Here is a 124,209-nt window from a genome sequence, read left to right as displayed (position 1 = left end):
TCCTTCCAGACCTCTTCCCCACCCTCACCTATCCCACATAGTTGGAGGGGACACTAAGGGCAGTCATGAAACTAGTGTAACTGAGCACAATCCAAAGCACTGCTGTCACTCATGTGGGGCTGTGGGTGGCTGGGACTCCAAGCTAGAGACCATGGGGTTCCTAAAGCTACAGGCCTTGAGCTGTCTCCCAAGGTAGAACTGATCAACTGAGTCAGCTCTTTCTTCCATTTTTGTTGCTCACATTGTGATGTCAGCCATGACCTTGCTGCACCCCCCTCCTATCTGATGATGCCCCCCAATCCTAAAGCCCTTTTCTTTAGGGGAGGGAAACAGAATGTTATTTTCACATGCATTGTCAAGGAGCCAAAGTTTCCTCTCCAAGAGGCCAAACCAAAAGTCCTTACTAGAAATGATTCTAGTACAAATTACAATTATTATTTGATAGGAACCCCAGGCATGGAGCAGGGCCCCATTGTGCTAGGTTCTGTACCAAAACCATAACAAAAAGATGCTTCTTGCCCCAGAAGAGCTTTGTAGTGTTGGGAGGCAACATGTGATGCTCCATCATGCTAATTGCTAACAAGGGAGGGGAACGCAAGACCTGTCTGTTATGTGAGACCACACGTTTCATGCATTGCATGACTGGGCATGACAGGGAGAGGTAAAAGTAAAGGGATTTGTGTGCAGTGTAGCACACCGCATACAACACTTAAAAATAGCCTCTGTTCTGGCCTCATGCAGCAGCTGATACTGAAGTTATTTTTATTTTTTGTCCATGGACTGCTTTTATTTATTGATTGCTAACTGTGTGTTCAGTGCTGTACAAACAAATATGGAGACATGGTCCCTACTGTGAAAACAGATAAGACAGTGGAAACATGTTGTGCACAGGATGAGAGTCCAGTCTTGAAGCAGTATATAAGACACTTATTTGCTGTTGTATTTTCCATATTTTTGTTGCATAGCTTAAGAAAAGATTATGCACAGACATCAACTATGTCACACAACCATCAAGTTATGCATAAATAAATGTACAATAGGCTCCAATCTCTATGTTTAGGGTGGTCCCTGGGTTTGCTATCCCCAAAAGTTTGGATTAAAAATTTGATTCAACATTGAGTAAACAGGATGGACTGGAGTCTAAAGCTACACACAGCAAATAGGAAAAAGCTGCTTGGATCTCAAAAGGTATTGCACATCCGTGCATTAGGTAGGACACAGCTTTCAAGCTCTGTTTTGAGGGATGCTGTGCCGGGGGAGCTGCTGGATGTATAGCCTCTGTTCTGTAGTCATTATGAGGTTTCTCTCATTAGGAGGGAGGGTTTTGTTAGGGTATCACTGTTTTTTTTAAATAAATTTCTTCCCAGTCCTATCTCTCTAATGTGAACACGGGATGGAATTGACACTTGGGCTGAATGGGAAGGGGAGAGGAGAGAGAGCGCTGATGCATGGTTAGGTGCAGCGTGGCTTAGCTTTGCTGAACAGGGGTTCACTCATCTGCCATTGTGTTGACCAATAGGCAAAGTTTTGCATGGTGGTGACACTGGGCTCCAGGTGACTGGGTATTTGGTTCGGGATCACAATGCGGGTGGGGGGCATGGCTGTCTCATTTCAGAGACATGTGTAGCTGGTCAGAGTTCTCAGGCACCAGAGGCTATATGCTGTATAGACAAAATATATTTTCTAAGGGAAGATTACCTTACAGCATCTGACAGCACTGTTATTCTAAAACTGATTCTCTACTTTTCATTCTGCAGACCACTTTGTAAGAGAGAGACCCTCTCATGGGTCAATTTTCATTCTATTAGAGGGACTATCAGAAAGGGCATTGAGCCCTATGCTCTGAGAACCATTGTTTACAGATGTCCTTCGTGACTGGATTGTAAAATAAGTGGCAGGGACTGGAACACAGGTTTGCAAGGTGTGTGGAACTGAGTCTGTGTAACGCTGACAGACCCCGGTCGTCAGGGGGCGGGATCGAAGCTAGGGACTCTGGAGCTTAGTGCATGAGCCAAAAGCCAACTGGCTGCTAGCTAAGGCTGTAGAGCAAACTCATTTTATCTCTCTCTTTAAGTGGTCTGGGTGCCACTAGATGGGACAGAACACCACACCCAGGAGGTGTGTGGGTTACATCTGCACCCAAATGCAGACCCTATAGTGCAACCTCTCTATTTATTTTCTTTAAAAGTACCTCTAGAATCTATCATGAATTCCCTTAACCTATACATTTTGTCAACCTAGCAAATGAGATGGCGGAGATAACTATCTCAGGAACCTCATGCAATGCACTAGAAGGAATCAAAGACTAATGAAATTATTCTTTGATCATTCTTGGGCTATATTTTTGTCCTACTAAACAGAATGAAACCACATATAGATCCCCATTGTGCTGTAGATGTAAGATAAAAAGTGCAAGGGGCGGGGAGAGATCACTGGAGACGCTGGGAAAAATTTTCTTGCATCACTCCAGAGGGTTCATGGAACATTCTGAATATGTTTTCTGTGCAGTTGGAGGCAGACACCAAGAGAGAGCTACTGAGGAATTGAGGTGAACTCTTCTCCCTAGGACACAAACTGTGGCACCCTCATTTAGGGCTGTGCTCTGTCTTTAGATGTGGGGAGCTCCTGTTGAGTTAAGTTGAAGTCAATGGGAGCTGAATGCACAGAATTTGCTCCTTAATGCGGAAGTGTCTAGGTGACTCCTTGCCATGAACGTGAACTGGTGCATGAAACCAATGACTCTAGAGCTTTTTGAATGGTGAGCACACTCTTCAGTGTGAGCATGCATATATGGTGGCTTTCAGGGAGTGGTTGAAAGGTCTTAGCTGCCTTTTATGACACTATGGTCTGGGAGAAACCACCACCGGTGACAACACTGAAAGTGCTGAGATTGTAAAGGCAGGGGAGGGCTATGTATATTTTATCTCTTTTATATTAATCCACATACTGTGATTGTGAATGCTAAGGGTGCATATATGCACAACTCTGTCCTTTTTTCTAAGTGAAGAATCACTGAAACATAGAAATGTAGGACTGGAAGGGACCTTGATAGGTCATCTAGTCCAGTCCCCTGCACTGAGGCAGGATTAAGTATTCTCTTTAAAAAGCACTGACTACGCATCCCCACTAGCACTTTCACTGAGATTCTGGTCTAGATAATAAAGTTGATCATTTTTAAAGAGAAGAAAGTTGGTTATTTTTACTTCTTGTTTATAAGGCACCCAAAAAGGCTCCATCCACAGCACATTAAAGACTCCAGGGATAGTTCAACAGATGGTATCCTCAGTGCCTGCTAATACTTCCCAGATCTTTGGGAGGCCAACCTATTCAGCAGAGAGCTCAGCCTACTATAGGAGTACTGTGAGAAAATATCATTGCAAGGTTGAGTCAGCCAGTTGGCTTAGAAAACCCAGTAAAGTGAGAGTTCCTGCATGACTGGGAATGAAGGGCAAGTACAGCTGGATGGCTGAGGGCTGGATAGAAAGTATATGGGATGGGGAGGAGAAGGGAGGTTTCTCCCACCAACTGGGGGAGGGGGGGTGAGACAGTTGATTGTCCATTTATTGTCCCCTGGCTAAGTGATTTTACCTGATGTAAGCTGTATGCCCCCACTCCTTTGCTTCTATCTCTTTATCTAGACTAGGTGATTGGGGTGAAGCGATGGAAAATTTGACACTCTATTGCAGATTTTGGAACAGACTGAGCAGCTGGCCAGATTAGTGCCCACCCCCATGCTAAGCTGGATGGAGGGATAGCTCAGTGGTTTGCGCATTGACCTGCTAAACATAGGGTTGTGAGCTCAGTCCTTGAGAGGACCACTTAGGGATCTGGGGCAAAAATCAGTACTTAGTCCCACTAGTGAAGGCAGGGGGCTGGCCTTGATGACCTTTCGGGGTCCCTTCCAGCTCTATGAGATAGGTATATCTGCAGGACTTCCTGATGTATGCTCAGTGAGGTTCTCTCCAACATTGCTGTCTTGAGCTCCACTACTATTCATGGCAGTAAGGCCAGATAGAAAACAACCTAATGATCTAAAGCTTTTTTTTTTTTTTTTTTTTTTTTAAACACAAGAAAATAGCATCATTTGCTGTCTTTTATGCAAAAGTCATCCTGAACTGAATTAAAATAGGAAAGTTATATAATCTCCTCCTTTAAAATCAGGAGCTTGTAAAGAAAATGGTGATTTAGCTTCAGCCATTTCAAACACTAGTCTACAGGGATAAATCCTCAAAGAGAAATACCCTGCCTTTGCTTCAACGCTTACTGATGTTAAAGGGGCATCAACAACTTATCACACTTCCCTCTGAAAATTCTGGACCTAGTATTGTTATAACAAAGGCTGCTATAATCAAAAGGGGTGGGAGAAAAAATAGTGTTTTTCTACCTTTGCATTTGACCACACTTTGCATTTGATCCCATTTGCTATTTCCCCTGAACAGCTTGTCAATTTGTGAGGTTCTCTGACAACAAGAGGGAAGAGCAAATGCATTTTCCTATTTTTAAAAGTAATTTTAAAGTTAACAAATTTCACAGAGGGACACAGAGGCAGGGGTAGAAACGGAAACTGCTGTTAACCTTTTCCCCTGATTAACCAGATTTGAAGTTGTCTATGTCCCTTTAAATGTAAACATTAGTGCACTGACGAGTCCATGCCTTCCACACTGGGAAGTATGATCATCTTGGTGTATGTCTACACTACAGCCTAGTCTATGGCATGGCAGCTGTGCCACGGTAGGAAGCATCTACACTACAGCGCTACATCAACAGAATGGATTTTTCCGTCAGTGTAGTTAATCCACCGCTCTGAGAGGAAGCTAGGCTAATCAGGAAGCTAGGCTGATGGAAGAATCCTTCCTTTGATTGCGTCACAGGGGTTAGGTCACCCTCATTATGGGTGCAAAAATTTTCACAGCCCTGAGCAATGTGGCTAGAGCGACCTAAGTTTAAGGTGTAGACTAGGCCTGAGTATTGAAGGAATGTATGTGTAAGTGAGTGCGTGTATGAGCGAATGTGTATGTGCTTTATATATAAATTATTTAATGTTTCCCAGTAGAGGATCTTTACTGTGATTTCTTTGTGGCATATGTAAGACTGGCTAGTAATGGGAGACATAAAGTTCTGCTATGCTTCCAATGACCCATAACAGCACGTATATCAAACTGAACTGAATGTTCATTGATACAGAAACAAAATTGAAATGTTTACAGCATCCAGAGCAATATCAAAGCATACCTCATGCCAGTCCCCGAGTGCCTCTCACTTGTCAGTGCATATCTGTCTCCTTTCCCTATACGCCTCTCACATGTCCCTATAAACCTATCCTCACATTTCTCATACTTGTCCCTATCTACCTATTGCTTCTCATTTATCTCTGCACACGTTTTATATCCTCACAAAGCTGTCCCTGCATACCTCTTGTCCATGGATACCTTTCCCCTCTTCCCACCAACCTCTCAGCCATCACTGCATATTTATTATTTCATTTATCCTCACATATCTGTCCCCACATACTTGTCTTCTGCTGTCACATACCTGTTCATGATGCCTCTCATTTTCCCCAGATACCTGTCTGCTGTCTTTTCATATCTTTCCAGCATACCTCTGACTGTCACTACACACTGCGCTGTGTAGCTGTCACCTGTCCCTACCCACCAAATGCCTGTCATCTTACCTGTCACCTGTCCCTTGCTATGGGGAACAGTTTCACACATCATGGCTACATTCCATTTCACCTTTTGTGCTGGAGCTGCTGCAGTCATCTTGTGTCTTAGTACAGCACTCGCTCTGACACACAAGTCAAAGATCATGGAACTGAAACCAAGGCATGTTTGCTGCTACTTCAGAAATGATTTTCCCCTCACACACATTTTTGGGGCTTTCTGAAGATTTTGGTTTGTTCCTAATTTTGTGTCCCCTTTTCTCCATCTTTAAAGCTCCACCTGCCATGTTTGCTGGCAGGGTGTGGCAAAGTGAGGTGGGGGCTGGTGCTGTCGTTACTCCAGTTCTCCTTTTAGATTAGGAGTCAATAGCTGCTTTGTTGGGATTACTGCTGTGCTTCCTTTTAGCTTCCCAATTTCCACAAGGTAGTGTTCATAGACAGATGTGTGTCATATATTTGCTTAGTCAAGGTGGGTTATTTTTGTTTTGCACCTCCCCTCGGCTTTATTAAAAAGCTGTACCTCTAATTCAAGGCTGTGTAATAAACTCAGTTGAAGCTCCAGGGTGTGTAATTGGAAGGTTAGGGGGCAGGGGAGGAAGGGAACAGTGAGGCTGAGAGTCTAGTCCCTAAAAATGAACCATTAGTGCAGAAAGGCACGTAAGGAGAGACCAGTTGTCTGAGGCTCTTCTTGGGAGAATCCTCACCCCAAGGATGTTGTGGAGGACTTGGCTCTGGTGTCAGGCTCTTGTCTCCAGTCACTGCTGCACACTTCCAGTCCTTTTCTCTCTGGTTTGAAGCCCAGCTGACCAGTTTACCAACCCAGATGGGCTGTGGTCCAATTCCCAGCTTATTTTCCTCTCTGGTATTCACAGTACAATTTGCTAAGCTAGAGTAGTGGAGCTGCTATTGGCTCAATGGGCAGCTCTTGTATCTGTATATATCCCAGTTCTCTTCACCCTTTCACACTGCTGGGCCCACAGGCTGAATCTAAACTACTGCAGATCAGGATCAGCTCTGCTTTCACATACTGTAGAGTGCAGAGCCAACCACATTGCAGTATGAGGAGTATCTGCATATTGCTCTGCTCATGTCTACATCCACCAGTTAAAAGGGGATGGGGGAGGAGCATGAAGAGAAGGACATGTCTGATTTTATATTTACTTATGCAACAGAATCGGTCTCAGTGGGATTTTCAGCAATGAGAGCAGGCAATGAGTAATCCATGGGATGGACCTGGCTTCTTTAAGAACTGTGAGCCAAGTGTCTCATCTCCCTTATATCGTCTCTCTTCCTTTCTTTACAATCAGAACAGGGACCTGGGTTTCCATTTTTCCTTGTGTCAAAGCCGCCAATACCACCTTGAATCTGCATCCTTCATTAAAAGCATCAGAAATAAGGGTGCCAGTGAAAACATTGAACGGGGAGAGGGAACTTTCAGTACCAGCTGGTATTACTAGGTTGGGTAATTTGGTACCAGGCCTGAGTAGAATGCAAGGTAAGGTGTCCTCCTAACCACACATGCTTCCAGGAACTTTGTGTGGTTCAGAAGGGACTCATAAGAGCCTTAGTTTAGGGAGGAGTGAATTGAGAATTGAATCACTGGACATCTCGACTGGGAAGCCAGTTCCTTTAACATGCTGTCTATTCTATGGTTCTCTTTTAATTAGGTTCTTATGCCATGACCATCACCATGATATCTGCACACCAAAGTTGTTGTTTAGCAGAGCTTCAACTGCAGTTTGGATAGGACCTAGAATCTGATCTCTATAGATCCTTCCTATTTGCCATGCAAGTTTAAGATGAAGGCAGTGGTTAGGGTTTCCATCTGGAGTTCCCTCTACATTAGGATACGTCTTCACTACCCGCCGGATCGGCAGGTAGCAATCGATCTATCGGGGATCAATTTATCGCGTCTCGTCTAGACGCGATAAATTGATCCCCGAATGCGCTCCCCGTCGACTCCGGAATTCCACCAGGGAGAGAGGCGGAAGCGGAGTTGACGGGGGAGCCGCGGCCATCGATCCCACGCCGTGAGGATGGGAGGTAAGTCGATCTAAGACACGTCGACTTCAGCTACGCTATTCTCGTAGCTGAAGTTGCATATCTTAGATCGATTTCCTCCCCGCCCCCCCAGTGTAGACCAGCCCTATTAGCTACTCTTGTTTGAAAGAGTCACTTACACCCAACTCATATGAGATGTTTGGCTGATGATGTCTTTGTCATTATCACTGATTTATGTCATTACGATGTAAAGTGGAATATTGTCATTCACCTTTACTGTAGGAAATACTGTGAAGATGTAATAAACACAAACTGAAAACTGTTTCCTCTGTGCCTGTGGGTTTCCTTCTGACTTCACTCACATTCAGGAGGAGAAAAGAATTCAAAATGACCTGGACAAATTAACAAGATGAAATTTGACAAAGACAAGTTTAAAGGACTACACTAAAGAAGGAAAAAATCAAATGCACAACTAAAAATTGTGGAATAACTGGCTGGACAGTAGTACTGCTGAAAAGGATGAGGGTTACAGTCAATCACAAATGGAATGAGTCAACAATGTGATATAGTTACGAAAAAGACTAATATAATTTTGGGAATATTAACAAGCGTTTTAAGCATATGTAAGACCCGGGAGGTAATTGTCCTGCTCTACTCAGCACTGGTGAGGCCTCAGCTGGAGTACTGTGTCCAATTCTGGGTGCCACACTTTAGGAAAGGTGTGGACAAATGGAGAGAGTCCCAAAGACAGCAACAAAAATGATAAAGGTTTAGAAAACCGTCCTAATCTATGAGGAAAGGTTAAAAAGGTTAAAAAAACTGGGCATGAGAAAAGAAGACTAAAGAGGGACCTGACTGCTGAGGGCTGTTATAAAGAGGGTGGTGATCAATTTTTCCTCCATGTCCATGGAAGGTAGGACATGAAATAATAGGCTTAATCTGCAGCAAGGGAGATTTAAGTTAGATATTAGGAATATGTTTCTAACTATAAGGTTAAGCTCTGGAATAGGCTTCCAAGGGAGGTTTGGAATCCCCATCACTGGAGATTTTTAAGAATAGGTTGGACAAACACCTGTCCGGGATGGACTAAGTATACTTGGTCCTGCCTCTGCACTGAGGTCTGGACTAGATGATCTTTTGCAGTTCCTTACCAGCTCTATGTGTCTATGATTCTATGGGCAAATTACTCATTATCATGAACAGTGCTGAGGGAAGGCCTGGTCACTTAGTCAAAAGTAAATCTGGGAGCCCTTCTCAGCCACAAGAAAATCTATCTATGGAGTGAGGACTGCAACGCAGACACCTGCTTGTTGAGCCACATATAAATCTCCCTGCAACAGGAGAGTGGCTGTGGGACATCTGCTTGCTGAGCCAGACGTAAAGCTCTCTTTACAGGTGTTCTTCTGCAGGACATGTTACGTAGCAGCCTGTTGTTTTTCAGAGAGCAGTCAGAAGCAGTGAGGTGTTCAGAGGGCAAACTACCTTTACTGGCCTATTAGTTCAGCTAGGTATGGAATGAAATGGCTGTGTTGGAGGCAGCACGTCTCGGTCATCAGTTTTTCACGTGACCATGCTGCTCCATATGCAGAAGGAGCTTCCCTATGCTACTGATACTGTATTACTAGTACAATGATTATAATGTACTATTTGTTTTCGGTAGCATTCTCAATGTGTTAGGCATTTACAAAACACAAAAGAAAGTGTATTATTCCCTGCCCTGGAGAGCTTATATGATAAAAAACGGGAAGGCAAGCACACAAAGGGAAGGGGTACAACATGGGCATGGTCAAGGTGAGAATCGGCCAGAGTAATGTAATGTTTGAATAGCACAGTGAGTTTGTTTCTGTTTTTGATAAGACACATAGGTTCTCTCCAAGCACCACCAGCTAGTCATAACCAGCCAGCTTCTTGTGTGTGTCTTAGTACATGCATGAGTCCTCCACTTGAATGGGTAGAGGATAGGGGCCTTACAGACCAACTCAGGGAAGGTGTTTTCTGCATGCAGAGTGGCATGGAAGGAACCACAGAGAGGCTGGTGGAAGCAGTAGGCAAATGGGCAAACAAGGCAATTGTCATTAGCAGAGCTAAAGGTGGATAATACAGAGGAGCAGAGTTGCAAAGGGCAGACATGATATAGGATGGGGGGGTCAATGGAGGGATTCAAGAAGGGACTGACATCGGGGTGGGGGGTGGGGGGAAGACAGCATTTTGTGTGAACTGGAGGTGGGCAACTTGGGTGTCAAAGAGGCAGAGGTTATAACAATCCAGACGGGAGATTAGAGAGAGTTAGCTGTAGGGATGGAGCGGAACGGATGGAACCTGGAAATATTTTGGAAGCAGCAGCCTTAGGGTTGAATGTGTGGGGACAGAGGGAGGGAGGAGTTAAAGATGACCCCTGGACTACGGGCCTGAGTGATGGGGTGGATGGTGGTGACAACAAATGGAGGATGGGGAGATGGTTTCGGAGGGAATATAAGGAATTTGGTTTCGTCATGTTAAACATGGGGCAACCAGGAGAAGGCATAAAAGAGCTAGGCTGAGTTGCAGGATTGGATGGATAGAAGCAAATCAGTGGTGGACAGGTACACTTGCAAATTATTAGCATCAAGATGTTAAGAGAGCCATGGCATGATCCAGAGAAAGGGTGTAAATAGAGGAGAGGAGGGGTCCAAGGAAAGAACCATCTGGGACCATTAGGGACAGTGGGAGGGAGAAGGAAGAGTACCTGCCAGGCCCTGAGACACTAAATAGCCTCTGTGATTTGACATCCAGACTTCAGCTCCCAGTGGATACCCTTTGCCCAGACTTCCTTTGGTTTTGCTGATGCCCAATCTAGTACTTCCCAGTGTTCTTCTCCTTCTGGTCGCCCGCATTCCCATCCAAACTGCCTTTGCTCACAGAGCCCTTCATCGGCCCCAGGGGACAGTCTTGCTTATTATTCAGCTCCCACAGGGTGTTATTTTTGAATAAGGCTGAACTTCTGTTTTCATCTGGAATCATTACAAGGGAACTGCTCTATCCGCTGTTCATTCTCACTCTCGCATTCCTTTCCTGATTCCCTGCCCTCCTCCTCCCTTCGTTTTTTCCCTGGTTTCCTGACTCATCTCTCTAAATCTGTCTCTGAACCAAATTCCTCCCTCCAACGTGTGTGCATTCAAGTGCAGAATTTGACCTTTAATATTGCTGTCTCTTTTCTGAGATAAGACATTTAGCCATCGTCTTCATTGTGTGCTGTAGAGTGATTTTCAAGAGCAGTTGCCTGGAATGAAGCAAGAAGATTTTTAAACCTGCCATCAGCGCTCTCTATGCAGATATATGCTCAGATATTCTATAAAGAGAGAGGGCAGATAACAGCAGTCCTTTGAAAAGCTCATTTGTAATTCTAATTTTTTATTTAAATAAATAATCTCCTTCTGCACTGCTACAAATTTCCGGAGCAGCAGTTTCCATTTCTGGTGCATGCAACTACAGCGTGCTCTTTTGTTTTGAATCAATTAAATGACCCATAAGGTGGCCTGTCTCCAGGCTAGGCAGAGGGATCTACACAGTGGCTGTCACATAACAAGAGCAGTCCATTCATGTGTGTATACGAGCAGGGCTCAAAACTGTAGTAAAAACATACCTAAATTTCAGGATTCAAAGGCTTCCAGAGCCAATAAGAGCTGGAGAAAGGATGAGTGGAGGTCAGACTAATATAATGTGAATCCTTCAGAATGGGACTAAGTGGATCTATTTGATTAGTGATGGGCTAGTTACTTGCTTTGGCTTGTCCTTTCCTAGTGAAAAATAAAATGCTGTAACTTAAAGCAGGAGGTGAAAAAAAAAGTCACATCTGAGCCCCTCTGAGCACTCCGTTGGGGCGTGGAGCCTGTTTGCACCTGCTGCCTCTAAGAACCGTGCCAGGACTGAATGCCTCTTACTCTGGGCACTATGCCAGAAATCTGCTCTTAACAGCTCCAGCTGGCCCCCAACACTGCCTCCAGGACTCAGATCTTGAGATCTCCTAGGAGCTACTGCTTGCTCTGTGCAGCCAAGATGCAGTTCCTGCAAGCTGATGCTACCTTAGAGCATTATGCCACAGGGACATATCTCCAGCTGCCCATGTGCCCTGTGGGATGTGGTTTCTGCTATTGCGCAGCAGTGTGCAGACAGAGAGCAGTAGCTCCAGGATCATTGCTGCCCAATGGCTTCCTCTGTGTGTTGAAATTATGTGCCAGCGACTGCCCCATGAAATGGAGTTGGAGAGCAGAAGAATAGAACAACTTACAAAAACATGAGTGGTTTTGTCCTTTAAGACACAGCATCCGGTTGCTGCATCTTACAGGGTCCCAGTGCCTTACAAGGTCCCAGTGACAGAAATAATGCCCTCGCTGCGCCCACTTAGAAGCAGCACTTGTTGGGCTCCATAGCAATGGAAAGTCAGTGAATGGATCACCAATGAGAGAGACACTTGCGAACACTTCACGGCTGAAAGGCAGAATGTCTGGGTGAAGACAGACATAGCAGAAAACATCAATCAAAGGCATTCAGGCTACCTGCTCAAATTCAGGTGCACCAAGGGCAGGAAAATGTAGAAATGCTAGAATCTAACTGGCTGTGTTAGTGGCCTGTTCCTCCCTTACCACCTCTTCCCTCTCTTGCCTTCATGCCTTCCCTCATGATATTCCTGTACCCGGGATCCCACTGCAGCTCTAAGTGCCAAAAATCCTCACTCAGCTCTTTCAAATCCCTCCTCAAACCCTCTGCTTTCACTGGGCTTTCCAAGGTTGGCTCCCTTTCCTGAGCTATCTACACCTACCATTTGCCTTGCCGCAATCTACATTTAAAAGTGACCAGAAATTGTAAGTCATTTATATTATAACACACATGATAATGATTTCTTTCAACTCTCTTCCTTCCCTTCTGCCATCCACTGTCTGTTATCTTTGAGTTCGGTGTTTCTCCGATTTTAGACTGACAGCTCTTTGGGACGGAGCCATGCCTGTTGTAATCTCTATAAAGCACCATACAAAGATAGGACATTACATTAATGCTTATTATTGAAAATCAATGGAAATCAGTAGAGCTCGTGGCTTGGGAAGTGAGTGTTCGGCTTCCAACTGAATGAATCTGCCTGCTCATTGCAGAGTGAGAACTGTTATAAACAGCAATGGGTGCATCTAAGGGGGTTCCCCTCACCAGTCACAATACGTTTAAGCTCCTTGTCCTCACTGTCACACACAACTTGGCTCTTACCTGCCTTTCCACTCTCATCTATTTCCATTTCCACCTCAGCTCCTGCATTCCACCCCCGCTGCATGATCAACCATCCCTTTTGCATCCTTCTCCCACTCTCATCCCTGAGCTTTCTTCCATGCAGTCCTCTCTACCTGGGGCTCATTCCCTGTCCCACTTCACCATGACACCATCCCTTCCTTCCTTTAAGTCCTCCTGAAAAGACACTTCTGCAAAAAGTACTAGGGGGAAAATTTCCACAAGCACCCGAGGGATTTAGGAGCATATATCCTACTGAAAGTCAATGGGAATTGTGCTCCTAAATCACATAGGTACTTTTGAAAATCAACTCCATAAATCCTAGTCTTCCCCACAATTCAGCATCACAGACATTATAAGATCTTTAAAAAAAAGATTCTAAACAAAAAATCATGACACTAATAAACTATACCATATGCTTCCCCACTTGATCACTCTGCTGATTTGTTTTTAAATCAGGCACTCACATACATCCTGTCACCAGTCTCTCATCATAAATACATTGTCTGTTTAGTTCAGAGTTTTGGTTCTAGCACATAGGGCCAGATCCTTAGCTAGTGTGAAGTCAATGGAGCTATGCTGATCTACATAAGCTGAGGAGGTGGCTCTTAAACTACAGAAGATACTTATTTAACTGAATAATCTGTATCTGAATAATCCAAACTTCTTCCAGCCCAATTGTGCAGAATCAAAGGTGCATGCTCACAAAATTTTCCATACCTCCCACTTCCAGATGGTCAGGAAATATCATAAGAACAACGCCTCTCTGTAGTTCTGTTTTCAGCCACAGCTCAAAAACAGAGAAAGTTGTGGAAATGAAACATTAAAAGAGTTCAGGATTAAACATCCTCTTTGAGATACACAATGTGGAGTTCTTCCAGTGCCTGCAGCTGAGTGATGAGTTTTACATTAACAAAGTCAAGGCAGAGTTACAAGAAAGGAATTCATCCGGAGAAATTACAACGCAGGATAAACTTTGTGTTCCAAATCCATCATTGATAACATGTGCATTTAAGAATAGAGCTGTGACAGACTTGCTAGCTAAATTAAACAAGAAACCGGTCCCTAAATTTGATTTAGATTGTCAAAAAAGTGTGTGTACAATTAAAAGATTATCACACAATAATAAACAAATGGCTTTGTATCATAAATTACTGCACCTAAAATATCTCACACTGCACAGGGCTGCATGCTTTCAGCGAAGTGTCTGTTTATTGTCAGATGTAAGGTACAAGTAAGTAGAGCCCTGCGCGGATACAAAATCTGTATCTGCATCCAATCCGTGATCTGCAAACATTGTCCATAGATATCTGCAGATTCACAGGGCTCTATAAGTAAGAAAGCATTAGAGCTGCCTTTTATTAGCTAAATTTTGGGCAGTGGGTTGCTAATCGTATATCTACTGTAACACAGGTTAAGTGTCTGTGTTGTCTAGACACTTTGATAGAACACACAGATTCCATATTTTGATGCTCAGATTGGCACTTAAAGTAGATGTGTTAAATAAAAATGTATATAGCCAAGTGCTGATTTAAAAGCCAGAACTTGGGATTTCTACCTTCTATTCAGGCCCATATTTCAAAACTCAGCCCTCTTTCTTTTGCACATCTAAGACTTTGCACTTGATAGATAGAAAGACAGATCCTACAGCAGCCAGAAGACAAATAATTCTGAGCTGGAAAATGAAACTAACAACACTAAGATGAACATGGGTCAGACAGCTTGTAGAAACTGTTCTGGTGGAAAAGGTGTTCTACAAAAATCTGGGTCCCATTCATTGTTTCCTAAACTACTGGGGATACATTGATTAATCAAACCCACAGCTACTGCTGATAGATTGCAATTTCCATTATCTACATGCCAGGCAATCTTGTACAAAAAAGGCAATACAGAGAAAGTAGCAAGAAAAGAGATGTCTCACAAGGGGACTTCAGCAGAGGGGCAGACATGGAGCATGGCTCTCATAGATATGACTTAATAGGATTTCTCTACAATAGCTTTTACTTCTGGGGGAATTCTGTGCCAAAAAATTAAAAATTTGGCACCACAAAAATTAAAAACTCTGCGCACAATATTTTAAAATTCTGCATATTTTTTGTCAAAATAATGCAATATAATCGAGCTAGTTTCATTTATTTTGGTAATTTATTTAAACTACAATACAATGGATGGAGAATGGGAGTGGGGAGCACTGGAGGAAATCACCAAACCTCCTATGTCTAATAGTAATGTAGCTAGTTTTGACCCTTTACCTCTAATTATTAGTCAACAAATATATGCAGCTATATGCTCAGTGTTACATCATAGGCAACTGAAGAGCTAGCAAGGGCTGGGGACTCAAACTCACAATTTATACTGACTACTGACCATCTCCGAAAAGGTCAGTATCAAACAGTTCATGGGGCACATTTTGACAGGAAATTTTTTTACTCCAAAAATTTAGACCAGTACTAACCACTAAAGCACCATAAGCATTTATAAGGCCATACTGTCGTTTACAATAAGGCTTCTTTACACCACTCTGACAATGTAAAGGAGCCTTAAAAATTTTACACCCGTTTTGTACTCCAGAGAGAATTCACTAAGAACAATGGGAACAATTAACTAAGCAGGCAGGCTGCTACATTCTCCTTTGCCTGAGGGAACAGAGCCTGCCCCATGTCTACCTCTTCAGAAATATCCCAAAGCCCTGCCCCTCCACACCAAGCATGCTGCAATAGCAAGCGAGAGGGACATGGTGTCTCTCTCTCTCACACACACGACTACCCAGACCCCACCCCCAGGCGGTGATTTACATCTCTACCGGCTTGCTCTGGGTGCCCAAACTGACCTGTCTGCACTATCAGGGAGTGGGCACATAACCACTCTTGCGGCTTCCCTTGCTTTTCTGTCAGAAGTCATTTTTCTGCAGGTAAGCAAAGAAGTCTTTGGGGGGCATGAATTCTGCGTGATGCAGGATTCCCACAGGAGCAAGCTTTGCAACTCACACAAACTTTATCCAGGCACCTGGAGACTGAGCCCAGCATAGATTATTGCTAACCATGCCTCTTTTTGTCTCAGCCATGCCCTTTCTAATTTACGCTCTGCTCACAGAGCCAGCCAGTGTAACTGCAATTGCTCTATTTTGTATAAGGGCAGGCTCATCGCAGAAGTGTGGCATGAATGCAGTGTACAAGTGGAGAGGTTTAGTGCCCACTTGGCACTAACTTCACAGAGGGCAACTGTCTACAAATAGGCCAATACAGTGCAGAGTCAGGACCTCTCTGTGCAAACATGCCTTAAACTGCATTCACTGTGTAACATCAGCAAACATACCACAACCTGCAACATGTGTATTGAAACGCATGTGAGCCTTGAACACTAGAATGGAATCGTACTTATCTCCTACTTGGCAGGAGCTTGGGGTCAGGAAGAGGCTCCCTATCCCCTCTTTCCATATCAGCAAATCAGCATAGCAGAGGGCAGGAACTGGCCCTTTCTACCCTCTGGCGTTTAGTGATGAAGCTTCTCCACTCCTTTCTGTTTCTGGCAAAGTTCACAGAGTAGTGTTTCCATAATTTATGCAATTAACACTGATATTATTAGAACTCATGAACATTAATTCACGTACAGCAGGCTAGCTCCCCTGCAGGTATAAAGTGGGTAGTTCTGTTTACAGCATGCAGTAGGCATGGATCTCAGTATGTTGGCAAAGCAGGGCCTTCTCAGGAAGTTGCTGTCCTTGATGGAGGTAGGATGATGGGGTGAATTAAGGGCATAATGGGCAGTTCTGATCTGCCCCTGCCACAGCCCCAAAATTTGTGTTCTGAGAAGGGTTGTGTTGGGGGAGTTCCTAATGTTAAAGGGCAGACCCACAATTGAGGGTGGAGTGGGACATAGTTGACAAGGCTGAATGAAATGGTAGCATACATCCACAAATCCAGCATGGTTTACTCTTCCCTGTCAATTGCGTTTCTCCCATGAGCTTAATCTGTGTGTGTGGGTACAGACAGCAGAGGATCTGTGACAGAATTTGGGGAGACGCCACTCCCATTCCAGTCTTTGTGTATTAAACCCTTGGAAAAGATGTGAGGAACGGATTATCTCTGTCATGCGGCTTTCTGTGAGCCAGAGTGACAGCTCTGAAGTCCAAAGTCTTTGTGGAAATTCCCATCTGGTGCTGCTCACCACTGCTCCCTCCCCTCATTCACTGCCCCCACCCCCTGCACCAGGAGCAGGGCTGGCTGGCTGCACTCAATGACACAGTGCAGTTTTGGAAATTTCTTTGTCTCGTGTCTGAGAAATAATAAACACTCAGCACAAACAGAAAGAGCCTGTGGGGGAGGAGGTGATGTTGATTTTTGGAGATAGCAATGACACCAGATAGCTAATAAGTCAATCCACCGACCCCACCCCCACAATTTATACTAATAGAGAGACACCCCCCTCCCTCCACCAAGGAGATTGCAGAATACAAACAGAGCCAAGAAGGGTGCAGTGGGGAGCAGAGAAACACACTCTCCTTCCCTCTCCCATTGCATGAGCACAATATTATATCAGTTTAGAGCAGCTGTATTAAAGTGGCTGTTTCTATAGCAGCCTCTGGGGCTCCTAGCACATTTGTCATAATGGACTACTGACTGCAGCAGAAAAGCCATGTGTGACCTCAGAGCTTAGCTCTATACAGCGGCGATAAATACTCAGCCTCCCGGGCTCAGGTGGTTTAGCTGGAACATTGAAATCTCTTAAGGACTTCTTAAAACATAAAGGAGAGTTTGCAGAGCGTATTAAATGAGATGCAACAAACCTGTAGATAGGAACACAGGCATGTTTATTCCCCTCCCCTGCCTTCCGCCTGTCCACTCCCCCACTCCCAATCACACAATCTCACATACACCATCCCTGGCTAAACTCACATAAGTTCACATTCTTCCAGTTTAAAAGAGGGGAAAGCAGTCTAAATATGAGCTCCCCAAGGGTCTCTGCAGTTATGCAGGGCAGTGTCTACAGTTCATAAGCAAAGCCACTGAGATATGCAGAGAGGCACAATCCACGCAAGCACAGAAAAACCTTAAGCAACAGACAAACAGGTTCTTTTCATAACACACAGGTATATATGGATCCACCCACATGCAAATGCACACACCTGCTCTCTCTCTCTCTCTCTCTCTCTCTCACATGTACTGATCCACTAAAATACAGTAATTGATACTCTCACAAAAGCAACACACAAACCTCTTCTCCTCAGATTCTATATGCACACAGCCGTATACAGCTGAAGCTGGAAACATACTGTATAAGTATCCACAAACATTTGTGTACATAAAACTGGTGAGTTTGATTCAACAGTATTTGCAAGCCCTTCTTATCTGCTGTCTGGGAACACTAAATTGAGCAAGGTTTTGTTCAGCAAATGTTTGGGGGATCTTGTATTCACATTGGAAAATATAAAAGTTATAGGCATCCAATCAGGGAGATGAAAAATGCTACAGGCCTAATTTTTAAGAAGGCTTAGCTCTTAAAATTCTATTGAACCCAAAAGGAGCTATGCGTTCTCACAAGTTATGAAAATCAGGCCCTATGTAACTTCAGTGACCAATCACTCAGCTCAGAGAATGAGCAAGGAACAGTCACGGGATACTTGCAACTAACAGTCTGAAATGTGTTTGCACAAGCTGCTTCTCAAACAATTGAGAATAGTGAACAAACTTCTAAAAATCAGTCTGTCTGTGGACAATTCATATGTAGAAAAATTGACTCTGCGAACATTTTCACCATCTCTTTACATAACCATGTGATCCCCACTTTCCCAAAACACATTCACACCTAGACATCAGAATGCAACCACTAATATACTCAGGGGTACCCCAAGCTGTACATACAGAGGGTTAAACTAGATCAGCGGTTCTCAAACTGTGGGTTGGTACCCCAAAGTGGGTCATGACCCCGTTTTAATGGGGTCACCAGGGCTGTCTTATTCTTGCTGGGGCCTGAAGCCGAAGCCCGAGCCCGAGCCCCACTGCCTGGGGTCGAAGCCAAAGCCAAAGGTTACAGGCTCCCTGCCTGGGGCTGAAGCCGGAGCTTTCCCCCCCACCCCCCACCTCCTGGGGTTGTGTAGTAATTTTTGGTGTCAGAAGGGAGTTACGGTGCAATGAAGTGTGAGAACCCCTGGACTAGATGACCCTGGCAGTCCCTTCTAACCCTATGGTTCTATAAATCAGTGACACACAGATTCCCTCCTACAACTGCACATGCACAGATGTGCATACAAACGAATGTATCCATTTATCAATATATTAGAAGCAAGAGGAAGACCAATGACAGGGTAGGCCCACTGCTTAGTGAAGAAGGAGAAACAGTAACAGGAAACTTGGAAATGGCAGAGATGCTTAATGACTTCTTTGTTTCGGTCTTCACCGAGAAGTCTGAAGGAATGCCTAACATAGTGAATGCTAATGGAAAGAGGGTAGGTTTAGCAGATAAAATAAAAAAAGAACAAGTTAAAAATCACTTAGAAAAGTTAGATGCCTTCAAGTCACCAGGGCCTGATGAAATTCATCCTAGAATACTCAAGGAGCTAATAGAAGAGGTATCTGAGCCTCTAGCTATTATCTTTGGAAAATCATGAGAGACAGGAGAGATTCCAGAAGACTGGAAAAGGGCAAATATAGTGCCCATCTATAAAAAGGGAAATAAAAACAACCCAGGAAACTACAGACCAGTTAGTTTAACTTCTGTGCCAGGGAAGATAATGGAGCAAGTAATTAAGGAAATCATCTGCAAACACTTGGAAGGTGGTAAGGTGATAGGGAACAGCCAGCATGGATTTGTAAAGAACAAATCATGTCAAACCAATCTGATAGCTTTCTTCGATAGGATAACGAGTCTTGTGGATAAGGGAGAAGCTGTGGATGTGGTATACCTAGACTTTAGTAAGGCATTTGATACGGTCTCGCATGATATTCTTATCGATAAACTAGGCAAATACAATTTAGATGGGGCTACTATAAGGTGGGTGCATAACTGGCTGGATAACCGTACTCAGAGAGTTGTTATTAATGGTTCCCAATCCTGCTGGAAAGGCATAACGAGTGGGGTTCCACAGGGGTTTGTTTTGGGACCGGCTCTGTTCAATATCTTCATTAACGACTTAGATATTGGCATAGAAAGTACGCTTATTAAGTTTGCGGATGATACCAAACTTGGAGGGATTGCAACTGCTTTGGAGGACAGGGTCATAATTCAAAATGATCTGGATAAATTGGAGAAATAGTCTGAGTTAAACAGGATGAAGTTTAACAAAGACAAATGTAAAGTGCTCCACTTAGGAAGAAAAAATCAGTTTCACACATACAGAATGGGAAGAGACTGTCTAGGAAGGAGTATGGCAGAAATTGGTCTAGGGGTTATAGTGGACCACAAGCTAAATATGAGTCAACAGTGTGATGCTGTTGCAAAAAAAGCAAACATGATTCTGGGATGTACTAACAGGTGTGTTGTGAGCAAGACACGAGAAGTCATTCTTCCGCTCTACTCTGCTCTGGTTAGGCCTCAGCTGGAGTATTGTGTCCAGTTCTGGGCACCGCATTTCAAGAAAGATGTGGAGAAATTGGAAAGGGTCCAGAGAAGAGCAACAAGAATGATTAAAGGTCTTGAGAACATGACCTATGAAGGAAGGCTGAAGGAATTGGGTTTGTTTAGTTTGGAAAAGAGAAGACTGAGAGGGGACATGATAGCAGTTTTCAAGTATCTAAAAGGGTGTCATAAGGAGGAGGGAGAAAACTTGTTCACCTTAGCCTCTAAGGATAGAACAAGAAGCAATGGGCTTAAACTGCAGCAAGGGAGGTCTAGGTTGGACATTAGGAAAAAGTTCCTAACTGTCAGGGTGGTTAAACACTGGAATAAATTGCCTAGAGAGGTTGTGGAATCTCCATCTCTGAAGATATTTAAGAGTAGGTTAGATAAATGTCTATCAGGGATGGTCTAGACAGTATTTGGTCCTGCCATGCGGGCAGGGGACTGGACTCGATGACCTCTCGAGGTCCCTTCCAGTCCTAGAATCTATGAATCTATGAATCACGCATGCACAGACATAGCTACTAGCATAAACATATGCACACACACACAAACACACACACACACTCGGAGAACACATCACAGCAAAGCAAGCATTAACATACTCTGAGAAGCAGACCGTGCCCCATGCACACGTGCAGACACATAACCAGCACTCCCAGGAGAGTCTGAGACAGCCCACGTGCCTTGACGCTGCACTGTGGCTGCAGCAGCACTTCCTCCTAGAAGAAGCTGGTGGATGTTTTCTCATTGTGTGTCTGAGCAGAAGAATGGAGAGGAAATGGTGAGGAACATGCAGATTACTGAGGAGAAAAACATTACAGGCTGAGGGCAGGTAGTCTTTTTTAAGCTTCTCTTTCCTCTTCTTGTTTGATCAGTATGGTACGCAATAAAAAGAGGCATGCAGCCAGATCCCCATAATTTCCAGTGCATATCCAGGCAAATGCAGTGTTGCATCCTTCACATATTCACTCCTCCATTTCCTTTGTACTCCTTGAAACCCAGGGAAAAACCCATATACAAGGGGAAACACATAAGAAACAAGACCTCAAATCCCAGTTTTAAGGCATAGGGATACATTAACATACACCCCCTCTAGCTCTAAACATATGTCTCTACAGCTAAAGTAAACAAACAAAAATCCTTAAACTAGTTTATTAAAGAGAGCCATGGAGGAGAGGGGTTGGTCTTCTGATTAAAGCACTGGACTGGGGCTCAGAAGAGCTGCACTCAATTCTTGGCTCTTTTGCAACTTTTCTGTGTGACCCTGGGCAAGTCTCTTCATCTTGGATTTCCAAAGGTGCCTAAAGTACTTAGATGCCCAATTCCCATTACATTTCAACTCCCTTAGGCTAGGGTGACCAGATATCCGGATATTAGGGGCTTTGACTTATATATGCAACTATTCTGCTCCCTCCACCCCAAAAAGTGTCCTGATTTTTCACACTTGCTATCTGGTCACCTCACAGGCGCTGACTTTCCGAAGTGCTGGGGGATGCTCAACCCCCTGCTCTGCCCCAGGCCCTGCCCCCCCCCTCCACCCTTTTCCCCCAAGGCCCTACCCACACCTCGCCTCTCCCTGCCCCTGCTCCACCTCCACCCCACTCTTCCCGTCCACTTCCGCCCCTCCCCGAGCGTGCCGTGTCCTTGCTCCTCCCCCCTCTCTCCCTGAAAGCCTCCTGTGTGCCACAAAACAGCTGATCACGGCAAGCGGGAGGGTGGGGAGGTGCTGATCTGCGGGGACTGCTGGCGGGCAAGAGGCAGTGTGGGGGATGGAGGGAACTGTCAGGGGAGTTTATGGGGGACTTTAACTTCCCGGATATAGATTGGGGAACAAACGCTAGTAGCAATAATAGGGCTCAGATGTTCCTAGATGTGCTTGCTGATCAATTCCTCCATCAAGTGGTAGTTGAACCGACGAGGGGGGAGGCCATTTTAGATTTGATTCTGGTAAGTAGTGAGGACCTCGTTGAGGAAGTGGTAGTAGGGGACAATTTGGGCTCCAGTGATCATGAGCTAATTCGGTTTAAAATACATGGGAGGAGTAACAGAATTAAGTCAAAGACTAGGGTTTATAACTTTAAAAAGGCCAATTTTAACAAATTAAGGGGACTGGTAAGGGAAGTGGATTGGGCAAACATATTAATGGATCTAAAGGCAGAAGAAGCCTGGGATTACTTCAAGTTAAAGATGCATGAGCTGTCGGAGGCCTGCATTCCAAAAAAGGGAAAAAGATTACTAAGCAAGAGATTTAGACCGAGCTGGATGAGCGACCGACTCAAAGCGGCGATTAGGAAAAAACAGAAAGCGTACAAAGAGTGGAAGAGGGGAGGGATCAGTAAGGAAATGTACCTAAGTGAAGTCAGAGAATGTAGAGATAGAGTGAGAAAGGCCAAAGGCCGTGTAGAGTTGGACCTAGCGAGGGGAATTAAAAGCAATAGTAAGAGGTTTTACAGCCACATAAATAGGAATAAAGCAAAGAAAGAAGAGGTGGGACCACTGAAGACTATTGCCGGAGAGGAGATTAAAGACAATCTAGGCATGGCGCAATATCTCAATGAATATTTTGCATCGGTGTTTAATGAGGCCAATGAAGGTATTAGGGATACTAGCACCACTACAGAGGGGCATTCAGGATGGGGGATTACCGTATCCGAGGTAGAAACAAAACTTGAATGCCTTAATGGGGCTAAGTCGGGAGGACCGGACGATCTTCATCCAAGAATATTGAAGGAATTGGCACGGGAAATAGCAGGCCCATTAGCGATAATATTTAATGAATCTGTAAACTCGGGGGTGGTCCCGTTAGACTGGAGAATAGCTAATGTGGTTCCTATTTTCAAGAAAGGGAAAAAAAGTGATCCAGGTAACTACAGGCCTGTTAGTTTAACATCTGTAGTGTGCAAGGTGTTAGAGAAAATTCTGAAAGAGAAACTAGTTGAGGACCTGGAGGTTAGTGGCAATTGCGATAAATTACAACATGGTTTTACGAAGGGCAGATCGTGCCAAACGAATCTGATCTCCTTCTTTGAGAAAGTAACGGATTTATTAGATAAGGGAAATGCGGTGGACCTAATATACCTGGATTTCAGTAAAGCGTTTGATACTGTACCCCATGAGGAATTATTGGTTAAACTGAAAAACATGGGGATCGATATGAAAATCCAGAGGTGGATAAGGAATTGGTTAATGGGGAGAATGCAGCGGGTAGTATTAAAGGGTGAACTGTCCGGTTGGAGGGAGGTTACTAGTGGAGTGCCTCAAGGTTCGGTTTTGGGACCCATTTTATTTAATCTATTTATAACTGACCTCGGAACCGATTGCAGGAGTGGGCTGATAAAGTTTGCGGATGATACGAAGGTGGGAGGCGTTGTAAATTCGGAGGAAGATAGGGATATCCTGCAGGGAGACTTGAATGAGCTTGTGAATTGGAGTATCAGAAATAGGATGAAATTTAATAGTGAAAAGTGTAAGGTGATGCATTTGGGGATGACTAATAACAATTTTAGTTACAAGATGGGGACGCATTGGTTAGAAGTAACGGAAGAGGAGAAGGACCTAGGGTCCTTGTAGACCGCAGAATGACTGAGTCGACAATGCGACGTGGCGGTGAAAAAAGCCAATGCTGTCTTGGGATGCATTAGGCGAGGTATATCTAGTAGGGATAAGGAGGTCCTGCTTCCGTTGTACAAGGCGCTAGTGAGACCTCATTTGGAATACTGTGTGCAGTTCTGGTCTCCCATGTTTAAAAAAGATGAACTCAAACTGGAACGGGTGCAGAGAAGGGCCACTAGGATGATCAGAGGAATGGAAACCCTGTCATATGAAAAGAGACTAGAGGAGCTTGGGTTGTTTAGTCTGACAAAGCGAAGGCTGAGGGGGGATATGATTGCTATCTTTAAATATATTAGAGGGATTAATACAAGGGAGGGAGAAGAATTATTCCAGCTTAGTACTAATGTGGACACAAGAACGAATGGATATAAACTGGCCGTGGGGAAGTTCAGGCTTGAAATTAGACGAAGGTTTCTGACCGTCAGAGGGGTGAAATATTGGAACGGCCTTCCGAGGGAAACGGTGGGGGCGACGGACCTGTCTGGTTTTAAGATTAAGTTAGATAAGTTTATGGAGGGAATGGTTTAATGGTAAAGCATAGTAGTCAAGGAAAACCAAGCAATGGTGGGTAAATAATATAATGGCTGACAGGGGTCAGGCTGGAGACTCTTGCCTATATGCTCGGGGTCTTACTGATCGCCATATTTGGGGTCGGGAAGGAATTTTCCTCCAGGGCAGATTGGCTGAGCCTCTGGAGGTTTTTCGCCTTCCTCCGCAGCATGGGGCAGGGATCTCTAGCAGGAGGGTCTCTGCTGATTGAAGTCACTTAAAACAGGATTGGGGACTTCAACAGCAGAGTCTAGGGAAGGGGTAGGGACGGTTTTATGGCCTGCAGCATGCAGGGGGTCAGACCAGATGATCATAATGGTCCCTTCTGACCTTAAAGTCTATGAGTCTATGAGTCTATGAGTCTATGAGCTGCTGGTGGGTGCTCAGCACCCACCATTTTTTCCCTATGGGTGCTCCAGCTCCAGAGCACCCAGGCGCCTATGGGTCACCCTACCTTAGGCTCTTTCAAAAATCCTAGCATTAAACTCTCTGTGGCTCAGTTCCCCATCTGTAACATGAGGTAGCACTACTTCCCTACCTCACCAAGATGTTGTGAGGATAAATTCACTAGTGTCTGTGAGGCACTCGGATACTACAGAGATGGCCATATAAGTACCTAGAAAGAGTTAACCCTATCAAGTGTGTTACATACCTATCCTATTTCAGAATATCTCCAGTGCTTTTAGGAATTAAAGGAAGAGAAAGATCTGAACTTTCCTGTGTGCTCCTGTGCTCCAGGGGCCTTTTAGTGCCAGCTGGCAGAAGGCACAAGGGATGGCATGTGAGGGCTCTACTGAGAGCCAGAAGCCCACTGGTTGTAATAATCATTGTGAAATGTATGCACAGGTAATATTTAAGGAGTTATGTATCAATATTGAAAATTAGGTTCTTAAGATCTTGGAGTTAAGGCAAGTCACCATGACTTACCTCAGAGATGTTCTTTGAAGGCAGGAGATAACTGTTACCTATCTCCCTGTCTGGCCATTTTTGTACTGTATGCCCAGTTGCATACTAAGCCAGGTACAAACTGAGAGACTGCAAAATCTACAGAAGAAATCTACAGGAAGAAACAGACAGCAGGGGGCATCCCATTTATGAATGAAGACAAAGGATTGGTCCGGTATATCATAGAATGCAAAAGGAAACACACTGATTCCTTCACCAAGGAGGGAAACTGACAGCATGCTTGTCCCATGAAAGGAGGGTCATAGCCAGCCAGGCTGTAAAGTGCTGCAAGGATTTGGGGTGAGTATTACTTTACAAGACATAAGAGTTACTTGTTGATTAAGTTCTAGGCTCTAGAATGTGTGTTATGATTTTATTTTATATGTAAGCATTTGTTCCCGACACTTCTACTTGCTCTACTTGAATCTCTGTGCATTGTTAAATAAACATATGCTTGATTTCACCATAAACATGCCTGAGTTAAGCCGGAGCAGAGTTCTAAGGAGTGACTACTAAGCTAGGGTGTTGTTTCTTTGGAAGCAGTGGCTCTGAACAGTGAGAGTGTCCAATGGACCAAGGGCTGGACACTCCAGGGAGACGCTCAGAGGGCTCGAGGAGTGGAGTGTGCCTATCACTAACCTGCAGAGTGACAGCAGGGCCTGTGAGACCAAGAGGGGGCACTGCTTGTGTAGCTCCTGGCTGGTGGAGGTAGAGAGCTGACCCACGGCAGGCACAGACAAAGTTACCTCATGTTAAGGGCAGGTGGTAGCAAGGTTCTCATAGCCCTGGGTATTCCCAGGAAACATCACAGCCACTGCCCTACCCTGGAATAGACTGAATACAGTGTTTAGTAAGTGACCGAGCTTTACCAGATTCCTGTGCCCTTGTGGAATGGAGTCTAAGACAGTACAGGGTCTATGACAAATATCAAGGGCAAGAGTCACTGGTATGCTCTGGATATTTCCGGCTGTTCCAGTGATCCAAAGCAGCTATAAACCCAGTATAATAGACCAGTTAAGCAACCCATTGCTACCAATGAATCTGGCCCCTTATTGTTTCATTGTATTTATTATTTCTGTATACTACTTCTGTTCTACTATTCCATTGCTGGACAGACAGACATAGCTAGGAAGATGAAAACGTGCTTCACGGGTTCTGCTAAAGCAGCTTAAATGAGCTGTTGTCCTGAGTTCGCTGCAGCAGACAGACTGAAATCTCCATCACGCTGTGTTGCTGCCGCCACAGACGCTGCAGCTCAGGCAGTCTAACGTGAGCGGCTGTCATGGCAGATGTAGCCCATGACAGATGCAGAGGAGGGTAGTTAGCATTTGTGAAAAATGTCCAACCTGGTGGATGGGCTCACAGTGGCCATGGGGCTGGTTGAGAGGCAGGAAGGAAGGAGCAGACCGGTTTAGAATCACCGCTTACAGATTTGTATTTGAAAGATGAGGAACGTAAGAGCCGTGATATTATGAACTCTGATGCCCAGAGAATGCAACGAAAACAGTGAACCACAAAGTGTTAATGTCCAAAAGCCGTCATGGTGACTGTAGTACTAGAGGGAGCAGGTGTTACTCAGAGAGAGAACTGCATTTCCCCAGCAGAGAGCTTTAGACTCTGCTTGTCTGTCTGTCATGTTTGTCCACCACAAGGGTTTTACACCTTCCTCTGATACTGGTCACTGCTTGAGACAGAATGTTGGTATGGCAATTGCATCCTATCCATCCATCTATCCTCTGCTATATCCCTGTTTCCCATTGATCTCTGTCTGCAGGTCTCTCTTGCTTCCCTTTCTCGCTCCGGCACTGCAGTACAATATGGCATATGAGATGATGCAGCAGCAGGATGCTGATTCTTGAGCCACACCTCTGTCAGAAGCTGTTTTATTACGCATTTGGCTGTTTCAGTGGAGCCCTTGGCATGGCCTTAGAGGGAGTGACGTTCTGCTTGTTATAACATTGTGGGAATGTGGGGGCACTATCAGGTTGCAGTACAGTCCCCTACCGTGATACATTTTCAGAAAATTGACCTTCTTTCTCTACCTCTTTGCCCCATTCTCTTCAGCTCTTCTGTCTTGATCTCCTGCTCCATTCTCTCTTTCCCCTGTTTTATTTTCTCTGTTCTTCTGTTCTCTCCTAGTCAGGTTCTTACATTGTGCCTATTACCATAGTATCTTCTCCTTCTCTCCCTTCACCACACGCAGAGCAGAATGAAACAGAGTCTGCAACTATGATCCAGTGTACACTACACATTGAACTATATCAGGGGATCTGGTTACAATAACTAAAGTTGTCCTTCCACACGGTTTCAAAATATAGGTGAGGCCAAACCCTGTTTTAACAAGTGTCTCTGAGTTGTGCCACAGCTTGGACGTATAGCGTGATTTAGAGGCATGGTTAAAACACCATTTTGCCCTATTGACTATGCAAGGCAGACACTGGGCCTGTTTCACTCGCATGCTGCGGCTGCTTTGCACTGCTCTGGAGATTGTAAACCATTTAAACTGGGCTTATAGTTACTTATGCCAGAATGGTGCAAAATTGCCTGAATGTACTGGTGAATCTGGCCCATTGTTTAAACCCCCGTGAGGACAAGCACATTGTACCTGGTGTTCTCCCAACGTGCTCATATCTGTACTGCAGACAGGACTAAGTGGTCTCCAGCCAGTGGTACTTAGCTGATAACTGCTATGCGTTTCATATATTGTATATTAAACAGATTGTTTTATTTTAAGAAAAAGAAAAGCTTCCCATTCTCCACACACCTGTAACAGCATATCCTCCTTATTTCACGGCAGAGAGTCTAGGGGCAGTCACAATGCTAGAGGCTTCTGATGTTTACATAGCAGGTATAGTTTATAGGTGGAAATTAGTCTGTTTTTCCTGTTATCTGGGAACAGGTTAGGACTGTGATGTTCAAGGACAGCTCTGATTCTCCCCCACTTCCCTCTCAACACACACAAAAGAAACCCACCTAAACCATTATCTTTTCTTACTACTGTCAGAGCTTTTGGTTGGCTAGAGGCTGGAGTTGTGTGTGGCTAACCCCTCCCACTTCCCATGTGATATAAAGCACAGCTCCCAGGCACCGCTTCCAGGCTACAGCACAGGACTACAGTAGCTGCTTGTGGATTTCCAATCCAGTAACAAGGACTAAACCTGTTGTCAGCTACCTACCCTCCTGCTTGTCCAGTTCTCAGCATGTGCCGGGGTTTAGCTGCACTTTCCACCTGCTTGGAAAGGTAAGAGGTTTTGAAATACTGGGACTCTGGGAAATAAAGGACTTGTTGATACAGAAATATTAGATTCAGTACCAGACCTTATGGCCCCTTTTGCATGGGCAATGATGTTGTGTTTGTAAAACTGGGACACATGTTGTGTTTAAATCATAGCCAACAGTGGTTCAAGCAATATAGTTTAGCACTATAGTACCAGGGAGGAGGGGAATGCAGGGGTAAGCAATATGAAGGGGTAGTGCTGCTTTTATATTTTTTAAATGCTTGAGGTTTGTCTTGCTATCCCCTTCAATTGCAGAACTTGCTTCGCCCTGACAGCAGCAAATATATTTAAAATAAATATTTCTGCAGACACATTTCAAATAAACAATGATGTGGATGCAGAGTCTTGTGCTACTTGTTTGGCATTGAATCGATAATTTTTATAACTGTCCTCTGAGACACCTTGTATAAGCAGTAGTATAAATAACGTTTGACCTGTACCTTTTCTTCGGGATGGTACTGTAGGGAGAAGGTGATATAGCAGGTAGCTGTCTCTGTATTGTCGCAAAGATGCACTGGCAGGGAGGTATCTCAATACTGTCGCAGAGATGCTGTGGCACGGAGCTGTCTCTGTGCTGGCGCAGAGACGCCACTGCAGGCAGCTGCACCACTACTGCCGCAGAGACCATGTGGCACAGAGATAGCTCAGTAGTGTTGCAGAGACACTGAGGCATGGGGCTGTCTGCGTAGTGTGGCACAGACAGCAGGACAGGGAGCTCTCTCAATACTGCTGTTGAGAAGAGAGCGGTTTCACTATTTTCCCTGACGCTCCAGAGCAGAAGGAAAAAGTACTGAGGACAAGAGGATCAGGAGAGCAGAGCAGAGATTGACCAACAGACACCAGAGTGAAGAGGAAGCCAGAGGGATAATGAAAGGGCCAGACAGGGCAGGCAGCTGCCTGTATACTATACACTAACCAGGCAAACACCTCCACACATGCTCTATATGTGTATACAGGAGAAGCGTATACAAGAAAACAATCTCCCAAGGAACTACTGAGCGTTTTCTAGTGGCTTCTGGTGGCAAAGGGTGGGATTGGCGAAGAAAGGTTTTAATTCATAAATAGGAACTCAATGACTAATACTAAAGATAACTGTGGGTTAAACCAATTACAGCAACAAGGGGCTGAAACGTCACTAGAGTCATGGAGCTGTGCCTGTTTCTATCAGTGTTTAATTTGACCCTGTGTATTCATGCTGGATTCAGACAGAGTGCTAGCTAATTGCATCCTGAGGCATTTTTCTGTAAGGATATAATGCTAACAAGCCTGTCCTAACAGGCCTTCCCTCAGTTTGATGAGCATGCACCTCTGCCCCCTAGTGGCCATTCCTTGCCTCTTAGAATCTATTCCATACCCATCTGCTCCTCTTCTGTCTTTCAGAGCCAAACAACTCAAGACTCGTTTAGGGATCCTGCTTCATAAGCCAGAGTTGGGACATGAGGCTGAGAGCTTCAGCACGTCTGAGCAGGGCACCAAACTGAGGTAAGCCACGCCTGCCTTTTCCCCCAACTCAGCACAGGTCCCCTGCTGCTGTACATGGGTAGACATAGACAGGAGAGCACAGCAGCAGAGCACTGTATCATGGAAGAGTTATATTGGTCCCCAAGGACTGCCCTGGGATTGGATCATGTTCATGCCCCTCTCCATATGAGGAAGAAAGCACAATATATCAGCAGAACTCGCAACTCTTCACCCACTAAGCCACACCCCCAAATTTTCAGAGGGGAATGTTTATTACCCAGCTCTACCAGTCATAAAACCAGACTGGACAACAGGAGCCCTAGCGAGAGGCATCTGGGACACAGTGTGGTGTCCCAGGTTCAGGCTAGACACCAGAGTGGATTTAACTGATTACTGGAGTCCCCCAACCAGCTGCTGGACTCTATCTGTGGACTGTAGTCAACCTTAGAACCAGGACCCTGAAGGCAAACTCTTTGCCAGAGCTTGTACCAGCTGGAATTGACTCCTTTGAATATCTATATAGAAAAACAACTGGTCATAGCTACACTATGGAGCTAAGATCTGACGAGTCATCTGGGAGAGTAAGAGAGAGGGAGAAAGAAAGAGAAAGGAAGGAGAAGACCCAAGAGGTAATGAGATTGCTGGGTCTCTTACTTTAGTTTTCTATAGAGTGTTGCAATCCTCTCCTCTTCCCCTAAACACAGTAGCCTCTGTCATGGAGCTTTTCTATCCCTGAGAATTTGGCCAGATTGAACACTTGTTAGTTTGTTTCCATAAAACAAGGTTAATACTTAACTTTTCCTCTCCAGAAACTCCTCAGAGGAAGTACTAGAATGGAAGAAGTCCTTTGATCACCTGCTGAAGAGTAAAAGTGAGTATGAGTCTCTTGTATGACAGAATGAAGGGGGAAGTACACCAAGACTGAGTGGGAGGGGAGACTAAGGGTTAACAGTGTGCGTAAGTTCAGCATAATAGGTAATGTTTGTCCATTCTCAGACTAGAATAAAAGAAAGGTCGGTCTTTAAGAACCGCTTTCTTCTCCCTCCTAAGAGTGCTGCTTTGATGCAAAGAGGACAGTGGAGCAGATAACTGTCTGAACAAGCTGGGTAAAAACCAAACAGAATTGCTGCATGGCCAAGTAGGGTTGCCATTTTTCAGGCGTGGTCCTCTTTCTGGCAGAGACGTTGCATCACGTCATGTTGTTGGGGCATAAAAGTTATCATGCTGATGTTACGTCAGTGGGATGTATCACTTTGTCAAAACCTGGACTGTAAATTGTCATGCAAGCTAAGGTTATTACCCATCTCAGTTTCAATGGACATTCAGTAGAGACCCATGAAAATGGATATTGTTCAACAACTTTGGGGTTGAGAGGCAATGCTACCACTTGTACTATTCAGAATTTTCTTAGAGAGGGAGAATTCAACAGCTTCCCTCCAGAACGGTAGGAAATGCCCAGCAGTGGAGAAGTACTGATTCTGTGTGATTTTTAGTACATCCATCCTGCCATCCAGACTGTCTGTACTTGCAGAAGTACTGGCTGTGCTATGCACTAGAGTCCCAGTAAGAAAATCTCTCTCACACACAAACACATACGTAAGTACTTTTCAGGGATACACTTTGCAATCAGGTGAGGGTTATCTCCTTCCTACATGGCCGCAGTGCCCAGGAGTTGTACTATTAAATAAGTGACATGAGAAATCTTCAAACTAAAGTGGACTGAAAATGTTACTGACATGATAGAAATGACTCCACAGAGGAGAGGCCCTTCTCTACTGATGTGCTCCTTGTTTCAGCCTAATCCAAACTTTGTCACCTATTTTGGTTAACAAATACATTCAGTGGTGTGACTTCATAGACTCTCTTGAACATGGGGCATGTGTGCTTCTGCACTGCTTGTGACTTGTTCCCTGTACAACTGAGTCAAGAAGAAGGAGAAAGTCACCACTCAGATCTGCTCAGATACTCGTGGAGGGCATATAAATTCCTAGATAGATCTCTGTAGATCTATCTATCTGTTCCAAAGCCACAGGGAATACACTCTGGAGAACCATTATAGAAGGTCAGACATGCAGAACATGCTGGAGACACAGGGTATGCCCCGTTCCATGCTTGTCTGTGGGAAAGTGTTTTATTGGAACCCAGAGGCCAACAAACAATCTGAGAAGGGTGGAATCTGTCCAGGGTGAAGTAGAATATTATGTCATGGTCTGAACTCCAAGAGAGACTTTTCAATAATGCTAAATTACTCAATAAGCAAGATGTATTTTAAAACCTGGTAGCATTCCTTATCTCCCAAAGCTGTATGAAGCTGCTTCCTTTTCCCCTTCTTCCATCCCTAAATCTAATTTTCCTTTTTCTTCTCAGGTGGGGTGGCTACATTCCATGCCTTCCTGAAGACAGAGTTCAGTGAGGAGAACCTTGAGTTTTGGTTGGCTTGTGAGGAGTTCAAAAAGTCCCGGTCAAAAACTAAACTGTCATCCAAGGCCCACAGGATCTTTAAGGAGTTTGTTCAAAATGAAGCACCTAAAGAGGTCAGAATTATTTCTAGCTTTGCATTTTATGGTATTGGTGTGGAATTGAGAACTGTTTCACTTATTTAACATAAGTTTGTGACAGTAATGTGCTTTCCCCGCTCATACAATGGGAAAATTAGTTCCCACACACCAAGCGCCATCTTATATGGAAGACACATCATGTGATTTCCCAGACCATACATAATATTTACAGTCATGCCCCCATTTTATTTATGGAGGGAAATCATTTCCCTCTCCATATGGTAATGTTCCCACACCAAAAGAATATTATATGTCCTGTCCTTCCTCACAGGTGAATATTGACCATGAAACCAGAGAAATAACCCAGAAGAACCTGACAGCTGCTACTTCTTCTTGTTTCGATGCTGCACAGGCAAAAACCCGCACTTTGATGGAGAAGGATTCCTATCCCAGGTTCCTGAAATCTACCTCCTACCAGGACTTGACAGAGCAAATCACCAGCCATAGCACCAGCAAGCGGTTGCATACCTGATCCAAGTCACCTGCACTGCCAGAAACTGGGGGGTGAGGGGAAGAGCCACATAGTGAAGCAAAGGTAGAGGAGGCAGGAGCCTGAGAAACAGCGACTGAGGCAGAAAGAGCTCTGAGCAGTGGGGTTTTGGCTAAAGTCCTGGGATTTTAGCCTTATCAGGATCCCAAATGCTTCCATGTACCTCTGAGCTGTAGTGAGAAGCACCGTCCCCCATCACTGGCATGGGAGATGGTGAAATGGGAACTGTTGGGAGAGAGATATGGGTGGACAGTTTCTTATATGCAAGCAAGCGCTCCAGTGACGGGTAGTGGGGGAAAAAGTATGCAAGAAGAGACTTGCACTAAAAGCAGAGAGAGAGAGAGAGAAGGGAGCTGGATGAGAGGCTCCACCTGAGTGGCAGGTTCCATTGAAAACAGGGCAGATTCAATTCCCCCCCCCAAACTGTCCACCATCTGATGTTGAACTTTGTGCAGACAGACGTGCATAAAGAGAAAGCCTCAGTCTGCTCTCAAGACCCTGCCTCTGTACCGACACAAATTACAAACTATACATAGCGCTCAGAAGTTTGCAATTTCCACAGTGCTGGGGCCAATGAACCCAAACTTGTCTGCATGTTCCTGCACCAGCTGTAATTTCCAGCATCTCAAATCATAAAGATGCAAGCACAATTTTGGGTTTTCAGCCACAGGAGTCCTGCATCTGCTTTGTTTTGACTGAGAGATTTCAGGTTCTATTCTGCCCTCTCCAATGCATGCTCTGGGTGATCCTTTACACCTCCTTCCAATAAGACATCAGCATAGCATGAACATTTCCCCCCCCCATATAAACTACATGAGCTCATGTTTTGGTCCTCTAGATTGTTGCATGCAATCTTGGATTGCATGCCCCACTTTTTTATTGTTGATAAAATTTCATAGATGAGCACAGCACTTTACAAAGTATATACTTTGGATAAGCCCTTGCCCTGAAGAGCTTACAACTGAAATTGGATTTATTGTAGATACCACAGTCCTTGGATACCATGGTGACAGGCACTACATAAAAAACCCAAGAGAAGTAGGTAGAGAGAACTCCAGTACAGTCAAAGGATGAGGCACAAGAGTGGCAACAGCCGGAGTCCTAATTGGTCAGGGCTGGCATTGTTTTTTCAGAAGACATGGGAAAGGGGAGGGTTAATAGATTTATTGTACGAGTGTGAAATTGGAGAGTGATGTTTAAAAAGGGCCAGATTTTTAAAGGTATTTAGGCTACTAACTCCCATAATTTTTATCATTTGTTTTCACCTGCAAAATGTGCCCTTTGGTGATTGTGCCGGGGCTCCTCTTTTTATGTGCCTTCTTCAAATACAGAAGCTCACTAAGACCATGCCTCCTCCCCTGTGCCTCTGCCTCAGCTGCCGTGAAAGGAGCCCTGCAAAATACAGAATAGGAGAGAGACCTCTTCTCCGCACAATCTTCCCCTAATAGGCTCGTGGAATTTGTTTCTCATGCATGTGCCTACAGAGAAAGTAAAATAGGTCCTTGAATGAAATGTGGAAGAGGAAATATGGAGATTTCCCTTGGTTTTAAATCTGGGCTTAAGTCCTCTACCTGGTGAAATCAATAGGCAGAATACTGAGCAGGTTACTTGCATTTAGTGATCCACACAAAATAGAGTTCTGTGAGATGAAGCTAAGCATAAAGCTCGGAGACAGTGAAAGTGGTTGGAAGAACCCATTTAACCAGAAGTTGCTGCCCAAGGCTTCTCTGAGGGGCTTGTAGAACATTTCATTTGCTGAGATTTCTGGCACAAGACTTGATTTTCAGAATCCCACCCTGATTAGGTATTCACAGATCCATTAGCTGGATTAGATAATTATTCAGACACTGAGGGTGCAGCTACACTGGTGCTAGCAACAGTATAAATACTAGTGTAGATGAGGCTCAGGTGTTTTCATTGAAAACCTGCCTTGAGCAAACTTTCCTGGTAAGACAAAAGCATAGTGCAATCTTACCTGAAGCAATTCATTCACAGAAGCCAAATCCTGAGATCGTTACTCATTCTTTGCCCAAACAACCTCCTCTTGACTTCCATGAGCATTTGCCTGAGTAAGGACAGAGAATTTGCCCTGGATCATTAGTGGTGTCCTCCTATTGCAATTTGTCTGGCCAGTGGCTTGAAGAATCTCAAGAACTAGTGGCTGGACTCTCTTCTGCATCCTCCTCTCTTCTTTCTTCCCATTCTACCTCCTGAGTCTTCATGGGTTCCAGCTGGGTTCTCAGGAGATTCTAGCTGCTTTAATATTTATTATTTATTTTTTCACAACTGGAACTAGCTTCATAATGCTATTGAGATACACATTGTTCTGATTGCATGGCTAACACAATATCATGATGATGATGATGATGATTATTAGAAAATAAAACAAAAAAAATTGAGATGGCTTCCCTATTGTCTTTGTTTTTAAATTACACTCTTTTTGCATTGGTAATCGTGGGACATAAATTGTAGCTTATGGCAACATCGTACATGGGTTGCATGTCACTCACAATGTTGTTTTAAAAAACAATTACACTACCAGAAGCAGACACACTAAAGGAATGGACTGTGGAGGGGGACAACATTTTTCACAAGATAGCTGTCTTATTTAAGAGAAATTAACCAGTCCCAAAGATGATGAAAGTAATTATTAAGCTTAAGAACATGTTCATTAATAATATTTAGCCCTGTTATAGCACTTTTCATCTTCAAAGCATTTTGCAAACATTTACAATTCACAACTCCTGTATGAGATTGGTGAAAAGTACTACTATTCCCATTTAACACGGGGGGAACCAAAGCAGGAGAAAGTAAGTACACTAGGTTTGCCAGGTGTCCCGTTTTCAACCGGAACACCTGGTCGAAAAGGAACCATCTTCAGCCTGGTGAAAATGAGCAAGTGAGTGAGAGTGAGCGACAGGGAGGGAGGATGGATGGAGTGAGCAGGGCAGAGCCTCAAAATCTCCAAGTTCAGAGGGAGTTGGTGTCAGATAGAATTGTAACTCTGGAGTCCCAGCTGCTAAGCCTGTGCTAACCCCACTAGGCCAGACTGCTCCTTCTCATTAAAAATGTCCTTTACCAGCAACTATTTCTTTAAATCTTCTATTTTACAAAAAAAAAAAAAAAAAAAAACCCCACAACCCAACCCTTGAAATATTAGTGTACAGAATCCAAAATTCAACTCAGTGATACATTATGAAGTATTTCAGAGTAGAAGCCGTGTTAGTCTGTATCCGCAAAAAGTGGATATGCATCCGAAGAAGTGGGCTGTAGTCCACGAAAGCTTATGCTCTAATAAATTTGTTAGTCTCTAAGGTGCCACAAGTACTCCTATTATGAAGTATGACCATTCCTTTCCCATTCTAACTCTCTGCTGCCGCTGCCAAGTGCCCATTTGAGGTATAGATTTTTTTTTTTTAATTTCCCATTTTCTATTTACTTTTTTATTAAATGTAGTTTTCCTTAATGAGTCAGATAAATTAGATTCATTGTACTTGGATACTGGCTTATTTTTGCCTAAGAGAGGAAAGAGGTTTGCGAGAGGTCAGGATTTTCAATAAAATAGTGTTAAAGCAGAAAAAAAAAATACTTTTCAGTTAGGAGCTTTAGTTTAAAAAGAAATCAAAGTAACTGTGTTTCTTAATACTCGTTAAAGGTTAATCTGAACTGAGTTATTGTAGACAATCTTTAAAGAGAACAAAATATTTAAATTACCATAGAAGAAAAGAAAATATTTAAGAGGCAACTGAAATCTTTAAGAGCCTGAAGAATAGTCTCTAAAAATTAACGGAGTGATATAGGGCCAAATTCTGTTCTCAATTATTGTCAGTGGAATTCTTCCAAATTTACACTAGTATAACAGAGGGCAAAATTTAATCCTATATGAGCGATACTCAAGTAAAAACTAAAGGTTGTCAGGTAGCTCTTTTTACATATTAGGTAGTTAGGGATAAATTTGCTACTGGTAAATAGAGTCAATGGAGTTACACACCCATTCATGCTAGCAGTGAATTTGACTCCCCATTTTTCTTTTAAAAATATGGGGTCTAATCCATCCCTGGTGTAACTTCAGTGAAATTGCTGGACTGGGAGTAATTTGGTCCTTGGTGAACAATGTTCTTTCCACTGTGGCTGAAATCACATTATCAAGTTTGCAGTCTGACTTCATGTCACAGTTCTAGCAAGATTCTCTGGAATAAAAGCAGACCAGTATATTCATGGAAACCATGCTGGAACTCTGCAAGTGATAATCATGGGAACAGCCTTTGCTAGCAAAATCCAATCTTAATTTGCTTAGGGCCTTAAAGCTTCGAAAGCACTAAAAAGACTTGAGAAATATAATCAAAACCCTTATGTTAGTATTTCATTTGGACATGGTGATTATGTTTGATTCCAGTAAAGTCTGACAGTTTCCCAGAGAAAGGGCTGTGAATTTGGAATCAGAAAACAAAATTTGTTTCCCGGTTTTGAAAACTCAGAAACAAACTCAAATCTCAGAACCAGGACCCAGCGAAAAAACTTCAGCCTTCTGTGTTTGACATTCCCATGGGAACCTTTCCTTGGTGCTTTTCAAAATCACAAGTGGGCGTGACTGGTCCTGGGAACTGTATTATCATGTTGACCTTCTCTAAGACCTGAGAAGAACATTGTGTAATTTTTGCCTTCGAAAAAAGTCCCTGTAATTCACCCTTTGCTCAAAGTTAGGGCTACCATATGTCTGGATTTCCCCCGACATGTCCGGCTTTTCGGTCTATAAATAGCCGTCCGGGGGGGATTTTTAAAAATCTAAAAATGTCCGGGATTTCCCCCCGGTCGGCTATTTATAGACAGAAAAGCAGCAGCCAAGCGCCACTGGGCACCCAAAGCCCCTTCCCGGCTCCCCCCATCCCCTGCAGCCTTACCACGCTATCCAGCCCCGCAGCTGTCTTCCCCCTTCTCCACTCCCCTGAACGCTCCGCTCACCTGCTCCTCCCCCTCCCCTGCTTCCCTTGAATCAGATCTTCGCAGGAAGTCTGAAAAGAAGCAGGGTCAAGCGGGAGGCAGTACCAGGTAAGCTGGGGCTGGGGCGGGGGGGGAAGAGTAGGAGAGCTCCGGGGAGGTGCGGCCCTGGCTGAGCAGCTCCCTCCGGCCCGGGCCGAGCGGCGCCCGGCGGCCCCAGCGGCTCCGGCCCCGGTTCCAGCCGAGCGCCGGCCCGGGCCCGGCCCCCAGCAGCACCGGCTCGGGCCCCAGCAGCACCGGCTCGGGCCCCAGCAGCGCCAGCCCTGGTTCCGGCCGAGTGCGCTAGCCCAGCCCCGGCTGAGCACCTCCGGCCCGGCCCCAAGCCCCGCAACTCCGGCCAGAGTGCAGCCCGATTCCTGGGCTCTTTAAAGCCGGCCCTGGTCAGGGGACAGGGAGCGGGGGTTGGATGGGTCAGGAGTTTGGGGGGGGGGCTGTCAGGGGGCCAGGGGTGTGGAGAGGGGTCGAGGCAGGCAGGTAGCACAGGGGGTTGGATGGGTCAGGAGTTCTGGGGGTCCTGTCAGGGGGCGGGGAGCAGTTGGATAGGGCATGGGAGTCCCCAGGGGTCTGTCTGGGGGCGGGGGTGTGAATATGGGGTGGGGGTGTAAGGGTCGGGGCAGTCAGGGAACAGGTAGGGTTGTAGGGGGTTCTCAGGAGGGGGCAGTCAGGGGACAAGAAGCAGGGCGGCTTAGATAGGGGGTGGGGTCCTAGGGGGCAGTTAGTGGCAGGGGTCCCAGGAGGGGGCAGTCAGGGGACAAGGAGCAGGGGGGGTTGGGGGTTCTGAGGGGGGGAGTCAGGGGGAGGGAAGTGGGAGGGAGTGGATGGGGCCGGGGCAGGGGCGGGGCTAGAGCGGGGCTCCTCCCCCCCAGTGTCCTCTTTTTTGCTTGTGGAAATATGGTAACCTATCAAAGTTCTGAAGACATCACATTCTGCTGAGCTGACCTGTGTGCTCTTTCAGTCCCCTTTGAGAGATGGCTTCTGTGATTCACACCCATTCCTGTTTCCATTCACCCCTCCCCATTCTCACTCCCATTCCCAGAGCTAGCCAATTCACTTCCTCCCATCCCCGGCTCAGAACTTTCTTGACTGGAGAGTACTATTAAATAGCTGGGAGGAAAAATCTTGGAAACACATAAGAGCATGGAAAACCTCACAGTCTACATTGCAAAAAACACATATCGAATCAGTGAGGGGAGATCCCCAAAAGTTTAGGCACTGAGAGTAGTTAGGATACGTAGCCACAAGTTCAGAAGGTTTTGCAAAACTGCAGAGCCCCCACCCCACCAGGCTCTGTGACCTTTCCAAAACAATCATTCCTCCCAACAGACCTTGGCTTCTCATACCTTTTGTAGTTTTCTTTGGGGGAGCCAAGTGGTCTGCCGCACCCTAAACCGCCGTACTGTGGTTGACCAGTACACAATGCCCCGCGTCCAAGATGCCTTAGACTGTTTGCTGGGAAGCCAGTGGTTCTCTGTGTTGGATCTTCGGAGTGGATACTACCAGATCCCTCTGGGTGAAGAAGATAAGGAGAAGACAGCCTTCATCTGCCCATTAGGGTTTTATCAGTTTGAACGCATGCCCCAAGGGATTTCTGGAGCACCTGCCACATTTCAATGTCTTATGGAGAAAGTTGTGGGAGACATGAATTTACTGCAAGTGCTAGTTTATTTGGATGACCTGATTGTGTTTGGAAGAACCTTGGAGGAGCATGAAGAAAGACTTCTTAAAGTGCTTGATAGGTTAGAGGATTATGGTTTGAAGCTTTCAATTGACAAATGCCAGTTCTGCAGGACCTCAGTGAAGTATGTGGGTCACATCGTGTCCCAAGAGGGTGTGAGTACTGATCCCGATAAAATAGAAGCCCTCACTACATGGCCATGTCCAAGTAACTACAGAGAACTCAAGACCTTTCTTGGGTTTAGTGGCTACTACCGCAGATTTGTGAAGAACTATGCTACGATTGTAAAACCTCTGAATGATCTTACCAGGGGATACCAGTCCAGCAGGAACAAATCTAAGACCAAGAATAAGGGGAGGTCCCCAAAGCCTCCTGTGCAGAGACACTATGGCCCCTTCGAACCATTTGGGCCACGGTGGGATGAGAGATGTGAAAGGGCTTTTCGAGAAATCATTACATGCCTAACTCATGCTCCGGTCCTAGTCTTTGCTGACCCAAGCAAGCCATTTATCCTGCATACTGATGCCAGTTTGGAGGGTCTGGGAGCAGTACTGTACCAGGAAGTGGAAGGAAGACGTAAACCTGTAGCCTTTGCCAGCCGAGGACTGTCTGATAGTGAAACTCGCTACCCCACCCACAAGCTGGAGTTCTTGGCCTTGAAATGGGCCATCACTGAGAAATTTCGAGACTACTTGTATGGTGCTCAGTTCCAGGTGTGGACGGACAACAACCCACTGACCTATGTGTTAACAAGTGCTAAGCTGGATGCTACAGGGCAAAGATGGGTGGCCGCTTTGGCTAGCTATGACTTCAGCATTCAATACCGATCAGGGAGAAGCAATGTAGATGCAGATGCATTGTCAAGGCGTCCACAGGCACCAGGAGTTGCTGTGATACCCACAGATGGAGTGAGGGCTATTTGCAGTGTGAGTCGCCGGGAACCAGAGTCCCAGGAGAGTCTTCATGGATGTGCTGCAGAAGCTTTGGGCCTGCCCCTGAATGCGTGCCTTCTGCTTCAGTGAACTATATTGCGTTGGACCAGTCTCCTTTGCCCATGCTCAATGCGGCTGACTGGCAGGAAGCCCAGCTGCAAGATATTGACATTCGTGATACACTACTTGCAAAAAGGGAGGGGCGAAGCCCAGCTGTGGTTGTCCCACCTAACCCGGAGGGTAAACTACTATTGAGAGAATGGACCAAACTAAAACTGATTCAGGGAGTGCTACACCGAGTGACCACAGACCCTTTACAAAAGCAACGAGCACAGCTAGTGCTGCCAAAAGAGTACAGAGCCCTGGCCATGAGGGCCCTGCATGATGACTTTGGACATTTAGGGATGGAGAGGACCCTGGAACTTATTCGTAGTAGGTTCTATTGGCCTCGGATGGCTGAAGATGTTCGCAGGAAATGTGAGACCTGCGCTTGATGTGTTCAAAGGAAAACTCTGCCCACGAGGGCTGCATATCTGAAGAACATCACCAGCAACAAACCTCTGGAGCTGGTATGCATTGATTTCTTGTCTTTAGAAGTAGACAAGAGGAATATTGGGAACATTCTAGTAGTGACTGACCATTATACGTGATATGCGCAGGCATATCCCACACGTGATCAGAGGGCCACCACTGTTGCTCGAGTACTGTGGGAGAAATATTTCTCAGTTTATGGATTTCCAGCCCGGATACACTCGGATCAGGGGCGGGACTTTGAGAGTCATCTTCTGAAGGAGGTGCTGAGGATAGCGGGAATTAAAAAGTCTAGGACAACGCCTTATCACCCACAAGGTGATCCTCAGCCAGAGAGGTTCAACCGAACCCTATTAGATATGTTGGGGACTTTGCGGCCAGAGCAGAAGGCAACCTGGAGCCAACATGTTGCATTTCTGGTGCACGCCTACAATGCCACAAAGAATGATGCTACAGGAGTCACCCCATATTTCTTAATGTTTGGACGAGAACCAAGATTACCCATAGACCTGTGCTTTGGTGTATCAGAGGATGGAGATAGCTATGAAACTCATCAGCAATATGTATCCCGACTAAGAGAAAAGCTGCGGGATGCTTATCACTTAGCTACATCTGCTGCTCGGAAGAACGCAGACCGCAACAAACAGCGATATGATGCTAGGGTACGTTTACAAGAGCTCCAGCCAGGGGACAGAGTCCTGCTGCGAAATTTGGGTATTGCTGGCAAACACAAGATAGCTGACAGATGGAAGGCAATACCTTATTTGGTGATGGAAAAGCTAGGAGACCCCTGCCGGTCTACAAGATTAAACCTGAAGAGGGTCCAGGGCAGATAAAGACAGTGCATAGAAACCTTTTGCTCCCTGTGGGAGAACTGGTAGGCACCCCTTATGAGATGGGCCACAACAAGGCAACCGGGCAGAACGAAGGTGCTGGACCAAAGCTGCCCTCCAACGTGGACAGCCAGCCCCCTGCAGCTAACCTACCCCTATGCAGCACATCCAAGAGTGAGTCTGAGGAGGAAGACACAACCATGGTGTATCCTGGGATGGAGAAAAGATTTCAGTCTCGATCAGCTGAATCAAAAGAGAGCTCCTCCTCTGCTGCCCTAAACCCCATGGCAGAAGTATTTAGGCCCATTCCTGACACCCCTGAGCCACTGGTGGGACACCCATGTGATGACACACACAGGTTATTGGACAGTGGAGACATACAGGTGGAGGATGTCCAGGGCACCTTGGACCCTCCACTGTTAGAACTAGAAATGCAGGGGCCTATGCCAGTAGCCGAGGGGCCCTCAAAGGAAACCACTCCATCTGTCGTTCAAGAGGCTGTCCCCCCTACCACGGCAACAGAGATTCTCAATAGACGATACAGGGTAATAAGGCCAGTAAAACGGTTGACTTATGATGCACCTGGGGTGACTAGTGAGGAACCAATATGTTTAGCACACAGGCTTGTGGAAGCTAAAGTGGGCTATCTAAGGCCCTTTGGAGGGAACCTGTGAGTTGCTATAATAGGGAGTGTGATTTGTCGGGACGACAAATTTTCGGCTGGGGGGAGGATGTAAGCAGAGTCAGGATGAGCTCTACCCTAACATCTGGTGGAGAATTATGGCGAGTGTGGAAAAGAACTCCAGGGGCTGATCTTGTTTGCATAGGCACACCCACTCGCCTGGCATGAAACAACAGCAACTCAAAGTGGTTACTTTGGCTGGTGTGGGATCCCCAGTTTCTTTGTTATTGGGGCAGGAAGAATAAAGTTTTGTTACCCTGATTCTGTGAATCAAGGGCAGTGAACCTGTTGTATGACAGAAGGACTGAGTGAGTCCTTCACCATTACCTAAGTAGCACTTGCTTGACAAGGGGCATGGGTTACAAAACCCAGTGAATAGAGAGAGAGGATGGGGACAGGTATTTGTACCTGATGGTATGGGCCCCCCTCTCTGAGGGGTTGAAACACCAATTGCACTACCTCCTCTCTCCACTGTTGAATATCAGAGCTAACTTTGATTCCATTAGAAGTCTAGTTACAGACTGCTGAGTTGAATTCACTTTGGGCCAGTGGTGCACTAGCACTGGGGCTCCCCTACTATAAGCTGAAATCACTTAGGCTGTGTTAATTAGTGGGGGAGCCTGAAGCTATAATGCTAAGTGGCTGGCGGAGTAGCTAGCAGAGTGGAGCTTTGCGGGACGGTTGGAGCGGAGCTGAGCGACTCACAGGTTGGTGAGTGGAGCGGAGTGGAGCGGCTGGAGGAGCAGCGAGCAGAGCGGAGCCTTGTGGGAGCGGCCCAAGGGACGGCTGAAGTGGAGCAGAGCTGAGCGGCTCACAGGTCGGTGAGCAGAGTGGAGCAGCTGCCAGAGCAGTTCGTGGGACGGCGGGAGCAGCTCACGGGGCAGCTGGTGGAGTGGAGCGGCTCGTGGTGAAGGCTGTGGCGGAACCCCGTCGGCCTCGGATCACGTAAGGTGCCCCTTAACGCCCTGTGTGCCCCCCCGAACTCTGGGGCTGAACTGACCAGGGACAGAGACTTTGGGGGGTTGTTGGACTTTTGGGACTTTGGTGATCCTTGGGTTGCTGGTTTCAAGAACCCAAGGGAAAGGACACAGCCCAACTTGCTGGGGTGGGGTTTTTTTGCTCATGGTTTGTGTTATGAATCCTGTTTGTGGTGTTTTTCCCAATTTAATGCCGATGTCGTTTACCTCATGTTATTAAACATTTTTTGTTACACTCAGACTCCGTGCTTGCGAGAGGGGAAGTATTGCCTCTTAGAGGCAGCCAGGGGGTGGTATGTAATTGTCCCAGGTCACTGAGTGGGGGCTCGAGCCGGTTTTGCATTGCGTTATTGAAGCGGAACCCCTAGATACAGAACCCGGCCCTTGTTGCTGCCAACTTAGATGGGCAGAAGGGTTACAATAGGGTGGGGATGGCTTTGGGGGAGTGGAGAAGTGGGGAGGGGGCAGATGGAAGGGAAGAAAGCAGAGATGTAGAAAGGAGTATGGAGGAGAGTCAGGTGGACAGGAACAATGAGGCCCTGAAGCAGGCAGGGTCAGAGAGAGGCAGGGGATCTCAGCATTAACAGCCAATTAGCAAAACATGTTTCAATGACCATGGGGCTGGTAGGAGCTAGAGGCCTTGGCTGGTGCTGGCTGTCCCTGCCGACGACCAAGGAGCTTCAAGGGGCTCGTGTCCCCTCCAGCCTCCCTTGTTCCTTCTTGCCCCATCTCCTCTCTGCTCCTCAGGCTGATGCATTCCCTCCGACTGTTTTTTCTCCTCCCCCCACTGCCCTGGAGCCAGCAGGGAGCACTGAGAGCACAGGAGAGATTGTCTTCATGCTCCCCACGCTGGCACCAGGCCTCTCAGCAGCCCATGGTGGCCTGGAGGAGCAATCACAAAGAATGCCCTGCCTGGTCCTGCCACTTGCTCGATGAGTAAGGGGATGGGCAATTGCGTGATGCTTGGCTGGTCTGGGGCCAGGCCTCCATGGGCTGGAACCTGGGAGGCCACTGGGAACAAGTGTCCATGGTTGTTTGCCTGTGTGGTCCAGGGACAGGTCTGGAGTCTTCTCTTCCACATGCCCTGAGATTAGCTCTCTTCCCCCAGCCCTGAGGGGTCTCCCATGCCCTGCCGTATGCTCAGAGATTCCCCCCAAGCCCTGGGGTATTCTTTTCCCTTGCATCCGTCTTCCCTTCCCCTGTTGGCAGTGGCGGATTAGCCACTGGGCAAATGGGGCGTGGGCCCAGGGGCCCTGGCCAGTTGGGACATCCCCGCACCCCAATCTGCTCTCCCTGCTCACCTGGTGCTCCTGCCGGGGAGCAAAATCAGGGCACAGGGACTTGCCCCACTCTCCTGGCGCTCCTGCTGGGGAGTGGGGGAAGCCCCTGCATCCCATCCCCGCTCCCCAGCAGGAATGTTGGGCGGGGGGGACTGTAGGCAGAAGGGGTGAGGTGGGGTGGGGCCCCCACTTGCTCTGGCCCAGGAGCCCAGAAACCTCTAATCCGCCTCTGCCTGTTGGCTCCTCTCCTTGCCTCCCCTCAGTGCTTTCTCTCCCTCCCCTTCCTTCTCTGAACTCGCTTCTTCTCTCCACTCTGGCTTAGTGCCAGCATCAGCACGTGAATGAGGCTGATGATAGTTCCCTCTTCCTGCTGGCTTCTCTTGATGCAGCAGAAGCAGAGGCATTGCTGGGAGCAGAGAGCACAGTGAATAGCCAGATAAAGCAGGAGAGAGAGAAAAATGCAGCCACAGGGGAACTTCAGTCCCCATTGCTTGGGACTGGGAAGCAGCTACCTGAATTAGAAGATAGGCCAGAACACTGGGACTTTCCCCACCTGCAGACAGCACTGCTGGTAGCTGCAGGAAGGTGGCTTCAATGTAGCAAGAGCACAGCTCTTACCCTCACTGTATAATATCCATTACTCAGCACCCAAATGCAGAGGTTTTCAAACTTTTTCTTTCTGAGGCCCTCCTGAACATGCTATAAAAACTCCATGGCCCACCTGTGCCATAACAACTGTTTTTCTGCATATGAAAGCTGGTGCTGGCATTAGGGGTAGCAAGCAGGGCCACTGTCCAGGGCCCCACAAAGCTAAGCTGCTTAAGCTTAAGCCCCACGTGGCAGGGCGCCAGCTTTCTGCCCTCGGCCCCAGTGAGTCTAATGTTGGCCCTGCTTGGTGTACCCCCTGACACCTGCTTGCAGCCCCCCAGGGCGCCGCGGACCTCTGGTTGAGAACTGCTGCCCCTAATGTATGTGGTGATTGCAAAGAAAGGAATAACATGTGTTTGGAAAGGTGCCTGAGGGATATAAGTATAGAGTGGTCAGGATCCAGAGAGGGGGCATAGTTAAGGTTGTTTGCTAAATCCAAATTTCCTAGTGTTCAAAGATTTATTTACTGAAAACTTTACCTTAAGCTTTCCTGGCTTTCATCACTTGTTTTATAACCCACCATCACCTGCAAATATATAATTGTGTCTACAGTTTCATGTTTATTTGTGTATTTGCTTACATCCGGGTGTGGCTTTGTGTGGGTGCTCATGATTATGTGCATCTGCAAATTATACATGCTTCTGTATCCCCATGTATACACACATATGAGCGTATGCATGTGTTTTTGTACATGGTATTTATATATGTGTATGAACTTAGATGTGTGTGCATGCATGAGTGCATGATTTCATATGTATTTGCATGTCTGTGTCTATGCACATGTGAGTTTGTGCATGGGCATTGTATTAATTTAGATGGAGTATGGGGCCCAAAGAGTAAAAGGTGTTAACATGACCTAGTTATTGTTCGACATAAAACAATTTTCAATGGGGTTCAGTATGCAGAGGCCTCAGCCTGCTTAGTACTACGGAAAACAGACCATTAAATATGTTTTTAACCTTTTATTAAAAAGATAGAAAAGAAGAAAAACAGTTAGTGTTTGAATTGTAAAGTATTAAGTAGGCCTTTCATTTTCACAATATCCCTTGTTCCCTTTCCCTGGAAAGAGTTTTGGAGCAATACCCGACGCACACAGTCCCATTTGACAGCCTCTAGATGGTATTAAAGATGTCAATAACTGTTCTTTTTTGGCAAAAAAGAAAAACGTAGTTGAGATGGGCTGAAGTTGCTGTTGCTAGGGAGGCCACTATGGTTTTGGTGCCCGACCCCTGTGCTGTGTATTCACTGTCAGGTTTGGCCTCCCTCTCACCTGAGGAGGCAGGTCCTTTTCTTCCCACGGGCTCTGCCCACCAATCCCAGTTATTAAATAGGCTGGCATTATATTTACTTTTTGTTTAAAAGCATAAAAGACAACTTGTTGTGAGGGCAGTCCTAGCTTCAACGCCAGCATTGGCTCTTTAATCTTTCTTCCCCAGAGAGCAGCTTTCCAGCTCTCTCTTGAGATCTGTCTTTGTAGTGGGGATTGAAAACTAACTAAACTGGGCCTTTTTCTTTTAAATGTGGCAAACATAAGTGCAGGAACCCAGGTAACAGCTGGATGAGTGACAGGCCCAGGTATACAGTTGTATATACCTCTACCTCGATGTAACGCTGTCCTTGGGAGCCAAAAAATCTTACTACATTACAGGTGAAACCACGTTATATCGAACTTGCTTTAATCCACCGGAGTGCGCAGCCCCGCCCCCCTGGAGCACTGCTTTACCACGTTATATCCAAATTCGTGTTATATCGGGTCGCGTTATATCGGGGTAGAGGTGTAGTTGTTTTATAAGCAGTTGTTTCACTAGAAGCTGTAGAGACATTTATGAGGTGTATTTAATGCATCCAGTTGTTAATCTCATAAATTTTCATTTTAATGCTACATCATTATGAGAGTCTGGAACTATTTCTATGTAGTATGGAAACCAGGGAGCTGATCTTGCAAAAGCTTACAATTGTAAGTGTAAGCAGAGTCAGGATGAGCTCTACCCTGACATCTGGTGGTGAATTATGGCGAGTGTGGAAAAGAACTCCAGGGGCTGATCTTGTTTGCATAGGCACACCCACTCGCCTGGCATGAAACAACAGCAACTCAAAGTGGTTACTTTGGCTGGTGTGGGATCCCCAGTTTCTTTGTTATTGGGGCAGGAAGAATAAAGTTTTGTTACCCTGATTCTGTGAATCAAGGGCAGTGAACCTGTTGTATGACAGAAGGACTGAGTGAGTCCTTCACCATTACCTAAGTAGCACTTGCTTGACAAGGGGCATGGGTTACAAAACCCAGTGGATAGAGAGAGGATGCGGACAGGTATTTGTACCTGATGGTATGGGCCCCCTCTCTGAGGGGTTGAAACACCAATTGCACTACCTCCTCTCTCCACTGTTGAATATCAGAGCTAACTTTGATTCCATTAGAAGTCTAGTTACAGACTACTGAACTGAATTCACTTTGGGCCAATGGTGCACTAGTACTGGGACTCCCGTACTATGAGCTGAAAATGCTAAGAGCTGAGATCACTGAGGCTGTGTTAACTAGTGGGGGAGCCTGAAGCTATAATGCTAAGTGGCTGGTGGAGCAGCTAGCAGAGTGGAGCTGAGCGACTCGCAGGTCGGTGGGTGGAGCAGCTAGCAGAGTGGAGCTGAGCGACTCGCAGGTCGGTGAGTGGAGCAGAGCGGAGTGGCTGGAGGAGCAGCTAGCAGAGCGGAGCAGAGCCTTGTGGGAGTGGCCCAAGGGACGTCTGAAGTGGAGCAGAGCTGAGCGGCTCACAGCTTGGTGAGCAGAGTGGAGCAGCTGCCAGAGCAGTTCGTGGGACGGCGGGAGCAGCTCACGGGGCAGCTGGTGGAGTGGAGCGGCTCGTGGTGAAGGCTGTGGCGGAACCCCGTCGGCCTCGGATCACGTAAGGTGCCCCTTAACGCCCTGTGTGCCCCCCCCCCCCCGAACTCTGGGGCTGCACTGACCAGGGACAGAGACTTTGGGGGGTTGTTGGACTTTTGGGACTTTGGTGATCCTTGGGTTGCTGGTTTCAAGAACCCAAGGGAAAGGACACAGCCCAACTTGCTGGGGTGGGTTTTTTTTGCTCATGGTTTGTGTTATGAATCCTGTTTGTGGTGTTTTTTCCAATTTAATGCTGATGTCATTTACCTCATATTATTAAACATTCTTTTGTTACACTCAGACTCCGTGCTTGCGAGAGGGGAAGTATTGCCTCTTAGAGGCACCCAGGGGGTGGTATGTAATTGTCCCAGGTCACTGGGTGGGGGCTCGAGCCGGTTTTGCATTGCGTTATTGAAGCGGAACCCCTAGATACAGAACCCGGCCCTTGTTGCTGCCAACTTAGATGGGCAGAAGGGTTACATAAGTAATCCTGAATCCTGTGAGTAGGCTCACTGAAGCCAAAGGCAGTACTGGCATGAGTAAGTATTACTTATTGTGACGGGGCAAGGCCAGACGGCTACAGTAAAGTAGTGAGGAATAGGTATGTTAGCCCCAGGCTAAACAAATCCCTGGTACCATGGTAACCAAATGGCAGTTGCTCCAGGTTAATCAAGGGTATGTCTACACTACGGGATTACTCCGAATTTACAGAATTTGATTTTGGGCAACCGATTGTATAAAGTCGAGTGCATGTGGCCACACTAAGCACATTAATTCGGCGGTGTGCGTCTATGTACCGAGGCTAGCGTCGACTTCCAGAGCGTTGCACTGTGGGTAGCTATCCCATACCTATGCCATAGTTCCCGCAGTCTCCCCCACCCGTTGGAATTTTGGGTTGAGATCCCAATGCCTGATGGGGCCAAAAACATTGTCGCGGGTGGTTCTGGGTACATCCTCTCCCTCCCTCCATGAAAGCAATGGCAGACAACCGTTTCGTGCCTTTTTTCCTGGGTGAACTGTGCAGATGCCATACCACAGCAAGCGTGGAGCCCGCTCAGCTCAAGACAGCAGCCATGAACATTATAAACACCTCCCGCATTATCGTGCAGTTTATGCTGAACCAGGACCTGAAAAACCAGGTGAGGAGGAGGCGGCTACAGCAGCGCGGCAATGAGAGTGATGAGGACATGGACATGGACACAGAATTCTCTCATACCGTGGGCCCCAGCGCTTTGGAGATCATGTTGTTAATGGGGCAGGTTTTAGCCGTGGAATAGGGAGGGAGAAAATAGAGTGAGACTGGTCACCGAATAGGGAGCCTGCCAGGTTTGCTAAAGAACTCCCATAGCCAGGGGGAAGCTCAGCCTGAGGCAGTTGCTAACCTTTTTCTTCCATGTGCCCCCATCCTTGTTTGGGGCAGACTGGCATGACAAACTCAATATGGGCGAAGGCTCTAGAGGACTTCTTCCAGTCAGAAACCTGCGGTGGGACCTGGGAAGCGCTGGCAGCGACTAGAGACAAGGAGACTTTAAATTGGGCTCTGGAACGACTCCAGGAGCGAGCTGAACTGCTGGGAGCAGTAAGATTGCTTAGGCGTGGGGGCTCCTGGAGGGAGCCCGGGGCAAGAGACTCAAAACTACTATGGCTGAGCCCGAGCACAGGGTCAGCCAGCTACAAGGACCAAGATGGGAGCTGTGTAGCTTAGGTCCCAAATCTCTGCTAATAATGTGTATAAGGTTTGGATGTCCATAGGCCATTAAAGATTGCTATCTGTTTATGTTGCTTGGATGGGTTTGGGGGAAGGCAAGAGAGACCCTAATAGGCATGTCAAACAGTTTCTCCACTACATTTGGTGCAGCAGCATTTAGTTGCGAGGCTGGAGTTGGCAGAACACACTGCCCAGCAAGACCCTCATAGCCCTCTGATTTGCCCATACCAGTACTTAAATCAGGAAGTCATGAAGGGGAGCTGTCTGAACAACAACACAGAGTGTCTGCCTGTCTCTGTTCCAGGCCCTGCTTGTGATAGACCAGGGGTGGGCAAACTTTTTGGCCCAAGGGCCACATCTGGGTGGGGAAATTGCATGCAGGGCCATGAATGTAGGGCTAGGGCAGGGAGTTGGGGTGTGGGAGAGGGTGTGGGAGGGGGTGTGATATGCAGGGAGGGGCTCAGGAAAAGGGGTTGGGGTGGAGCAGGGGGTGCGGAGTGTGGGAGGGGGCTCAGGGCAGGGGGTTGGGGGCTCAGGGCAGGAGGTGTGTGGCAGGTGGCTCAGGGCAGGGGCTTGGGGTGCAGGAGGGTGCAGGGTGTGGCGGGGGCTCAGGGCAGGGGGTTGAGGTGCAGGAGGTGTACGGCAGGCGGCTCAGGGCAGGGGGTTGGGTTGCAGAAGGGGTGCGGGGTGTGGCAGGGGGCTTGGCAGAGGGTTTGGGTGCAGAAGCGGTGCGGGGTGCAGCAGGGGGCTCAGTGCAGGGGGTTGGGGTGCAGGAGGGGTGCGGCAGGGGGTTGGGGTGTAGGAGAGGTGCAGGGTGCAGCAGGGGGCTCAGGGTAGGGGATTGGGGCACAGGGTGCAGGAGGAGTTTGGGGTGCGGGTACCAGCCTGGCACCACTTAACTGGAGTGGCTCCAGGGTGGCAGCAGCATGCAGCGGGGCCAGGCAGGCTCCCTGCCTACCCTGGCCCCACGCTGCTCCCAGAAGCGGCTGGCACCAAGTCCCTGCGGCCCCTGGGGGAGATGGAGGGAGGCAGAGGGCTCTGTGAGCTACCCTCGCCTGCGGGTACCTTCCCTGAAGCTCCCATTGGCCATTGGCCATTGTTCCCCATTCCCAGCCAATGGGAGCTACTGGGGGCAGTGCCTGCAGGAGAGGGCAGCATGTGGAGCCCTCTGCCCCCCTGTCTTTGCCCCAGGGGCTGCAGGGCCGTCGGGCCGGCTGCTTCCGGGAGTGACGATCTTCACCCGAGAATATTGAAGGAATTGGCACGGGAAATAGCAGGCCCATTAGCGATAATATTTAATGAATCTGTAAACTCGGGGATGGTCCCGTTAGACTGGAGAATAGCCAACGTGGTTCCTATTTTCAAGAAAGGGAAAAAAAGTGATCCGGGTAACTACAGGCCTGTTAGTCTAACATCTGTAGTGTGCAAGGTGCTGGAGAAGATTCTGAAAGAGAAACTAGTTGAGGACCTAGAGGTTAATGGCAATTGCGATAAATTACAACATGGTTTTACGAAGGGCAGATCGTGCCAAACGAATCTGATCTCCTTCTTTGAGAAAGTAACGGACTTATTAGATAAGGGAAATGCGGTGGACCTAATATACCTGGATTTCAGTAAAGCGTTTGATACAGTACCCCATGAGGAATTATTGGTTAAACTGGAAAACATGGGGATCGATATGAAAATCCAGAGGTGGATAAGGAATTGGTTAATGGGGAGAATGCAGCGGGTCGTATTAAAGGGTGAACTGTCGGGTTGGAGGGAGGTTACTAGTGGAGTCCCTCAAGGGTCGGTTTTGGGACCCATTCTATTTAATCTATTTATAACTGACCTCGGAACCGATTGCAAGAGTGGGCTGATAAAGTTTGCGGATGATACGAAGGTGGGAGGAGTTGCAAATTCGGAGGAGGATAGGGATATTCTGCAGGGAGACTTGAATGAGCTTGTGAATTGGAGTATCAGAAATAAGATGAAATTTAATAGTGAAAAGTGTAAGGTGATGCACTTGGGGATGACTAATAACAATTTTAGTTACAAGATGGGGACGCATTGGTTAGAAGTAACGGAAGAGGAGAAGGACCTAGGGTCCTTGTAGACCGCAGGATGACTATGAGTCGACAATGTGACGTGGCGGTGAAAAAAGCCAATGCGGTCTTGGGATGTATTAGGCGAGGTATATCTAGTAGGGATAAGGAGGTCCTGCTTCCGTTGTATAAGGCGCTGGTGAGACCTCATTTGGAATACTGTGTGCAGTTCTGGTCTCCCATGTTTAAAAAAGATGAACTCAAACTGGAACGGGTGCAGAGAAGGGCGACCAGGATGATCAGAGGAATGGAAAACCTGTCGTATGAAAAGAGATTAGAGGAGCTTGGCTTGTTTAGTCTGACAAAACGAAGGCTGAGGGGGGGTATGATTGCTATCTTTAAATATATAAGAGGGATAAATACAAGGGAGGGAGAGGAATTATTCCAGCTTAGTACTAATGTGGACACGAGAACGAATGGATATAAACTGGCCGTGGGGAAGTTCAGGCTTGAAATTAGACGAAGGTTTCTGACCGTCAGAGGGGTGAAATATTGGAACGGCCTTCCGAGGGAAACGGTGGGGGCGACGGACCTGTCTGGTTTTAAGATTAAGTTAGATAAGTTTATGGAGGGAATGGTTTAATGGTAAAACACAGTAGCCAAGGAAAACCAAGCAATGGTATGTAAATAGCATAATGGCCAACAAGGGTCAGGCTAGAGACTCTTGCCTACATGCTCGGGGTATCACTGATCACCATATTTGGGGTCGGGAAGGAATTTTCCTCCAGGGTAGATTGGCTGAGCCTCTGGAGGTTTTTCGCCTTCCTCCGCAGCATGGGGCAGGGATCTCTAGCAGGAGGGTCTCTGCTGATTGAAGTCACTTAAAACAGGATTGGGGACTTCAACAGCAGAGTCTAGGGAAGGGGTAGGGACGGTTTTATGGCCTGCAGCATGCAGGGGGTCAGACCAGATGATCATAATGGTCCCTTCTGACCTTAAAGTCTATGAGTCTATGAGTCTATGAGTGCCATGGCGATGGCAATCCCAGGGGCCAGATCCAAAACCCTGATGAGTCGGATCTGGCTCATGGGCCGTAGTTTGCCCACCCCAATGCTAGACTCTGGCTTCCAGTCCTGGTTTCTCCTCGACTTTGCACTTCAATTGCTGTCGGTCACCTAGTGCCTGACCCAGGCATCACAAGGCCAGATCCTGTAAACAAGAGTCAGGGTCAGTAAGGCTGGAGTTGGAGACTCGAGAGCAGAGCAGCACCGGGCTAGAATTTAGTGGCAGGAATCAGGGCAGAAGTCAGGCTGGAGTCAAAGTCTGGCACTGTAGCAGGCCAAGGTCTGTATGGTTGCCTGAACAATCCCTGGGGTTAGGAAGGGGCACTTGGCCAATCAGAGGGCTGCAGGTTCTGGCACTCTGGGTCTTGTGGATGGTTCGTCCTTTGATGCCTACTCTCCACAGTGCTCCTTACAGTTAGTAGCATACATGGGCCCTTTATATGTAAATGACTGAACGACAACATTTCATCAGCTTCTAAAAATCAAAGAGTAGAGATTAACTATAAAAACAACCTGACTGTATGGAAACATAAAGGGCCAGAGCTCTGCCATGACCAGCTCCCACTGGGTGCAGTAGGGAGGGGATGATCCATGAGCTAGCTATGATGCCCTGATTCTCCAGTCAGCCCAGGGTGTAAAATAGAGCAGCCTGTGGGCTGCTCTAACATGTGAGCTGGCAATGGTTCCTAAAGGACGCCTTGCCAGCAGATGGAAACCTCATTATTCAGTGAGACCAAACACCAATTGGAGATTGCTGGAGCATATTGTGTTTAGTCCATATCCCCTGCATTGCGGGCTCTGAGGAAGGGAGTGTAGCCAGCTCTATGCTCACTAAGGATAGCGAGGGGTTTGCGACCAGTCTCTTCTCCACGTATGCTCCTGACCAGTGCAAAGGGAGCAGAACCAGGTAGAAAATCTCTGATTTTTATTCCATTTTTAATAATAGCTCCAATACTTCTGTTTAAATCACTTCCAGATTCCACACTTTTTGGGGGGTTATTTTCCTGAGTCTGTTTTGCATGAGACAGTGAGCAAAGTAGTGACTGAGCAGTCTAACTTTGGGAGCTGACAACTTATATCTGAAAACTATATTGTATTAAATTCACCTCTGAAAATACACAGGACACAACCTGGATAAGAGGGAAGCATTTCCTAGAGAATCCTGCCACTTGCCTAGTACAGTTTTTATGGATTTGTGTTTGCAGGCAATTGTTGCTGTCTCTTGTACTAAGGATAGGCTATACATCGGGGTGGGAAAACTACGGCCCGCGGGCCGGATCTGGCCTGTCAGGGCTTTGGATCTGGCCCACGGGATTGCCACCTTTGTGGTGCTGCGGGCCCCGCACCGCTCCTAGAAGCAGCCGGCATGACGTCCCTGAGGCCCCTGGGGAAGGGGGGAAGGCACAGGGCTCCACATGCTGCCCTTGCCTGCAGGCACCGCCCCCCGAGCTCCCATTGGCTGGGAACCTCTCCTGCATCCTGCACCCCAACCCCCTGCCCTGAGTTCCCGCTGCACCGCAACCCCCTGCCCTGAGCCCCCTGTCACACCCTGCACCCCTCCTGCACCTCAACCCCCTGCCCTGAGCCCCCTCCTGCACTCTGCACCCCTCCTTGCACCCCTGCCCTGAGCCCCCTCCCATGCTCTGCACCCTCTCCTCTGTCCCAACCCCTTCCCCTGAGCCCCTTCCTGCACACCACACCCCCTCCCACACCCCGCACTCCTTCCTGCACCCCAACCCCCTGCCCCAGCCCTACATTCATGGCCCTGCATGCAATTTCCCCACCCAGATTTGGCCCTCAGGCCAAAAAGTTTGCCTACCCCTGCTATACAACAACTAGGAACCCTGATGAAGATTTTACACGGCAAACATATCCATTCGTTAAAATTATCTATGATGTGTCATAAAGGAAAAGACCATAAGGAAGTCTCTGACTTCCTTCCTAAGACACTGCAGGAGAAACGAAACTAAAATACCTCACTGAGCACTCAGTGCACCTCTCTCCTCCATTACTCTGCTTTTTTCTCTCCTCTTCCCTCTGCTTTTTTCTTCTCCATCCCTTGCAGTCCAATCCTCTGTTCTCCCGCCTCTTTGCTGAGCTGTGTGGCTAGAACTCTGAACAAACAAGAAGGCAAACACTCCTATGTGGGATTGCAGGCGTCTGAGGAAGAAGGGAGGTGAGTGACTGGTATATACACAGTGGGCTGAGGAAGACAAGGAGAGCTGTTTGGATCCTCAGTGGGAAGGTTGTCGGCTGAGTTATTCCAGTCTTTTTAATGAGGAAATATTTACTGTTTGCTATGATTTTTTTCTTCTAATGTGTCTGTGGTGCCTTACTAAAGGAAAGAAAAGGCGAGAGGGGCTATGGGCAGACATGCCAACCCTGCAAAAAAAAAAAAAAGGGGGCAGAAATTGGGCTTGGTTTTGGCTTAATTGGCTTCTGAGTTGCTTGTAGCTTCTTCTTTTTTTTTTTTTTTGATCAGCTCCCGGCAAGGAGGGGCAAGGGTGGGGGGAGAGAGTCAGGTGTGTACAGTGGGCCCACCACAGTCCCAGACTGCACACCTGGGGGATCTAGTCACCGGGGCAGCGAGCTATATGGGCCCGTGGTGCACGGGCTTCAGGGATATTCAGGGCTGGGAGCCCTGCTCCACCAATGTTTGGAGACAGGTCTCTCCCCCGACCCTTCCTGAATCATCCCCTGGCCCCTGCGCGCCTCCTCTGGGCCCAGAGCATCCCTGTCTGATTAAAAGCGGGCAGCTGCCTTGCTGCTCCACCCTGCTCTCCCTTGCCTGCACTGCCGGCTGCTGCTGCCTAAGGCTAGGCTACAGCACAAGAGCAGGGGCTGGCCAAGACAGCTGGCTGCTGCTGCACGGGAGGAGGGGGAGGAGGCGCACACATGATTGGCAGCCCTCTCCTCCCCCGGCATTGACAGGGAGGGGGGCTTCTGGATGGGAGTGGTCTGGACCTCACTCATCTGGGCAGCTGCTGGGGCTTTGGTGAGTGTCTGACCCTACGATCCATGCCCCCGCCCCTCCTGCCCCATGCTGGCAAGGGGCAGCCCCATCCCCCATGAGGCTACGGTGAGGGGCAGCAGGCTGCAGCAGGGGAGGAAGCCACATGTGATGTCAGCCCCCTTCCTCTTCTCCCCCCACCCCCTGGCACCCACCACAGGGGAGGCGGGGGGGGAGCCTTCCTGGATCTGAGCAGCTGGGGCTTGGGTGAGTGTTGTGACACCGTGTGCCACCCCCAGTCACTTCTCCTGCCCCACGCTGAGCAAGGACAGCCCCACTCCCCCACCCCCAGTGAGGCTACGGTGAGGGGCAGCAGCAGTGGAGGAGGCCACATGTGATGGCAACCCCCCCCCCGGCACCCACCATAGGGGAGCGAGGGGGCTTCCTGGACCTGAGAGGGGCCCTAGGAGCACGTGCAGTGACAGTGGTGCAGGGTGAGTGTGCTCTTGGGGTGGTGGGGAAGAGGTGGGGTCCCTCCCCCGGAGCTCATTGTTGCTGGTGGGGAGAGGGTTGGGGGGAGTCCTCCTCTCTGGCCCTAGCCCTGGGGCAACCTGTCTGCATCCCAAGCGCCTTATCCCTGGCCGTGCCTCACCCCACCCTAAAGCCTTTACCCCCAGCAAGAGCCTTCACCCCCTGTTCCCCAACCCTCAGCCCCAGCTCTGAGCCCCCTCCTGCATCCCAACCCCTTGCTCCAGACCCTGCACCCAAACTCCTTCCCAGAGCCCGTCCCCTGCACCCCATCTGCCTGCTCCAGCCCGCACCCAAACGCCCTCCCAGAGCCCACCCCCTGCACTCCAACCAGGGCTGGCTCTAGGATTCTTGCCACCCCAAGCGCAAAAAAACCCCCAACCTCTGGAGCAAAAAAAAAACCACCTCCGGAGCCGCAACGCAAAAAAAAAGAAAGTGTCCTGAATGCTGCCCCTGCCGCCCCGCATGTGCTTCATTTGCTGGTGCCTAGAGCAGGCCCTGACTCCAACCCCTTGCCCCAGCCTAGAGCCCGCACCCAAACGCTCTCTGAGAGCCCAGCCCCTCCCCCCTCCTGCACCCAAAATTCCTCTCAGACGCTTAGGGAGGTATGTGTGTGTGAGGGGGGAGGAATGACTTGCACCCATTCTAAACACCACCAAAAATTATATAAATCTGCCACCTCTGCTAGTCACATAGCGTGTTGAGGTTCTTTAGGATTGGCTTGTTTTGAAATGGGATTAGCTTGATTTTTGGCTTATTGTGAAAGTCGGGGTGCTTATTTACTGTGTGAAAGTTGGCAACTGTGGCTAGGGTGGTTGAAGGCATGGTTCAATTTGAGTCTGGCTGTATTACAAAGGCAAGGAGTGCAAGAGAAGACAAAAGCAGAGGAATGATTAAATCCAGGAAGATTGTGATTCCTCTTTCCAAGGCAGTTAGTTGGGCCACAGTGACAGTATTTCCAGAGAAGATGCACACTGCTTAGGTCATCCATTGTGCTCCCTCCCTCATCCTCCTGCAGCTGCTTTCCCTGTCCCTTTCCCACTGAAGGCCAGTGACATCTGAAAGTGAGAGGCAAGACTGACACCATCCCACTCAATAAAGCTTTATCAGCATGATGAGTGTTGCCAAAGTGTTAAAAGGAGCCAGCACCTCAGAGGCATCAGAGCTGGGAGCCATCTGCCTGGGATAGGGCTTCCTGATGTATTTGAGGTCTGATCCCCTGTATCCATTAGTCATTACTGCCCATCCCTGAGGAGTTGACAGAGTTCTCTGTAGCATGGTGTTGTCTGTACTTTCTCTCATCTTTCTCCCAGGGTTCAGGGGCAGTTTTTTTCCTCATCACTCTTTAATGACGAATGCTCTATTGTTGCTGATAGTTGAAGGAGTTCTTCTCACACTCCCTCTGATTTTGGACACTGTGGTAGAAGGGACCTCTCTGTTTTAGGATATCCTCCATCACACTGGTTGCTCTGTCATTCATCTCTGAGTTTACACTCTGCTTTAGACCTTCTACCTCCAGGTTACAGTCACTGCCCATGGATGTAGGAACTGGGAGCTTGTAGGGACTTTAGCCCTTCCAAAATGTTAGGGATTGCGGCAATAAATAAAGGAAGTACAGGGTTTGGAACAGAAGCTCATCTGTCTCTATTAAAAGTGGACACATTTAGCTATGATACAAAACTACTGATTAAAGCAATATTAAACAGCTATTTTTTTTTTTACTCTAGCTCCCTCTCCCCTCCCCCCCCCAATAAAAAAAGGTGGCTATGCCGTTGCTGCTTCTCTGTTTTATAGCATCATAGGACTGGAAGGGACCTCAAGAGGTCATCTAGTTCAGTCCCCTGCAGTCATGGCAGGACTAAGTATTTTATCTAGATCATCCCTGACAGGTGTTTGTCTAACCTGTTCTTAAAAATCTCCAATGACAGAGATTCCACAACCTCCCTAGACAATTTATTCCAGTGCTTAGATTTCCTGACAGAAAGTTTTTCCTAATGTCCAACCTAAACTGTCATTGCTGCAATTTAAGCTCATTGCTTCTTGTCCTATCTTTAGAAGTTAACAAGAACAATTTACCTCCCTCCTCCTTGTAACAACCTTTTATGTACTTGGAAACTGTTATCATGTCCCTCTCAGTCTTCTCTTTTCCAGACTAAGCAAACCCCATTTTTTTTCAATCTTCCCTCATAGGTCATGTTTTCTAGACCTTTAATCATTTTTGTTGCTCCTCTGTGCAAATAAGTTCCAGGTAACTTCAGCCTCTGCCAGCATTCCAGGCTTGTGAGCTGCTGCAATTCCCAGAGATGGCCACAGGGTGTGGGGCAGAGGTTCTCAAACTGGGGTTTGGGAGACCTAAGGGGGTCATCGGGTTATTACATGGGGGGGGGGGGTGAGCTGTCAGCCTCTACCCCAAACCCCGCTTTGCCTCCAGCATTTATAATGGTGTTAAATAGATAAAAATATTTTTTTTAATTTATAAGGGGGTCGCACTCAGAGGCTTGTCTGTGAAAGGGGACACCAATAAAAAAATGTGAGAACCACTGGTGTAGGGCAAGTGGCTTGAAGAATCCTTCTAGCAGCTGATGAGGCGTGATGAGCTCTGAGAATCACCACATGGTTCTGAAGACCTGGATGCCTCTCAGTTGTGCTCAGCAGGAGCCTGGGGAGAGGGGAGGTGATGCTTGTACCTGGTGAGGCTGTTTAGGCCTCTCTAAGTAGAGGCATCACCTCCCAAGCTCCGGCTGAGCACATCTACACTCAATGTAGGCAAAATAGAGGGCAGTCCAGGCCCTGCCTGGGGGAGATCCTAAACAAGGTGTTTGACCTCGTGCTTACACAGTAGAATACTCCTCCAGCATGAGAAGAAGTAGTGAATGGAGATGACTAGGAACCCAGAGCTGGGGTGGGAGATGAGGAAGAGAGAACTGTCAGGTTGGGGAGAGGGACAATTTGACATAGTCAAGTGATAATTTTTCCAGTCATGCAGGTGCTGGGCCCAGGTGCTAGAGGGGTTGAGGCCCATTTTGCTGAATTTCAGGCACTTTTCTCTGCCTCTTCCTCAAAAGGAAAAAATCACCTCACACTCAGCAGAATATGCACACAACCCTCCAGAGCCTGGGGTCTCATCAGCTAGACCTCAGCTTAGTTAGCAAATGTCTGTTGAAACCATTTTCAAATGTTGGCAACTCTGGCTAGTGTTTATAAAGCGCTTTGATGGTTAAAGGTGCTAGATAGTGTAAGTGCTACATGCTGCCACTAGTGGGCATATCTAAACCAGATGGTAGGACTTCTCGGGCTAGGGTTAGGGTTCCCAAGGTATGGCTTACGGGGTTATGGTTAGGCTACCATATGATAGGACTATTAGGGATAGGGACAGGGTTCCAGATGGTGGGGCTCTTGGGCCTAGGGTTTTGGTTCCAAAACATAACACTCCAGGGGCTAAGTATATGGTTTCAAAGGGTAGTGCTCCCCGGCTAGAGTTAAGGTTCCAAAGGTTATGGCTCCACATGCTAGGGTTAGGCTTCCAAAGGGTTGGGCTCCCTGGACCAGGATTAGGGTTTGGAAGGGGAAAGCTCCCTGGGCCAGGGTTAGGGTTTCTGAGATTAGGATGACCTGGGCTAGAGTTAGGGTTCCTATGGGTATGGTACTTGCAGCTAGGGTTATGGATCCTATAGGTGGAGCTCCCAGCCCTAGGGTTAGGATTCACAGGGTATGGTACTTAGAGCTAGGGTTTGGGTGGCTATGGGTAGGGCTCCCCGCCCTAGGGTTAGGGTTCCTATATGTAAGCGGGAGAATGGTCCTGCTATTGTGGGGAACTTTCCTGGCTTCTGCACTACCCCGGTGAAGTGGGCTAGCGAAAGGATCTGAGTCCTCACTCCCACTCCCTTTACCCAGAGGCCTCCCTGCCCTTGAGGACTCCCCTTCCACTCTCCTGTCTGGCAGAGTCCTTGTAAACTCCGACAAGGCTGGGCCCAGGATTCCTGGGGGTCTCGACCCCCAACCCTGCTGTAGTCACCCAGGACAGGGGCTAGGGTGTTCCCACTCCGGGGTACTCTCTTTGCACTGGGCACCTCCGTGACCCACTGATAATTTCATACAATTTAAAGCAAATACAAGTTGTTTAATTAACAATTAATTTAAAAAAATAATAAGGAAAAATGGGAAAAGTTAAAGGAAAACATATCATCCCGCTCTGTGGCAGGGAACATCACAAACAGTGTCTCTGGAATGTCAGGGCAGTTCAGTCTGTTCCTTGTAGGTCCCAGGCTCCTTCTCAGGACCTGGCTGTGCTGCAGAGATGCTGCGGGTCGGACACTTGCTCTGGCAGTGGCCACACGCTCTCAGGCTCTAGGTGGCAGGACCCTTATTCCCAGCGTTGCCCCTGCCCTGACAGGGTTACGATCCCCCTCCAAGTCTGGCCTGCAGAGCCTCTTGGCTGAGGCGTCTCCCTGCGCTGGGCCTGCTGCTCAGGGTCCCCCTCACTCTCCCCAGATGCTCACCACACCCAGTTCCGGACTGCTCCAGCCCCAGCTCCAGCTAGGATGACCAGACGTCCCGATTTTATCAGGACTGTCCCGATATTTCCTTGTTTGTCCCGCGTCCCGACGGACATGCGGTCGGGACACTGGACAAACAAGGAAATGCCCCGGAGCCCGGAAGTGCTCGCGCCCCCCCCATGCCCCGACTCCACCCCCTCCTCCCCCGATTGGCTCCCTCCCCGAATCCCCGCCTCTTCCCCGGGCTCACCATTCCCCCTCCCTCCACAAGCGCTGGAGGGAGGCCCGGGAGACTCAGAGGCAGCGCGGGGCCGGGGTGAGTAAGAGTCCGGCCTGGTCCCGAGCAGGCAGGACCCAGTCGGGCGGTAGGGAGAGGAGGGGGGCGACCCGCGGGGCCAGGCGGCGGCTGTTGTTGTCCCCCCGGGCAGCGGGACTCGGGAGCAGCCGCTGCTGCAGCTCCCACTGCCGCGGGGGAGGAAGCGGCCATGGCGCTCCGCGGCTGCGGCGCCTCCGAACCCCCCGAGCCGGGGCCTGCTGCAGGGACCCAGCAGCGCGTATGCTGGGCCCAGCCCCTGGCCAGTCGCGTCTGGGCTGCTGCCCAGCTGCTGCTATCCCGCGGCGGCCCTGGGGCGGAGGCATCGGCCGCCCAGCCCCGTTCGTTCCCTTGCGGGACGGGGGGGCTGGGGCCTGCTGCCCCCACTCCGGGGCCGCTGCGTGATAGCACCCCGCGGGCCGCCCCCCTCCTCGCCCTACCACCCAACTGAGTCCTGCCTGCAAGGGACCAGGCCGGACTGTTACTCACCCCGGCCCCGCGCTTCCCCTGAGTCTCCTGGGCCTCCCTCCAGCGCTTGCGGAGGAAGGTTTTTTTTTTTTTTTTGGCCACGCCCCCCCCCCACGTCAGCCCCCTCTCCCCCCGCGTCCCGATATTTGTCTTGGGTGATCTGGTCACCCTAGCTCCAGCTCCACTCAGCCTCAGCCTGGCTGCTGCTGCTGCTCTGCCTTCAGCTCTCGGGGCTGCTTCTCTGGCCCCTCTGGCTCTGGTTGCTCCCAGGACAGGTCTGCTCCGCAGGCTGCTTCTGTGACTCTGCTCCCAGCTCTGACCTGCCTCCTAGACTGCTTGTCTGGCCCCTCTGGCTCTGGTGGCTGCAGCTTTGCTTCCAGCAACTTAGCTCGGGCCCCTGCTCTCTCCTTAGCTCGGCCCCACTCTGTCTGACTCAGGCAATTCCAGGTCACACGGAGGACGGGACCCCCTTGGCCTCCTGACTCCCTGATTAGCCTGCCCGCCCTGTCAATCAGACTGATCTGGAGCATTGGCCTCTCCCCATTGTTCCTGGGGACTGTCAGTCTCAGGCTCCTGATTTCCCATCGACCCCTCCCCTTTTAGTGCTGGGAGCTAGCCAACCCAAACACCCCACTGAATGTTAGTAAGGGGGCAACAGTCCCCTTACATATGGGTCAGGCTCTGTGCCCTAGAGTTAGCGTCTCTAGGGAGAGGGCACTTGGAGCTAGGGTTGGGGTTTCTATGGTAGGGTTCGCTCCCTAGCATGTGGGTTGCTATGGGTTGTAGCCTGAACTCAGGGCCGGCTTTAGCAAGAGCGGGGCCCAATTCCTGGGGGCGGGGCTTGCCGCAAGCCCCGCCCCCCGGAATTGAGCTGCACTCCGGCCGGGGTCGCCGGGCTTGGGTCCAGCCCGGAGCCACTCGGCGGCTGGGCCAGGGGGCCGGAGCCACGCCGCAGGGGCCGGGCCGGGCCAGGCCGGACCCGAGCCAAGCCAAGCTGCGGGGGCCGGGCCGGACCCGAGCCGAGCCACGCCGCACCGCGGGGGCCGGACCCGAGCCGCGGGGGCTGGGCCCGAGCCGAGCTGGACCTGAGCCGTGGGAGCCAGGCCAGGCCGGACCCAAGCCGAGGGGGCCAGGCTGGAGCCGAGCCGGGCCGGAGCCGCTGGGGCGGAACCGAGGCCGGACTGGGCCGCGCCTCCCCGGAGCCCTTCTCGTGCCCCCTGCCACCCCAGCTTACCTGGTGCTGCCTGCCTGCCCCTGCTTCTTTTCAGACTTCCCGCGAACCTCTGATTCACGGGAAGCAGGGGAGGGGGAGGAGCAGGGGGCGGAGCGTTCAGGGGAGGGGAGGAGGGGGAAGTGAGCTGGGGGTGGAGTGGAGAGCTGCGGCGCGGGGCCCTCTTAGCGTGCGGCCCAATTCAGCTGAATCGGCTGCATCAGCCTAAAGCCGGCCCTGCCTGAACTGTAGTTTATGTATTAAATCCATTGATTACTTAAGAATCCCCAGTTATCACTTTGAGGGTTGACAGGATCTTGTCCCAAGATCAGGCCCAGTATTATTCAAATTATGATATAGTTGGGAACCCCCATGTGCACAGTTAGAACACACACACTATAGGAACTCTTCTGTATTTACATTTAGCTCAGTCACAAACACCCCAACTCAGTAAGATAGACAGGGATATCACAGAATGTACATCGGCACATCCATATACTCCCACTATCCGTTGTGGAACAATCTGAAATGTTAGCCATCATCTTCCTCATCACCATCACCTTCTCCCTCATCACCCGTGGCCATCATTCTGGCACATCCCAAGGACTACATTTCCTTCTCCTACTACTCTTAGGCTGGGATGCAACTTTTATAATATGATATGCTGACAAAGCTATGTTTGATGCATATTCAGTAGGGATATTTCCCTTTTTCCTTATATGTATATCCTCACCTTACTAATTTTGGTGTGTCCTTCTCCTATAGGTTCGTATATCAACTTATTATCATATATGTCAATCCACTACCATGGGCCTCTTGTGGTTAGGTATCTACAGATGTAGCTCCTGTACCTGGTAAGTATCAGTTTGTTGCCATGACACTTTTGTAGTTGGGTCCTGTTCCTGTGGTCAGAAATTCCCCTTAAACACTCTATTTTCAGCTCCCCAATACTTGGGGTTTCCATTGGGCCATTTATCTGTGCAAAGTTTATCTGTCCAAAGCTCATAGGCCTAAAGCCTTATGCTAACTTGCTGAAGCTAATCTCTTACAGGATACAGGCCTGTAGGTTTCTTGCCTTACTGCTGGATATAGTGCAAAGCAGAATATAATGCAAAGCAGTGAATATAATAAAGGCAATCTAGCCCACTAGGCTACAGGGTAGGGTACTTGGAGCTAGGGTTTGGGTTGCTAAGGGTAGGGCTCCCATCCCTAGGGGGAGGATTCCTGTGGGTCGGGTAAATGGAGCTAGGGTTACATGACTATGGGTAGGGTCCTTAGAGCTAGGTTTTGTGTGGCTCTGGTAGGGTACTTGGAGCTATGAACACAAGAATGGCCATACTGGGTCAGACCAAAGGTCCATCTAGCCCAGTATCCTGTTTCTTGACAGTGGCCAATGGCAGGTGCCCCAGAGGGAATGAATAGAACAGAACCGGCAATCATCAAGTGATGCATCCCCTGTTGCCCATTCCCAGCTTCTGACAAACAGAGGCTAGGGACCCCATCGCTGCCCATCCTGGCTGATAGCCATTGATGGACTTATCCTCCATGAATTTATCTAGTTCTTTTTTTGAACCCTGTTATAGTCTTGGCCTTCCAACATCCTCTGGCAAGGAGTTCCACAGGTTGACTGTGCATTGGGTAGGGCTCCCTACTCCCCCAGGGTTAGGGTTCCTATGGGTAGGGCTTTCCCCCCAGGGTTAGGTTTCCTGTGGGTAGGGCCCCCTGCCCTAGGGCAGTGGTTTTCAAACTTTTTTTCTGGCAATCCAGTTGAAGAAAATTGTTGATGCCCATGACCCAACGGAGCTGGGGATGAGGGGTTTGGGGTGTGGGAGGGGCTCAGGGCTGGGGCAGGAGGTTGGGGTGTGGGAGGGGGTCAGGGCTCTGGGCTGGGAGTGCAGGCTCTGGGGTGGGGCTGGGGATGAGGGGTTTGTGGTGCAGGAGGGGGTTCTTGGTTTGGGGGGGCTTAGGGCTGAGGTAGGGGCTTGGGGCTTGGGGTTGGAGCACGGCTTACCTTGGGCAGCTGCCAGTCAGTGGTGCAGCAGGGGTGCTAAGACAGATTTCCTGCCTGTCCCAGCACCGCGGACCCCGCTGCGCCCTGAAAGCGGTCAGCAGCAGGTGCAGCTCCTAGGTTGAGGCGCACAAGTGGCTCTCGTGCGCAAGCATTGCCCCTCCAGGTCTCATTGGCTGAGCCAGTGCTCGGGGTAGGGGCAGTGCACGGAGCCCCATAGCCCCCACCACCTAGGAGCCAGATCTGCTTCTGGCCACTTCCGGGGTGCAGTGTGGTGTCAAACAGGTAGGGACTAGCCTGCCTTAGCCGGCAGCACCGCTGACGGGACTTTTAACGGCCTGGTTGGCAGTGCTGACCAGAGCCGCCGCAACCCATTGCCTTACATTCTGCCACCCAGTACTGGGTCGCAACCCACAGTTTGAAAACCACTGCCCTAAGGTTAGGGTTCCTATGGATAGAATAAATGGGGCTAGGGTTACGGTTGCAATGGGTAGGGCTCCTATGGGTGGGGTACTTGAAGCTTGGTTTGGGTTCCTATCAGTAGGCCTTCCTGGGCTAGGGTTCTAGTGGATAGGGCTCCCTGGGCTAGGGGTAGGTTGCAAATGGTACGATATAACCATAGGGTTAGGGTTCCAGTGGTTTGGGCTCCCCTGAGTGGGGTTATGATTTCAAATGGTAGGACGTGTCAGAATAGAATATGTTTCGAGAGATTAGGGATCTGTGCACAAGGGTATTGTTCCAGAGAATAGCACTCCCCAAACTAGGGTTCCAAACGGTAGGACGTGTTGGGATAGGGATTGGGTTCCCGAGGTGGTGCTCTCAGAGCTAGGGTTAGCAGAGGTGCAAGTAGAATCCATTTTTTACCAGTACGGGAGGGGGGGCACCAGCTAAGAAGGGACACATGACCTCCCCATGTGACCTTCCATGTAACTCCTCCCTGCCCCGCCCCCAGTCCATTGCCCCCACGCTCTCCCCGTCCTGTCCCCATGATCCATCTGTGACATTGCACACCATATGTTTTTTGGAAATCTGCTTTTAAGTGTGAATATTACGTAACTGGAATATGCTTTATGCAAAAGGTCTCTTGTAAGGTATCATTACAAAGCTTATAATCTACTGAGTGTGTTCATCCTATTTGTATGCATGTATCTTGTATCTGAAGCTAGAAATATAAAGTATAGCTCTAAGGTCCTATTGTAACTATGCAAAGTGTGGGCCATTGATGGTGGTTTAGAATCTTGATGGCTCTCATTGACTAGGACAATTGGTTGTAGATGGTTTATTTACCCGCAAGCCTTCCTGTGGACGTGTAGGTCAGCCCGTGGGTAATGAAGAATGAGGTCTTAGAGTGACATGTGACCATGTCACATGATACTGGGATCCATCTTAAATCTGATACTTTTCCATTTAGAAGGAGGATTGAGGACCAGAGAGACACAAGATTCCTGCCTTGTGCCAAAGCTATAAAAGGGGGTGGAACAGAACAAAGGGGGCTGCCAGTCATGAGAGAACCCCTAGTTACTACCTGAGCTAGAACTAACAAGGACTGTACTGGGGAAAGGATTGGGCCCAGACTAGGAAGGAGTCTAGTTTGTGAAAGAAGCTTATTGGAACATCTCTGAGGATGAGATTTTACCTGTAATCAGTTTCTTAATATATTAGGCTTAGACTTGCGTGGTTTTGCTTTATTTTGCTTGGTAACTTACTTTGTTCTGTCTGTTATTACTTGAAACCACTTAAATCCTATTTTTTATACTTAATGAAATGACTTTTGTTTATTAATTAACCTAGAGTAAGTGATTAATACCTGGGGGAGCAAACAGCTCTGCATATCTCTCTATCAGTGTTATAGAGGGCGGACAATTTATGAGTTTACCCTGTATAAGTTTTACAATTTACAGCCTCTTTTTACAATTTATGTCAAAAACCTAGTGCTGTGAGCAATTTTTCAGAAACCAACATTAATCCTGACATATACATAACTTGAATGGTATGTTTCAAAGTTCTAAAAACGATGCTTAAGTGATTTAAAAAATTCCAGCTTTTTAAAACAACTACTTTTTAGAATCATTAAAAAAAAATCTGCACCTTTTAAAGAAAAACTATGGTGCAATTTGTTTTGACGTTCCCTGTGATATACACATGACAGCAGTTTGTCATAAATAGAAGTTCAGCAATGTAAAGCAAGTTTTTCTTTTTTATTAAATAAAAGTTTTTATACTTAAATTTAAGCAAAGAATATAAAGAGATGTGACGTCTATTATAACAGGAGTTAAAGTAATTTTTACATGGTTTAAGCAAGATTTGTTTTATTCATTTAGTGGTAAAAATTGTGTCTGAATTTCCATTTATATATGTCAACCAACCATTTTTGTTTGTTTGTTTGTTTTTTGTTTTTAGTGGCATGGGGAAATCTGCCTCTCTTGCGGGATTTGCAGGTTATTTGTGTGGTTGGGAGCAGGATAAAAATGCAAGAAATAATGTGGGGGAGGGGAGGAGTGGATATTGCAGGGCAGGGAGGGATGGGAAGGGGACTACACTAGAGCTGGGATCGACACTCTGAGATCGATCCACTAGTGGTCGATTTAGCAGGTCTAGTAAAGACCCACCAAACCGAGTGCATATCGCTCTCCATTTGATCCCTGTACTCTATCCCCAACAAGAAGAGTAAGATTTGCTCCTGTCGACCCCCTGCGGTGTAGACCCCGCGGTAACTTGACCTAAAGTATGTCAACTTCAGCTATGTTATTCACATAGCTAGAGTTGCACAGCATAGGTCGACTTACCGCAGTAGTGTAGACGTAGGCTGCAAACCAAGGGAATTATTAAATCTGGGAGACATGGATCCTGCTTTCCAAAGCAGCTAGTTAGGCTACGTTTCGGGCGATAAGTGAAAGTGCACTGCCAAACTCACCTCCCTCTTCCTTCCCCAGAATGCAAATGCAACTTCCTTCCAAATCTTCAGCAGTGGCCTGAGACTAAAGGCGGAGTGGCAAAGTCGACAACTAAGGCACGAGCAGACTCTCTTCACAGCAGCAGGTAAAGAGCTTTGCCTGTCAGCCCTTCTAGTCAGATGAGCCGCTGTCTCTCCCTCCCCCTTTGTCACGCAAGCAAGCGGAGCCAAACTGGCCGGGTCTGGAGTCTGCATTGTGCGAGCCTGAGCCAACAGGCCTCAAAGCTCAGGGGAGACTGACTCGCTTTCCATCCCCAGTCACTGTGTGTATTGTGAGCCTGCACTGTGCCTGGAGGAGATCCAGGAGGGAGCGACTCTCCAGGACGGAGACACATGCTTCCTAGTGTGCTCCTGTGTGCTTGGAGGGAACACTCCCTGGTCCCCTGGGAAAAGTTACTGAAAGCCAGCATTCCTGAGCTCTACTTCCCTAACTGCCACTGAAATCAAGGGTTAAAAATTCCTGCAGTCCACCCCTTAGCAGGGCAGATGAATTATGCTGGGAGCCATCCTCTACCATATTTCAACATCTATCCATCCATCCATGCATGCATCCTCTTGGCTGTAAGCACTGGACTTTCTAAATGTAGTAACCCTTTTCCTCATTCCGAGAGCGTGTGGCAGCACTGCCTGAAAAAGCAGCATGTTAGCTAACTCCCACAAACACCTGCCCTCTAGGACATGAATCAGGAAAAGAGGGCAGAATAGACAGTATCATAGAAGCATGTTGTCAGTAGGACTGTGCCGGTGCTCAATAAGTAAACTTCTGAATCTTTGTTCTACCCTTTTTCAAGACTCTTGTTTCCCCCCCTCTTTATATGTTAAGACTCTTGGTAATAGTTCCCCTAACAAGGCTGTAGCTTTTTTGATGGCTTGGAGAAGAGCCTTTTATTTTTACTGTATGTCTCCAAAGATGTAGAAAATAAGCATTGTGAAGTTACTCAAACATACGTAAGCAACTTTTACATTGCTTTTTAAAATTTTAAAAACTTTAACAAAAACTGTGATAAGTGACTTGATTCATTTCTCAGAAGATAATCAAGCTTATGTGAATTAAACCTTTCCTGTAAGACTTTGCAGCTTCTCTGCCAGTTTCCCTTTAAAAGAATTCTTTTCTGTCAGACCCACAAACAAGCGAGCCCAGAAGGAGCTAGTCCTTGGTAAATGTCTTTAACAACTGTCACCTTTGACAGTTAGGCTGAATTTTATTGTTCTGTAATGGCTATAACTTTTCTTTAAAGGGGAAAAGAAGTTATTACTTTTGTAACTCAGTTTCTTTTCCTTCATAAGACAGAACAACAACAAACCTTAACTGGAATAAAATACCCTTTGATCCTGGAGAATATTCATTAGAGACCTTTTTAATTTCATATTGTCCCATTTCCCCTCCTCACATTATATAATGCTGTGAGCCCTTACTCGCATTTGATTATGATATGTCTAAATTTTAACTAATGGCCCATTTTATATCTGGGGGGAAAAAAATCTTAATGTACCCACTATTCTTAAAGACTTTCTGATAACGGCCTGTCAGTGATAGGTGTGCCTCCAGACCCTGAATTCCTTCCTGATTGACCCCAGAAAACGATGAAAGGGTCCAGAAAGTCTAACAGACAAATATGGACTTCTCACTGGGCAGAGAGGGAGCAGGGGTAAGGTGGAACTTTTTGTCTAATACTACTTTCTGATTGGTCTCTTGACAGGGCTAAGGACATAGCCACCTGTAGGTTTCCGGTATAGGGTGGTGTTTATGTGACCATGGCTTATTTGCATTGTAGTGTCCAGGAAGTGGATCTCTTGTGTGGACTGGTCCAGGCTGAGGTTGCTGGTGGGGTGGAAATTGTTGAAATCCTGGTGGAATTCCTCAAGGGCTTCTTTTCCATGGGTCCAGATGATGAAGATGTCGTCAATGTAACGCAAGTAGAGTAGGGGCGTTAGCGGACAAGAGCTGAGGAAACGTTGTTCTAAGTCAGCCATAAAAATGTTGGCATACTGTGGGACCATGTGGGTACCCATAGCAGTGCCGCTGACTCGAAGGTATATGTTGTCCCCAAATCTGAAATGGTTGTGGGTAAGGACAAAGGGCTGGTCTACACTGGGGGGGGGATCGATCTAAGATACACAACTTCAGCTACGCGAATAGCGTAGCTGAAGTCGAAGTATCTTAGATTGAATTACCTGGGGTCCACACAACGCGGGATCGACGACTGCGGCTCCCCCATCGACTGCGCTACCGCCGCTCACTCTGGTGGAGTTCCGGAGTCGATGGTGAGCGCGTTCGGGGATCGATATATCGTTTCTTAACGAGACGCGATATATCGATCCCGGATAAATCGATTGCTACCCGCCCATACGGCGGGTAGTGAAGACGTACCCAAAGTCACAAAGCTCAGCCACTAGGTTTGCCGTGACATTATCGGGAATACTGTTCCTGATGGCTTGTAGTCCATCTTTGTGTGGAATGTTGGTGTAGAGGGCTTCTACATCCATAGTGGCCAGGATGGTGTTTTCTGGAAGATCACCAATGGATTGTAGTTTCCTCAGGAAGTCAGTGGTGTCTCAAAGATAGCTGGGAGTGCTGGTAGCATTGGGCCTGAGGAGAGAGTCTACATAGCCAGACAATCCTGCTGTCAGGGTGCCAATGCCTGAGATGATAGGACGTCCAGGATTTTCAGGTTTATGGATCTTGGGAAGCAGATAGAATACCCCTGGTTGGGGCTCTAGGGGTGTGTCTGTGTGGATTTGTTCTTGTGCTTCTTCAGGGAGTTTCTTGAGCAGATGGTGCAGTTTCTTTTAGTAACCCTCAGTGGGATCAGAGGATAATGGCCTGTAGAATGTGGTGTCAGAGAGTTGCCTAACAGCCTCTTGGTCATACTCTCACCTATTCATGATGACTACAGCACCTCCTTTGTCAGCTTTTTTTATTATAATGTCAGAGTTGTTTCTGAGGCTGTGGAAGACGTTGTGTTCTGCACGGCTGAGGTTATGGGGCAAGTGATGCATTAAGTGTTTGGTACATATAATGAAGGTCATGTGTATTGTGCAGCAAGTTTAACCTAAATTTCACAGCAAGACCCATGGTTTCTGTGGCACTATAGTGCTAACTTCTGTAGTGAACTGAAACTTCTGCAACAGCATCTGGAAAACGTAAAAGTTACAGAGAAGCACAGTAGCTGGATCTTTCTAATACACTTACTGGCAGTGAATAATTAAATTTCCTCATTATGTTCCAGAGTCAACATTCAGTTAAGATCAGCTTCTGTTCAGATCATATTCGAAAGGTTATCTTCACAGTCATGATGACAGAGCCATGTTTTTTGAAAATTAAAAGATTGGAATCTCCTGCACTCTTCTGTACAGAGAGTAATTCTGTAGGAACTCAAGCAGCTTCAGAATTGCAGAATACACAGCCATATTTATATAACCCAAGTACCCTCAACAATATCTAATGACAGAGTAAATCAGATTACAGACACCCTTCCTGGGGTGTCTTCTCCCCACTGATAAGCACACCCAAAAGTACCGTGCACTTGCTTAAAGGTACAAACCACTTTTCCCACCCCTACCAATTCATTATGATTGTCAATCTGTACTGATAAGAAACTCAGAACCAAATTAGCAGGGGCTGTTGCATGTGGACCCAGAGGAAAACTGATATAATCCCCCTTTCCCTCCCCCCCCCACACAATCACTTGTGGCTCTGAAAACCATGTGGTGTAACCTTCACCGTCCTGTCTCTTACAGATCAATAGACTATCACTAAAGCTGCAAGTTTGTCACGGAAGTCACAGCTACGTGACTTTCCATGACCTCCGTGACTTCTGCAGTGGCCGGTGCAACTGGCTCCTGGTCAGGCAGCCCTTGGGCCCATTGCAATGGCTGCTGCTGGGGCAGTCTCAGGCCACCGCCTCTCCCCACCCAGTAGCAACAGGAGGAGTTTGGATGGAGGAGGTGGGCCTCAGGGCTGGGGGCTGGGGGTTGGGCACGGGAGGGGGTGAGGGCTCTGGACAGCATTTTCCTTCGGGGGGGGGAGCTCCCCAGAAGCAGTAACGTGTCCCTCCCTCAACTCCTAGCTCAGTGTGTTGCCTCTGCTCGCAGGCACCACCCCCGCAGTTCCCATTGGCTGTGGTTCCCGGCCAATCGGAGCTGCGGAGCTGGCAGCGCTCGGAGCTAGGAGCTTGGGAAGGGACATGTCGCTGCTTCCGAGAAGCCAGGTAGGGAGACTGCCAGTCCTGCCAACCCCTCTCAGCCCCCCAGCACCAGTGGGGGTCCCGGGCTGCTCTCACCCGAGCACTTGCGGCGCCCTCCCGTGCCACCCTCCAGCACCCATAGTGTGCCCCCGTACCAGCCCCACCAAGCACCTGCAGGCCCTCCCCATGCATCCGTTGCACCTGCCGGGCCACCCCCGAGCACCTGCTGCTCCCCTGAGCCTCCACAGACCCCCACTCCAGCACCTGCAGTGCCCCCCGGGACGTCCGCCTCACGAGCAGCTGCAACCCCCTCATGAGCACCCGCATCACTCCCAAGATTTAGTCAAGGGTATTGTACAAATCATGCACAGGTCACGGGACGTGAATTTTTGTTTACTGCCCATGGTCTGCCCATGACTTTTACTAAAAATACCCATGACTAAAATGTAGCTTTAGCTATCGCCTATCAAGCACAATTGTAAAGTCTTAAGAGTCAGTAAATAGGTTTGTTTTCTCTCTTTGCTAATCAGGTGGAATATGTGAAGCATGGAGCCCTTGGAGCCGGATAGTGCTGGTGTACTTCATGAGCAAAACTCCATTCATGTGCCGACAACAAAGGACTGACCAATCCGTGCCTTCCATCTTAAAGGAGAGCCCAGGAAGTACATTCTATTGAAGAATCTCCATTTGAAAGGGACACAGAACAAGAGCACAGCCACTTATCTTAACAGTCATGGAGGCCACTGGTAACAGCCAGGAGGAGGTATTGACCTCCAGAAATGAAACAGCAGCAGACAAACCCTCTCTGCTAAACTATGCTGTCCAAAACCATTCACTAGAGACAGTCCGGCAGCTGTTGGAGGAAGGAGCAGATGTTAATTCCAAGGTAGAAGGTGGTTGGACACCTCTGCACAGCGCTGTACGGGGTGATCAGGAAGAGATCGTTGATCTTCTGCTGGAGAAGGGTGCTGATCCGTGTGCTAGGAAGAAAAACGGTGCCACTCCCTTTCTTGTAGCAGGGATAGTGGGAAATGTGAGACTTTTAGAGCTCTTCCTGTCTAAGGGATCAGAAATCAATGAGTATGATGACAATGGTTTCACAGCTTTTATGGAGGCTGCTTGGTATGGGAATGAGGAGGCCTTAAGATTCTTGTACAGTAATGGGGCAGATGTGAATTTGCGGAGGGTGGTTAACGAGGAGAAAAGGACATTGAATAAAGGGGGGGCAACAGCCCTGATGGATGCTGCCAGGCAGGGCCACCTCTCAGTCGTAAACTTTCTTGTCAGTGAGATGAAGGCTGACATTAACATCTGTGACAACCAGGACAGGAATGCTTTAATCCATGCCTTCCTTCCAAGTGATAACAAAACAAGGGAGTCAATTCTCCTGATAGTTCATTTCCTGCTGGATTGTGGTGTTGACGTGAACAGAAGAGATGAACATGGGAAAACTACCCTCATCCTGTCAGTCGAGATGCGAAGTCTGGATTTGGTGAAAGCTTTATTGGAGAAGAATGAAGTTGACATCAATGATGCTGACAGAGAGGGCAAAACAGCACTGATGATCGCTGTAGAGAAAAACGATTATGAAATAGCAAAGCTACTGTGTGAAAGGGGGGCAAGGACTGACCTTGGGGACCTTATTGGGATTGTCAATAGGAAATACAATAAGAAAATGGCAGATCTGCTTCGCCAGTACGGCGCCAAGGCTGGTCCAAGTCAACCTCAAGATTGGGAACCCACCAGCAAACGCTGGGGAGAGCAGCTGAAGTTTCTCTACAATATGTATCGTCCTATGATTGGAAAACTTAAAATCCTCCAACATAATGATTTCAGGATTCAGAGAACCTCCCAAGGGGGCATCTACCTGGGACTCTATGATGGGAAAGAGGTGGCTGTGAAAATATTCTGCATTGGCACAGAAATTGCTAAACAAGAGAAAATGTGCCTTGAACAATGTCTGACCAGCAACCATTTAGTAAAGCTTTTTGGTGCTGAGGAAAAGAAACCTTGCCTGTACTTGTGCCTCTCGCTCTGTGAGAAGAACCTTGAAGAACACCTGAGTGCATCAGAGAATGAAGTGAATTGCAAGGGTGTTCTTAAGACACTCTTTGAGGCAGTTCAAGAACTACACATGCTTGGATTTGGCCATCAGGATCTACACCCACGTAATATTTTGATAGGTTAGCTTGTGTGCTCTTATCATTCTTATTCTATTCTCCTATTGCTCATAGTTGAGAAAGCGAAGCATTATAGAGCTGACCGTATATGTCACAATGTAGAGATATTTATGCACAGAGAGGGTGTGTGTGCATTATTGCTCATGTAGTACAGCAGCCATAAGTATCACATTAGTTTTGCCCTCCTACTGAGAGATCAGGTCATCCCCACTGAATAATCTACCAGAGAATTCTGGGGTCATGCGAATAATTCAACTAGGTACCAGAGAAAAGGAGCATAACACACAGACAAACAACAGGCTTAACTATTCCTGTTATTTTGTCAGATGCTGCTGGTAAAGTTCGCTTAGCAGATTTTGATAAGAGCAAAAGATTGAGTGAAGGACAGAAGGATGATGTTATAATCGAAGACCTGAAGGTAACTTTCCATTAAACCAATATTATGTTTCCGATTACCCCTCACACCCTTTGTCTTTTGCTTCCCTCTTTCTATTCATTTATTTTCTTTGCTTTCTTGGGGCGAATCAGCTGATCTTCCTGCATATTCAAAAGGAAATGTATAACAGCTTGGTTTCTGGAAATTCTGATAGCACAAGAGACCACAGTACAAGGAAGTGAGAGTGATTAGGAACGAAGATTTTCTCTGACTCCTGGAAGTCACTTCCTGATTTTGCTCTATGCTTTCAGTGTGGTGGGCTCTCTAATACAAACACTTCATGAAGTAATTGCAACCATACACGTACACACATGCGTACACACACTCAGAGTGCTGATTTCAGAAGATAGTTTCTCTGTCTCTGTTTCTCTTTGGTGGGAGGTTGTGTGCCCTGGAATGAAACAGCCATTTGTTCTCATACTCAGGCGCTCAGAAGGCTGGTCCTGTATGTTGTAACAGTGGGTAAGGTCCCCTTTGAGGAAAATGATAGACACAATTTGGATTTTAATTGTTCAGAGGATGTGCAAGACTATGTGGAGATTGCAGACCTTAGGGAAAGTCTGGTCTTCCCTGATGAAGGAAGCCCAGTTGAGAACCTGCTGAGAGACTTGATCCAACATCCCTTTTTCTGGAGCAAGCAGACGTAAGTACCATGAATGAAAATTACAGACCCTCAAACAGCAGATTTACAAGCTGTCCCATTCTGTGCAGTGCAGCAGGATATCCCCAGTGTGCCTTTGATTCCACAGCAGGTACAGGTTCCTGAGAGACGTTGGGAATGAGAGCGATATCAAAACACGCAACACCAAGCATCACAACAATGAGAGTGAGATTCTGAAAGCTTTGAATTGTGATGAGCACCCTTTGCAGCAGTGGACTGAGCAGGTAAGCTGTTTTGCTGTGGATGCGCAAGGGGAAAGCTTTCTTATAGGACTTACAGGCCCCATTTTAAACCTTAACTGGAAGTGTCACTCCATCCCTATCCAGACAACATGGAGGCAAAATCTAACCAAATCTAGGAGATTTAAAAACTACCATCACTGTCTGCTGGAGTGGTGTACCCGGAGCTTCCAGAGAGTGGTTTGTAGACATCGCCCTAGCGACTCGCTGCTTAAGTTGTGACAAGCCTTTTAAATGGAGAAGGCGGTTAGAGTAATTTGCCCTGTGTTGGACTGCAGCTGTGAGGGTGTGCAAAGGGAGGAAAAAAGAGGGAACTTGTTAAAAAGCATTTGAGCTTGGAAGGTGCTTGACAACAATGGCAATGAGTGCAGTACAGAAGAATCTTAGACCTGGTTTACACTTAAAAGTTGTATCTGGGTAAATAACTGTCGGCTAGGGCTGTTATTTTAGCTGATGTATTTGTACTGGTATGAGCCCTAATGTGGACACAATTACATCAGTATAAAGGTGTCTTATACAAGTACAGCCTATTTTGCTTCCAGAACCAGAATAAGCTGTACTGATACAAGGCACTTTTCTATGGATATAACTGTCCACAGCAGGGGGTAGGTTGCTGCTTTAATTATACTAATATAGTTAAAGTGACAAAACTTTCTAATATAGACAAGCCTTTAGAGAGCTTTCACTTATTTAACGAAATAATATATAAAGACTAACATAGGCATCCATCCTAGGCCCATGTACCTCACAGTTTCAGCACAGTAAAAAATCACAGCTGGACAGTGTACCACCCAGATCCTCTGCCCCAGTTCTGTCCCCTTCAGACTCTTCCGTGGTGTACACGGGATGGAGGGCTGCCCTAATGCAATAACTGAGGATTCCTCTTGGACATAGAAATATCCAGGTGTCATAAAAAGAATGTAGTCAGCTCTGACAGTTGTTTCTAGCCCTAGGGTGACCAGACGTCCCAATATTATCGGTACAGTCCCGATTTTAGGGGACTTGTCCTGCGTCCCGACCTTACATTGGTCAGGACATCTGGTCACCCAGAGGGGGACCGCAGCAAGCCGGCGCCGCCGGCGCCACTCACCTTTTCTCCCTGGGCCCTAGGGCAGCGCGCAGCTGAGCTCCCGGCGCGGCGGCGCCAGCCCACGGGGCCCACCGCCTGGCCAGCAGGAGCCTGCAGAGCACAGCCCTGCCCCGGGCACACAGAGAGGCAGCGAGGCGGTCTCGCTCCCCTGCGTGCTGCAGCGGGGTGGGGCTTGTAGACTCCGGCAGCGGGCAGCGGTCGCCGGGCAGAGAGCCCTCCCGCCCCTGCCCCCCTCCCCTCGACCCAACCCGACCCTAGGAAGGGGCCAGAGGGACTGGGAGGGACCTGCCTGCTGGATGCTTCCTGGGAGCCGCTCCAAGTAAGCACTGCTGGGCTCACTTGGCCTCCTGGCAGGTCCCTCTGGGGGGGCTCCCCTCAGCCCCACTGCCTCAGCCCCCACCCTGACCCTGTTCCTCAGCCTCCCCTGCAGTCCCCCCTGTGCCCCCACCCTCAATCCACTGCCCTCAGCCCCCACCCTGACCCTGTTCCCTCAGCCTCCCCCGCAGTGTCCCTCCTGTGCCCCCCACCCTCATTCCACTGCCCTCAGTCCCCCTGAACCTGTTCCCTCTGCCTCCCCCGCAGTCCCCCCTGTACCTCCCACCCTGAACCCACTGCCCTCAGTCCCTGCCCTACCCCAAATCTCTTCTTCAGCCTCTCCCGTCATCCCATCCCCATCGCTCCCCCTGCTGTCCCACCCCCTCAACTTCCCCCCATTCCAGTCCTGCTCCCCTCTGTCTCATCCCCTCCAGAGCCTGTCCCTCTCCCCAACCCCCCAACCCTCCCCAGCCCAGCCCCACTCTACACAGCTCTCTACCCTGTCCCATTCATGCTCCCCTCAGCCCCTACCCTACTCCACCCATCCCAGTCCTGTCCCATCCCCCTCAGCCCCCCCGACTCCCCCAATCCCAGTCCTGTCCCGCTCAATTCCTCCACCCTGCTTCCCCCGGTCCATCCCCACACACCCACTGACTTCCTCGACCTCCCTCCCCCCAATCCCACTGGCTGGACTCACCCCCGTCCACTCAGGACATGCAGGAAAAAGAAGCAATGGGCTTAAATTGTAGCAAGGGAGATTTAGGTTAGACATTAGGAAAAATTTCCGAACTGTAAAAGTAGTTAAGCACTGGACAAATTACCTAGAGAGGTTATGGAATAGCAGTCATTGGAGTTTTTTAAGAGGTTAGACAAACACTTGTCAAGGATGGTCTAGTGTTGTTATTACTCAGTCCTGCCTCAGTGCAGGGGTTTGACTAGATGACCTGTTGATGTCCCTTCCAGTCCTACATTTATGTGATTCACACTGAATTGCCTTGTGCCACTTTTTCTAGTAGTAATGGCACACAGTTCTCTGACATGCAGGTTTATAAAATTGTAGTTAATATACAGTTTAGAGCATAGCAGTTTTAAAGCTCTGCATGTTCGGACCAACTGAGCTGAAAATTGTGATCTACAGTATTCAAAACTATTAAGATGTGGGCTGAAATAAAATCAGCATGAATTGCTCAACAATATCAATGGAATCAGCATTGCACTGCTATATATTGTAAAACATTACACTGAAATCTTGCAAGTATTACATAGCACGCCGCCTTGCCCAAGTGGTAACTAAGCATAATATCTTCCTGTTTCAACATTCTTAACTTGTATCCCATAGCTCCTAAAAGTTTTTTTTTTTTTCAAACACTGAATACTGCTAAGTTATGAGTTTTAACAGGTTTTTTTTCTTTTAAACCACAGCACTGAATGTTATTCTAAAATTGTTTTCCAAATATTCTTAAACTCCCAGTTTATCCCCTGCTGATGTTCATTGTGAAAAGTATTGCAGGTCTAATAATAATATTTGGCACTTTTGTAATTCACTGTCCAACTTGTGTTTTGTGCCCTCCTCTGGTGGATTTTTAGAGGATAACTGTATGGCTATCAGCTAATTCAGACTGGATATAAGGCATACCTTTTCAATGATGAGAGTAATTAATGATTAACAATATACTAAGGGTCATGGTGTTTTTCTAAAAGCTTTTTCTAAAAGCTATCCTCTAGGAATTGTTTTGGGAAAGTTCTATGTCTGTGCTATACAGGCGGTGAGACCAGGTGATCACCGGATCCCTTCTGGCTTTATAATCTCAGAACTAGGTACATCAATTCACATGCAAAAGTCTCATTGAATTCAATAGGTGTCCTTGCCCTATGGCTTGTGGTGCAAGCTGCAGCAGGGGCTGTACAACCCGTCTCACAGCTTCCTAGGACCCCCTCTCGCAACTTCCTAGGGTCCCCTCTCATGGCTCTGTGCACGTGTCTGTCATTGTCGTCCTCTCCCCCTCCCCCCGCCCCGCTCGCCCAATGTGTCCTGATATTTCACTCTTGCGATCTGGTCACCCTACCTAGCCCCCATGGGGTAGGGAGCGTTGCTGGAGTGGAAATGAGGATGGCCAGGGTACTCTGAGCTCTGGGGATCCTCGGACAGTATTGTAGTCCATATGGACCTTTCCAAATAGTGTCACAACTATGAGAGTGAAAAGGTGATACAAAACCACCTTTGTCCCTCTCACCCAGTAGAACTCAGACACCCCTGAAGATCTAGCGCTAAATCATGATGACAGCCATAATAATAATCATGCCCTTTTATCTCTCAGCCCTGCTTTTCCCCAAATGTCTGTGCAAAGAGAAGGGCATTTGGGAAAGAGATGTGTTGTGTCCAGAAGATTAACAAGTCCACACCCTGGCGAACCCAGTGAAGAATCAAATTCCAGATCCAGGGCCTTTATGGTGAATGGCCTGCCATCAGCTCTCTTCTGTTTAAATCCGGGTATTCCAACTGGAGTGGCTCTGCTGGGGACCGAGGAGATGTGAGAGGGCGGTCTGCCCCTTTAAGGGCCAAGAGGCCTGGCCCAGTCAGCCCTGTTCAATTAGCCCTGGGTGTTGGTCTTGAAAGGAGGAAAGCCCAGCAGTTGAGGGCTGTCTGGGGAGAAGAGTGGACAGGCTGCTCCTACCTGAGGGCAAGAAGCTTGGTTGAGGGCCAGGAGCTGTCTGAGGACTGTAGCTGGCCAGAGCCCTTTATAGCAGGGTTGGCCTGGACTGTATTGTTGGGTTGACCAGGGCCAAAGTAACCATTGTAGGCATTGAGACAGTCCTATTGCAGTTGGGGCCCGCCTGCAAGGAAGGGGGCTGGAGGTTGAGCCCAGCTGGGCTGAAGATTCCTTTGTTTTAAGTTGTCCTTTGCCTAAAGGACTCTTACCCCAAAGGGGTCGAATTCTCTAAGGGGGCTTGGCCGGTGGGCCTAGTCATAGCTAAGGCTGGAGTAGGCTGAAGAGCACGGTGGGGAAGCTGAGACAGAGCTGCTGCAAGGCCACGCTGCACCGAGAGGGGGTGCTCTGGCACGGTAAGTCTTGCATGGGAGATCTCTCTAATTTATTTGTAACTTTAAAGGCTAAAATTAGCACCTTGACATCACCTGGAAACTCTCAGGCAACCCGTGAAACTTGCAGAACCCTGGTATTACGTGCTGTTGGCATGTTCTGCTGAACAAGCAGCTGCATTTTCCAAGTGGTCTCTAGATGTAGTCACATGCAAAGTGCATTAACACAGTCTGTCGTCAAGGTACCAAAGACCTGAATGTGTGCAGCAAGGCCTGCATCCCAGAGAAAAGGCCACACACCATACTGGGCACAGATGGCAAAACGTTTTCTGATAGCTAGAACTCCTCCAGAAAGGTTAATACTTGGTCTGCCTTAAACCAAGACAACATTGACTCAACCCTATAACTTAAAGGGCCTGGTATCACAGTGCTCTGCAGCATGGGTCAGTGTCAATGTGCAAGGAAAGGGGGAGACTTAGACTTCTCCCACTGCATATACCCTCTTCTTGGGATCTTCCTGAAATGAATTGCCCCAGTGCCCTCTGCACTAGAGTGGGGCACCCTTCCTAGCATCTGGAGAAAGCAGGGATTTTGGCATGTTCAGACATGCTTCTCATTTCCATTACAGATGTGAAAATACCAGAGATGCAGCCCTTAGTCATAAAAACACAAGTGAAGGTTTTTGGAGTTTCCTACTGCACATGCATATAACATATATGTACCGTTATTATATTGTTCGCCAGCAGCAAATGCTCTCCTACAGACTGAGAAGTTCTTTTCCTTTTAAATTGTCCTCCGAATTGTTCCCGGCTTTCTTATAATTTCCTTTCTGAGTTGTGATGAAACATCACATATTTGATCTCAACTTATTAATATTTCTTTTTTGGAGAGCTGGAGAGCCATGTTTGAGTTATATGCATGTGAAAGAGTAGACTTTCTGTTTTTTTAATCTATTTTTCCTTTTGCATGCAGATAACAAAAACCAGATAAAACCATAGAAATTTTGTATGCTGTTAAGCATACATTTTAATATAAGTGCCATAAAATATTGCTTCATCTTTGAGAAATTTGTGTGCATGATAGTTCTGCAGAGTGAGACCGCTGCAGCCAGGGGAGGCTGTATTTTGTGATGTGTGAATGGGATGGAATAATCCAGAGTGTTTATTTCAGATTGACAAATTGGTTCTGGACAGCATGTTGAACCCCTTCAACAACAACAAGAAGAACCAGAACAAGAACAAGAAGAAACAGTATGAAAACTATGTCACGGACCTACTGAAGTTCATCAGGAACATGGGCGAGCACTTTGACGAGAAGGAAGAAAAGTAAGTGATTGCTTCACAGTCTGTACCAAGGATGAATAGTCCCTGGGAATCTTTGTCTGACTGTAAAAGGCTGCGAGTCCCGGTAGGTTTAAGACAGGAATCCCTTCTTCAAAAGGACATGCTACTATTCTAGGAGGGTAAAAATATGGAGGGTGTAGGAAAAAGAGCGTTTCCCGGTACCCCAGCATGTTATAAACTAAAGCGTGTCCAGGTTATGAAGGATAGCTCCTCAGGCAGCACAGTGCTGTGTACTTGCATAGAATAATGTTATGTGGATACAGTGTATCATATTATGAAAGTCACAATACTAAGTGCCAGGCTGGGTACTCTAGATAACCCCAGGCTCACCACCCAAAGGCAGTTTACATGATCAAGATGCTTCTGGGAACTAGTTTTTACTTCCAGATCATCACTGTGGTCACCCATTGATCAACAGCTCTTGTTCCATGGGGCCATTAGCCTCTCCTCCCATCCGCAAAGGAAGTTCGTTTCCCAAGTTCAGTGGTGCTTTTAGCCCATGCTCCTCTGCCCACTTTGCGGTGAGGAGTCAGGCTAAATTACTGCAGTGTTGATAGTCCTCCAAACCCTCCCACGTGGGCCCAGAAGGACAGACAAGTTCTCCCACAACTCACTGGGGAATAATCGTAGAGCAGCTCTGCTTACTGCAGCACAAAGAACCGTAGGATATGATTCCAGAAGTCCTAGCAACACACAGAGAGAAGTGCAACAGCAGTGAGAACACAGTAACAAAGTGTGCTTTGCCATGTGGCTGCAGTGCTCACACCCTGTCTAGGCTAAGCCAGGTTCCAGTCACCCATGTTATCTCTGCAGTGAAGACATGCCCTATTAAGGTGCTTTGACTGTATGAGGATTTTGAAAATAATGAGATAAATGGCCCCTCATCCATGAAGAGATTAGTCCCATGGGATGGAGAAATAGAAGGATAGTGGGAGAGATTGGAAAAGGCAGAATGTCTTAGATCAGGAAGATAATGGATATTCTTCTTTGAGTGCTTGTTCATGTCCATTCCAATTAGGTGTGTGCACGTTGCTTTCACAGACATCGGAAACTTTTCCCCTTAGCAGCTCCCATGGGGATGACAAAAGAGCCCCCTAGAGTGGCACTCTTATGGCACTGTATATAGGACCCTGCCAGCCCCCCCCCCCCCCCCCCCCAGTTCCTTCTTACCATTCGTGACGGCGTTGGAACGTGCTCTCTCGCTTGCAAGTGATCCCTTAGCAATTCAGTTTTTACCAGTTAGACAGTTGTTCTTATATAGTTTATAAGTTACTTAGGTACAGTTTTAGTTAGAGGTGACTGGGATTTAGTTCCAGGCACCAGCCTTGGGCTGCAAGGCATGCCACAAGCCCAGGAGTTTAAAGCTTGCATACCTGCCTCAAGTCTATGCCCAACAGCGACCCCCACGACTCCTGCCTTAGGTGTATGGGGGAGGCACACCAGACTGAGTGCTGAAAAATTTGCAAGGCCTTTAAGCTATGCACTAAGAAAGAACGAGACTTTCATCTTAAGCAGCTGCTCATGAAGGCCACGTTACAACCAGCAGCCCCAGACCACCTGGTACTGGGCCCGAGCTCCTCGGTGAGAAGTGCCCTGGCATCAGTGCACGATTCAGCACCGGGCTCTAGAGATCCCAGGCACCGTAAATCTCCGGCACCGAAATGAGCCAACCAGCCCCGGCATCGCTCAAGCTCCCCGGCACCGGCCAAGAGCCATAAGAAAGGGGAAAGAGGACACTCCCCTCAAAGAGCGACCAAGACACTCAGAGAGGCTCCTACCACTCAGAGACAGGACTCTGGTTTCCACCAGGAGCCAGCACCATTGACTCCAGCGCCTCAGGCACCGTTGAGTCTGGTGCCCAGAGTCTTCAGCGTGGACCAATGTGTAGAGGAGGTCTTGGAACCCCCCTCTACACCTGACACATTTGAGGCTGCAAAGGACCTCATTGAACTGTCGGCACCTAATCCACTCCCATGCAGGAAGAAGCCTCTGGCACCGCCCAGGCAGGTGTTGTCCAGGGGGAAATCGGCAATGGTGCGCCGCTCAAGGTCACCGATCCGGCACCGCTCACGGCACCGCTCCCGTTCGAGCTCGCCGCAGCACCACTCCCCGGAACCGACAACTCCACTTGAGGTTACGGCACCAGATGAAGACGCGACCTCTGCACCGCCACCGGGGACCCGGCACCGCTCCACGTTGCCATCGGTAGCTCGGCACCGAAGCACGGTACCAGCCACTTCCCTGGCACTGCATACGCTCGGATGGTCCAGGTTTTGGGATAGCCGGTACCGCTCACTATCCTGATCCTCTCAGCACCGGTCCCCAGCCCGCACCTCGCAGCACCTCACGGTTGCCCAAGGACCATCGGCATTGCCTTGGTCCTCCCCTTCAGCCTCTTCAGACTCTGAAGCTGACCCCGGTCGCTTCAGTTATAGCAGACCATGACCAGCAGAGAGTCCCACACAGCTTGGAAGCCGCAGTGGCCGCCTCTGGGGCAGTGGCCCTTTTGGACCCCATGGGCCTACCACCATCAGCAGGGCACATTTTATAGAGCCTCTAGATCTGGGCACTCAATGTGATGCCACTCAAGGTTGCCATATAAGCACACCTCGAGGGCAAGAGAGCAAAGGCACCGACTTCTACAGCGCCGGTGGGTGCTCAACCCCCCTCTGTCCCTGGCCCCACCCCGACTCCACCCCTGCCCCGCCCCCTCCTGCCCCCATTCCAACCCGTTCCCCAAAGTCCCCACACCCTCCCTGCCCCTATTCCGACTCCTTCCCCAAATCCCCAGCCCCGCCTCTTCCCCGCCTCCTCCCCTGAGTGTGCCACATTTTCCACTCCTCCTCCCTCCCTCCCGGAGCTTGCTACAGCTGTTTGGTGGCGGCAAGCACTGGGAGGTAGACGGAGGAGCGGGGACGTGGCACGCTCAGGGGCGGAGGTGGAGGCGGAGGTGGTGGTGAGGCAGGAGGGACGGGGCGGGGAACTTGGCTGCCGGTGGGTGCAGAGCACCCACTAATTTTTCCCTGTGGGTGCTCCAGGGCTGGAGCACCCACGGAGTCAGCACCTATGCAAGAGAGGCCACGCTCTCTAGGCTGACTTCAGATCTCCCAGAGCAGCCGAGAGAGGCAGGTCCATTGCCCGCACCATTACCGAGAGGCATGACCCCAAGACCTCAGGAGGCACAGTCTACATCTCAAGAGGCAATAGCCTTGACAGGCCCCGACACGGCCCAGGACTATGGGGAACTACAAGAAGGTCAGGATGATGGCAACCAGCCGCAGCACACGTCCTCTTCCTCCTCAGATGAAGCAGTGGCGGGTACATCTGTATCAGGACCCCCACCTCTCGACCATAGGGCCCATCAAGAACTTCTCTGCCGAATCGCCCTTAACATGGGCCTTCAGGCGGAAGAGGCTGTCGAGCCAGAGGGTCCGATGGGTGATATCCTGGCTCCAGAAGGTCCCTCAAGGGTCACATTGCCACTAATTAAGACTACCCAGAGTAACTATAAGACTATCTGGCAACCCCTGGCCTCTATTACACTGACGGCCAGGGGAGTGGAGAGAAAATACTTTGCCCCATCTAAGGGCTATGAATTCTTGTTCTCCCACCCTCCATCTTGCTCCCTGGTCATGTCAGCCATAAATGAGAGAGAACGCCAGGGTCAGCAAGCCTCGGCACCAAAATCCAAAGACCTTTGGAAGGTCGTCGGGTGGCCTGCAACTCAGGATAGCCAGCCAACAGGCCAAAGACACAACTTCAACTCTTGGAATGCTATGTCCAAGTTTAAGGATCGCCTGCCACAGAATTCGCATGCAGAGTTCTCTGCGCTAATTGAGGAAGGGAAAGCAGTAGCCAAAACATCTCTGCAATGCTCCCTCAATTCGGCTGACTCTGCGGCCAGAACCATATCCTCAGGACGGTTATGAGGCGTTCAGCATGGCTACAGGGGTCAGGCCTCCCTCCCGAGGTCCAAAACACTGTGCAGGACCTCCCCTTCTAAGGCTCTGGCCTCTTCTTGGAGCAAACAGACTCCAGGCTGCACAGCCTCAAGGATTCCAGGGCTACGATGAAATCCCTGGGGATGCATACACCAGCAACCCAGAGGAAGCCCTTCAGGCCTCAACCTCCACAGCAAAGGCAATACCAAACTCACGCTAGACAAGACCCCTACTGCAGGCGAGGCAGAAATAATAGATGCAGGCCATCCAATAACGCAGCTAACCAAGGCCCAAATAAGCCCTAGCCAGGAAACAAGCAAGGGTTTTGAAGGCATGCATGAGAACAGCCTACCAATCCAGTCCCAGGATCCCTCCCCACAGCTTTTAAACCGGCTATCCCACTTCTACCGTGCGTGGTCCCATATAACATCGGACCGCTGGGTCCTATGCACGGTGCAGGTGGGATACTCCCTCCAGTTCTCCTCCTTCCCTCCCTCCCACCCACGCCCCTTTGCCGTCTCTCTTCAGGGACCCCTCTCACGAGCAACTCCTTATATTGAGGAGCGATCGCACCTCCTGCATAAGGGTGGTGGAGGAGGTTCCGCAGAAACTAAGGGGAAAGGGATTTTACTCCCGTTATTTCCTAATCCCCAAGGCAAAGGGGGGTCTATGACCCATTCTAGACCTTCACGGACTCAACAAATTTATGGTCATGCTCAGGTTCTGCATGGTCACCCTAAGCACTATCATCCCATCACTGGATTCAGGAGATTGGTATGCTGCCCTCGACATGAAGGACGCCTATTTCCACATTGCCATCCGGCACACATATGCTTCCTATGCTTTGTGATAAACCGCAAGCATTACCAATTCACGGTGCTTCCGTTTGGCCTTTCCACAGCCTCCCGCGTGTTCACCAAGTGCATGGCGGTGGTGGCGGCCATTTTGCGTAAAAGACAAGTTTGAGTGCACCCGTACTTTGACGATTGGCTGCTGACAGGAAGCTCCAAAGATCAGGTTCAGTCCCACGTTACACCGGTCATGGACACATTTCACAGACTGAGGCTCCTTCTCAACATAAGCAAGTCGTCACTCAGACCGACCCAAAGGATAGAATTCATAGGGGCGGTCCTGGACTCAGTAGAGGCAAAGGTGGGCCTCCCAGAACCCAGGTTTCAGGCCATAGAACAAACTGTCAGGATGATATTACAATACCCCACCGCAACCGTCAGGGGTTGCCTGAAGCTAATAGGATATATGGCAGCCTGTACTTATGTAGTCAAGCATGCCAGACTGAGGCTCAGGCCCCTACAAGCGTGGCTCACATCATGTTACTGCCCAGCCCGAGACAGCCTAGACATGATAGTAATGGTACCCGGGCAAGTCCGAGAGTCTCTGCGTTGGTGACTGGACCAATCTGTAGTCTGTGCAGGAGTCCCCATCGCTACACACCAAACTTCTCTGACGCTAGTAACAGATGCATCAGATCTGGGCTGGGCTGCACAAGGTCTGTGTCACAGGACGAGATACCCCTTCATATAAACCTGAAGGAGCTCAGAGCGGTTCGTCTGGCCTGTCAAACCTTTCACACCACTTTGCAAGGTCACAGCGTGACAGTCCTGGCAGACAACATCACCACCATGTTCTACATAAACAAACAGGGTGGAGCTTGCTCCTCATCCCTCTGCCGCAAGGCTCTTTTCTTCTGGTTCTTCTGTATAGCCCGGTCCATTCAGCTGGAAGCATCCTACCTCCCCGAGGTGAGGAATGAGCTGGCCGATCGCCTCAGTAGATCCTACCAAGCTCACGAGTGGTTGGTCCGATCAGATGTCCTGCAGTCAGTTTTCCAAAAGTGGGGTTATCCCCAAGTCGATCTATTCACCACTAAGGATAACAAACAGTGCCCTATGTTCTGCTCATTTCAAAACCACAGCCCGGGCTCTATCACCGACACTTTCTTAAGGCAGTGGGGCGAGGGCCTGAAGTATGCTTTCCCTCCAGTCCCACTGATCCACCAGGTCCTGCTCAAGATAGGCAGGGACAGAGCAATGGTAATCCTGCTTGCCCCATCCTGGCCACATCAGCATTGGTACACGACACTTCTAGAACTATTGGTAGACGCCCCAAAAGTCCTACCCCTGTATCCGGACCTGATCACTCAGGACCGCGGGAGCCTTCTCCACCCGAACCTACGGTCCCTGCACCTCGTGGCTTGGAAGCTCCATGGCTAAACTCGATGGAGAGCCAGTGCTCTCAGCCAGTGAGACAAATACTCCTTGGCAGTAGGAAACCTTCCACCAGGTCAACTTACCTGGCCAAGTGGAAAAGGTTCTCTTTCTGGTGCGAACCCAGACATCTGCTACCGCTCCAGGTATCTATCCCAGTTATTCTGGACTACCTGCTTCACCTCAAGCAACAAGGCCTATCCCTTTCATCCATCAGAGTGCACCTGGCAGCTATCTCAGCTTTCCATCCAGGGGAATCTGGGTGCTCGGTGTTCTCAAATCCCATGAAAAGAAGAACAGGAGTACTTGTGGCAAATCCCATGGTGGGATTGGAAAGGGTGTACCCTTACTCTCGACCACCAGTACCAACCTGGAATCTGAACCTGGTCCTCTCCAAACTCATGAGCCCACCATTCGAGCCCCTGGCCACTTGTTCCCTCCTCTACCTTTCATGGAAGGTAGCATTCTTGGTGGCCATTACCTCAGCAAGGAGAGCGTCTGAACTAAAGGCTCTCACCTCTGAACCCCCTTATACAGTGTTTCATAAGGACACGGTACAACTTAGACTGCGCCCTAGATTCCTCCCCAAGGTGGTCTCCCAGTTCCACATGGGACAGGACATTTGTCTGCCAATGTTCTTTCCAAAGCCCCACACGAACCCGCAGCAGTGGAGCTTGCATATGCTAGATGTTCGAAGAGCCTTAGCGTTCTACATAGAGCGCATGAGGCCTTTTCACAAATCAACCCAATCGTTTGTGGCCATAGCCGATAGAATGAAGGGCCTTCCAGGTTCTGTGCAGTGCATATCGTCCTGGATCACAGACTGCATTCACACATGCTATGTGTTGGCTAAGGTCCCAGTTCCAGCAATCACAGCCGATTTGACGAGAGCACAAGCGTCTTCGACTGCCTTTCTGGTGCAGATACCCATCCATGAAATCTGCAAAGCAGCTACCTAGTCTTCAGTGCATATGTTCGCAGCCCACTATGCCATCAACCAACAGGCCCAGAGATGATGCAGCAGTTGGCAGGGCTGTCCTCCAATCAATCATTCCATGACTCCTACCCACCTCCGATGGTCAGCTTGGAAGTCACCTAATTGGAATGGACATGAACAAGCACTCGAAGAAGAAAAGATGGTTACTTGCCTCTCGTAATTGTTGTTCTTCGAGATGTGTTGTTCACGTCCATTACGATACCTGCCCCCCCTTCCCCTCTGTCGGAGTGAATGGCAAGAAGGAACTGAGGGGGGTTCGGGCTGCCAGGGTACTATATACTGCGCCATAAGGGCGCCACTCTAGGGGGCTCCTCTGCCATCCCAAGGGGAGCTGCTAAGGGAAAGTTTCCGACATCTGTGCATGTGACGTGTGCATACCTAATTGTAATGGACATGAACAACACATCTCGAAGAACAACAGTTACGAGAGGCAAGTAACCGTCTTTTAATCATTTCTAGGAAATTCTCTCTTGTTTTCAGAAAGCTGCTGAAATGGCTTTCATTTTATAGGGAAAGAAATGGGGAACCCTGACCATTTGTTCTGATTCTTTGACACTTTTTAGCAGGGTAGGCTTCCCAAGTGAAAAATCAATTGTTGTTCTTCTGTTTCAGGGTCAAGGAAATAATCAAGGAGCCCTCGGAGTATTTCCTGAACCTGTTTCCAGAATTGACAGTTTATGTCTACAAGTGTTTACGCAGCATACAGCATCATAGACATTTTCCAAGCCCTCAGAGTCTTTCTCAGCTGTAGCATGTTGTATCACTTCCGGTTATATGGCTGAATCCCATTGACTAACTTCCTTTTCAGCACCATTTCGTTCAGCTGCCAAAAAGTGTCATACAAAGTGGGGAAGGGGCTGGGTGGGCAGAGGGTATTGGAATTTCAGTCAGTGGATCTGATCTCTGGATTCAGCACTGAGGCACTCAGCTGTAAAGATGCTATGTTTGAGTGGGTTCATGGAGGACAATTACATTGAGGAAAGGAAGAACTAAGTGCTAGAAGGGCAAGTGCCAGATCTGGGGCTGCAGGATAGGTACCCCTCCTCCAGCAGGTCCAGGCTGGGGGAGGGGCACCCCAGCTGCACCTGGGTGCAGGCCGCACCAGATCAGGCCATGCCTTGGTCTGGGCCAGGCCTGGGTTGGGGTCTGGGCCGCTCCGGCCGCACCTGGGGCTGAGCGCTATGGCAGGTCCGGGCCGCAGCAGAGTTTGGGCTGGCAGAGAGGCGCCCCTCACCCAGCTGCGGCGGGTTCCCTGAGCACCCGTGCATCACTAAATAGGCTGCTGCGCGGCCGTGCAGCTTACAGGGAACTTAGGTCAGGACCCCTTCCTCTGTTCAGTGGCTGCTTCCTTTCTCCCTTCTGGTGCAGTTAATTGATGGACAGAGAAAGAGGGAGCAGGAGGGGGTCCCTTGGAGCATTTAGTCCTTTCTATCGTTGAGTCCCCCTCTTGGAAAACATTTCCAGCTGATATTCAGGAGACAGAGTGTCTATATGTCAGGATATTCCCTGCTGGTTTTCCCACCTGTTTCCCAGTCCTTTGTCTCCCTTCCTGCTTGATGGCTCTGTTTCCTGCTAAAATGCAAATTAAGTGGAGCGCACGTTCCTTTGTTTGAGACAGACCTGTTTGCAAACCACAATTTGGAACATGTGTTAATTACACAATTTCCCTGTAGGATGTAACTTCACATATGGTGTTGCCACACACATTTTATTAGGTCAGTATTGACCAGCAAATTATGGGTCTTCAAATGATACTTACAAGACATACTTTGTACAAAGATTATTACAATAAGGTGTGGACATGGGTACATTCTATCACACTGCCATCCTGTACCTGTGCTGTGTATTCACTGTCAGGCTTGGCTTCCCTCTCACCTGAGGAGGCAGGCCTTTTGTTCCCATGGGATCAGGTCCCAGTTATCAAATAGGCTGGCATTTTTTTGTTTAAAAGCATAAAAGACAACTTGCCGTGAGGGGAGTCCTAGCTTCAACGCCAGCATTGGCTCTTTAATCTTTCTTCCCCAGAGAGCAGCTTTCCAGCTCTCTCTTGAGATCTGTCTTTGTTGTGGGGATTGAAAACTAACTAAACTGGGCCTTTCTCTTTTAAATGTGGCAAACATAAATACCGGTAACAGCTGGATGAGTGACAGGCCCAAGTATACAGTTGTATAGTTGTTTTATAAGCAGTTGTTTCACTAGAAGCTGTGGAGACATTTACGAGGTGTATTTAATGCATCTAGCTGGTAATCTTGTACATTTTAATTTTAATGGTACATGATTATGAGAATCTGGAACTATTTCTATGTAGTATGGAAACCAGGGAGCTGATCTTGCAAAAGCTTACAATTGTAAGTAATCCTGAATCCTGTGAGTAGGCTCACTGAAGCCAAAGGCAGTACTGGGATGAGTAAGTATTACTTATGTAAGTAAGGCTTTGCAGGGTCCAGGGCCGGCTCCAGGGTTTTGGCCGCCCCAAGCATCCAAAACAAAACAAAACAAAAACAAACAAACAAACAAAAAAGCCGCCATCTCGATCTAAAAAAAGCCGCGATCGCGATCTGCGGCGGCAATTCGGCGGGAGGTCTTTCGCTCCCAGGCGGAGTGAGGGTCCGTCCGCCGAATTGCCGCCGAATACCTGGACCGAGCGGCCGCCCCAAGCACCTGCTTGAGGAGCTGGTGCCTGGAGCCGGCCCTGGCAGGGTCTGCCCCCAGATTAAGCGCAGCACTGGTGCAGAAGCTTTGATGCGTGGAGCTTCAAGGAGTGAATACTTTTTCCTGTGTGTATTCACAATACACATAGATTCTTTTGACATGTAATCTGTGCAGTTAAATGCCTGCAGGGTTCTTTGCTTTTTCATCTATACCTGCTTTCTCCCCTATCTCATATACACAGTTATTGGATTTGATTGTCTTTTACACTGAGGTTTTTGTCATCAGTATTCCCAGATACAGACCTAAATCTGGAATAAAGTCGGTTGGACAATCCGTTCTTATTGCATCTGAAGATGACTAGAGTATAATGTAGATCTCCGTATAGAAGGAGAGTGAGTGACAAGTGGGCGGGTTAGAAGGCCATGTAAATACCCTAGGACTCGGGAGTTCTTTAGCACTCCTGTGGGGGTAAATTGGGCAGGGAGGATGAAGCTCAGCACCTACTCAGAGGAGGCCCTTTCAACACTCTGAGTGGGAGTCAAGCTTCAGTTGCAGAAAGGGAAGGGAGAGGAAGACTGTGATGTGACATGCCCCCGTCCCACGAGTTGAAAGTCTAAAGCATTCCTGCACTCAGGCAGCACCAATTAGGCACACCTGCAGAACATGCTCCACGCAGAGAAGTGGACCTTAAAAAGGGTGAGACTGGCCACAGAATAGGGGCGGGGAGAATAGGGTGAGACTGGTAACCGAATAGGGAGCCTGCCAGGTTTGCTAAAGAACTCCGATAGTAAGGGGGAGCTCAGCCTGAGGCAGTTGCTAACCTTTTTCTTCCATGCGCCCCCATCCTTGTTTGGGGCAGATTGGCATGACAAACTCGATATGGGCAAAGGTTCTAGAGGGCTTCTTCCAGTCAGAAACCTGCGGTGGGACCTGGGAAGCGCTGGCAGCAACTAGAGACAAGGAGACTTTAAATTGGGCTCTGAAACGACTCCAGGAGTGAGCTGAACTGCTGGGAGCAGTAAGATTGCTTAGGCGTGGGGGCTCCTGGACGGGAGCCCAGGGCAAGAGACTCAAAACTACTGTGGCTGAGCCCGAGCACAGGGTCAGCCAGCTACAGGGACCAAGATGGGAGCTGAGTAGCTTAGGTCCCAAATCTCTGCTAATAATGTGTATAAGATTTGGATGTCCATAGGCCATTAAAGATTGCTATCTGTTTATGTTGCTTGGCTGGGTTGGGGGAAGGCAAGAGAGACCCTAATAAGCATGTTAAACAGTTTCTCCACTACATTTGGTGCAGCAGCATTTAGGGTTCAAAGTTGGATATACGGAGTCACTCTGCAGGAAGATCTACTGGCTGGTGGTCAAGAAACCTGGGTGGGAAAGAAGAAATTCAGTAGTCTTTGCTCACTTGTCCTCTGGACTGATGGGGCTCTTGCATGTCAGATATTTTGTCTCTGATGTTCTTGCATCATAATTAGAAACTATATCAACAAGAGGGATTCCATTTTGGAATGGGAAACAAAATGATGCCCATATCCACACAGCGCAGGATTAGGGGGTTACAGTCATATCAAGGATTGGTGTATTCAAATCACAGGACTAAACCAGGGGTTGTCACATCAATTATTTGGTGGCATCTTGCTGGTGGCTGCTCTGATATTTTCCTAAAATACTTAATTAACTTTAGGAAAAACAAATGTATTAAATATTTTGGATGTTTTTCTACATTTTTATATATTGATTTCAATTACAACACAGAATACAAAGTGTATTTATTTTTATTACAAATATTTGCACTTTAAAAATGATAAATAAAATAAATAGTATTTTTAATTCACCTCATACAAATACAGTAGTGCAATATAGTCTTGCCTCTTTATTGTGAAAGTGCAATTTACAAATGTAGATTCTCTTTTTGCATTTGGGTGGTGGCAGCATCTACCCATCCAAGGTCAGAGAAAAGCTGTATCCTTTTCTGTATTTATGGTTTAACAATGTGATTAAAACTGCGATTAATCATGATTAATTTTTTAATCGGTAATCGCGATTAATTTTTTTGAGTTAATTGCATGAGTTAACTGCAATTAATCGACAGCCCTCATTAATATGATCGTGAGAAACACCTTACGATTACAGCTTCTCTATCACTTGAAGATAGAAAACTGTGTATTCTAACGAATGACTAGTGACTGATGTGTAAATAGAAACATTTTCTGTGATGGGGATGTGGTGTTGGATTATGAACTAAATTCTCTGCCTCTCTCTTCTGAGTGAGTATTTTTTGTTTTAAGGGTTAAAACAAAATTCAGAACATATTATCTTAATACAGGTTTCAAAGTAGTAGCCATGTTAGTCTGTAGCTGCAAAAAGAACAGGAGTACTTGTGGCACCTTAGAGACTTAACAAATTTATGTAGTCTTAATACAGTTGACTTAATATATCAACATGTTAGTGCCTTGTTTTGTTAATCTTGAGATAGCTGGTATCAAATGTAAATTATATTGTTATCTTATAGTTTTCGCATCATTTTGTCATGGCTTAATAATACTCTACTAAACATGAAACATAGTGAAACATGTCAGATCACATCATGTTAAGGCCCTGGAGGGCTGGAACATAGCACCATGGTGGTTTTGGGCTACTGACACTACCACATCACCACAGGAGGACCCTGTGAGGTTGGAGTTAGCAGAATGTACTGCCCAGCAAGACCTGAGTAGCAGCCCCTCACAGCCCCCTGATTTGCCCATACCAGTACTTAAATCAGGAAGCCATGAAGAGGAGCTATCTGAACAACAACACAGAGTGCCTGCTGTGAGGTTATTGACATGAACGATGACCATATAGATCATTGTTGCAACCAAGATCCTATAGTTGCACCAAACCTTGTACAAAGGAGGTCAGGTAAGGTGTCTATGAAAAGGCTGTAATTTGCTTGTCATGATTATGCTGTCTGTATGTGTATCATTTTTGTATTTGAAGTTATGAATATTGGCTATGTACTTGTATCTCAATGTGTTTGCTTCTAAGTAGCATTAGTGAAGCATTTGGTCAGCTTCTTGAGAAAGTAATTTTCAGATTAAATGCCCAATCAAGAAACACTTAACTAACAATGGACCTTGGGAGACTCCAATCCACATATGAGGAGCCTCCCTGGGAATATTCAAGGTGTGAGCAATGGCTGCTCTACCTGTAAAGAACTGAGTCATGCATGGATATGTGGCTTGCTCAGGTGACTTCAAACTCCACCTTGCTGCTGTGATTTTCCACAGTAAGAACAAAGAGGTGTCCTTCCACATGGCAGAGGATAGAAAAGGCCCTGGAAACCCCTCCATTTTGTCTTCAATCCTGCTTCTGACCACTGGAGGAACTTTGCTAGAAACTGAAGCTCTGAACAAAGGACTGAATGACCCATCCAAGCTGGATGTTTGTACTCCAGAGACTTGATTGGTTTAAATCAGCAGTAATCCCATCACGCCTGAAACAAGCCTGAACTAAGAACTTTGCAATTGTTATATGTATTTGATTCCATTTAACCAATTTTAACTCTCATCTATATTTATTTCTTTTTATGAATAAACCTTTGGATTTTAGATTCTAAAGGATTGGCAACACCGTGATTTGTGGGTAATATCTGACTTGTATATTGACCCGGGTCTGGGGCTTGGTCCTTTGGGATCAGGAGAACCTTTTTTCTTTTACTGGGGTATTGGTTTTCATAACCATTCATCCCCATAAGGAGCAGTGCTGGTGGTGATACAAGGGAACTGGAGTATCTGAGGGAATTGCTTGTCTGACTTCTGGTTAGCCAGTAGGGTAAAACTAAAGTCCTCTCTGTTTGGCTGGTCTGGCATGCCTTAATAGTAAAGGAACTCCAGCTTTGGGCTGTAACTACCCTGGTCTAAGCAATTTGTCCTGAATTGGTACTCTCAGTAGTGCCCCACCAGAGGCCGCTTTGTTACACCTGCCTGTCTGTTCCAGGCCCTGCTTATGCTAGACCCTAGACTCTGGCTTCCAATCCTGGTTTATCCTTTACTTTGCACTTCAATTGCTGTCGGTCACCTAGTGCCTGACCCAGGCATCACAAGGCCAGATCCTGTAAACAGGAGTCAGGGTCAGTCAGGCTGGAGTTGGAAACTGGAGATCAGAGCAGCACTGGGCTAGAATTTAGTGGCAGAAATCAGGGCAGAGGTCAGGCTGGAATCAAAGACTGGAGATCAAGAGACAAGGCAAAGTCTGGCACTGTAGCAGGCCAAGGTCTGTATGGTTGCCTGAACAATCCCTGGGGTTAAGAAGGGGCACTTGGCCAGTCAAAGGACTGCAGGTTCTGTCACTCTGGGTCTTGTGGGCCGTATGTCCTGTGGTGCCTACTCTCCACAGTGCTCCTGGGGTAGGGCTAAGCATAGCCCCCTGATGCCCCAAGCTCTGTAAACCTGGGTTCTAGTCCCCATGTTCTTACAGTTAGTAGCATACATGGGCCATTTATTTGTAAGTGACTGAATGCTGATTTATCAACAACTAGTGAACAGACATTTGCTTTTTTACATTTTAATGGCAACGTTTCATCAGCTTCTAAAAACCAAAGAATAGAGATTAACTATAAAAACAACCTGACTGTATGGAAACATAAGGGGCCAGAGCTTCCCAATGACCAGCTCCCACTGGGTGTAGTAGGGAGGGGATGATCCATGAGCTAGCTATGATGCCCTGATTCTCCAGTCAGCCCAGGGTGTAAAATAGAGCAGTCTGTGGGCTACTCTAACATGTGAGCTGGCAATGGTTCCTAAAGGACGCCTTGCCAGCAGATGGCAACCTCATTATTCAGTGAGACCAAATACCAATTAGAGATTGCTGGAGCATATTGTGCTTAGTCCATATCCCCTGCACTGGGGGATGTGAGAAGGGGAGTCTAGCCAGCTCTATGCTCACTGAGGATAGCGAGGGGTTTGTGGCCAGTCTCTTCTCCACATATGCTCCTGACCAGTGCAAAGGGAGCAGAACCAGGTAGAAAATCTGCTCAGATTTTTATTCCATTTTTAATAATAGCTCCAATACTTCTGTTTAAATGACTTACAGATTCCACACTTTTTGGGGGGTTATTTTCCTGAGTCTGTTTTGCATGAATCAGTGAGCAGAGTAGTGACTAAGCATTCTTTGGGAACTGACAATTTATTTGAAAACTATATTGTGCTAAATTCACCTCTGTAAATATGCAGGGCACAACCTGGATAAGAGGGAGGCATTTCCTAGAGAATCCTGCCACTTGCCTCGACACATAGTTTTTTGGATGGATTTGTCTTTGGCAGGCAATTGTTGCTGTCTGTTGTACTGAGGATAGGCTATACATGTACCAACAGCTAGGAACCCTGATGAAAGATTTACACTGCAAATTTGTTAGAATTATCTATGATGTGTCATAAAGGAAAAGACCATAAGTCTTTGACTTCCTTCCTAAGACACTGCAAGAGAAACGAAAGTAAAATACCTGGCCGAGCCCTCAGTGCACCTCTCTCCTCCATTACTCTGCTTTTTTCTCTCCTCTTCCCTCTGCTTTTTTCTTCTCCGTCCCTTGCAGTCCAATCCTCTGTTCTCCCGCCTCTTTGCTGAGCTGTGCGGCTAGAACTCTGAACAAACAAGAAGGCAAACACTCCTATGTGGGATTGCAGGCGTCTGAGGAAGAAGGGAGGTGAGTGACTGGTATATACACAGTGGGCTGAGGAAGACAAGGAGAGCTGTTTGGATCCTCAGTGGGAAGGTTGTCGGCTGAGTTATTCCAGTCTTTTTAATGAGGAAATATTTACTGTTTGCTATGATTTTTGTGTCTTCTAATGTGTCTGTGGTGCCTTACTAAAGGGAAGAAAAGGAGAGGGGGGGTCCGGGCAGACATGCCAACCCTGCGGAAAAAAACACACAAATTTGGCTTGGTTTTGGCTTAATAGGCTTGTGAGTTGCTTGTTGCTCGTGTAAGCGGGGGAATGGTCCCGCTATTGTGGGGAACTTTCCTGGCTTCTTCTCTACTTCAGTGAAATGGGCTTACGGAAGAATCTGAGTCCTCACTCCCACTTCCTTTACCAAGGGGCCTCCCTGTTGCTTGTTGCTTTTTTTTTTTTTTTTTAATCGGCCCCCGGCAAGCGGGAGCAAAGGTGGGAGAGAGTAAGGTGTGTCCCAGACTGCACACCGGGGGATCTAGTCACCAGGGGCGACCCGTGGTGTCCAGGCTCCTGGAATAGTCAGGGCCAGGGGCCCGGCTCCACAAATGTTTCGAGCCGGGTCTCTTCTCCGGGCCTGCTTGGAGCGTCCCCAGGTCCCTGCCTGCTGCCCCCCGCGCGTGTTTCCCGGGCCCCAGAGCGTCCCTGTCTGATTAAAATTGGGCGGCTGCCTTGCAGCGCAGCGCTGCTCTCCCTTGTCTGCACTGCCGGCTGCTGCTGCCTAGGGCTAGGCTACAGCACAAGAGCAGCGGCAGGCCGAGGCAGCTGGCTGCTGCTGCACTGGAGGAGGCGCACCCATGATTGGCAGCCCTCCCCCCCCCCTCCCCCGGCACTTCCGGCCGGTGTAGCCCCACAAAATGCTCCCCTCCCGTTTTGCTACTGGGAGCGGTTTCTGCCACGCAGCTTAGCACTTTGGTAAACTGTTTGTTAAATTGCTACCGCCTGTCCATGGGGTTGCGAATCAGGAGGGGATGGGGTATGTGGTCAAAAACGATCCCGACCTGCTTCCTGACCGGAGTGGCCGCTTTCATTGCATTGTCCATGGGGTTGCGAATCAGGAGGGGATGGGGTATGTGGTCAAAAACTATCCCGATCTGCTTCCTGACCGGAGTGGCCATTCATTGCATTCATTGCATTCGTGAAAGGGGAGGTAGTGTTGTGGCCCCTTTTCATTTTTTCCACTGGCTTCTCCTTGCTTAGTTCCAAGAACTGGGCTGCTCATGCACCTGTCACTGGTCCAGGGATGGGGTTGTGGTGGAAAACACTCCCGGTCTGCTTCCTCTGGGGGGATGGTTGCAAAACGGGAGGGATGGGGTTGTGGTGGAAAACGCTCCCGGTCTGCTTCCTCCTGGCTAATGTGCCAAATTGATCTGTTGCATGATTGAGGCATACTGTTTCACTTTTTTGTGTGTGAATCCGTGAAAAGGGAGGTAAGGTTTGGGGGAACGGAGCATGTCCCTGAGCCCAAGGTGAGACCACAGTGGCCCCTTTTCATTTTTTCCACTGGCTTCTCCTTGCTTAGTTCCAATGACTGGGCTGCTCATGCACCTGTCACTGGTCCAGGGATGGTTGCAAAACGGGAGGGATGGGGTTGTGGTGGAAAACACTCCCGGTCTGCTTCCTCTGGGGGGATGGTTGCAAAACGGGAGGGATGGGGTTGTGGTGGAAAACACTCCTGGTCTGCTTCCTCTGGGGGGATGGTTGCAAAACGGGAGGGATGGGGTTGTGGTGGAAAACACTCCCGGTCTGCTTCCTCTGGGGGGATGGTTGCAAAACGGGAGGGATGGGGTTGTGGTGGAAAACACTCCCGGTCTGCTTCCTCTGGGGGGATAGTTGCAAAACGGGAGGGATGGGGTTGTGGTGGAAAACACTCCCGGTCTGCTTCCTCTGGGGGGATGGTTGCAAAACGGGAGGGATGGGGTTGTGGTGGAAAACACTCCCGGTCTGCTTCCTCTGGGAGGATGGTTGCAAAATGGGAGGGATGGGGTTTGTGGTTGAAAACACTCACAGTCTGCTTCCTCCTGGCTAATGTGCCAAATTGATCTATTGCATGATTGAGGCATGCTGTTTCACTTTTTTTTGTGTGAATCCGTGAAAAGGGATTTTTTTTACTTTACTCTTCCAATTTGCATCATATACAAAGCAATTTTTGGGGCCCCTTCCATTAAAAAAAAGTTGCAATACTCTAGTAACATGTATTTGGAAATGTAAAAAATAACCAGTGAAATACATTCAAAAATTAATTTGTAATAATTTGAAAATACACTAAATCCAACATTTGAAAACATTAAATGCTTTAATAGGATGTAGACATTTGCAGTTACATAATGGGCTCTCACTGGGTGATGGTGATGGTTGGTGCAAAAGGGCTGTCGCTGCCTGGGGGTGGTCTACAAGGACCCCTAGGTCCTTCTCCTCTTCCGTTACTTCTAACCAATGCGTCCCCAGCTTGTAACTAAAATTGTTGTTAGTCATCCCCAAATGCATCACCTTACACTTTTCACTATTAAATTTCATCTTATTTCTGACACTCCAATTCACAAGCTCATTCAAGTCTCCCTGCAGAATATCCCTATCCTCCTCCGAATTTACAACGCCTCCCACCTTTGTATCATCCGCAAACTTTATCAGCCCACCCCTGCAATCGGTTCCGAGGTCAGTTATAAATAGATTGAATAAAATGGGTCCCAAAACTGAACCTTGAGGCACTCCACTAGTAACCTCCCTCCAACCTGACAGTTCACCCTTCAATACAACCCGCTGCAGTCTCCCCATTAACCAATTCCTTATCCACCTCTGGATTTTCATATCGATCCCCATGTTTTTCAGTTTAACCAATAATTCCTCATGGGGTACAGTATCAAACGCTTTACTGAAATCCAGGTATATTAGGTCCACCGCATTTCCCTTATCTAATAAGTCTGTTACTTTCTCAAAGAAGGAGATCAGATTCGTTTGGCACGATCTGCCCTTCGTAAAACCATGTTGTAATTTATCGCAATTGCCATTAACCTCCAGGTCCTCAACTAGTTTCTCTTTCAGAATTTTCTCTAGCACCTTGTACACTACAGATGTTAAACTAACAGGCCTGTAGTTACCCGGATCACTTTTTTTCCCTTTCTTGAAAATAGGAACCACATTAGCTATTCTCCAGTCTAACGGGACCATCCCCGAGTTTACAGATTCATTAAATATTATCGCTAATGGGCCTGCTATTTCCCGCGCCAATTCCTTCAATATTCTCGGATGAAGATCGTCCGGTCCTCCCGACTTAGCCCCATTAAGGTGTTCGAGTTTTGTTTCTACCTCGGATACGGTAATCCCCCATCCTGAATGCCCCTCTGTAATGGTGCTAGTAACCCTAATACCTTCATTGGCCTCATTAAACACCAATGCAAAATATTCATTGAGATATTGCGCCATGCCTAGATTATCTTTAATCTCCTCGCCGGCAATAGTCTTCAGTGGTTCCACTTCTTCTTTCTTTGCTTTCTTCCTATTTATATGGCTGTAAAACCTCTTACTATTGCTTTTAATTCCCCTCGCTAGGTCCAACTCTACACGGCCTTTGGCCTTTCTCACTCTATGTCTACATTCTCTGACTTCACTAAGGTAAGTTTCCTTGCTGATCCCTCCCCTCTTCCACTCTTTGTACGCTTTCTGTTTTTTCCTAATCGCCCCTTTGAGTCGGTCGCTCATCCAGCTCGGTCTAAATCTCTTGCTTAGTAATCTTTTTCCCTTTTTTGGGATACAGGCCTCTGACAGCTCATGCATCTTTAACTTGAAGTAATCCCAGGCTTCTTCTGCCTTTAGATCCATTAATATGTTTGCCCAATCCACTTCCCTTACCAGTCCCCTTAATTTGTTAAAATTGGCCTTTTTAAAATTATAAACCCTAGTCTTTGACTTAATTCTGTTACTCCTTCCATTTAGTTTAAACCGAATTAGCTCATGATCACTGGAGCCCAAATTGTCCCCTACTACCACTTCCTCAACGAGTCCTCACTACTTACCAGAATCAAATCTAAAATGGCCTCCCCCCTCGTCGGTTCAGCTACCACTTGATGAAGGAATTGATCAGCAAGCACATCTAGGAACATCTGAGCCCTATTATTGCTACTAGCGTTTGTTCCCCAATCTATATCCGGGAAGTTAAAGTCCCCCATAATTATACAGTTTCTATTAGTATTTACTTCTCTAAACACATTAAATAGTTCCTTATCCATATCCTGGGTCGATCCCGGCGGTCTATAGCACACCCCAAGCACTATCCACGGAGAGGCTCTAGTAGTCCTTTTACCCAGTGTGAGTATTGCCCAGACGGACTCTGTGTTATCTATTCCATCGACTATTATTTCTTTACAGCTTATTTCACTATTGACATACAATGCCCGCCCCCACCTTTACCTTTGTCCCGGTCTTTCCTAAACAGCGCATACCCCTCCATACCTGTGTTCCAGTCGTGACTGCCAGCCTGGCTGATTGCACCCCCAAGGGCCGGAGTTATCCTGCCCCAGGACAAGCTGTGGCTGCGCTGCCGGCTCAGCCTGGCAGACACAGTCACCTCCCATCAGGGCCGGGTATTGTGGCTGGGGGTTAGGGTGTGGGAGAGTAGGTCTCTAGTGGGTCTGGGGGGGTGCTGTGCAGTGAGGGGTGGGAAGATCTGTGTGTGTTGGGGCACTGGGAAGTGTGCAGGGGTCTGGGTGGGGCACTGTGCAGTTGTGGCAGTGGGGCGGTGGGGGGCACTAGGCAGTGAGGGAATCTGCGGGGGGGCTCTGGGCGGGGAGGGGCAGGGCACTGTGCAGTTGTCGGAGGGCTGCGGGGGGGTCTACAGCTAGGGGGCACTGGGCAGTGAGAGGATCTGGGGGGGTTCAGAGTGGTCTGTGGGAGGGCACTGGGCATGGGGGTTTGTGGGGGTCTTTTCACGTATTCACAAACAAAAACGTGAAACAGTGCGCCTCAATTGACCAATAGAGATCAATTTGGCACATTAGCCAGGAGGAAGCAGACCGTGAGTGTTTTTGACCACAAACCGCATCCCTCCTGATTCGCAACCCCATGTCCCCATTTCCCCCCTGGGGGACCACAAATATGTTTAGCACCAGGCCCACAAAAAGTTAATCCATCCCTTTTTGGGGTGCAGGCTCTGGGATGGAGTTGGGGTGCAGGAGGGTTGCAGGCTATAGGTAGTTTGGGTAGTTTGAGTGAGGGGTGCAGGCTCTGACCTGGGGCATGGGATTGGGGTACAGGAGGGGGTGCAGACATGTGGGCTCTGGGAGGGAGTTAGCAACTCAGCACGTTATATAAGAGAAATGAACTGCAGTGATTTCATATAGGCATAGAAACTGATAGAAGACACTTTTACATATTCAAAATGTGAGAGGCAGAGTTGGAGGGAGGGGGTGTCTGTACAATATTTCACCGCATTCAGTCTCCTGGCTGGATCAGTAACGTAGCCGTGTACAGGGCTGCCCAGAGGATTCAAGGGGCTTGGGTCAAAGCAATTTTGGGGGCCCCTTCCATAAAAACAGTTGCAATACTATAGTAACATGTATTTGGAAATGTAAAAAATAACCAGTGACATACATTCAAAAATTAATTTGTAATAATTTGAAAATACACTAAATACATTATTTAAAAACATTCAATGCTTTAATGGTATGTATACATTTGCAATTACATAATGGGCTGTTGCTGGGTGATGGTGATGGTTAGGATGGGGTCGGGGGGGGGGCCCACACCTTACCATGGCGCTTACCCCGTCTCCTGGAGCCTCAGTGTGCTGCGACCAGGAGCGGCCCCGGACCGCGTTGGAGCCACCGCGCTGCAGTGCGCCAGGGCCGCTCCCGGACGCAGCACGCTGAGACACCGGGGGAAGACGGAGGCGGGGGCAGCCTCCGACATATTCGTGGGGGCCCCTGCAGAAAATTGCCCCACTTGGCCCCCCCCGTCTGGGCGGCCCTGGCCCTGCAACACTTGTATAGGATAGAGAGGAGCTGCGTTGATTAAGCTTTGACAGGCTAGGAATTGGAGGCCTGTGCCTTTAAGACCCCAGCCCCAGGAACCCGCCCCCTGCTCCGAGGCTGACATGCAGCGTCCCTGTGAGAACAAAAAAACAGCCTCTGCCCCCCCCACAACCCTAGATTAGCGAGCACAGTGGGTGGCTCATCCCACGGGGTCACTGTTCCCCCCCTCCCCCTCCCTAAATGGGGGTTTTGTACCCGCACGGGGTCTGGCAGTGTCACCCCTCCCCCGCGTAACCCCGGCTCTCACCCCCCACCACCGATTTTTGCCCTTCAGCCCCTCTTCTGCCGCTAGCTACAGTAGCTTGAACCCCCCAGGCCAGTAAAATTCTGCCCCCTGCTCAGACCCTGACAGCCACCCCGCTGCGATTTGCCCCCCTTAATCCTTTTAAACCCCCCCAAAGAGGAGGTAACAAATCGTTAGCAGAAGTAAGGGCAGAGAGAGGGCAGTGGCTACAACGAAGGTTACTGGGCATGCTCAGTTCGACTGAGCATGCTCAGTACACCCAAAGTAGCAAAACGGGAGCGGGAGCATTTTGTGGGGCTACACCGGCCGGGAGACGTCTGGACCTCACTAATCTGGGCAGCTGCTGGGGCTTTGGTGAGTATCTGATCCGTGTCCCCCAGCCACCGCTCCTGCCCCAGGCTGGGCAAGCGGCAGCCCCACCCCCTACCACCAGTGAGGCTACGGTGAGGGGTAGCAGTAGGGGAGGAGGCCACACGTGATGGCAGCCCCCCCCCCACCGGCACCCACCATAGGGGAGCGAGGGGGCTTCCTGGACCTGAGAGGGGCCCTAGGAGCGTGTGCAGTGACAGTGGTGCAGGGTGAGTGTGCTTCTGGGGGGGAGGGGGTAGAGGTGGGGTCTCTCCCCTGGAGCTTGCCACTGCCGGTGGGGAGAGAGTTGCGGGGAGTCCTCCTCTCTAGCCCTAGCCCTGGGGCAGTCTGTCTGCCTCCCAAATGCCTCATCCCTGGCCTGGCCCTGCCCTGCCCCAGAGCCCTCACCCTCTGTATCCCAGTCCTCTGCCCCGGCCCTGAGCCCCCTCCTGTACCCCATCCCCGACCCTGCACCCAAACTCCCTCCCAGAGCCTCTCCCCTGGACCTCCTCCTGCACCCCAACCCCCCTCCCCAACCCAGACCCTGCACCCAAACTTCCTCCCAGAGCCTGGCCCCTGCACCCCAATTGCCTGCCCCAGCCTAGAGCCTGCATCCCACACCCAAACGCCCTCCAAGAGCCTGTCCCCCCACACCCACTCCTGCACCCCAAACCCCTGCCCCAACCCATCCCCTGCACCCAAATGCCCTTCCAGAGGGTTAGAGTTCCTAAGGGTTTGGTACTTGAAGCTAGGGTTTGGGAGGCTATGGGTAGGTTCCCCCCCGTCCCCCCCCCCACCCCCACCCCCCGAGTTAGGTTTTTATTGGGTAAGGCTCCCCTCCTCCCAGGATTTGGGTTCCTATGGTTAGGGTAAATGAAGCTATGGTTACGGTTTTGATGGGTGGGGCTCCCTGCCCTAAGGTTAGGGTTCCTGTGGGTAGGTCTCTTCCCCGTCCCCAGGGTTAGGGTTCCTATGGGTTAGGAACACAAGAATGGCCATACTGGGTCAGACCAAAAGTCCATCTAACCCAGTATCCTATCTTTTGACAGTGACCAATGGCAGGTGCCCTAGAGGGAATGAACAGAACAGAACCAGTAATTGAGTGATCCATCTCCTGTCGCCCATTCCCAGCTTCTGGCAAACAGATGTTAGGGACACCATCCCTGCCCATCCTGGCTGATAGCCATTGATGGACCTATCCTCCATGAATTTATCTACTTCTTTTTTGAACCCTGTTATAGTCTTGACCTTCACAAAATCCTCTGGCAAGGAGTTCCAGAGGTTGACTGTGTGTTGGGTAAGGCTCCCTACTCCTCCCGCAGGGTTAGGTTTCCTGTGGGTAGGGCCCCCTGCCCTAGCGTTAGGGTTCCTATGGACAGAATAAATGGGGCTAGGGTTACGGTTGCAATGGGTAGGGCTCCTATGGGTGGGGTACTTGGAGCTAGGTTCAGGGTCCTATCAGTAGGCCTCCCTGGACTAGGGTTCTAGTGGATAAGGTTCCCTGGGCTAGGGGTAGGTTGCAAATGGTACGATTTCTCAGGATAGGGTTAGGGTTCCAGTGGTTTGGGCTCCCCTGGGTAGGGTTATGATTTCAAATGGTAGGACGTGTCAGAACAGAATATGTTTTGAGAGGTTAGGGGTCTGTTTACAAGGGTATTGTTCCAGAGAACAGCACTCGCCAAACTAGGGTTCCAAACGGTAGGACGTGTTGAGATAGGGATTGGGTTCCCGAGGTGGTGGTCTCAGAGCTAGGGTTAGCAGTGGTGCAAGTAGAATCCATTTCTTACCGGTACGGGGTGGGGGGGCCACCAGCTAAGGGGGAACATGTGACCTCCCCACGTGACCCTTCATGTGACTCCGCCCTGCCCCCAGCCTGGGGCCCCCACACTCTCCCCGTCCCCTCCCCATGATCCAGCCCACATTACCTGGACGGGGGACGGGCTCTGTCCTCCTCCTGCTGCACCAGAGACTTCGGAACTGCAGCGGGGAAAGGAGCGCAACCCCTAGCCCCACCCCTGTCCTCTCATGGAGCTGTGTCTCCTCCAGCTCTGCCTGTACAGTGGCAACCTGGCCGGAGGACAGGGCTGGGGGGCGGAGCGGGGCGGGGCTGGAAGTGGTACAGCCGCCAGAGGAGCTGCCGGCGTTTCTGCTCCTTTCCCCATTGCCTCTTCTAGCGGGGAAAGGAGTAGAACTCTCAGCTCTGCACCCCCAGCCCTGTCCTCCGGCCAGGGGTGAAAGTACAGTAACTTTTCACTTAACGTTGAAGTGATGTTCCTGAAAAATGCGACTTTAAGTGAAACGATGTTAAGCGAATCCAATTTCCCCATAAGAATGAATGTAAATGGGGGGGTTAGGTTCCAGGGAATTTTTTTTTTTTTTTTGCTGGACAAAAGGCATTACATACATTTTAAACAAGCAATTTAATACAGGTATAAGTTGTAAACACACAGCACGTGCACACTACTCCCTCCCCCAGCATAGTATTAAATTGCTTGTTTAAAAATTGTTTAAAAACAGTTGGGAGGTGCCCCTGCCTTACCCTACACAGACACAGACCACTGGCACTGGAGATGAGGCAGGCAAGGAGGCTGAAGGTGCTGTAGGCTAGGAGAAGCACCTTGCACAACAGCAGCAGCTTCCCCTACTCTGCAAGCATGGGGGGGGGCTCAACCCTCAGCCCGCCCACTCCCCGCAAGCCTCCACCCTTGACCTGCCTCTTCCCCCCCCTCCACCACCTTCCCCTTTACTTCCCATGCTGCGTCCTCGCTCCTCCCCTCCCTTCTAAACACTGCAAGCCAGCTGATTGCCGCTGGCAGGAGGCAGAGGAGGGAGGGGGAGCCTGCACCCCAAGTCCTCGCTCCTCCCCCCTCCCCTCCTGCCCAGGGCAATCAGCTGGCTTGCGGCATTGGGGAGGCAGGAGGAGCCTGCGTGCCGAGTCCTCGCTCCTCCCCCCTCCCGCCTGCCCCTGAAACGCCACAAGCCAGCTGATTACCATGGGCGGGGGGGGGGAGCAGGGGGAAGGCGCTGATTCCCAGGGTCTGCCGGCAAGTGGGAGGCATTGTGGGGAGGAGGGGGGCGTAGGGAGGCTGCCAGCTGTGGAGAAAGCAGGCAGCCAAACAACATAAGAGTGGAGCATTGCACAACTTTCAATGAGCATGTTCCCTAATTGATCAGCAACATAACAACGAAACAACGTTAACCGGGGCGACTTAAAGTGAGGAGTTACTGTACTATATTCCTTTCTGGAGTCTGATTTGTCTTGCATATCCTAGGTTTCACCTCACTTAAAAACTACTTGCTTATAAAATCAGACAAAAATACAAAAGCACACTCTTATTGAAAAATTGCTTGCTTTCTCATTTTTACCATATCATTATCAAATAAATCGATTGTACTTACAATTCAGTGTGATACTTGAGCCTGTTATTCATTTGTGAGCCTTGTCTGAAGCCAGAGACCTGCAGCCTGGAGCTGAAGCATGTAATTTAGCTTTGCAGAGCCCCTTGTGGCATTAAGCCCCAGGCAATTGCCCTGCTTAACCCCCCCTAATGTCAGCCCTAAACCCATCCCATGACCCCCCTGGGAGTCGCAACCCTCAGGTTGAGAAACACTGATCTAAATGAGTCCAGTACCTCCCAGAAGACCTCTATGGTTGAGAACCACTGTCCTAGAGTATCTTGTCATTTATACTTATGGATACATGTTTTTTTTAGACAGTCTTGACTCTGGCAGGCAATTTTCGCTGTTCAGTTTTAACTGGTAGGCCTTACCTTTACTGACAGTTAGTAACCTTTGCTGAATGTATATTGGAGCTAGTGTGGCTGTCATGTCATGTCATCTCTAGATTCGGGAAGGGCTGCAGACATGGCAAAATTGTGTGCAGTTCCACTTGGGTGGTGGAAGGAGAAGTTTCAGAATTCACCCCCCTGTTGTAACCTTTGATTTATGTAGTCCCAATTAGTACTTTAAAGATAAGGAATAAAACCAAGTTGAATTCTTTATGGTTCAAGCCTACAGGGCAATTACAGATCATTTAATTTAGTGGAGGACTGTGAATATCACAGTGAGAGATAAGACTTAATTTAAAATAAAATATAAGTATACACTGCATATCATACTTGCATTTTAAGATGAAACGATGCATGCAGGGGTGATTCCCTGGAAGGGAAGAATGGGTATAATTTTTTTTCTAACAGTACCTTCATGGTGGATGGGTGCCCCAATCTAAAATCAGCATGCTACTTTTTTCCTAATCATAGGAAATTAACACCTCTTAATTAATTAACATTACCTTTTACCATATTTATATTTCCATTACCATAATGAAAGATTTTGTAATTTTTTATTGTCTATTTAACATTAAGTATTGTCTTAATTAACATCTGCTTAAACACTAGATAGTGTTTTTCAAAACACAAACATTTTATTTAAAACACTTGTAAAAACCAGTTAGGACCAAAACGTGTTTACAACATGACCTAGGGTTATGCCCCAACTTATTTTTAATATACCTTTTAATTGTTTTACTTTACTTTTACAAGGCCTCTTTTGACTATTGCCAAGCCTATAGTGAGGAAATAAATTTTTGGGGTTACTTACATTTCAGTACATTTCTTTAAGCAAGCACCATCTTTGTAGATGACACAATCCCTCCTTTGGTGCAGCTGATGCTCACTTCTTGCACCTGTGAGGCCCAGCTCCTGAGCCCCAGGTTGCAGAGGGATAGGAGCAGATCCACAGGCCATTCCCCACCAGGGAAAAGGGTGCGAAGTGTAGCAGATACCACTAGAGTCCTGAGGCTGCAGTAACTATTGTGGAGAGGCCGCATTGCAGCTCCTTGTCTTCAGGAAGGAATCCATGCCTTCCTATCCCCACAAAACCACCCCACACAAAGCCTTGAAATTTGGATTTAGTGTCTAACTGGTGCTGGGAGAAAATTGCCCCTAGGTGTAGAAACATGTAAATAGTCCAGGAGTCGGCAATCTTTCAGAAGCGGTGTGCCGAGTCTTCATTTATTCACTTTAATTTAAGTTTTCACGTGCTGGTAATACATTTTAATGTTTTTTAGAAGGTCTCTCTCTATAAGTCTATATATTATATAACTAAACTATTGTTGTGTTGTAAAATAAACAAGGTTTTCAAAATGTTTAAGACGCTTCATTTAAAATTAAATTAAAATGTTGATCTTACGCCGCCGGCCCACTCAGCCCGCTGCTGGTCTGGGGTTCTGTTCACCTAGGCCAGCAGTGGCTCAGCCCGCTGCCGTTCAGGGGTACCACCCACCGGCTCCTGCCAGCCGAGCTCCCGGCTGCCAGACCTGCTCAACCCGCTGCTGGTCTGGGGTCCCGGTCTTGCCCACATACAGTGGGTACCTACCTTCTCCCTGGTTCTGGCCCATTCTCTTCCTCTCTCTCTGCACTGAGCTGAGGGTGGGGGTGCACTGAGCACAGGGCTGGGGGTGAAGGAGCAGGCTGGGGGTTGGAGTGTAGGGTCTGGCCAGGAGCTAGAATGAGGGAGGGGGCTCAGGGTTGGGGCACGAGGTTTGGGTGTGGAGCGCTTACCTGGGCAGCTCCCATTTGGTGCGAGGGGTGCAGGTGGGAATGTGTGTTGGGGGGGGGTGCAGGAGCTCCCGTTTGGTGCTCAGGGTGGGGGTGGAGATGTGGGGGGTGCAAGAGTCAGGATGTGGGGAGTGCATGGGATGTGGGGGGGTTGGGTATGTGGGGAGGGTCCAAGAGTCAGGGCAGAGGGCTGGGGACAAGTAGGGGGGTGCAGGTGTCAGGGCATGGAGTGTGGGGGGCCTGGGTATGTGTGGGGGTGCCAGAGTCAGAGCTGGGGTCGTGGGGGGGGTAAAGGAGTCAAGCAGAGGGCTGGGTGTGTGTGAGGGGGAGTACAGGGCTCAGGGCAGGAGCCTGGGGTGTGTGGGGGGCTGCAGGGCTCAGGGCAGAGGGCTGGGGGTGTGGGCTGGGGTAATGGGGTGCTCATGGCAGGGGGCTGGAGGGGATATGCCCGATTCCACCCCCCCCCTTCCCCAAGGCCCTGCCCGCGCTTCTTCTCTGCCGCCCTCGGGAGCAGCAAGCATGCTAACTCTGCTCCGCCCCCACCCCCTCCCTCGCAAGGGCCATCAGCTGGCAGGGAGGGAGGGACGGAGAGGAGGAGGAGGGGCAGGAACACAGGACACTGTGGGAAGAGGCAGGGGAGCCGGCAGGACCAAACTTCTGCCCCTTGCCCCCGCAGTGCCATAGGTTGCCGACCCCTGAAATAGTCCATTAGAATTATCTGCGACATGTCGTGGGAAAAAAATATTAAGAAAAGTCCTTATATTCACATTTATCTTCTTACATCCACCTTCCCCTGCAGTTGTTGCCTCCCCCCAATGCATTCTTGTTCATGCTGTTTCTCATTCCCCTCATTTAACTTTCGTTTTATCCATTTCTTACTGTCTCTCTTCCTCTCTCCCATGCCTAGCCCTCTATTCCTCACCCCTTCTTTGCCCAGTTGAGCTAAGCTGTTTGTCTGGAACTCTGGTTGCTAATTGCAGATCTCTGATGTAGTAGGGAGGTGAGTGCTTGGCATGACTGGAGTACTGTCATGGATGGTTATAAACTGTTGAGGAAGGACAGGCAGGGCAGAAAAGGTGGGGGAGTTGCATTGTATGTAAGAGAGCAGTATGACTGCTCAGAGCTCTGGTATGAAACTGCAGAAAAACCTGAGAATCTCTGGATTAAGTTTAGAAGTGTGAGCAACAAGGGTGATGTCGTGGTGGGAGTCTGCTGTAGACCACCAGACCAGGGGGATGAGGTGGACGAAGCTTTCTTCCAGCAACTAACAGAAGTTACTAGATCATAGGCCCTGGTTTTCATGGGAGACTTCAGTCACCCTGATATCTGCTGGGAGAGCAATACAGCGGTGCGCAGACAATCCAGGAAGTTTTTGGAAAGTGTAGGGGACAATTTCCTGGTGCAAGTGCTGGAGGAACCAACTAGGGGCAGAGCTCTTCTTGACCTGCTGCTCACAAACAGGGATGAATTAGTAGGGGAAGCAAAAGTGGATGGGAGCCTCAAAGGCAGTGACCATAAGATGGTCGAGTTCAGGATCCTGATATAAGGAAGAAACGAGAGCAGCAGAATACAGACTTCAGAAAAGCAGACTTTGACTTCCTCAGGGAACTGATGGGCAGGATCCCCTGGGAGAATAACATGAGTGGGAAAGGAGTCCAGGAGAGCTGGCTGTATTTGAAAGAATCCTTATTGAGGTTGCAAGAACAAACCATCCCGATGCGTAGAAAGAATAGTAAATATGGCAGGCGACCAGCTTGGCTTCACAGTGAAATCCTTGCTGATCTTAAACACAAAAAAGAAGCTTACAAGAAGTGGAAGACTGGACAAATGACCAGGGAGGAATATAAAAATATTGCTCAGGCATGAAGGAGTGAAATCAGGAAAGCCAAATCACACTTGGAGTCGCAGCTAGCAAGAGATGTTAAGAGTAACAAGAAGGGTTTCTTCACGTATGTTGGCAACAAGAAGAAAGTCAAGGAAAGTGTGGGCCCCTTACTGAATGAGAGAGGCAACCTTGTGACAGAGGATGTAGAAAAAGCTAATGTTCTCAGTGCTTTTTTTGCCTCTGTCTTCATGAACAAGGTCAGCTTCCAGACTACTGCACTGGGCAGCACAGCATGGGGAAGAGGTGACCAGCCCTCTGTGGAGAAAGAAGTGGATCAGGACTATTTAGAAAAGCTGGACGAGCACAAGTCCATGGGGCCAGATGCACTGCATCCGAGGGTGCTAAAGGATATGATTGGCGGATGTGATTGCAGAGCCATTGGCCATTATCTTTGAAAACTCATGGCGATTGGGGGAGGTCCCGGATGACTGGAAAAAGGCTAATTTTAAAAAGGGAAGAAGGAGGATCTGGGGAACTACAGGCCAGTCAGCCTCACCTTAGTCCCTGGAAAAATCATGGAGCAGGTCCTCAAGGAATCAATTCTGAAGCACTTAGAGGAGAGGAAAGTGATCAGGAACAGTCAGCATGGATACACCAAGGGCAAGTCATGCCTGACTAACCTAATTGCCTTCTATGACCAGATAACTGGCTCTGTGGATGAGGGAAAAGCAGTGGATGTGTTATTCCTTGACTTTAGCAAAGTTTTTGATGTGGTCTCCCACAGTATTCTTGCCGGCAAGTTAAAGAAGTGTGGGCTGGATGAATGGACTATAACAGGGATCAGCAACCTTTGGCCCACAGCCCGCCAGGGTAAGCACCCTGGCAGGCCCGGCCGTTTGTTTACCTACTGCGTCCGCAGGTTCAGCCGATCGCGGCTCCCACTGGCCACGGTTCGCCATCCCAGGCCAATGGGGACGGCGGAAAGTGGCGCGGGCCGAGGGATGTGCTGGCCGCCGCTTCCCGCCGCCCCCATTGGCCTGGAGCGGCAAACTGCGGCCAGTGGGAGCTGCGATCGGCCGAACCTGTGGACACGGCAAGTAAACAAACCGGCTAGGCCTGCCAGGGTGCTTACCCTGGCAGGTTGCGTGCCACAGATTGCCGATCCCTGGACTATAATATGGATAGAAAGCTGGCTAGATCGTCGAGCTCAACAGGTAGTGATCAATGACTCCATGTTTAGTTGGTAGCTGGTATCAAGCGGAGTTCCCCAAGGGTCGGTCCTGGGGCCGGTTTTGTTCAATATCTTCATTAATGATCTCGAGGATGGCGTGGACTGCACCCTCAGCAAGTTTGCAGATGACACTAAACTGGGAGGAGTGGTAGATATGCTGGAGGATAGGGATAGGATACAGAGGGACCTAGACAAATTAGAGGATTGGGCCAAAAGAAATCTGATGAGGTTCAACAAGGACAAGTGCAGAGTCCTGCACTTAGGACGGAAGAATCCCATGCACTGCTACAGACCAGGGACCGAGTGGCTAGGCAGCAGTTCTGCAGAAAAGGACCTAGGGGTTACAGTGAACGAGAAGGTGGATATGAGTCAACAGTGTGCCCTTGTTGCCAAGAAGGCTAATGGCATTTTGGGCTGTATAAGTAGGGGCATTGCCAGCAGATCGAGGGACGTGATCATCCCTCTCTATTCGACATTGGTGAGGTCTCATCTGAAGTACTGTGTCCAGTTTTGGGCCCCACACTACAAGAAGGATGTGGAAAAATTGGAAAGAGTCCAGCAGAGGGCAACAAAAATGATTAGGGGGCTGGAGCACGTGAGTTATGAGGAGAGACTGAGGGAACTGGGATTGTTTAGTCTGCAGGAGAGAAGAATGAGGGGTGATTTGATAGCTGCTTTCAACTACCTGAAAGAGGGGTTCCAAAGTGGATGGATCTATACTGTTGTCAATGGTAGCAGATGACAGAACAAGGAGTAATGGTCTCAAGTTGCAGTGAGAGAGGTTTAGGTTGGATATTAGGAAAAACTTTTTGACTAGGAGGGTGGTGAAGCACTGGAATGGGTTACCTAGGGAGGTGGTGGAATTCCCTTCCTTAGAGGTTTTTAAGGTCAGGTTGACAAATTTCTGGCTGGGATGATTTAGTTGGGGATTGGTCCTGCTTTGAGCAGGGGGTTGGACTAGATGACCGCCTGAGGTCTCTTCCAATCCTGATATTCTATGATTCTATATGGGTTCAGTGTGCAGGGAGGCAGGTCGGGGCCATGGAGAAACTGTACAGCAAGTACTTCCATCCTCAGGAGAAAGGGTGCTGGGCTGAGTTATTAGTCTTGCTTCCTTGCTGCTAATGACAGCATCTGCTTGTGATGATGATGTTCCCATTTTGTTTTGCTCACTGAAATACAAGAGGAAAAGGATCTAACGGGGACTGAGAGCAACTGCATGAAGTGCAGTAGGATGTCAGAGCTGGCAGCAGGGCTTGTAGCCTTCACAGCATCAACAGCTTAGTCTTACTCGTGATAGTGCTTTGTACACCAACCCCGCTCACAGCCTTTGGCATACAGGGTATGTTGGCAGCATGCTGTGCCTGGAGAGAATTCATTAAAGACCTTTTTAATTTCATATTGTCCCATTTTTCCCTCCTCACTCACTAATGGCCCATTTTATATCTCAGGGGAAAAACCGTCTTAAATGTGCCCACTATTCTTAAAGCCTGCCTCATAATGGCCTGTCAGTGATAGGTGTGCCTCCAGACCTTGAATTCCTTCCTGATTGACCCCAGAAAATGATGAAAGGGTCAAGAAAGTCTAACAGACAAATATGGGCTTCTCATTGGGCAGAAAGGGAGCAGGGGTAAGGTGGGACTTTTTGTCTAATATTGCTTTCTGATTGGTCTCTTGACAGGGCTAAGGGCATAGCCACCTGTCCAAAACTGAATGAGGTAATAGATATGCATATACTTACATTCTCCAACAAAGAACAGGAAGCATCAGGTATTTGGTGCATATAATGAAGGCCATGTGTATTTTGCAGCAAGTTTAACCTAAATTTCACAGCAAGACCCATGGTTTCTGTGGCACTACAGTTCTGTAGTGAACTGAAAATTCTGGAGCAGCATCTGGAAAATGTAAAAGTTACAGAGAAGCACAGAAGCTGGATCTTTCTAATACACTTACTGGCAGTGAATAATTAAATTTTCTCATTACGTTCCAGAGTCAACATCCAGTTAAGATCAGTTTCTGTTCAGATCATATTCGAAAGGTTATCTTCACAGTCATGATGACTAGAAACTTGTTTTTTGAAAATTAAAAAATTGGAATCTCCTGCACTCTTCTGTACAGAGAGTAATTCTGTAGGAACTCAAGCAGCTTCAGAATTGCAGAATACACAGAGCCATATTTATATAATCCAAGTACCCTCAACTGTATCTAATGACAAACATCTTTCTTGGGATGTCTTCTCCCCACTGACGAGCACACCCAAGAGTACCATGTGTTTGCCTAAAGGTACAAGCCACTTTTCCCACCCCTACCAATTCATTATGATTGTCAATCTGTACTGATAAGAAACTCAGAACCAAATTAGCAGGGGCTGTTGCATGTGGACCCAGAGGACATCTGATATAATCCCCCTTCTCCCCCCCCCCCCCCCCACAATCACTTGTGGCTCTGAAAACCATGTGGTGTAACCTTCACTGTCCTATCTCTTACAGATCAATAGAGTCTCGCTAAAGCTGCGAGTTTGTCACAGAAATCATGGCTCTGTGACTTTCCATGACTTCTGCAGCGGCCGGTGCGCTGGTGCCAGAGCTGCCTGAGCAGCTCAGGCAGCCCTTGGGCACATCACACTGGCTGCTGCTGGGGCAATCTTAGGCCACTGCTCCCCCCACCCAATAGCAGAAGGAGGAGTTTGGGTCGGGGAGGTGGGCCTCAGGGCTGGGGGTTGGGGCGCGAGAGGGGGTGAGGGCTCAGGGCAGCGCTTACCTTGGGGGGGCGGGGCTCCCCAGAAGTGGTAACATGTCCCTCCCTCAGCTCCTAGCTCTGCACATGACCTCTATCCACAGGCACCACCCCTGCAGCTCCCATTGGCTGTGGTTCCTGGCCAATGGGAGCTGCGGAGCTAGCAGCGCTAGGAGCTTGGGGAGGGACATGTTGCTGCTTCTGAGAAGCAGGGTAGGGAGACTGCCAATCCTGCCAACCCTCCCCGTCCCCCAGCACCAGCAGGGGTCCCGGGCTACTCTCACCCCAGCACTCTCAGTTCCCCCTGCGCCGCCCCCCCAGCACTCACAGTGCCCCCCTGAGCCACCCTCCCAAGCACCTGCAGGCCCCCCCCTGCTCACCTGCTGTCCCCCCCGAGCATTTGCGATGCCCCCAAGGCTGCCCCCCCGAGCCTCTGCAGGCCCCACCCCAGTACCCCCTGACCACCCCCACCCCCCCTGACCACCCATGGCCCCCCCGCCCATGACCACCCATGGCCCCCCCGCCCATGACCACCCATGGCCCCCCCGCCAGCACCCGCAGGACTCCCAAGATTTAGTCAGGGGTATAGTACAAGTTATGGACAGGTCACGGGACGTGAATTTTTGTTTACTGCCCATGGCCTGACCATGGCTTTTACTAAAAATACCTGTGTCTAAAATGTAGCCTTAACTATCGCCTATCAAGCACACCTGTAAAGTCTTAAGAGTCAGTAAATAGGTTTGTTTTCTCTCTTTGCTAATCAGGTGGAATATGTGAAGCATGGAGCCCTTGGAGCCGGATAGTGCTGGTGTACTTCATGAGCAAAACTCCATTCATGTGCCGAGAACAAAGGCACTGACCAATCCGTGCCTTCCATCTTAAAGGAGAGCCCAGGAAGTACATTCTATTGAAGAATCTCCATTTGAAAGGGACACAGAACAAGAGCACAGCCACTTATCTTAACAGTCATGGAGGCCACTGGTAACAGCCAGGAGGAGGTATCGACCTCCAGAAATGAAACAGCAGCAGACAAACCCTCTCTGCTAAACAATGCTGTCCGAAACCATTCACTAGAGACAGTCCGGCAGCTGTTGGAGGAAGGAGCAGATGTTAATTCCAAGGTAGAAGGTGGTTGGACACCTCTGCACAGCGCTGTACAGGATGATCAGGAAGAGATCGTTGATCTTCTGCTGGAGAAGGGTGCTGATCCGTGTGCTAGGAAGAAAAACGGTGCCACGCCCTTTCTTGTAGCAGGGATAGTGGGAAATGTGAGACTTTTAGAGCTCTTCCTTTCTAAGGGATCAGAAATCAATGAGTATGATGACAATGGTTTCACAGCTTTTATGGAGGCTGCTTGGTATGGGAATGAAGATGCCTTAAGATTCTTGTACAGTAATGGGGCAGATGTGAATTTGCGGAGGGTGGTTAACGAGGAGAAAAGGACACTGAATAAAGGGGGGGCAACAGCCCTGATGGATGCTGCCAGGGAGGGCCACCTCTCAGTCGTAAACATTCTTGTCAGTGAGATGAAGGCTGACATTAACATCTGTGACAACCAGGACAGGAATGCTTTAATCCATGCCTTCCTTCCAAGTGATAACAAAACAAGGGAGTCAATTCTCCCGATAGTTCTTTTCCTGCTGGATTGTGGTGTTGACGTGAACAGAAGAGATGAACATGGGAAAACTACCCTCATCCTGGCAGTCGAGATGCGAAGTCTGGATTTGGTGAAAGCTTTATTGGAGAAGAATGAAGTTGACATCAATGATGCTGACAGAGAGGGCAAAACAGCACTGATGATCGCTGTAGAGAAAAACGATTATGAAATAGCAAAGCTACTGTGTGAAAGGGGGGCAAGGACTGACCTTGGGGACCTTATTGGGATTGTCAATAGGAAATACAATAAGAAAATGGCAGATCTTCTTCGCCAGTACGGCGCCAAGGCTGGTCCAAGTCAACCTCAAGATTGGGAACCCACCAGCAAACGCTGGGGAGAGCAGCTGAAGGTTCTCTACAACATGTATCGTCCTATGATTGGAAAACTTAAAATCCTCCAACATAATGATTTCAGGATTCAGAGAACCTCCCAAGGGGGCATCTACCTGGGACTCTATGATGGGAAAGAGGTGGCTGTGAAAATATTCTGCATTGGCACAGAAACTGCTAAAGAAGAGAAAATGTGCCTTGAACAATGTCTGACCAGCAACCATTTAGTAAAGCTTTTTGGTGCTGAGGAAAAGAAACCCTGCCTGTACTTGTGCCTCTCGCTCTGTGAGAAGAACCTTGAAGAACACCTGAGTGCATCAGAGAATGAAATGAATTGCAAGGGTGTTCTTAAGACACTCTTTGAGGCAGTTCAAGAACTACACATGTTTGGATTTGGCCATCAGGATCTACACCCACGTAATATTTTGATAGGTTAGCTTGTGTGTTCTTATCATTCTTATTCTATTCTCCTATTGCTCATAGTTGAGAAAGCGAGGCATTATAGAGCTGACCGTATATGTCACAATGTAGAGATCTTTATGCACAGAGAGGATGTGTGTGCATTATTGCTCATGTAGTACAGCAGCCGTAAGTATCACATTAGTTTTGCCCTCCTACTGAGAGATCAGGTCATCCCACTGAATAATCTACCAGAGAATTCTGGGGTCATGCGAATAATTCAACTAGGTACCAGAGAAAAGGAGCATAACACACAGACAGACAACAGGCTTAACTATTCCTGTTATTTTGTCAGATGCTGCTGGTAAAGTTCGCTTAGCAGATTTTGATAAGAGCAAAAGATTGAGTGAAGGACAGAAGGATGATGTTATAATCAAAGACCTGAAGGTAACTTTCCATTAAACCAATATTATGTTTCCGATTACCCCTCACACCCTTTGTCTTTTGCTTCCTTCTTTCTATTCATTTATTTTCTTTGCTTTCTTGGGGTGAATCAACTGATCTTCCTGCATATTCAAAAGGAAATGTATAACAGCTTGGTTTCTGGAAATTCTGATAGCACAAGAGACCACAGTACAAGGAAGTGAGAGTGATTAGGAACGAAGATTTTCTCTGACTCCTGGAAGTCACTTCCTGATTTTGCTCTACGCTTTCAGTGTGGTGGGCTCTCTAATACAAACACTTCATGAAGTAATTGCTGCCATACACATACACACATACGTACACACACTCAGAGTGCTGATTTCAGAAGATAGTTTCTCTGTCTCTGTTTCTCTTTGGTGGGAGGTTGTGTGCCCTGGAGTGAAACAGCCATTTGTTCTCATACTCAGGCGCTCAGAAGGCTGGTCCTGTATGTTGTAACAGTGGGTAAGGTCCCCTTTGAGGAAAATTATAGAGACGATTTGGATGCAAGTTGTCCAGAGGATGTGCAGGACTATGTGGAGATTGCAGACCTTAGGGAAAGTCTGGTCTTCCCTGATGAAGGAAGCCCAGTTGAGAACCTGCTGAGAGACTTGATCCAACATCCCTTTTTCTGGAGCAAGCAGATGTAAGTACCATGAATGAAAATTACAGACCCTCAAACAGCAGATTTACAAGCTGCCCCATTCTGTGCAGTGCAGCAGGGTATCCCCAATGTGCCGTTGATTCCACAGCAGGTACAGGTTCCTGAGAGACGTTGGGAATGAGAGCGATATCAAAACACGCAACACCAAGCATCACAACAATGAGAGTGAGATTCTGAAAGCTTTGAATTGGGATGAGCACCCTTTGCAGCAGTGGACTGAGCAGGTAAGCTGTTTTGCTGTGGATGCGCAAGGGGAAAGCTTTCTTATAGGACTTACAGGCCCCATTTTAAACCTTAACTGGAAGTGTCACTCCATCCCTATCCAGACAACATGGAGGCAAAATCTAACCAAATCTAGGAGATTTAAAAACTACCATCACTGTCTGCTGGAGTGGTGTACCCGGAGCTTCCAGAGAGTAGTTTGTAGACATCGCCCTAGCGACTCGCTGCTTAAGTTGTGACAAGCCTTTTAAATGGAGAAGGCGGTTAGAGTAATTTGCCCTGTGTTGGACTGCAGCTGTGAGGGTGTGCAAAGGGAGGAAAAAAGAGGGAACTTGTTAAAAAGCATTTGAGCTTGGAAGGTGCTTGACAACAATGGCAATGAGTGCAGTACAGAAGAATCTTAGACCTGGTTTACACTTAAAAGTTGTATCTGGGTAAATAACTGTCGGCTAGGGCTGTTATTTTAGCTGATGTATTTGTACTAGTATGAGCCCTAATGTGGACACAGTTACATCAGTATAAAGGTGTCTTATACAGGTACAGCCTATTTTGCTTCCAGAACCAGAATAAGCTGTACTGATACAAGGCACTTTTCTATGGATATAACTGTCCACGGCAGGGGGTAGGTTGCTGCTTTAATTATACTAATATAGTTAAAGTGCAAAACTTTCTAATATAGACAAGCCTTTAGAGAGCTTTCACTTATTTAACACATTAATATATAAAGACTAACATAGGCATCCATCCCAGGCCCCATGTGCCTCACAGTTTCAGCACAGTAAAAAACCACAGCTGGACAGTCTACCACCCAGATCCTCTGCCCCAGTTCTGTTCCCTTCAGACTCTTCCGTGGTATACACGGGATGCAGGGCTGCCCTAATGCAATAACTGAGGATTCCTCTTGGACATAGAAATATCCAGGTGTCATAAAAACAATGTAGTCAGCTCTGACACCTGTTCCTAGCCCCCATGTGGTAGGGAGCATTGCTGGAGTGGAAATGAGGATGGCCAGGGTACTCTGAGCTCTGGGGATCCTCAGACAGTATTGTAGTCCATATGGACCTTTCCAAATAGTGCCACAACTATGAGAGTGGAAAGGTGATACAAAACCACCTTTGTCCCTCTCACCCAGTAGAACTCAGACACCCCTGAAGATCTAGCCCTAAATCATGATGACAGCCATAATAATAATCATGCCCTTTTATCTCTCAGCCCTGCTTTTCCCCAAATACCTGTGCAAAGAAAAGGGCATTTGGGAAAGAGATATGTTGTGTCCAGAAGATTAACAAGTCCACACCCTGGCGAACCCAGATAGGAATCAAACCAGATAAAACCATAGAAATTTTGTATGCTGTTAAGCATACATTTTAATATAAGTGCCATAAAATATTGCTCCATCTTTGAGAAATTTGTGTGCATGATATTTCTGCAGAGTGAGACCGCTGCAGCCAGGGGAGGCTGTATTTTGTGATGTGTGAATGGGATGGAATAATCCAGAGTGTTTATTTCAGATTGACAAATTGGTTCTGGACAGCATGTTGAACCCCTTCAACAACAACAACAAGAACCAGAACAAGAACAAGAACAAGAAGAAACAGTATGAAAACTATGTCACGGACCTACTGAAGTTCATCAGGAATATGGGCGAGCACTTTGACGAGAAGGAAGAAAAGTAAGTGATTGCTTCAGACTCTAGGGATGAAGAGTCCCTAGGAATCTTTGTCTGACTGTAAAAGGCTGCGAGTCCCGGTAGGTTTAAGACAGGAATCCCTTCTTCAAAAGGACATGCTACCATTCTAGGAGGGTAAAAATATGGAGGGTGTAGGAAAAAGAGCGTTTCCCGGTACCCCAGCATGTTATAAACTAAAGCGTGTCCAGGTTATGAAGGATAGCTCCTCCAGCAGCACAGTGCTGTGTAGTTGCACAGAATAATGTTATGTGGATACAGTGTATCATATTATGAAAGTCACAATACTAAGTGCCAGGCGGGGTACTCTAGATAACCCGAGGCTCACCACCCAAAGGCAGTTTACATGATCAAGATGCTTCTAGGAACTAGTTTTTGCTTCCAGATCATCACTGTGGTCACCCATTGATCAACAGCTCTTGTTCCGTGGGGCCATTAGCCTCTCCTCCCATCTGCAAAGGAAATTCGTTTCCCAAGTTCAGTGGTGCTTTTAGCCCATGTTCCTCTGCCCACTTTGTGGTGAGGAGTCAGGCTAAATTACTGCAGTGTTGATAGTCCTCCAAACCCTCCCACGTGGGCCCAGAAGGACAGACAAGTTCTCCCACAACTCACTGGGGAAGAATCGTATTGCAGCTCTGCTTACTGCAGCACAAAGAACCATAGGATAGGATTCCAGAAGTCCTAGCAACACACAGAGGGGCTAAGCCAGGTTCCAGTCATCCATGTTATCTCTGCAGTGAAGACATGCCCTATTAAGGTGCTTTGATGATTGGACTATATGAGGTTTAGGAAATAGGATAGTGGGAGAGAATGGAAAAGGCAGAATGTGTCAGATCAGAGAGATAATGGATATTAATAATTTCTAGGAAATTCTCTCTTGTTTTCAGAAAGCTGCTGAAATGGCTTTCACTCTATAGGGAAAGAAATGGGGAAACCTGACCATTTGTTCTGATTCTTTGACCCCCTTTAACAGGGTAGGCTTCCCAAGTGAAAATTCAATTGTTGTTCTTCTGTTTCAGGGTCAAGGAAATAATCAAGGAGCCCTCGGAGTATTTCCTGAACCTGTATCCAGAATTGACAGTTTATGTCTACAAGTGTTTACGCAGCATACAGCATCATAGACATTTTCCAAGCCCTCAGAGTCTTTCTCAGCTGTAGCATGTTGTATCACTTCCGGTTATATGGCTGAATCCCATTGACTAACTTCCTTTTCAGCATCATTTCGTTCAGCTGCCAAAAAGTGTCATACAAAGTGGGGAAGGGGCTGGGTGGGCAGAGGGTATTGGAATTTCAGTCAGTGGATCTGATCTCTGGATTCAGCACTGAAGCACTCAGCTGTAAAGATGCTATGTTTGAGTGGGTTCATGGAGGACAATTACATTGAGGAAAGGAAGAACTAAGTGCTAGAAGGGCAAGTGCCAGATCTGGGGCTGCAGGATAGGTACCCCTCCTCCAGCAGGTCCAGGCTGGGGGAGGGGCACCCCAGCTGCACCTGGGTGCAGGCCGCACCAGATCAGGCCATGCCTTGGTCCGGGCCAGGCCTGGGTTGGGGTCTGGGCCGCTCCGGCCGCACCTGGGGCTGAGCGCCATGGCAGGTCCAGGCCGCAGCAGAGTTTGGGCTGGCAGAGGGGCGCCCCTCACCCAGCTGCGGCGGGTTCCCTGAGCACCCGTGCATCACTAAATAGGCTGCTGCGCGGCCGTGCAGCTTACAGGGAACTTAGGTCAGGACCACTTCCTCTGTTCAGTGGCTGCTTCCTTTCTCCCTTCTGGTGCAGTTAATTGATGGACAGAGAAAGAGGGAGCAGGAGGGGGTCCCTTGGAGCATTTAGTCCTTCTTTCTATCGTTGAGTCCCCCTCTTGGAAAACATTTCCAGCTGATATTCAGGAGACAGAGTGTCTATATGTCAGGATATTCCCTGCTGGTTTTCCCACCTGTTTCCCAGTCCTTTGTCTCCCTTCCTGCTTGATGGCTCTGTTTCCTGCTAAAATGCAAATTAAGTGGAGTGCACGTTCCTTTGTTTGAGACAGACCTGTTTGCAAACCACAATTTGGAACATGTGTTAATTACACAATTTCCCTGTAGGATGTAACTTCACATATGGTGTTGCCACACACATTTTATTAGGTCAATATTGACCAGCAAATTATGGGTCTTCAAATGATACTTACAAGACATACTTTGTACAAAGATTATTACAATAAGGTGTGGACATGGGTACATTCTATCACACTGCCATCCTGTACCTGTGCTGTGTATTCACTGTCAGGCTTGGCTTCCCTCTCACCTGAGGAGGCAGGCCTTTTGTTCCCAGGATCAGGTCCCAGTTATCAAATAGGCTGGTATTTTTTTGTTTAAAAGCATAAAAGACAACTTGCCGTGAGGGGAGTCCTAGCTTCAACGCCAGCATTGGCTCTTTAATCTTTCTTCCCCAGAGAGCAGCTTTCCAACTCTCTCTTGAGATCTGTCTTTGTAGTGGGGATTGAAAACTAACTAAACTGGGCCTTTCTCTTTTAAATGTGGCAAACATAAATACCGGTAACAGCTGGATGAGTGACAGGCCCAAGTATACAGTTGTATAGTTTTTTATAAGCAGTTGTTTCACTAGAAGTTGTAGAAACATTTGCAAGGTGTATTTAATGCATCCAGTTGGTAATCTCATACGTTTTCATTTTAATGCTACATCATTATGAGAGTCTGGAACTATTTCTATGTGGTATGGAAACCAGGGAGCTGATCTTGCAAAATCTTACGATTGTAAGTAATACTGAATCCTGTGAGTAGGCTCACTGAAGCCAAAGGGAGTACTGGCATGAGTAAGTATTACTTATGTAAGTAAGGCTTTGCAGGGTCATGCCCCAGATTCAGCACAGCACTGGTGCAGAAGCTTTGATGCGTGGGGGCTGGCAGGAGTGAATATATTTTCCTGTATCTATTCACAATACACATATCGATGCTTTTTCAACTGTACCTGCTTTCTCCCCTATCTGATATACGCAGTTATTGGATTTGTTTGTCTTTTACACTGAGGTTTTTGTCATCCGTATTCCCAGATACAGACCTAAATCTGGAATAAAGTCGGTTGGACAATCCGTTCTTATTGCATCTGAAAATGACTAGAGTATAATGTAGATCTCCGTATAGAAGGAGAGTTAGTGACAAGTGGGCGGGTTACAAGGCCATGTAAATACCCTAGGACTCGGGAGTTCTTCAGCATTCCTGTGGTGGTAAATTGGGCAGGGAGGATGAAGCTCAGCACCTACTCAGAGGAGGCCCTTTCAACACTCTGAGTG

At 48.2% G+C, this 124,209-nt stretch overlaps 3 protein-coding genes across 9 annotated transcripts; all 3 read left to right on the top strand.

Annotated features, from left to right (window-relative positions):
* The first annotated feature begins 28,688 nt into the window (after positions 1-28,688).
* On the top strand, positions 28,689-35,762 carry RGS16 (regulator of G protein signaling 16). The gene is made up of 5 exons (XM_054038269.1): positions 28,689-28,817; positions 30,235-30,336; positions 31,125-31,186; positions 32,683-32,849; positions 33,145-35,762. Exons 1-5 carry the CDS (start codon positions 28,777-28,779, stop codon positions 33,343-33,345), a joined length of 573 nt encoding a protein of 190 aa, XP_053894244.1. The 5' UTR covers positions 28,689-28,776; the 3' UTR covers positions 33,346-35,762.
* Positions 35,763-55,587: 19,825 nt separating this feature from the next.
* Positions 55,588-95,394, top strand: LOC128842591 (2-5A-dependent ribonuclease-like). 5 transcript variants are annotated; one of them, XM_054038734.1, is made up of 9 exons: positions 55,588-55,766; positions 64,321-64,409; positions 68,497-68,602; positions 73,234-74,886; positions 75,210-75,301; positions 75,745-75,962; positions 76,069-76,204; positions 81,835-81,989; positions 89,783-95,394. In XM_054038734.1, the coding sequence occupies exons 4-9, from the start codon at positions 73,437-73,439 to the stop codon at positions 89,919-89,921; spliced, it is 2,190 nt and encodes a 729-aa protein (XP_053894709.1). In that variant the 5' UTR covers positions 55,588-55,766; positions 64,321-64,409; positions 68,497-68,602; positions 73,234-73,436; the 3' UTR covers positions 89,922-95,394. The 5 variants fall into 5 exon arrangements, with proteins under 5 accessions (XP_053894709.1, XP_053894713.1, XP_053894710.1 ...); XM_054038738.1 differs by lacking the exons at positions 81,835-81,989; positions 89,783-95,394 and adding an exon at positions 79,943-80,247; XM_054038735.1 differs by lacking the exons at positions 64,321-64,409; positions 68,497-68,602.
* Positions 95,395-97,317: 1,923 nt separating this feature from the next.
* Positions 97,318-124,008, top strand: LOC128842152 (2-5A-dependent ribonuclease-like). Of its 3 annotated transcripts, none has more exons than XM_054037920.1 (7): positions 97,318-97,508; positions 116,263-117,916; positions 118,239-118,330; positions 118,774-118,991; positions 119,098-119,233; positions 120,743-120,903; positions 121,938-124,008. In XM_054037920.1, the coding sequence occupies exons 2-7, from the start codon at positions 116,467-116,469 to the stop codon at positions 122,074-122,076; spliced, it is 2,196 nt and encodes a 731-aa protein (XP_053893895.1). In that variant the 5' UTR covers positions 97,318-97,508; positions 116,263-116,466; the 3' UTR covers positions 122,077-124,008. The 3 variants fall into 3 exon arrangements, with proteins under 3 accessions (XP_053893895.1, XP_053893896.1, XP_053893894.1); XM_054037921.1 differs by lacking the exon at positions 97,318-97,508 and adding an exon at positions 97,559-97,577; XM_054037919.1 differs by lacking the exon at positions 97,318-97,508 and adding an exon at positions 103,830-104,154.
* Positions 124,009-124,209: the final 201 nt, after the last annotated feature.

The sequence above is a fragment of the Malaclemys terrapin genome, chromosome 8, assembly GCF_027887155.1.
Source record: "Malaclemys terrapin pileata isolate rMalTer1 chromosome 8, rMalTer1.hap1, whole genome shotgun sequence".
Classification (NCBI taxonomy): Eukaryota; Metazoa; Chordata; order Testudines; family Emydidae; genus Malaclemys; species Malaclemys terrapin.
This window is presented reverse-complemented; position numbering and strand designations above follow the sequence as displayed.

What these genes read in the sequence shown, in the direction of transcription:
- RGS16 (XM_054038269.1), top strand. Translation starts at nt 28,777, where the DNA reads ATGTGCCGGGGTTTAGCTGCACTTTCCACCTGCTTGGAAAG. An exon ending in CTTTCCACCTGCTTGGAAAG is followed by an intron (nt 28,818 to 30,234) that starts GTAAGAGGTTTT and finishes TCTGTCTTTCAG; the next exon opens with AGCCAAACAACTCAAGACTC. An exon ending in AAAATGAAGCACCTAAAGAG is followed by an intron (nt 32,850 to 33,144) that starts GTCAGAATTATT and finishes CCTTCCTCACAG; the next exon opens with GTGAATATTGACCATGAAAC.
- LOC128842591 (XM_054038735.1), top strand. Translation starts at nt 73,437, where the DNA reads ATGGAGGCCACTGGTAACAGCCAGGAGGAGGTATTGACCTCCAGAAAT. An exon ending in TTATAATCGAAGACCTGAAG is followed by an intron (nt 75,302 to 75,744) that starts GTAACTTTCCAT and finishes TCTCATACTCAG; the next exon opens with GCGCTCAGAAGGCTGGTCCT. An exon ending in TGCAGCAGTGGACTGAGCAG is followed by an intron (nt 76,205 to 81,834) that starts GTAAGCTGTTTT and finishes TGTTTATTTCAG; the next exon opens with ATTGACAAATTGGTTCTGGA.
- LOC128842152 (XM_054037920.1), top strand. Translation starts at nt 116,467, where the DNA reads ATGGAGGCCACTGGTAACAGCCAGGAGGAGGTATCGACCTCCAGAAAT. An exon ending in CCCACGTAATATTTTGATAG is followed by an intron (nt 117,917 to 118,238) that starts GTTAGCTTGTGT and finishes TTATTTTGTCAG; the next exon opens with ATGCTGCTGGTAAAGTTCGC. An exon ending in TTATAATCAAAGACCTGAAG is followed by an intron (nt 118,331 to 118,773) that starts GTAACTTTCCAT and finishes TCTCATACTCAG; the next exon opens with GCGCTCAGAAGGCTGGTCCT.